Source organism: Helianthus annuus, chromosome 14, assembly GCF_002127325.2.
Source record: "Helianthus annuus cultivar XRQ/B chromosome 14, HanXRQr2.0-SUNRISE, whole genome shotgun sequence".
NCBI lineage: Eukaryota > Viridiplantae > Streptophyta > Magnoliopsida > Asterales > Asteraceae > Helianthus > Helianthus annuus.
In genome coordinates, this window is record NC_035446.2 from 136,781,655 (window position 1) to 136,925,833 (window position 144,179).

A 144,179-nucleotide genomic window follows, 5' to 3' on the forward strand; every position below is an offset into this window, starting at 1 on the left:
ATTTACTCAGGGACTATCCGAGTAACAAAATAACAAACCATAGGTAGCATACCTGCTATTTTCAAAAGGTGGGGACTAAACGTGAAAAAACGTGAAACCACAGGGACCATCCGGGCAATTAACTCTTTAATTCATGAATGAAAGTTTGAGTTGGCCATTCAAAAAAAAAAAATTGATTGAGTTTGTGTCCCACTTTCAACCAGAGAAAACCACAACCCATGGTGGAAATAAATGTAGCAGGATGAATGATGAAACTTTAGTTTCAAAATTATTGTTTGTTTACTACCGCGTGTAATCACGGGCCAATAACCTAGTGGTATTATAAAACTCTAGCGAATAAACGTCCTATAAAACTTATGTTTTACGACTCAAATACCAAGTATCCTATTACGGTATATTATAATAACACCATAATGATTAAGCGTCCTATAAAGGTTAAAGTTACAAGACCCTAGTGTCAAGTGTCCTATTAAGTTATGTTATAATAGAACTCCAGCGAATAAGCATTCTATAAAACTAATGTTTTATGACTCAAATATTAGGTGTCCTATTACAGTGTATTATAATAACACCACAATGATTAAGCTTCCTATAAAGGTTAAATTTATAAGACCCAAGTGTCAAGTGTCTTTTTAAGTTATATTATAATAAAACTCTAGCGAATAAGCGTTCTATAAAACTAATGTTTTATGACTCAAATATCAAGTGTCCTATTACGGTGTATTATGATAACACCACAATGATTCAGCATCCTATAAAGTTTAAAGTTATAAGACCCAATTGTTAAGTGTCCTATTTTTTTTTTTTTTTTTGAATGGCTAAAGTTGCACACCATAGGGATTGAACCCATGACCTCCTACTATTCTACACCTTATCTAACTCACCAACACCATTGGGCTATTCCCAATGGATGTTAAGTGTCCTATTAAGTTAAGTTCTAATATGACTTCGACTAGAAAGGGTACTATAACACTGAACATTTATGACTTAACTACAATGTGTCCTATTAAGTTATGTTATAATAAGACCCTAGATGATCAAGTGTCCTAATACAGTACCACATAATAGGACACTAACAATTAAATGTCTTATAAAGTACTTTATTAAGATCTGTATTTTAAGTGTCCTATTAAATTATATGATAATAGGACCCCAAAAAATCATCCATCCTATTAAATAGTATTTTAGGACACCGGTTTAGTAGAGTATATTATAAAAGGACCCCAAAAATTCATTAGTCCTATTAAATAGTTTTTTTAGGACCCTCTTTTACAAGCGTCCCACATAAAAGGTCCTAAAAAGCCATTTTTGTTGTAGTGCGAGGATTGGTGGGACGTAAGAGAGGGGACTCCCCTCTTAGGGGAGTGCCCCTTACACCCTAACAATCGAAAGGAAAACTCCCAAAAATAAAGTTGCTATATCGAAACCCATAAAAAACAAATCAGCAATAGCGGTACTATGATGCTAAATTATTTGGATGGCACCAACTCGGTTCCTCACGTTCTTTCAATTTAACGAAATATAACATAGAAATGATTATTTAAATATATGTCTTTAAGGTAAATGAAAAATCAAATAAATCAAACTTTAGAGGCGGAAAGGCAAAAGTCAAAAAGAGACCTGGCACAAACTATCGATGGTAATTGATATATATAATAATGTTGTATAATTATTTTACTTCATAAGTGGGTGAGTTGGGGTCAAAAGTGAAGAACAGTACGGACAAGTCGGTAAAACTTGCAAAATATTACAAACTAGTAAATTTCTCCGCACGTTGCGGCGGATCCAAATGTAAAGTAACTCGGATTTTTACATTAAAGACCCGAATCGTTTCAGAACAAAAGTTATTATAATAATGTTGTATAATTATTTTGCTTCATCAGTGGGTGAGTTGGGGTCAAAAGTGAAGAACAGTACGGACAAGTCGGTAAAACTTGCAAAATATTACAAACTAGTAAATTTCTCCGCACGTTGCGGCGGATCCAAATGTAAAGTAACTTCGATTTTTACATTAAAGACCCGAATCATTTCAGAACAAAAGTTATTTTAAAACGTAGATAAATTGAAGATGTACATAAAAATAAGCACAAAAACGTATTATATATGGTCCCACTTATTTGCGAAATAAATTTACATTGAACACCAACCTGAACTTATACCAACAACTACAAAAAAAAACAATGTTTTCTTAAGTTAAAAATGGTACCGCGCGTTGCGGTGGCGTTGAACCGTACAGTAAGTCGAATTTATAAAGTCTAATGAAAACATATTATATTTGATCCCACTTGTTGTAAAACATAATTTATGCCAAAATGTGAATCAACTGAAAACTAAAAAAAACCCTGAACTTATACCGATACGTACATAAAAATAAGAAAAAAATTATGTATTTTTAAGCTAAAAATGGTACCGCGCGTTGCGGTGGTTCCAAAACGTAAAGTAAGTCAAATTTTGTAAAGTCTAATGAAAACATATTATATTCGACCCAACTTGTTGTACAACAAAATTTATGCCAAAACGAAAAATCAACTTGAAAACGTAAAAAAAACCAAAAAAACATATTGCATCTGAGTTTACCCATTTTCAAAGAAACATAATTAACTTGAATTTATAACGAAACATACATAAAAACGTAAAAAATGATTATAAAGTTGAAGAATTGTAAGTATTAACTGAAAATGTTGAAGGATAAATGATAAAATAACAAAAACCTATTAAAAAAAAAACTAAAAAGGGTTACCAATGGCCAACTGCCATGCAGAGGATGGCACCGGTCATCCTCTTGTTATTGTATCTCTTGTTATTGTATGTAATCTATATAGATAAGAATAAAAGGTACACAGAATAATATTGGTTGTTCTTCCGAGTTGTAGCTATAAAATAAAACTGGGTTTACGTGTGCATTCAAGTTACGGTTTAAGATAGTATTTTTTGTTATGAGTATATACAATACTTGTAATATTATTTTGAAGTTGATGAAATCAGGAAAAAAGAAATCCCCATTCACAATTATAAGTTAGAAACAATTACATTCTAGAACAAACCATGCTATATATAATATACAACACATCTCCAAATTATCTTCATTTGTATGATAGTTGTAAACACTAGGAGAGCATATAAAATTTAAAAAAAAGTTTGTTTTTGATGAATTTATTTAGAATTACTATATACATAACGTTGAACCAAAGAATGATTATAAGTCCCTCCGTCCACGTGTGATGCTTAGTCCAAGTCTGAAGACATTCAATTCGGGTTTCTTGCATGTTTATCAACTGGACGTGCCGTCATGGCCCTAAATTTAATGCACCTCCATGTGTTTTTTGTCCCCCTATTTATATCTCATTTGTACCATCATCCTCTCATTAATTCAAATAAATTCTCTTATCTGGATTTTAGAAAACTTTTTCCAACACTTGCTTTCAACGTGTGGGGGCGATTTGCATATGGAAAATTTAAAGGTTAAACTACAAGAAAATTAACGACGACACTGAATGCCGAATTAATACAGATTTGGTCTTAAGAGATTTTTTTTTCGAAAGACAGGTCATCCTTGTGTATCTAATTCAAAACATACCTAGAACAAGTAACAACGGTGATTGGTCGTTGTAAATGAAGAAAGAAAATAGACACGGTGATTGGTCGTTGTAAATGAAGAAAGAAAATAGACAACTTCACGAGGAGAATAGGTCTCGAGCTCATTCTTTAAGGTAGCGTTCGTTTCATGGAATGGAATGGAATGGAATTAGGAAGTTTTTCTTTGTAAAATTGATCTTGGTTGGGGAGGGAGGAATTTGAAATCCCATGAATTTCTTTAATCAATGAAATTTGTGACTATTTCGACATTCCATTCCATTCCTTCATTAGAGTGAAGGATTTCTAAGGAATGTTGAAATAGTCACAAATTTCATTGATTAAGGAAATTCATGGGATTTCAAATTCCTCCCTCCCCCAACCAAGATCAATTTTACAAAGAAAAACTTCCTAATTTCATTCCATTCCATTCCATGAAACGAAGGCTACCTAAGGGTGTACCGGGTGGGTTAGGCAAAGGGATTCGGCAACCCCTTGCCGCACGGCAAAGACCACCGCCAACTTGATTATGCTGGTCGGCAAAGAAGAAAGAGAGGAGAATTCGGCGATGCTTGCCGCTTGAGGCAAAGAAGAGGGAAGGGTTAAGTGTGGGGCCCATAGTTATCTCAATTTAGGCATGTACCCTTTCTATTTTTTGGGTAATAGGCAAAAGTTATAGGCAAATTATATGGCACAATTCAATTGAGTGGGGAAAAACTTTGCCTAAAGGGATCAGACATGCACCCCCTTCACCTTAATGCAGAGAGGAAATTAGAATTTTTTTAACATTTTTTTCCACTTAAAATGCCATATAATTTTGTATTTGGAAGGATTTAAATTCATATCATTTTTATGAGGAATAAATAATTAGACCAATAGGTTATAGATGGGAGATTAAGAATTTATATAACTACTAGTGCTAATACCCGCGAATTTTGTGGTGTTGGAAAATGATATGTTTTTTTATTTTTTGAAAAAAAAAATTTACGTCTAAACTGATCATAAACAAACTGTACGCATGAAATTATTAAATTTCAACAAAAACAAATTAATAGAACATTATAGCAAATTGTACCTTTAAAACTGGCACAATATGATTATGACAACCTTTAAAAATTGTACCTTTAAAAATAAAGTGTTAATAAATATTTAATTTTTGAAAAAAGAATAAAATACTCCATTTTCTTCAATATGATTATGACAAACTTACAAATATAAATCTGATGTACTATTTACAACCTTTAATTATTTCATACCCAATTGATGTATGATATACAATCTCAGAACCATTATAACTTCAAACTCACTCGATGTAGTATATAGAACTTTAGAACATATTGCTATGAGGTGCATGAGTCATGAAACGAAATTGTAAGGCATGAATACATTCTTAGTAGATATAAAGTTTATGATACTCACTATATACAGATTTAGAATCATGAAACGGCGGCTATGATCAGATCCCAGTGTTGGTTCACTTTTGACTTTATCCTCCACCAAATCTCTCCTAAGGCCAATGTATAATCCTCCAATCCCTTCGCTTCGTATAACCGGCTTAAGCATCCGACCATAGAATTACAATCTTCCAATCCCTTCGCTTCGTATAACCTTCATCAAATCACCTTTCCCGACGACATTAAACCTTATATAACAGATAAAAGATAATTTGATTATTTTTATTTTACAAACCTTCAAAAGTTGCTTGTGGCGGCCATGTCCTAGTCATAAGTAGACGACCTTTCAATTCTCACGGTCAAGTCCGAGACATCCATGGTTGTCACATGGAAGGCGATTTGGCTCAATGTGCCATTGAGGGCTAGAAAAACTTTCTCGATAACCTACAAAGAACAGGAATGAAATATGTTTTACAATCTTGGTTTTCCTAAATTGACAGATGCTAGAATAAGCAAAACATGAGTCGTTAAACCATGTGATTTGTCTCTTATCTCAAACGGATCAAATGGGTAGTTAATTACAACTATTATTGTAATAATAATAATCTTTGCTGCACCGGTTATTTAATAAAAGTTGTGTTAAGAGGACTTGTTTAACGTTTTCACCTGGTACTCAACCCCGTTTGAGTTGTGGTTCATCATAACTGTGCATAAAACTCCTAAATGCATATTATTAATGTGATAATATTGTCTTTAATTATCACACTTAGTGCATTATTTATTTACAAAAGGTTTATAAATATGGATGAAAAACTATTAGTATACAAACCCCATTTCAACTGACTCAGTTTGTTTATATTAAAAGTTGAAGAGTTATGACTTTTTGACTCTTCACTCAAACCCATTTGGGTTGTGTTTTATATCCATTTGATAAGAACTTGGTCTTTTTAAAAAAAAAACACTCCTAAATTGTAGTAAATGAAGGAATGTAAGTTTGAGAATGTTTTAAATGTGGGTCTATACCTTCGCAGCTTTGGTGCCGATAGGAATAATGCTGAAAAAACCGATCTTTCGCCTCTCCAGTCCTTCATAGATCAGTTGCCACTTCATAAAGCAAATATGATCAAAGGTTCAGACCACTCCAAGCAAAATTTTCCACAGATTTCAGTTACATTTTGTTCAGGACATGACTAAGGAAATGGAATTTATAAGGTCACAACAATAAGAAGAATTTTTATTACTTATAGGTGAAACTGCAAATTAGTGTATTTAAGCGATTAGGAAGCCTTAAGATAAAATGATTAATTGTAACGACATTTAGAAAATATCAGGCTGCTTTTATTCGAACTGATCATTTGTTGTAGTCAAAGATCCAAGCTTGATAAAATTTGTTAGTCTTACCTTGACTTGATTGGTCAACTCTAGTATCCTTTTCTCCAAACGCCTTTAAAAAGCTTTGCCTAAGCAACTAAAATTTACTTGTTTTAGCATGTGACCCAACCTGCCACCTCTACATGCAAGTGTAGCCTGTAAATCTAAATAGAGTTGTAAAAAGGACAACATCACATGTGATCCAAACCTACTACCCGTTTTGACCAATTACCCATCCCACTAATCTTGCAACCTCTAAAAGCAACAATAACTTGAAACTCTAGATGGAGTTGTAAATGTGGCAAAAAAAAAAAAAAGATAACAAACAAATAAATATGAATGTCCAGTATCAAGCTCTAGGTTATAGATTTGCATGAATATATACAATATATATGTTATCACTTATTAGTGAAGTTGTTCATAAGAGGAACCATTAGTAAAGAAAACCTGATACGATTTAATAATTTAAAAAGAGCTGGTCATTCTAAAAGTACTTAAAATAATATAGGTCTTTTGAAGCCATCAACATGCTCAAATAAAAATGTTCCGATAATTAAACATTACCTTTTTATTGAATCTATAACCACGCTTGAGAAGAAAGTGGAGAGGCATATTGAAAGAAGAAGGAGCTTTGATGAACATGAACAACTTTGAAGGGCCTAAAAATTTGCAAAGCTTCAATATAGTTTTAATTCAATCTGTTTCCATAAAATACATGGTTTTTATGATGTAAATATCTAACTCATCAAAAGAAAACCTGCATAAGATTCAGATCCAGCGCCTTTAGGTTAAATTATATCTTTAATGAATCAAACACGTGAAGCTAAATGATAGATTGAGAGTCATCCGAATGGGTTGAACTATATAAACCTCCATCATCACTTTATTAAAAGAAGTTAGATTATAATCATTAATAAGAGAGATGTTAGATTCTATACATTAAGATTATTTAAGTCCCCTTTTGACCACCTATTAGAGATCAAGCATAACCTAAATCAACCCGTTAAAATAAAAGGGTCAAAACAATTTCCGTCACTCACCAAAATCAAACATTATTTGTGAAGGAATTTGTTTTATTTCGGTTCCAAACTCATACCTGCACACAAAACACATTATCATAAGTAGATCATTAGCATTGCCATCAATGTAGGATCAAAATAACATAATACCTACAAACTGATAATTGCCCATAACAACACCATTAATAGACGCACTCCTAGTTGGAGTAAAAGTATCCCAGTTGATGTTGGGTGTATATCTCTTAACTCTCTTCATTTTTTTTCTTTGGAAGGCTAGAATAAAGAAGGGTGTTCGAAATCCGAGTAACTGATTTCACCATAAATACACCATTTACGACCCGATTATATTATAGCTAATAGCAACCAACTCTTAATGTAGGACCCGGATTCCAGTTTCCATGGTATGTAGAGGAACATTGAAGAATCTCAGAATTAGTTTATGTTGCTATTGGTACCTTAGCGGATGCCTTATCAAACATAACTATACTTTATTTTCTTATCCCTTTTGGTATTAACCGGCTTCTATACTAAATCAATATCATAAAAATAGAAACAAAAATAAACAATTAATAAAAAAACGAAACTAAATAACCAATACAAAAAACAAACATTTCATGGAAGACATGTTTGGATGTGTTAAAGAAAATGAAAAGTTGCAAAAGATGAAAGACAACACAACAACAATTCTTAAAATTAAAAAAAAAAATGATGAAACCTTTTAAGTTTATGATTATCTTAACAAAGGAACGACAAAGAAAAACTCAAAAATGTTTCACATTATCTTGAATTAGAATAAGGACTTGCAAGTAAAAACTCAAAAGATAGAAAACTAAAAAAATACATATCCAAAATTCTGTGAAGGAACGACGACACACCCGAAATTGCAAAATCACCTGATGGCGTCAAGGGTTCCTTCACAATATTGCGTCATGCCAAACCATGTCCGAGTCGGCAAGCATTCGGCATGCTTTAATGTTTCATTCATTACAATTACAGCCCTGCATATTATAGATTTATAGAAGGAAACATAAAAGTAGAACCTGGAACTAAAAACAAACAAACCTCAAAAAACGATAGAAATTGCCAAGTATTTGAAGTGGAAAATTAATGAAGTTGGCATGTTACTACTCAAATATGATTCACTTAGATGTCAAATGATAATACCTCATGGCTACCCGTTTAAAAGCCATAAAATCAAGAATTGTAGATAATAGTATCAAAGGTTATATAGATTTTATGTTTGGGTTGTGATTCATGTTATGTTTTCTCTCTAAGTGGGTCAAACAGATAATATAGATAGTGAAAACATGCCAAAACACCATAGATCATTTTATTCAAGAAAATGAAAATACTACTAAACTAAAAATGATTTGGGTCAATCGAATCGAAAGCCTGAATCCATATTGACTTTTTACCCAACTACTTTGATCCATAAACTCCTAAAAACGAATTAACATATTTCAAAAACCAAGATTTCCCCTAATTTAAAACATATAAATAAGAAAACTAATTAAAAAAAGAAGAAAAGCAACTTAAAAATGAAATGTTTATGCACTTAAGAACACACCAACAAATAAAAGACATAATTGTGATCCATATAACAAAAACAAATTAAAGTAACTTCAAAAACAAAGAATTAAAAGACATAATTGTGATCCATATAACAAAACAAAGAATTAAATAACATAATTGTGATCCATATAACAAAAACAAATTAAAAGACATAATTGTGATCCATATAACAAAAACAAAACAAAGATCCGTTTCTCCAAACACTAATAACCAATTAAAGAATTTTGTTTACCTTCATCAGCCTTAGGCACAACGTGTTCTTCTTTATCAATTACTACAAACGAAATATTCCCGAGCCATAAAATTGCTGCAACCAATTCGAATACGCTTTCTTGAACCTCATGAGGAATCCCAAACGTATCAAAGGCATTCTGCTCAAAAATAGATACTTATTAAATATTTAAATTATCATATTTCTTGCTTAAAATTTAAGAATTATAAATTACCTTTTTTGAAAGTATAATGAGGTTGCTAATCATTCCTTGCTAATTAATCATTGCATTACTTCTAATCACTAATTATATATTAGGTAAGTTGATTTGAAGCTCACCTGTGACATGCACTGCTCCACATCATTGCCTTTGTTCGTTACACTTTGCCACTATAAAGCATTTTACAATAAACAAACCAAATTAATTTCAAACAAACCAAATTAGAAAAGCATAGATTTGTAGCTGGAGATAATTCTACACTTTTTTATACATAAAAAGGTATCCAAACTCCGAATCAAGTTCTTCTTTCATTTTTACAAAATTTACTACTTTCATGGACTGCTCAAGTAGTAAATATTTAGAAAAGAAAATAAAGTATAAAGGAGCTAAAATATGAATTTAAATACTTCAAGTTGTGTTTATCTATTTGGAGTAAATCTAAAACTAATATTTTTAACTAATGGGTGAGTTCCACCAATACTGATGATTCTGCAGTAGCAGAGAAGTTAGAAGTTGCATGTGGACCAAAAACCTGTTATGCCCAATGTGGAGTAGATCCCATACTCTTATCTATTGTTGTCCCCTGATTATGACAAACATTAATGTACATGTTTTGGAGTTAATAGACTATTATACATTCATGAATACAAAAAAAATCGTTCAAGTTACCTGTTAACAGGATATAAACCGGAAGCCACAACACCGCTCAGGTTGAGAGGGACATAATCATCTAAAATACACTGAAAGTTCAAAAGTCAATTCTCTATCTATTATTTTAATGATTTAAAGCATATATGGTAACAACCAATAAATGTTTTTAATATGATTGTTGAATAATTTGAATCTAATTATTTATATAGAAACCAATAATTGTTGATTAGAGGTTACTAAAAATTAGGGGATAATTAGCAATTATAAAAAAATGAATGTACTCAACTTCTATTTCAGTTAACTTTATTTAAAAATAAGTTAAATATAATTTAAATTTAAAATTACTATAATATGTTGTTAGAATTTAATCAAAATTATATATAAAATTTTAAATTTTAAACCACAAACATGTCTAGATACATTGAACCCATTTAAAAAGGAAATCTAATTATTGTTATTAACTCCAAATCGTTTACTTCCATAATATCCTCCAAATCAAAATTTTGAATTTTAAATCAAGTTATTATATATCATCGAAATAAGGAAATTATCAGCCAAAAATACTAAAAACACATTTTTTTGACGTTTTTTAAGAGTATTAATATATTCTTTAAACAGACTTCTAATAATTAAAACGATATTAGAAGACATACAAATGCTAGTATCTTGAGGAACATAATCATCTAAAATATACTGAAAGTTCAAAACTCAATTCCGTATCTATTATTTTAATGATTTAAATCGTATATGGTAACAATCAATAAATGTTTTTAATATGATTGTTGAATAATTTGAATCTAATTAGTTATATAAAAACCAATAATTGTTGATTAGAGGTTACTAAAAATTAGGGGATAACTAGCAAGAATAAAAAATGAATGTAGTCAACTTATATTTCAGGTAACTTTATTTAAAAATAAGTCAAATATAATTTAAATTTAAAATTACTATAATATGTTGGAAGAATTTAATCAAAATTATATATAAAATTTTAAATTTTAAACCACTAACATGTCTAGGTACATTGAACCCACCTAAAAAGAAAATCCAATTAATGTTATTAACTCCAAATCGTTTACTTCCATATTATCATCTAAATCAAATTTTTAAAAATCAAGTAATTATCTATCCTCTAAATAAGGAAATAATAATTAACAATAATAATTTTGTAACAAACTGATGGATAGTACCGAACCGTTATCATGATCCGAAATTCAATTGTCAAACATCAAGGATCAAACCATTAAACTCCAAGAACACATATGATATTCAATCAATCTTCAAACAAAACAATAGGAAGGTGGAGCAAAGATTCGACAATATAATGAAATAAAAAACAACCAAACACTTCTAAATTTCCACAAATTTATCTAGCCTAACAACAAATTACAAACACAACACTCATAATCCGATGATCAATCACAATATCAAATCCTTAAGCAAAAAAAAAAAACATTAACACGAAAAAACATTCACTAAAGGGGGAGATAACAATCATATCTATTACGACAGATCAATAATATATAACATATTGAAGATAAACTCACTGAATCAAAAACATAAAGGAAGAATACAGATCAAAAGTAAGATTCAATTGAAAAAAACCATATACAACATACTAAGATTTATTGAAATAATAAAGATCTTTAAAACCATAAGAAAGAATCAATGGATACACATTTACAATCTCTAAAAAAGAATCAATCGATATAAACTTTCAATATAGCAAAATCATACCTTGTTGGAGACAACATTTATGTGTAAGAGAAGTATACAGATCGAATAGTAAGAAACCCTAGGTATAAAAGAATGAAGATCAATGAACCATGAAATCAAAGATTGACAGATTGGAATGACAAAATCAGTAACAAAATTCGTATGTATAAACGAAACTATTGATGATCAACTAAAAGACTGATAAGATGAAGATGTTGTTTACAATCCAATCGAAGAACTTAACAGGAAATCAGAGAATTATTTGATGAAGATATACCTTTGATATTTGATTGTTTGATTGGATTCGAAGGGAGAAAACCCTAATCGCGGCTGCTGATTTGAAACTTTGTGAGAGTTATGAGAGGAAACAAACGGGTTATGTGATTATATGTTCGCAATCGTTGACCCATTTTCGTAATATGGATCGTCCATAGCATTGCACCATAGGGAATGGGAAGAGTTTTGGCAGGAAAATGAGGTTTAGAGGCCTTAGATGGAGGACATGTGTCCCCTAATTATGGCTTTCATTAGGTTGTGTAGATTCGCTTTCAATGTAATGGCATTGGAGGTGTGGTATATATGTTGCTAAAAAATTATGTTATTTTGGTTGTAATATTTATTTGATATATATATGAATGTTAGTGAAATATACCAATTATTATAACTATTCTCTTTACAAATATAAAAAGTCTATTCTTTCATATAACTGATTAAACATAAGAATAATTATTAAATTTACTAAACAAGTTATCTTCTTTTCTTATGAAAATTCAAGAAGCACTGTCTTTGAATCAGTTATATTCTATGATGATTTTGGCTTGTTGGGTTTTAACAATCTTCACTTATTGTGTAACAACCCTCATAAAAATATTCTCGACAACAAACCGTAATTAAAACCAGAAGTGCACGCGATAAAACTTGTATATTCAAGCTGGAAAATTTAGCGATTAAGGAATCTTGGCATTCAACGAACCAAATTGCATAAAAATAGTCTTATTAAATTCGCAATTAAAAACGAATCATTTAAGATCAAGACCCAAACATACGCGATAAGTATCGGCATGAAAATTGAGGAAAACGCACGATTGGACGAGAAGGGCGGCCAAGGACACGTGTCACGACACTTCGACACATGTTAGGCCTACGTGGGACACGTGGCGACCAAAGCTAGGTCAACCATCGTCGCGCCACGCGCCGGGACCATATGGGTCTGGCGCGACACGCGAGGGGACCCAAAATTCAGGTATATAAGGGCAGCAGTGGGACTTGAATTCCTGCACCAGTTCGATCGAATTTTGATGAACTTACTCTCTCGTATCTCCGTTTCTTTTCACAACACCCCTATACCCTAAAACTCTGCTCGTAATCAGAGTACTAACTCGAATCACTGATACGATACCCTATCCGATCGATTGAAATTGATCCAACGGATGTTTAAGTGCTGCCTGTATACGGCTATACTTTGTCATTCGTTGTGAGTTTTGATCTCGTGATTATCGTTAAAGTTGAATTGGGTTAATACGCTAATACGAGTTCTATTGTATCTAGAAATTAGAACTCATAAAGTTGTTAAGATAGAATACTTAACAGGAAAGTAAACTTAGCAATTAAGAAAACTCAACAGCTAAGAAAACTTAACAGTTAAGCGAGATGAGTAGGGTGATTAATCTGCTAATTAAGCTAAGTAATCGACTAAGCAAATTATAAAAGTTAAGATAAATTAATCAGTTAAATAGTTAAGTCAGTTAATTAATCAATCCGTTAAGTAAGATTAATTAAGCTAAGCATGATTAATTAAGCTAAGCAAGATTTATTAATCACCTAAATAGATATACATGAAAAATAGATATATATGGGGTAGGTATTATCTAGGGAGGTATTATCTAAGGAAGGTTTTATCTAAGGAAGGTTTTATCTAGGGAAGATTCAACTAAGGAAGATAACACCTAGGGAAATTCTATATAGGGGCAAGACTTATCCCTTGGCTATAAATAGGGAGCCTAGGATTTCATTCTTCCTTGCTCATTTCTTTTCTTCTTCTCTCTATACGTTGGTGTTCTAACCAATAATCACCGATGCGATATTCTGTCCGATCGATTCAGGAACCAACTAACGAATGCCAAAGTGCTGTACTTTGTGAATTTCGTTAAACAGATGCCAAAGTGTTGTACTTTGTGAATTTCGTTAAACGAATGCCAAAGTGCTGTCTAAACAAGACTATACTTTGTGAATTTCGTTAAGGTTCGGATCTCATGACCATCGTTAGGTTTGATTAGGTTTAACACTAATACATATTCCATTCTGTTAAACTAAATGTTTAACTACTCGAAACTCTACCCCGTACACTTACAATCAAAATGGATGCTTAATCATCAGAGGACTCAGAACTATAAAATAGATGCTTGTTTAATCAAGACTATATGCTAACAAGGTGAGTCATTCTCTTTTTACCAAATTGTTTCCAAAACCCTATTTATTTTTAAAGTTATAATTACAGGGATTAAGTCTTTGTAGTCTTCAATTACTGCCGGTATGTGGGGTTTTGTATACATTACTTGATACCCGTCACCATTGGACAACAGGTTAGCCAATGGGTGATCTGACCATAGTCACAGAAACGAGTCGAGTGACAAATACCGATTTGGGGTAATTGGTTGATATAAACATTGTAATCGCCCTTAATACTGTAATTTATAACTATGCGTCGTTTTGTACAAAAATGAATGAACTCACCAGTATTTCCTGCTGACAAAACCTTTTTAAAACGCATTTCAGGTAATTACAGTAGATCGGAATAAGAGTTGGATACGGGACCAAAAGGCTTAAAGAAGTGGCTTATTTTATCATTAAATTGAATTAAGAAAAGTTGTTTATGTATTCGGATTATCCAATATAAAAGCAACCTTTGAAAAACCTGGGTTTATTCCCATTTATTTAATAAATAAAAATCCGGTGTTTCAACTCTGATATTTTTCCTAACTCACGGTCCTGATGAATATTTCCGCTACAACGTTTTTTTAAAATAACCACCGGTACCACTCGACTGCTTCACGGCTCCCGTCCAGGGTGTGGTCGGGGGTCATGACAGAGGTGGTATCAGAGCTAAGCCACTGGTTTAAGCAATTAGGTGTTGTAATAATACATAAGCTTAAACGAAAGAGTTAGGAAATTGTTATTAACTGGTAGCAACAAGGATAGTATTTAGACTTGAACTTAAGAAAGATGCCTTAGTATAAGCTTCGAGATAAGCAAATTACTTGTGTAGATAAAATGTGATGGGTGTTAGTATGCCGTGAGGATGATGACTAGAACGTTGCAAGTATGGTAAATAAGCGATAACACTTGGCCACTGTTATTTCTTGTTTATTGGTACTACTGGGTTCTAGAATATGATCCATCATGTGAATACTAATTACCTTGTTCTTTGATAAAAGCTCTAATAAAAGATTCATTTTAATCATGAATTGAGAAGATTCTATTTATGGGAAATACAAATTACCTCTCCGGCGAGAACCGGGTAAGATGGGGTTACCTCTCCGGCGAGAACCGGGTAACATGGGGTATATAATATGTCAAACAAGTGAGAGAATTCCCTAAATAGTATCATGACCTGATATCTGACTCGTTTTGGAAATATGAATCTTTTAAATACATTTACCTTATGCGAGGTTTGTATATTACAATATGTGAAATATATGATTTTATAGATATGTATATCTATAAGGAAATCTAATAAAGCACGAGCATGTGTGTCAATGATAATTCTAGATTTCTTTATTAGGAATCTCTCGTATACACCTATAATCCCGACATCAAAAACTATTCCATTTGATCACCGTCTCATAACTCGTGCGACAAGATGAATGACGTGAACCCTTAAAGTTGGGACGCCATTGAAAGTATAAGAATTCCCTCTGCATTACCTTGGATTATTAACGCATTAGGAAAAGTTGTGCTAGGTACAAAACATCTCAAAACCTACGCTAATGAGAGTAATTCTGCTTTCTTTAAGAACTCTTGCGAAGATAGCAGTAACCACGACTAGATGCACTTACAAAGACTTTCTTCACCTATAATCCCACTAAGATTGTCAGTAACAAAGGAATTGCTGCAACAATACACGAGCTCAAAGGACTAAAGTTGTCCTAACCATTAGTATATATATGTTAAGAAAAATAAAGTAATGTATGCTTCAAAATTTAGACATTTAGATAGTGAAACCCGATCTTCGAAACACAGGATCAAGATATATACCATGAAATGGAAAGAATGAAAAGAACTAACAGAAAGGAAATCCTGTCTGCTTCATAAAAAGGAATAACATGGAAGCGATGATTCTAGAGGTGATTGCTGACTTAGGTTTGGATTTGCAAGCCAACCGGAGAAGTGACCACAAAGAGACAAGACAGACCAGCCGACAAAGTTGGTCTCTGTGAGGAAAGTTGCGAGTTATGCACGGAAGTACGACATAGCGTATATGGTCTCGGAGTTCATTAACACCAGAGGCATGGAACTGAAAGAAATTCCGACCGACGTTTCCAAGAGGATCTACTTAGACTATCAGCCGATCGTGAGAAGAAACTTAGAATTCATCCGAGACTAGGAACAACACCGATTGTTATATCACAAAGTTATGACTAATGTAGTAGTTAATGATTTAAGTCATAAGTTTCATAAGAAGCCGAAACAAGTACGTGCTTTTAGATTAAATTGCGGATAGATAGGAATGACGAAGGATGTAGCAAGTATTAGAACCCTTTAGGTTTACCTCAGCAAATTAGAAATATCAGTATGGAAATGGGATTGATACCAAGTAGATATTGTTACCAAATTTCCCAACCAATAAATGGTAACGACACAATCTGGGTGATTGTGGATCAACTAACCAAGACAGCTTAATTCCTGCCAATGAAGAAAACCTTTAGTATTGAAAGGTTAGACAAGCTATAAGTAGATAAGACAATTCCAATATATCTGATAAAAGATAGTCGTTCACTTTTCATCTCTGGGAAAGTTTTCAAAACCATTGAAACCCGACTTATTTTGAGCAGGGTAAAGGAACACTACAAAAACATAGGAAGACATGCTAAGTACATGTGTGATATATAATTTGTGAAAGTAGAACTATCACTTATCACTCATAAGACTCTCCCATAATTAGTGTTGCCATTTGAAGCACCTTATGGATAAAGGTACCATCCATTATGTCGAGCAAAAATATGAGAAAAGCAACTATCGGGCCATGAGATCGGCAAACCATTAGAATTTCAAATCAGAGAAAGAATAATACAAAAGGTCTCTCCGTAAAAAGGGAATAGTCCGATACGACAAGAAAGAAAAGTTAAGTCTAAAATTTGTTGAACCATTCGGAATCCTTAAATAAATTGGATCAGTAGCTTATCAGCTAGAGTTATCAGAAGAAATAACATGAATACATGATATGTTTCATGTATACCCCTTAAGGAATGCCTAGCTGATAAATCTTTAGTTATACCTCTTCAAGCTATAAAGGTAAATGGAAATTTTAGATCCATTGAAAGACCATACAAGTCAAAAATAAGAATCACAAGGCCAGAGCTTAGTTCTGGCCAAAGTAAAATGAAGAACCTGAATATACATGAGAGTTGAATCAGAGATGAAAAGAAAATATATTTACTTGTTCCAGCAAATCTCGAGGACGAGATTTAAAACAAGGTGAGGAGGATGTAACAACCTTCATAAAAATATTCTCGACAACAAACCGTAATCAAAACAAGAAGTGCACGCGATAAAACTTGTATATTCAAGCTGGAAAACTTAGCGATTAAGGAATCTTGGCATTCGACGAACCAAATCGCACAAAAATAGTCTTATTAAATTCGTAATTAAAAACGAATCATTTAAGATCAAGACCCAAACATACGCGATAAGTATCGGCACGAAAATCGAGGAAAACGCACGATTGGAGGAGAAGGGCGGCCAAGGACACGTGTCACGACACTTCGACACGTGTCAGGCCTACGTAGGACACGTGGCGACCAAAGCCAGGTCGACCATCGTCGCGCCACGCGCCGGGACCATATGGGTCTGGCGCGACACGCGAGGGGACCCAAAATTCAGGTATATAAGGGCAGCAGTGGGACTTGAATTCCTGCACCAGTTCATCGAATTTTGACGAACTTACTCTCTCGTATCTCCGTTTCTTTTCACAACACCACTAAACCCTAAAACTCTGCTCGTAATCATAGTACTAACTCGAATCACTGATACGATACCCTATCCGATCGATTGAAATAGATGCTTGTTTAATCAAGACTATAGGCTAACAAGGTGAGTCATTCTCTTTTTAACACTAATACGTATTCCATTCTGTTAAACTAAATGTTTAACTACTCGAAACTCTACCCCGTACACTTACAATCAAAATGGATGCTTAATCATCAGAGGATTCAGAACTATAAAATAGATGCTTGTTTAATCAAGACTATAGGCTAACAAGGTGAGTCATTCTCTTTTTACCAAATTGTTTCCAAAACCCTATTTATTTTTAAAGTTATAATTACAAGGATTAAGTCTTTGTAGTCTTCAATTACTGCCGGTATGTGGGGTTTTGTATACATTACTTGATACCCGTCACCATTGGACAACGGGTTAGCCAATGGGTGATCTGACCATAGTCACAGAAACGAGTCGAGTGACAAATACCGATTTGGGGTAATTGGTTGATATAAACATTGTAATCGCCCTTAATACTGTAATTTATAACTGTGCGTCGTTTTATACAAAAATGAATGAACTCACCAGTATTTCCTGCTGACAAAACCTTTTTAAAACGCGTTTCAGGTAATTACAGTAGATCGGAATAAGAGTTGGATATGGCACCAAAAGGCTTAAAGAAGTGGCTTATTTTATCATTAAATTGAATTAAGAAAAGTTGTTTATGTATTCGGATTATCCAATATAAAAGCTACCTTTGAAAAACCTGGGTTTATTCCCATTTATTTAATAAATAAAAATCCGGTGTTTCAAACTCTGATATTTTTCCTAACTCACGGTCCTGATGAATATTTCCGCTGCAACGTTTTTTTAAAATAACCACCGGTACCACTCGACTGCTTCACGGCTCCCGTCCAGGGTGTGGTCGGGGGTCGTGACATATTGACAACATCCCCAGCCACCTTATGCCGCCCATAAGTGGCGAAATTTATTTTTATGCAAATTCATTTGGTTTCCACAAGTTGAAAAGGGGTCAATTTTTGGTCAAGTTATGTTATTCGAAGCTTTACAAAGAAAGAATTTTATGTACATATATGTAGCATATGTTTATACAATGGAAGATAACTGAAAGCAACCAATGTACAAGCTTTTTTTCATGATCATGCGACGATCAGAAGAAGAATCTCATCGTTGAATTTGAATGATTTCTCCGTTTCTTGTAGACATCGGTTCTTCTCATCTCTTGTCTAGTTCTGGTTAAAGCATAAGAAACACACTAAGTCATAGCGAAACAACAGTTTTGACTATCGAGGTGAAACTTGGTACTTTTTGGATTCAAAATCCGAATTGAATTTCGTCGCAAAATTAACTTCTGCACCGTCTAATTCAAACAAAACTGGTGCAAAATTCATTGCAACAAATCAAAGTTGAATAAAGATATAACATTCTTTAGAAATGTATAAATTTAAAGTTATTAGTTTTGGCTTTGAAGTTACCTCAGCAACTCTATTCAGCTTTTCCCTGATATTTTGTAATAGTTGAGAAAGATCACCACCCCACTTGTAGAATTCCAGTTCATTACCATTCAAGATCTTTGCAGCTACCTACATTAATTTTATTAAAAAACCATGAGTTTTAACTTTTAAAATAGGAATTAGTTAAATGGCTAATACATGTGGTTTACGCATTTTACGATTTTCATACCTATTTTTTGAAAATTATATAATTGGTCTCAACTTTTGCAAAATGATTTAACCATTAGTAGATCACATGTACTGTCACAACCCTCGATCCCTATTCCCGGGAGCGGGCGACCGTGAGCCAGTTTCGGTGGTATCCTGTTATTGTCTAATTTGGCAGCGGAATTTTTCATCAGGACCGTAGTTAGGAAATATTTTATCAGAGTAAAATACCACATTTTCATATCCTTAAACACATGGGTAAAACCCAAGTTTTTAATACACACATTTTCATAGGGATACACCCTATTTTATTGAATAAAAACATCTATTTTATTCTTAGGTAACTTTATTGCCACTTTTCCAAGCCTTCAGTGCTGTCCAGCTGGTTTCTATTTGGCTTTCACATTTTGTTACCTGAAACGCGTTTTAAAAACATTTTGTCAGTGGGAAATTCTGGTGAGTGAATCCCAGTTTAATCAAGTTCTAAAAACCATTTTACAGTATTGAGGGCGATCTCGCAATTACATTTGTTTCCAAGTTATAACAATTAACATCCATGGTACTGTCATACTCAACTTGTGGAAATGTTACTCCTTGACCAGGTGGTAACAAATTTTGTATACAAAACCCCAACATACTCATGATAATTGTATTCTTACAAATACTCAATAACTGCTTAGTATATATTTAATTAAGTGAGGTTTTGTAAAAACATTTAACAAAAAGAGGATTACTCAAATTGCTATCTTAGATTATCCGTAAGGGTTTCCTGATAACAATCTATAAATTACACAAATGCACGCGTGTTAGTATAATAACCCAATTTAACATTAGTAATACCCTCCCCGAGACGACATTCCAACGACTACGTCGGGCAGAACCACGACAGCCGTTACGAAACCCTAGATCAATCGGGCAGAGTATCTAATACGTCTCCAGGGGTTATGATACTTACATCGTAACAGAACCTCGCTATTTAGGGGGTATAATACCCGAGTATAATGCCTACTATCAGAAATTTGAGATTTGAGAATGAAAATGAACGAGTAGACTGAAGATCCGAGGCCTCCTTTATATAGGGCCTGATATTGACCTTGTCGCGGCCCGCGTAAAACAAGACCATGGCTCTAATGCGGCCCGCGTAGTAGCCCGGGTAGGTTTTAGGTGATCCAGGTCGTCGCCTAGGTTTAACACGAGTCGGACACGTGGCCTCACCGGAGCTCGCTTGGTCCTTAAGTTGACGCGACCCGCGTAGGTGTAGCCAAAGGGCTACGCGGCCCGCGAGCGCACCAAATTTCATTTTTTAATTATTTTTAATAATATTTAAGGTATTCGGGGCCCGTTTTCACGTATGGGGTGTATTTTAGGACATATTGGGATATTTTAAAATATATTAGAGTGTCAGAAAAATTACGAGGGTGTCGGTTTACGTTAGGGTTGTTATATCCTCCCCACCTTGTTTTAGAGCTCGTCCTCAGGGTCTACTAGAACAAGTGTGGATATTTTATTTGCATTTCTGATTCAAGCTCCCATGTATGTTCAGGTCCTCTTTTGGAGTTCCACTTCACTTTGACCAGAACTAGTCTCTTATGTTTGAGATTCTTGATTTCCTATCTTCAATTTGTAGAGGCCTTTCTACAAATTTGAGTTGCTCATTTACCTCTATATCCTTAAGAGGCACTACGAGTGATTCATCAGCTAGGCATTTCTTGAGATTAGATACATGAAATACATCATGTATTCCTGCCATTTCCTCTGAAAGTTGTAGCTAATAAGCTACAGGTCCTATTCTTCTAATAATCTTAAAAGGTCCAACATACCTGGGACTTAGCTTTCCTCGTTTGATGAATCTTACCACTCCTTTCCAAGGAGAGACTTTTAACAACACTTTGTCACCTACCTGGAATTCTAATGGCTTACGTCTGTTATCAGCGTAGCTCTTCTGTTGATCACGTGCTGTTTTCAGTCGTTCCTTGACTTGAATGATCTTGTCGGTTGTTTCTTGCACTATCTCAGGTCCAGATAGTTGCTTTTCCCCAATTTCTGCCCAAGAGACTGGGGTTCGGCACTTTCGTCCATAAAGTGCTTCGAATGGTGCAACATTGATACTTGTGTGATAACTGTTATTATAAGAAAATTCTATTAAAGGTAAGTGATCATCCCAATTACCTCCAAAGTCAATTACACAAGCTCTAAGCATGTCTTCCATTGTCTGAATTATCCTTTCGCTTTGTCCGTCCGTTTGAGGATGATAAGCTGTGCTTAGATTTAGCCTGGTTCCCATTGCTTTTTGGAAACTTGCCCAAAAATGAGAGGTAAAACGGCTATCCCTATCAGAAACAATTGATAAAGGAATTCCATATAATGAAACTATTTCATTTACATATAATTTGGCTAATTGTTCCATGCTGAAAGTTTCCTTCATTGGTAGGAAATGAGCTGACTTGGTTAGCCTGTCTACAATCACCCAGATTGTATCATTACCTTTTCTTGTTTTGGGTAATTTGGTAACAAAATCCATTGTTATCAATTCCCATTTCCATACTGGCATTTCTAACTGTTGCAGCAATCCTGAGTGTTTCTGATGTTCAGCTTTAACTTGTGAACAAGTTAAACATTTAGAAACATAAGCTGCTATATCCTTTTTCATTCCTATCCACCAGAAATTTTTCCTTAAATCCTGGTACATTTTATCACTTCCTGGATGCATCGTATGTTTAGACTTGTGGGCTTCTTCTAATATACGGTGGTGTAGGTTTCCTAATTTAGGTATCCACATTCTCTTTTTATGGAATCTCCAAATTCCATCTGTTCCTTGTTCTAATTCTTTAATCATTCCTTTAATTTTTCAGTATCATCCTTGATTACTGATTCTTGCGCTTTTCTAATCTGATCATTTAAATCTACTTGTAGATTTAATTTAAGAGAACGTACCCTTTTTGGCTTTTCATGGTACTTTCGACTTAACGCATCAGCCACTACATTGGCTTTCCCTGCATGATACTGGATATCACAATCATAATCACTAAGAATTTCCATCCAACGTCTTTGTCTCATGTTCGGCTCTTTTTTCCCGAAAACATACCTTAAACTCTTATGATCTGTAAAAATGGTAAACTTATTACCATAGAGATAATGTCTCCAAATCTTAAGGGCAAAAATTATGGCTCCTAATTCCAAATCATGGGTGGAATAATTCTCTTCATGATTCTTAAGTTGTCTAGAGGCATAAGCTATAACCTTTTGACGTTGCATCAATACACATCCATAACCTAACTTAGAAGCGTCACAAAAGACTACAAAGTCTTTAGTTCCTTCTAGTAACGCTAATATAGGTGCATGGGTTAATCTTTGTTTAAGAATTCTAAAGGCTTCTTCTTGTTTTGATCCCCATTCAAACTTAATGGATTTACAGGTTAACTTAGTTAAGGGAATGGCTATTCTAGAAAAATCTCGAATGAATCTTCTCTAATAACCGGCCCATCCTAAGAAACATCTAACCTCGGTTGGTGATTCAGGGGTCTTCCTTTTGGTAATCGCCTCGATCTTTGTTGGATCCACATGAATTCCTTCATGATAGACCAAATGTCCAAGAAATTGTACCTGCTCTAACCAAAACTCGCACTTGGAAAACTTAGCATAAAGCTTTTCCTTCCTTAATAGACTTAAAAGTAAGTGCAAATGCTTTGCATGTTCCTCTTTACTCTTAGAGTAAATGAGAATATCATCAATAAAAACAATTATGAATTTATTCAAATATGGCTTACATATTCGGTTCATCATGTCCATAAATACAGCTGGGGCATTGGTTAAACCAAAGGGCCTGACAGTAAATTCATAATGGCCATACCTTGTTCTAAGTGCGGTTTTAGGAATGCCCTCTTCTTGTACCTTTAGTTGATGATATCCTGATCTTAAATCGATTTTAGAGAAAAATCGAGCTCCTTGCAGTTGATCGAATAGATCATCGATCCTTGGTAATGGGTACCGATTCTTAATCGTGACCTTGTTCAATTCACGGTAGTCAATGCACATACGCATTTATCTGTCTTTCTTTTTGACGAACAATATTGGTGCTCCCCATGGCGATGATCTTGGCTGTATGAATCCTTTCTCTAACAATTCGTCTAACTGTTTCTTCAGTTCTTGCATTTCGGCGGGTGCCAAAAGGTAAGGTGCTTTGGCAATCGGTGCCGTTCCTGGTAGCAGATGGATTCTGAATTCAACTTCCCTATCTGGCGGTAGTCCTGGCAATTCTTCTGGAAAGACATTTGAAAACTGAGACACTACTGGAATGTCTCTTAGTTCCTTTCCTTTAGTGTTAGTGATTATAGAAATCAAATACACTATAGATCCTTTTCTTATATAACTTGCAGTTTTCATCACAGAGATGAATTTTGTGGATCTAGATGGTTTATCTCCTTTAATTGTGATCTTTTCACCCCTTGGTGGATTTACTTGGATTGACTTTTGATCACATAAAATATTGGCTTTATTGGCTATTAACCAATCCATTCCTAACACAATATCAAATCCTGCCAGATTCATTGGGTAAAGGTTTGCAATAAATTTTTGATTAAAAATTTCTATTCTTGCTCCCTGCAAGATTTCAGAAATCCTAACGATTTCTCCATTTGCTGTCTCTACTAGACATTCTTGTGGTAGTTTAGTTAATGATTGATTTAGAAGTTTGCAAAATGAAGTATTAATAAAACTTTGGTTTGCACCAGAGTCAAATAATACTTTAGCAAAAATATCATTAACTAAAAACGTACCAGCTATGACGTCTGGAATCATCTTGGCTTCATCTGCAGTTAGAACAAATGCTCTAGCATTTTTAGTGTTCTTGTTGTTTGTAGGTGGAGCTAACTTCGGACAATTTGGCTTGATGTGACCTTTTTCTCCACAGTTGAAACACAATCCATTTCTAGATTTCCTCTTGCAATCTTCTTCCTTGTGTCCTGGTGCCTTGCAGAAATTGCAATGAGTGGAGCATCTTCCTAAATGCTTCTTTCTGCAGGTTTTGCAATATGGCGCAAAGGTAGAACCTACATTCCTACGGTTGGAATTCCCAGAACGGAATTCTTGAGTAAGCCTTTGAGTTAGGTTTCTCATCTGATCTTCTTCTTTGGTACGCACTAATTCATCAGTCAAGGTATTGGCTAGTTCTACAGCTTCTTCTATGGTTTGGGGTCTAGCTGCCTTGACTACATGCCTAATCTCCCCGATTAATCCCTAGATGTATCGAGAGATTAATACTGGTTCAGGTGATGCAAGGGTTGGTACTATTCTAGAATATTCAAGGAATGTGGTAGTGTACCCCTTACTATCTACCCCAGTCATTCTAAGGTTCAGAAACTTATTCGCTATCTGTTCCTTTTCATTGGGGGGGGCAGAATTTCCTTTCTACCATATTTTTGAACTCCTCCCATTGCATGTTGTATACCCTATCACTTCCTCTTGACTGGAGGATAGTGTTCCACCATTCTAAGGCTGAGTTCTTAAACAGATTTGAGGCAACCATTATCTTATCTTCATCAGCGCACTTGCTTATTTTTAGATCAGTCTCAGTCTTCTCTATCCAGCGTAGAGCTGCAATGGGTCCTTCATTGCCCGAGAATTCTATTGGTTTGCAGGACCAGAATTCTTTATAAGAACAACCATATGGCATGGTTCTTCTTCTTTTGGGAATGGGCACTTGAAGTACGGGTCCATTGTTCACGCTGTGTTTCGGTTCAGTTGGTCGCTTACTGCTATGCTTACTTTTATTTTCCGCTTCCTTAACATTTTGGATAATAAATGGCATCGCATCTATAATTCCTTGTGCCACTATGTGCTGGATGGCACTATTATCCACTTGGTTTCCATTATTATTGTTGTTCGGATTCTCGTTATTCAGATTATCGTTATTCGAGTGGTTATCATTCTGGTTTTCTTTATTCACTTCGTTGTCCATCTGAATTTTAAACATTTACCACATATTAATATCACCAATAATATTTGAATATAATCAATCACATGTCACACACTTTTGGTCAAAAGCGTCGAGCATTGCGACTTTTACTCTATTCATATACTATGAGTCTATTACATACCAGTACTGAAATAAAGATTACAATACCGACTGAAATTTAAAGCTACACTACTAGTAATAGGCATCCGTTGTTTTTTTTCATACATACACACATATTATATTATTATTATTGTTATTATTATTATTATTATTATTATTTCTACCGTCTCCACCATCGATTCAAGGATATGGATTCATCCAAAAATCCATATTGCGTTCATCGTATTTCCATACGAGATGCTCTCCCACCTGTCGCATTCTCTCACTGCTTTCTAAAATTTCCTCACCGAAAGTCCTAAGCTCTTGTACATTGTCTGCACTCATTGGGGGTGCAAGTTCTACGACTGGGTTTGGAATCTGGGGTGCGGGTTCCTGGTACGGGGCCTGGTATGGGTAAGGATTCTCTAAAATCTCCCTAATGAATGCATCATTATCGTAATAGGGATCTAAAGGATCTAACCCTAGGTAGGCTCCTAGGTTGGGCATGGGCAAATCTTCATGCCTCGGGTAGCGTTGCACGTAGTCCCTGTTGTCGTCCCACCATGGGTCGTAATTTGGTCTAAAGGATTTGGTGCAGGTACCCTAGGTATTTCCTCCGGATTGAAATCATGCATTTCTACTTGGTTTTCAGGGTTTTCTATCTCCATGGGTTGGTTAGGAATTGGTGGTTGTGGTTGTGGTGCTAACATTTGCTCCAGGTTTGGGTCAGTTGCAGTGGTTGCTAAAATATGGATATTGGCTATTCCCCTATTAAGCATATCCTGGGCACAAGCATCGGTTTCTCTTTTGGCTGCGGCTAGCACTCTCTGTTCTTGCAACTTTTTCATACGCTTTCTACGCTCATGTGCTCCCCTACTGAACCATCCCCTCTTTTTTTTTTTTTTGAGGAAATGGCTCTTCAGATTGAGCCTTAAACACGAATATTCCTTCTTCCGTATTAGCAGAGTACCCCGAGAGGGCAGGCTGAGAAGAGGCACCTTCGCTTCTAGGCAAACCAGACAATTGACGGTACGCGTCAGATGGTCCTTGGTCGCTCATACTATAAACTAACAAATAGTCAGATAACACATAACAAGAAAATACAATTATGCACGTATTCCCGTTATTTATTTCCTTGTCAGCAAAACACTTCTGTGGCTGAATCAGTGCCTTAGCTCTGATACCACCTTCTGTCACAACCCCCGATCCCTATTCCCGGGAGCGGGCGGCCGTGAGCCAGTTTCGGTGGTATCCTGTTATTGTCTAATTTGGCAGCGGAATTTTTCATCAGGACCGTAGTTAAGAAATATTTTATCAGAGTAAAATACCACATTTTCATATCCTTAAACACATGGGTAAAACCCAAGTTTTTAATACACACATTTTCATAGGGATACACCCTATTTTATTGGAGAAAAAACATCTATTTTATTCTTAGGTAACTTTACTGCCACTTTTCCAAGCCTTCAGTGCTGTCCAGCTGGCTTCTATTTGGCTTTCACATTTTATTACCTGAAACGCGTTTTAAAAACATTTTGTCAGTGGGAAATACTGGTGAGTGAATCCCAGTTTAATCAAGTTCTAAAAACCATTTTACAGTATTGAGGGCGATCTTGCAATTACATTTGTTTCCAAGTTATAACAATTAACATCCATGGTACTGTCATACTCAACTTGTGGAAATGTTACTCCTTGACCAGGTGGTAATAAATTTTGTATACACAACCCCAACATACTCATGATAATTGTATTCTTACAAATACTCAATAACTGCTTAGTATATATTTAATTAAGTGAGGTTTTGTAAAAACATTTAACAAAAAGAGGATTACTCAAATTGCTGTCTTAGATTATCCGTACGGGTTTCCTGATAACAATCTATAAATTACACAAACGCACGCGTGTTAGTATAATAACCCAATTTAACATTAGTAATTCCCTCTCCGAGACGGCATTCCAACGACTACGTCGGGCAGAACTACGACAGCCTTTACGGAATCCTAGATCAATCGGGCAGAGTATCTAATACGTCTCCAGGGGTTATGATACTTACATCGTAGCAGAACCTCGCTATTTAGGGGGTATAATACCCGAGTATAATGCCTACTATCAGAAATTTGAGATTTGAGAATGAAAATGAACGAGTAGACTGAAGATCCGAGGCCTCCTTTATATAGGGCCTGATCTTGACCTTGTCGCGACCCGCGTAAAACAAGACTAGGGCTTACGCGGCCCGCGTAGTAGCCCAGATAGGTTTTAGGTGATCCGGGTCATCGCCTAGGTTTAACACGAGTCGGGCACGTGGCCTCACCGGAGCTCGCCTGGTCCTTAGGTGGACGCGGCCCGCGTAGGTGTAGCCAAAGGGCAACGCGGCCCGCGAGCGCACCAAATTTCATTTTTTAATTATTTTAATAATATTTAAGGTATTCGGGGCCCGTTTTCACGTATGGGGTGTATTTTAGGACATATTGGGATATTTTAAAATATATTAGAGTGTCAGAAAAATTACGAGGGTGTCGGTTTACGTTAGGGTTGTTATATGTACTAACCATGTAATTAATTCTACACCTACATATACTAATGGTGAAACAATTTAATAAAAGTTGGTATCAATGATGTAATTTTCATAACATAGGTATAAAAATGGCAAAATAAGTAACCATAAGTACTAACCATGTAATTAATTCTTTAAAATATAATTGTGATTAGGGATGATCAAGGCTTGACTCATCCAATTTTGTCACAACCCCCGACCCCACCCTGGGAGCGGGAGTCGTGAACCAGTCAAGTGGTACCGGTGTTTATTAAATACGTAGTGGAATTTTTTTTCATCAGGATCATAGTTAGGAAATAATTTCAGAGTTTGTAAAACACCAAACTTTTAATATTAAACAAATGGGCTAAAACCCATATTCCATTCAAATGTTTTTACAGGGATAAACCCAAATTGATAAAACATAATTTTCTTCTTTTATTAAGGTAATTATAGCCATTTTATTTAAGCCTTCAGTGCTCCATAGCTGGCTTCTATTACTTTCACAGTAAGTTACCTGAAACGCGTTTGAAAACATTTAATCAGCGAAAAATACTGGTGAGTTCATTCTATTTTATAAAAAGACACATTGTTATAACTTTACAGCATCAAGAGTTTTTACATTTGTTTATATCTATCCATTTCTCAACAGTATTGCGACTGGGGCCAATTCCCCCGTGCTTGTGGTCATGCTACTATTGGATCTCATTACCCAATAATAACGAGTGTCAAGTAATGTATACAAAACCTCACATACAGGCAACAATTTATAGAAAACAAAAACTTAATCACCGTAAGTATAACTGATAAACATTTAGAGTTTTGTAAAGCATTTTAAGTAAAAATGTATCACAATAATGTGATAAAAAGAAGAATGACTCACAATAATATGAGAAAAAGGAGAATGACACACGTTGCAAACTTAGAGTTTTACTATAAGTTTCCTGATAATATTTTCTGGTGAATTTCCAGAGTTCCTAATAAAATATACAATGCACACGTGTTAGTATAATAACCCAATTCAACTTTATTGATACATCACGAGATCAGAACCCGAATGTAGTTAGCAAAGCATAGCCTTATTCAGGCAACACCTTGACATCCGTTGTTGGGTTCAGGATCAATCTGACCGGGTATCGAATTAGTACTTTTGGGTATAATAACTTGAGCATAAAGTTGAGAGAGAAAGAAAAGAATTGAACGGTTTGAAATGTCTCGTGAATGCTCCATTTATAGCTGATCTCGCACCCCGTCGTGTTACGCGACCAGAATACCTAATCACCTTCGCGTAGCACGAAGGCACTAGCTAGGGCTTAGGTTGTCACACCCCAACCGATGGCGGAATCATCGGGGCATGGCACTGAGCGAAACAGATTGTCCAGAAGTTTCCATAACAACCTTCATTACTATTCAGTTTAAATGATACGTCCCATACCGTATCCCAAACAATAAAACAAGTTACTACAGACAAGCATCTAGTCAAATATCCTGTTCCGACAACTCAGATTTTAAATAAAATAAATATTGTTCAAATGCTTCTAGAGACTCGATCTGCAAGATCTACAGACAACTATGCTCTAAACGCTTATTCCTAGCTCGCCTTCCTAGCAGGTAAGCATCCTAATTGCCTGTCACATACGTTAAAATAAAGTCAATACATATAATGTAAAGGTGAGCATACAAGTTTAATAATAGCATATAGAGTTCGAAATAGTTTACGCATAACCAGCACGTACACAGAGGAAAACGAAGCATGTTAATTATCGACATGGACCTATCAATACCAGTGACTGCGGGTTGACTGTCCGAGACAGTTCGCAATACATGATTACCACCGTAATCCATGCAAGTAATTGTCCTTAACAAACCCCGTGTGAACGGGTGCTGAGTCCAAACTATAATACTACATCGTTAAGGCAGGTAGACAGTATTCCACGTGTAAACACAATCAACGAGCATTCATTTAGTCACGTAATACATGCAATTTGGTTAGCGTTCAAACAATTGCGTAGTGTGTTCGATAGTGGTTTTGATAAGTAACGTATGTAACACCCAAAAGTTCTAAAAGCAAAAGGGATCGAGTATACTCACAACGGTTGATTGATGGATTGAAGGGAGCGCTTGAGAGTAGGATTAGCCTGAACAGTTCGATAGCATAACGATGAATACACGTAGAATGGAAACAAGTGTAAGTGGGTCGAACAGCCTGGTCGATCGAATGGCAGGTTCGATCGAGTGGGTTGTTCGTTCGGCTGGACAATCCGTTCGGACAGCATGCTCGATCGGCCGGTAGGCTCGATCGGTTGGCCTGTTCCAGTGGATAGTTTCTTCCTTTGAGTAGGATGTGTTTGTGTATGACGGTTTGAACTTTTGAAGTTTTTGTTGTAGCATTTGAGAACACTGAAGTGTTCTTATCTTTCAGGTCGGTCGATTGAACGATCCGTTCGATCGGTCGGCATAACTGATCGGTTAGGAACTTCAGTAGTAGTCCTCATCAGGATGTCACTCGATCGAACAGCCTATTCGATCGAATAGTATGCTCGATCGGGTGGCATTCCTTATACAACCAACGAATTGAAAATCGACTAAGTGTTGAAGCATAGTATCTCATGTTCCGAGGAGTAATGTTGACGAACAACTGTTCGATCGAACAGTACCTCGTTCAATACCATACTTCATAGAATTGTTAAGTTGTGGGGCCATATGCTAGTCGATCGGCTGGCCCGGTCGATCGGCTGGCATGTCCGATCGGTTGGGCTGTTCGTTCGAACAGCCTAACCGTTCGGTCAGCATCCTGACCTGGTCGGCCTGTTCGTCTAACACTTGGGTGTTCTGGTTATTTGACGTTATATCGAGGTAGTTTGACAACGAGTTGGACCATGGAACTTCCATTCTTACTTGTTTCACCTGTTCGGACAGGAATCACCCAAATCCGACTTGGGTGTTCTGGTTATTTGACGTTATATCGAGGTAGTTTGACAACGAGTTGGACCATGGAACTTCCATTCTTACTTGTTTCACCTGTTCGGACAGGAATCACCCAAATCCGGCCAGTGAACGGTTCGGAATGGTAGTTTAATGTTTAACCCGAAATCAGTGAACCTCGTAAATAGAATCCGAATCTTGAACCACTCATCCACTAGAATATTTGGTGAGTTGACTCAAGCTCCTTTTCTACCGGTTTGAAGGCATTGAGCGTAAAAGAGTGGAAAGAAAGTTGGAATTCCTTCTTTCCATTCTTCACATCATGTGAATGTTTAGATCTTCGGTAGATCTTAGCTTGTTTATGTGGAAATCGATTAGATCCGAGCTATTCATGGTGGATTGAAGCGAAAACATGGTGTTCTTGAAGAACACCATGATGACATCACCCAAGAATGTCTAGATCTTGGTGATTTCATGGTTAAAAATAAAAAATTGAAAGATAGAAAGGTGTAGGAGCATGTTTTGATCAAAGAAGTACAAGATTTAGGATGAAAACTTACCGAAATCGGAAGAAATCTGAGAAAAGAGGGAGGAGCACGAGCTGGTCTGTCACGGCCCCCGACTCGGTTTGACCCGTTTCAGGAGCCGCGGGACAGAAATCCCGTGATATTTATTTATGTGATTTTAGCAGCGGAATTCTTTAACATCAGGATCGTTATAAAGCTAAAAACTTTTCCCGATTATTTTATTTCATAATTCGGGCAAAAACCCTGATAATTTACAATAATAAGATTTTTCTGATAAATCTTTATTTCAAAACATATTTCTTTATTTTATACTGAGCCACTATCTTAAGCTTGAAATGCTCCCCGGCACTTTTCCTGAATTACAGTAGATCACCTGAAACATGTTTGAAAAAGGTTTTGTCAGCGGGGAAATACTGAGTGAATCATTCAGTTTACTGAAAACGACACATTTGTTATAATTCACAGTATTAAGAGTTTTTACATATGTTTATTATCAACCAACTACCCACAATATTTGTCACTCGACCGGATCTGTGACTGTGGTCATATCACCATTGGCTGCCCCAATGAATGACGTATATCACTTAATTTTAGGTTCGCCCACCTAATGTGATTAAAACTGTAGTAATGTGCGCAATACCCCACATACTGGCTGTAATTTGGTGATTACATAAACTTAATCACTGTAATTATAATTCTGAAAAATAATTTGGAGTATTGTAAAACAGTTGATAAAAAGAGAATGACTCACATTGCAGATTTAACACGGACAGAATATGATTTAGCCTGGTTAACCTAATTTCAATAATAATAATGCACACAAAACTAGGTTAGTGATCAATACAGCAGTCACGATAACTCACGAAATCAAATTCTCACAATGAACGACAAAGTGCAATACTTAAACATTCATCGATTTAACGACGAACGACAAAGTATAACCCAATGTGGGCGGCACTTAAACATTCTTTGGATATATTGATCTCGGAAAATAAATCGTAATAGCGATCGAGTAAGTACCCTGTTTTGCGGCAGCGATTCAAAAGCAGTGTGTGTTTAATTGTGATATTATAACTCTAATTCGACGTACAGAAGGTATTTTTGCGTCGTTTCAACTTCTGTAAGCTAGTGCCAATGTCTGCTATTTATAGTGATTTTTGAGACTCCCATACGGACCGTATGGCTTTTCCCTTTACGGTCCGTAAAGGGTGCAGTCTATATACCTATGCTAGCTGGTTTCGGGACTAGCTTAGCTGACTCATTTTTAAATTCAGTTTCTACTGTGACAACGAATTTAGTTGATAATTATCAACTAGGGTTTCCCCCCTGAGTTTTAGGGGCCCTGATCCTGATTCCGATTGTTCCGAAATTTTTAGGGTTAGTGCGGAATTACTTGGGTGTCTCAATTAGGGTTTCCTTATTGACTAATTATCATTTTAATTATAAATTTTAATGAGAGTTGTTACATCCTTCCCACCTTAAGAAAAATCTCGTCCTCGAGATTTATTGAAATAGATGAGGGTATTTCCGCTTCATTTCTGACTCCAGTTCCCAAGTATATTCTGGTCCTCTCTTTGAATTCCATTTGATTTTCACCAGTACTAGTCGCTTGTGTTTGAGAAACTTGATTTTCTTATCTTCTATTTGTAAGGGTTTCTCTATGAATTTCAGCTTTTCATTTACCTCCACATCTTGAAGAGGTACTACCAGGGATTCGTCTGATAGACATTTCTTAAGATTGGATACATGAAATACATCATGTACTCCAGCTAGTTCTTCTGGTAGTTGTAAGCGATAAGCAACTGGTCCGATTCGTTGAATCACTGGGAATGGTCCAACATATCTTGGACTCAGTTTTCCTTTCTTACCAAATCGTACTACTCCTTTCCAAGGAGATACTTTCAAAAGTACTTTGTCTCCTATCTGGAATTCGAGTGGCTTGCGGCGATTGTCTGCATAGCTCTTCTGGCGATCTCGAGCTGTCTTTAGTCTTTCCTTGATTTGTGTTATCTTGTCAGTGGTTTCTTGCACGATTTCTGGACCTGATAATTGACTTTCTCCTATTTCTGCCCAACATACTGGAGTTCTGCACTTGCGTCCATACAGTGCTTCGAATGGAGCGGCTTCAATGCTTGAGTGATAACTATTATTATAGGAGAATTCGATTAATGGTAAATGGTTATCCCAATTACCACCAAAGTCAATTACACATGCTCGGAGCATGTCTTCTAGAGTTTGGATCGTCCTTTCACTTTGTCCGTCTGTTTGTGGATGATATGCAGTACTTAAATTGAGTCGGGTTCCCATTGATTCTTGGAAACTTGTCCAGAAACGGGAAGTGAAACGACTATCTCTATCCGATACAATGGAGAGTGGAACTCCATGTAAGGATACTATTTCATCTACGTACAACTTGGCTAACCTTTCCATATTAAAGGTTTCCTTTATTGGTAGAAAATGAGCGGATTTGGTTAATCGGTCTACGATCACCCAAATGGCATCATTACCTTTTCTGGTTTTGGGTAACTTAGTAACAAAGTCCATTGTTATGAGTTCCCATTTCGATACAGGCATTTCTAACTGTTGTAGCAGACCTGAAGGTTTCTGATGTTCGGCTTTAACTTGTGAACAAGTTAGACACTTAGATACGTATTCGGCTATATCCTTCTTCATTCCTATCCACCAGAAATTCTTTCTTAAATCTTGGTACATCTTATTGTTTCCTGGATGGACAGTATACCTAGATTTATGAGCTTCGTCTAAAATCTTTGATCTTAAATTTCCCTGTTTAGGTACCCAAATTCTGCTTTTGTGGAATTTCCAAATTCCATTATTTCCTTGTTCCAATTCTTTTAGGTAACCTTTCATTCCTTCGGCATCGTCCTTGATGGCCGTTTCCTGAATTTCCTTTAATTGTTCCATTAAATCTACTTGTAGATTTATTCTAGGGCACGGACTTGCCTTTGCTTCTCATGATACTTACGACTTAAGGCGTCTGCGACTACGTTTGCCTTTCCTTCGTGATATTGAATATCACAGTCGTAATCACTCAGGATTTCCATCCATCTTCTTTGCCTCATGTTTAACTCTTTTTGCCCAAATATATACCTTAAACTCTTATGATCTGTATAAACAGTAAACTTATTTCCATACAGATAATGTCTCCATATCTTAAGGGCAAAAACTATAGCTCCTAATTCTAAATCATGAGTCGTATAGTTTTCCTCGTGCTTCTTCAATTGTCTGGAAGCATACGCAATTACCTTCTTGCGTTGCATCAACACACATCCGTATCCTAATTTTGAAGCATCACAATATACCTCAAAATCTTCTGTTCCTTCCGGTAAGGCTAAGATTGGAGCTTTGGTTAATTTCTGCTTTAAGATTCTGAAGGCTTCTTCTTGTTTAGGTCCCCACTCAAACTTAGTGGCTTTACAGGTTAGCTTAGTTAATGGTACATCTATTTTGGAAAAATCCTTAATAAACCGTCTATAATACCCGGCTAAACCTATAAAACTTCTAATTTCCATTGCAGTTTGCGGAACCTTCCAATTGGTAATTGCTTCTATCTTAGCAGGATCTACGTGAATACCTTCGTAATTCACCATGTGTCCTAAGAATTGCACTTCTTGTAGCCAAAATTCACACTTTGAGAATTTGGCATACAATCTTTCCTTTCTTAACAAAGTTAAGAGTGCATGCAAGTGCTAACAATGTTCGACCTGACTTTTTGAATAAATAAGTATATCGTCTATGAAAACAATTACAAATTTATCCAAATATGGTTTACAGATCTTGTTCATCATGTCCATAAATGCTGCAGGTGCATTAGTTAATCCAAAGGGCATGACTGTAAACTCATAATGTCCATACCTAGTTCTAAAAGCCGTTTTAGGTATGTCTTCTTCTTGAACCTTTAATTGATGATATCCGGAGCGCAAATCTATCTTAGAAAAATATTTAGCGCCTTGTAATTGATCGAAAAGATCATCAATCCTAGGTAATGGGTATCGATTCTTAATTGTAACCTTATTCAATTCTCTATAATCGATACACATTCTCATCGATCCATCTTTCTTTTTCACAAACAACACTGATGCACCCCAAGGGGATGAACTAGGTTGTATAAATCCTTTGCTTAGTAATTCATCTAATTGCTTCTTTAATTCTAACATTTCGGTAGGAGCTAATCGATAGGGTGCCTTGGCTATCGGTGTAGTTCCTGGAATTAGATGAATCCTAAATTCTACCTCCCTATCTGGTGGTAACCCAGGTAAATTTTCTGGAAATACATCTGGGTATTCTGAGACTACAGGAATTTCCTTAAGTTCTTTTCCTTTAGTACAAATGATTACTGAAATCATATATACTATTCCTTGTTTCCGTTCATAATTAGCAACTTTCATTATTGATATGAACTTCAGCGGCTTTTGAGGGTTATCTCCTGTAATCATGATTACTTTCCCAGTAGGTGATTGAATTTCTATAGAGTTTCTATCACAAATGATTTGAGCATGGTTGGCTATTAACCAATCCATTCCTAACATAATATCAAACTCAGCTAATTTCATAGGCAATAGGTTTGCAACAAATTTATGACCTGAGAGTTCTATTTCTACTTTTTGCAAAACCTGATTGATTTTTACTGAATTCCCATCTGTGGTTTCGACTGTAAAAATCTGCCTAACGGTAGTTAAGGGTAACTTAAGAGCTTGACAGAATGAAGTATTTATAAAACTTTGGTTTGCACCAGAGTCAAATAATACTTTTGCATAAACGTTGTGAACTAAAAACGTACCGGCGATGACATCCGGAATGAGCTCTGCTTCTTGAGTGGTTAGCTGGAATGCTCTGGCATTCTTCTTAGTAGCTCCTTCGGTTGCTTTGGGTTTGTTGTCTACTGGGTTGGCTAACTTAGGACATTCTGTTTTGAAATGTCTGGCTTCTCCACGATTGTAACAAATTATGGATTTCTTCCTGCAATTTTCTTCACGATGTCCTATCGTTTTGCAAAAATTGCAAAGTTTGTTACATTTTCCAAAATGTTTCTTTTTGCAAATTTTGCAGAATGGCTGTGCTGAAGATTGCCCTGCTCCTCATTTCTTGAAATTACTACTATTACCCACCTTAAATCCTTGGGTAATTTTCTGGGCTAATTCCTTCTTCCTGTCTTCATCTCTTGTGCGTATCAGTTCATCGGTTAGGGTGTTAGCTAATTCTACTGCATCGTCAATAGTGCGAGGTCTCGCAGCCTTAACGATATTTCGAATTTCGCTAATTAATCCCCAAATATAGAATGAGTACCGGTTCTGGCGAAGCCAGGTTAGGTACCACTCTAGCATATTCGAAGAATGTCGAAGTATAACCACGACAATCCACACTTAACATCCGATGAGTTAGGAACTTATTTGCCATTTGTTCCTTTTCATACTCAGGACAGAATTTTCTTTCTACGAGATTTTTAAATTCTTCCCAAGACATAGCATAAGCCCTATCTCTTCCTTTAGCTTGTAACACAGTGTTCCACCATTCGAGTGCTCCTTCTTTAAACAGATTTGATGCGTACATGACCTGATCATTTTTGGCACACTTACTTATTGCAATTACTGCTTCGGTTTTCTCTAACCAACGCAGTAATGCAGTTGCCCCTTCATTGCCTGAAAATTCAGTGGGTTTACAAGCAAGGAATTCTTTGAGCAACAACAAATGCTGGAATAGCATTGGCTATCCCTTGAGCAACAATATTTTCAATATCTTGTCTAGTCATATATTGATCCCCTGGATGTTGCTCCGACTGATTAACCTCATTTACTGGTTCATTACCACTATTTGCCATCTGATAATATATAATAAATTTTTATTAGTATTTGATAACTAGCAATCATACATAAACAATCAGATAATTCATAATGCACATAAAGTCAAAACTATCGATTTCTCGATTCCATTTCATATCCGTTATAGTATGCATCACTACACACAGATATTTTACAAAGCTTTATTTGGAGTTATGTTACAGACTGATTTCACTATTTACTATACTATTACACAACTATAGTTTTACCACCTTCCTATCCCTCACCATTTGTTGTTCTAAAAACGCATTTCCCTTTCATCATACTTCCAAGCAATCTGTCCCCCTATCTCCCTGATTCTATTCCCTGCATCCATCAACTCTTCACCGAAATGGCGAAGTTCAGCCATATTCTCAGTGCTCATTGGTGGATTAGGTAGGGGTTCTGGATCGAATTGCGGAAGGAAGGAATAAGGGTCGTTGACAATATTTTGAAATTGCCAATCATTCGTCCACCATTCTTCCATTTATATAGGTTGAGCGTGGACTATTGGTTCTGGGATTGCTGGTGCAAAATTCATAGGGAGTGGATTTTCACTAGGATAGGTAAAAACATTTGTATTGACAGGCTGAATAGTTTCACAGTTTGCCAAAAGGAAATCTATTTCATCCTGAAAAGTTATTCCCTGGTTTTGGTTTTGATTGGAGCTCTCTCCGATTTCTACCCGAGTTGGTCTAGAACCTTGTCCTACTTCCATTTCTATTTCTTGAGAATATTCCTCAAACTGTATCTCCATTTGCCTAGAATCTTTCTCGACTTCAGTTTCCATTTCCGGCTGTTTACCAGTTTCTTTTGCTATTTCTAAAGGATTGTTTATTTTAGGAAGTTTCGGGACTGGCTTTTTTCCTACGGATACGATGTCCCCACACGTAATTCTTCTTTTTCTTTCGTTTTGGCTTTGTCAAAGGTGGAGCATGGAATTCTACAGGTTGGTCCACATCAGCAAAATATCCAGTAAATTCTTGGGAAACTTCTATATTCACCGGGTAAAGATTGAGGTTCTGAAAAGCTTCAGATATCTCGCTCATGCTGTGTAGCATATATGCAAAATGCATAGAAATGCTAAGTTAAAACTTTGGAACAAAGTTTAACAAATAAACATCGAAGTTTTATTGCACACTATTTGTACAAAATAACAGAAAAGAACACACTCAGATTTATTTATTTATTTACTGAGAAGTGTTATTACTAGACTTAGGGTATTTAAAGATTTGCATGTTCTGCTACAGTGGCTAGCATATACAAATTTACCCATTTCTCATCTAGCTTATCTTCCCAAGGTGATTTATTGATTAACTCCTGGGTTTCCTTTTTAATCCTCTTTTCTCGGATTTGCTCTTTACTTTTCTTAATAATCATACTCCTTTTTCTAGGAGAAAGCGGTTTCTCATATTGTGCTTTTCGCACAAATATTCCTTCTTCAGGAATTGTAGGGAGCTTTGAAAATTTAGTTTTGGATGAACTTCCCTCTTCGTAGACTGACCTATCTAATTTAAGATAGATATCTTGCAACTTTTGCTTACCCATACTGTAACTAACAAATAGTCAATTTAATAAAACACATAATCACATAATAGTAATCAGGAAAAATTAAGTATCTGTTAAATACTTAATTAGCTTAACTCAGTGGCTCTGATACCACCTTATTTCTGTCACGGCCCCCGACTCGGTTTGACCCGTTTCAGGAGCCGCGGGACAGAAATCCCGTGATATTTATTTATGTGATTTTAGCAGCGGAATTCTTTAACATCAGGATCGTTATAAAGCTAAAAACTTTTCCCGATTATTTTATTTCATAATTCGGGCAAAAACCCTGATAATTTACAATAATAAGATTTTTCTGATAAATCTTTATTTCAAAACATATTTCTTTATTTTATACTGAGCCACTATCTTAAGCTTGAAATGCTCCCCGGCACTTTTCCTGAATTACAGTAGATCACCTGAAACATGTTTGAAAAAGGTTTTGTCAGCGGGGAAATACTGAGTGAATCATTCAGTTTACTGAAAACGACACATTTGTTATAATTCACAGTATTAAGAGTTTTTACATATGTTTATTATCAACCAACTACCCACAGTATTTGTCACTCGACCAGATCTGTGACTGTGGTCATATCACCATTGGCTGCCCCAATGAATGACGTATATCACTTAATTTTAGGTTCGCCCACCTAATGTGATTAAAACTGTAGTAATGTGCGCAATACCCCACATACTGGCTGTAATTTGGTGATTACATAAACTTAATCACTGTAATTATAATTCTGAAAAATAATTTGGAGTATTGTAAAACAGTTGTTAAAAAGAGAATGACTCACATTGCAGATTTAACACAGACAGAATATGATTTAGCCTGGTTAACCTAATTTCAATAATAATGCACACAAAACTGGGTTAGTGATCAATACAGCAGTCACGATAACTCACGAAATCAAATTCTCACAATGAACGACAAAGTGCAATACTTAAACATTCATCGATTTAACGACGAACGACAAAGTATAACCTAATGTGGGCGGCACTTAAACATTCTTTGGATATATTGATCTCGGAAAATAAATCGTAATAGCGATCGAGTAAGTACCCTGTTTTGCGGCAGCGATTCAAAAGCAGTGTGTGTTTAATTGTGATATTATAACTCTAATTCGACGTACAGAAGGTATTTTTGCGTCGTTTCAACTTCTGTAAGCTAGTGCCATTGTCTGCTATTTATAGTGATTTTTGAGACTCCCTTACGGACCGTATGGCTTTTCCCTTTACGGTCCGCAAAGGGTGCAGTCTATATACCTATGCTAGCTGGTTTCGGGACTAGCTTAGCTGACTCATTTTTAAATTCAGTTTCTACTGTGACAACGAATTTAGTTGATAATTATCAACTAGGGTTTACCCCCCTGAGTTTTAGGGGCCCTGATCCTGATTCCGATTGTTCCGAAATTTTTAGGGTTAGTGCGGAATTACTTGGGTGTCTCAATTAGGGTTTCCTTATTGACTAATTATCATTTTAATTATAAATTTTAATGAGAGTTGTTACATGGTCGGTTAGAGCTTTCCAAAAGTGGTAAAAAGTGACAATGACAGCCCTATTTATAGGCTCTAAAAGAGGAAAGGGTTGGCCGATCGGCTGGCATCCCGATCGGACAGCCTGCCCGATTGAACAGTCTGTTCGATCGTCTGGGTTGTTCGATCGGCTGACAGCCTGATCGAATAGCAGCCTGGTTCGAGTGTTCGGTGCGACGATTTGTGATATTTCGGTTTCGATTGAAGGCGATACGAGTACGATAGGGTTTCCTAATCAAATTACTTTTAATCCTAACCACTATATCTAACATACAATCATCTATACTTTAACCTATCCTTACGTTACCATTCGTCATAATTCGATTTCGATTGCATTCGATTTGAGCTTCGAGTTTCGATTCGAGTTTCGATTGATTCGATTGAATACCATACCAAAACATAAGGTAAGCACGCACAGGTAACACCTAAGGCACACACACACGTATAGCAACAACCAAAGTTCGCGTAATTCGAGATTCGAGTTCGATGATAGTTAGATCGGTTTGATTATAGATTAGTTAACTTTATCGCATTGTTACTTCCTACTATTCACAGTCATAAATCGGTTCGCGTCGATCAAACATTCGTTTACTTCGATTCTTTCTGATTACAACACTTACTCCACATAATACAAATAAAACTGAAAATAGACTATCTACAGTCAAGGAAAGTCAAAGTTGACTTGGACTTTGACTTTGACTTTGACATTCGAAAACACGGGGTGTTACAGCCTCCCCTTGTTTAGGGAATTTCGTCCCGAAATTAGGCTCGAAGCTGCACAGATCTTTTTGAACAACTGCGGGTACTTGGCCTTCATGTCGCTTTCGAGTTCCCAAGTGAACTCCGCGCCTCATTTGCCTTCCCATCGGACTTTCACGATAGGGATGCGTGAGCGTCTGAGTTGCTTGGTTTGGCGATCCATGATTTCGACAGGCTTTTCCACAAAGTGTAGCGTTTCGTTGACCTGAAGATCGTCGAGAGGTACAATCAAATCATGGTCAGCTAGGCATTTCCGGAGGTTTGACACATGGAAAGTCGGGTGGACGTTACTGAGTTCCTCCGGTAGTTCGAGTTTGTAGGCGACTTTTCCGATCCTTTCCAGAATCTTAAAAGGTCCAACATATCGAGGCGCTAGTTTCCCTTTCTTGCCGAATCTGACTACACCCTTCCAAGGAGATACCTTTAGGAGTACGTAGTCGCCAACGTAAAATTCAAGGGGCTTGCGTCTTCTATCGGCGTAACTTTTCTGTCTATCCCTGGCCTTTGCCAAGTTGTCGCGAATCTGGAGGATTATTTTCAGTCATTTCTTGTAGTAACTCAGGACCGGTTAACTGCGAATGACCGATCTCGTGCCATACAATAGGCAAACGACATCTTCTTCCATACAAAGCCTCGAATGGTGCCCTTTGTATGCTGGCATGATAGCTGTTGTTGTACGAGAATTCGACTAGCGGTAGGTGTTTGTCCCAACTACCCCCGAAGTCTATAACACACGCGCGGAGCATGTCTTCCAGAGTACGGATCGTTCTTTCAGTCTGACCGTCAGTTTGAGGATGGAATGCAGTACTCAGGTTAAGCGACGTACCAAGGGCCGCTTGAAACGTTTCCCACAATCGCGAAGTAAACTGAGCGTCACGGTCTGAAATGATGTCACGAGGCGTACCATGATTAGGAATGATCTCGTCGGTGTAGATTCGGGCTAGTCGTTCTACCTTGTAGTCTTCCCGTATTGGTAGAAAGTGGGCTGATTTGGTCAGACGATCTACTATAACCCAAATGCTGTCGTGACCTGATGGCGTGGGTGGAAGTTTGGTTATGAAATCCATAGCTATACTCTCCCACTTCCAGATGGGAATTGGAGGTTGTTCGAGTATGCCAGAAGGTCGTTGATGTTCAGCCTTGACTCTTGCACAAGTCAGGCAACCTCCAACATAGAGAGGGATAACTCGTTTCATACCCGGCCACCTGTACTTGTAACGAAGATCCTGGTACATTTTATCGGCACCGGGATGAATAGAGTATCGGGACTTGTGGGCTTCGTTCATTATAATCTTTCGCTTAGGGATCCAAATTCGGTCCAGATAATAGAAAATCCCACCTGCCTTGCTTACAAGCTGAGCTCCATCATGGTAGATTCTCTCCTTCTTCAAGGTGCGTTCGTTAAAGTAAGCATGTTGGGCTTCGCGGATGAGAGCTTCGAGATTGTGCTGAGCTTGGGTATTGCGAATACTAAGCAAATAACTCCGTCTGCTGAGTGCGTCGGCAACAACGTTTGCCTTGCCTGGGTGATAACGAATCTCACAGTCGTAATCGTTAAGAAGTTCCACCCATCGGTGTTGACGCATGTTAAGTTCTTTCTGATTAAAGATGTGTTGTAAACTCCTGTGATCGGTGAAGATCATACACTTGGTACCATACAGGTAGTGTCGCCAAATCTTCAATGCAAAAACAACTGCGCCTAGCTCGAGATCGTGGGTTGTATAGTTCTTCTCGTGGATTTTGAGCTGACGAGATGCGTAAGCTATAACCTTGTCTCGTTGCATGAGAACACAGCCTAGACCAAGGTTGGAAGCATCACAATAGACAATGAAATCGTCGTTTCCGTCCGGCAATGTGAGAATGGGAGCATTGCAGAGCTTGCGCTTAAGGGTTTGAAAAGCAGACTCTTGTTCAGTTCCCCAAATAAAAGACCTGTCTTTATGGGTAAGAGCGGTAAGCGGCACAGCGATCTTAGAGAATCCTTCGATAAATCGTCCATAATAACCCGCTAATCCAAGAAATGATCGGACTTCAGAGGGGTTCTTAGGCGTAATCCAGCTTTTGACTGCTTCAATCTTCGCGGGATCGACATGAATACCCTGACTATTCACGATGTGACCCAGAAATTGAACCTCCTCCAACCAGAATTCACACTTGGAGAACTTGGCGTAGAGTTGGTTTCCCCGAAGTAACTCGAGAACCAAACGTAGATGTTGCGCGTGTTCGGCTTTCGACTTGGAATAAATCAGGACATAGTCGATGAACACGATGACGAAACGGTCAAGATAAGGCTTACACACGATTGATTAGATCCATAAAAATCGCGGGAGCGTTGGTTAGACCAAAAGGCATAACAACGAACTCATAGTGGCCGTATCGAGTGCGAAAGGCTGTTTTAGGTACATCTTCCTCTTGTATGCGCAACTGATGATAGCCTGAACGTAGATCGATCTTCGAGAAACACTTGGCACCTTGCAGCTGGTCAAATAAGTCATCGATTCGAGGCAATGGGTAACGGTTCTTGATGGTCAGCTTATTCAATTCCCGATAGTCGATGCACATCCTGAACGACCCATCCTTCTTTTTGACGAAAAGGACTGGCGCGCCCCAAGGAGAGGTGCTCGGGCGAATAAAGCCTTTTTCAAGTAACTCCTGGAGTTGGTTCGAGAGTTCCTTCATTTCAGATGGCGCGAGTCGATAAGGGGCTTTAGCAACAGGGTTAGCTCCAGGTATGAGGTCGATACGAAAGTCGATATCACGACTTGGCGGTAGTCCGGGAAGATCGTCAGGGAATACCTGAGGAAATTCACGAACCACTGGAACGTCTTTGACTTCAACCTTCTTTTCCTTTTCCTTCTACGCTACTACAATGTTGGCCAAGAAAGCGCTGTATTCCTTGCGGAGATACTTGCTAGCTTGGACGCATGACATAAGTTTAAGACCCTTCGAAGCTGTTTTGCCGTATACACACAATAGATCACCATTCGCGAGCGAGAATCGAATCATCTTTTCGAAGCACACAACTTCTGCATGGTTTTCGCGAAGAAAGTCCATGCCTACTATGACGTTAAAACTTCCGAGTTGTATCGGAATAAGGTCGATTGGAAAGAGGTGATTGTTGAGCTCTAAGGTACAATCACAAAGAATAGAGTTAACAGCGACGGTTCTTCCAGTAGCAACTTCGACTTAGAATGACGAGGAAAGATAAGAACGCTTACGACTAAGGAGCTTCTCGAATTCAAACGACCCAAAGCAGTTATTGGCTCCAGTATCAAACAAACATGATGCATAAATACCATTCACAAGGAACGTACCATTAACCACGTTGTTGTCAGCCTGGGCTTGACGAGCATTGATGTTAAAGGTTCTGGCACGGGCTGCTGGCTGTTGCTGCTGAGGTTGCTGCTGTTGCTGCTGCTGCTGGGGTTCTTGTTTCACAACCCTGTTCGGGCACATGTTTGCAAAGTGGTTAGGGTCACCACATGCAAAGTAGACTCGAGCATTGACCGCGGGTGCTTGAGCTGCTGGTTGGCCTTGAGGGGCTGGAAGCAGAGCTTGATGAGCGGCGGCTTGAACTGGGGCTTGACGGGGACCATAGCGACAATTTGCAGTGAAATGCCCGTAAAGATTACAGTGGGCGCAGAAACGACAGGCGATTCCCACCGGATGATGGTATGAGCATGTCGGGCAGAGCAGGTGGGGACCTGTGTAAGCGCGCTTAGCTGGCGGCGCATTGATCACTGGAGCTTGTCGGTGATGAGACTGCTGCTAAGCCGGTACGGCTTGCAGAGGGGCAGCAGTTGTTGTCACAGCACAGTTCTTGTTGCTGGAGCTGTTGTTGTTGTGCTTCTTCTTTCTTCTTAACGACTTCGAGGGTGGACCAGTGGTGGTGTCGACGGTTGATGTGGCGGTGGCTTGGTGCAGAGACTTGGTATGCTTATCCCAGAAACCAGACTTTAGCCGCTTGTCATTGATCTCAGCGGCAAGCAGGTAGGTCTCTTCAATCGATGATGGCTTGGCGGCATGAACGAAATCGGCAACACAATCGGGTAGAGCTCGAATATACTTCTTGATGGCCATGTCTGACGTCTTAACCTGATCGGGGCAGATGATGCTGAGCTGTATAAAGCGTGCAGTTAAAGCAGCATTGTCTCCATCCTTCTGCTTGATGTTCCAAAACTCGTCCTCCAGCTTTTGGCGTTCATGGGGAGGGCAAAATTCGTCCATCATAATTGCCTTTAACTTCTCCCAAGTCAACTCATAAGCTGCATCATTTCTGCGCTTGTTTCGTTCGGCCGTCCACCAGTCTAGAGCTCGGGACTGGAAGACGCCTGTAGCATTGAGGGTGCGGAGATTCTCAGGACAACCGCTTTGGCGCAGAGTGACTTCAACTGAATCGAACCATTGAAACATGGCGGTAGGGCCATCTTCTCTGGTGAATTCCTTGGGTCCGCATGCTTTAAACTGTTTGAAGCTGAAACCAGTCTTGTTGGCATCCTTAGGAGCATCGATTCACGACTCTTCAGACGACTTGCTGGCATTTTCAAAGACATCGCTCACAGCTTTTGCCACACTCTTGGCGATGATAGCAGCGAGACGCCTATCTCTCTTCTCTTGGCGAGTAAGTGAGGTTCGTTGTCCAGATGACGACATGGTCTACAATAGACATCGTCGTATGTCTCAGACACAACAAATCGAATCTCACCTCACACGTCTACTACTTACCTAAGCTTAGAATCACGTCGAATCACGCATCACATAAACATGTAGGCACATAACCACAGATTCATGTAATCACATAAACACATAGGCACGTAGGGCACAGAGACACATAATCACAGAAGCACATAAGCACATAGGCACTTAATCACGGATACAGTCAGAATACAGAAACCTATTATTCACAGCTCGTGCGTCGTTCGTATATAGCGACCACGTATAGTATATCGATTAGTATCACATATTCGTATTGCATGTCGAGTACAGCATAGTATAGCGTATATCCTAGCATAGTGTTGTCTAGAATTGCAGCGACTTGTTACCGTTTTGAGATAGAAGGTCAATGCGAGTCGTGTGTGCCGATCGATGTGATGTCAAAAATCGAGCGAACATCAAAATTAAACACATAAACCGGCAATTACACATAAAACACATAAAATCAACGAATCATCAGAGTCTGCGGTTGCGGGCTCAGAATCGAAACACATAAAATCGAGAAACAGATTGTCTGCGGCTACTAGACATTGACTACCCAAAGCGATTCGACTATTCACAATGGACTTGTCGTCACTTACCAACCTTCGGGATCGCGTTTCTGCCTCGATTCTTGGGCATTCAACCCGTATTCCCTAGGTCATACTCGTGAGTTCAGGTCGTTGGGGTCCGTCGAGGCTTTGGTGAGATGAGTAAAAGTTGGAATAAGTTGCCGAGATTCGGGTTTCACCCCTGGCTTGGCAATTTCTTCCTTATTTTATTAAAATTTGAGGGATTGGGCAGATAATTCTGTCGAGAGTTTGCGGTTTTCACACCTATTCTCGATGAATAATCTCCTCCCAATTGTGAATAAATTGCAGACTGAACAAATAATTTAGTCGAGAGTTCGAGGCTTTCACACCTAATCTCGACCAAATTACTTGTTCGGTGTCAGATGATTAGGCGATAGCAGTGTAGTGCAAAGTAAGAATAATGAGGCATATAAGCTTGGTTGGTTGGTTCCTAACTATAGTCTAGGTCTCTAAGACAGCGACCCGGACTAGGTCGTGTCCTGCCTAATTCCCCTATAGTTATGGCTCTGATACCAATCTGTCACACCCCAACCGATGGCGGAATCATCAGGGCATGGCACTGAGCGAAACAGATTGTCCAGAAGTTTCCATAACAACCTTCATTACTATTCAGTTTAAATGATACATCCCATACTGTATCCCAAACAATAAAACAAGTTATTACAGACAAGCATCTAGTCAAATATCCTGTTCCGACAACTCAGATTTTAAATAAATTAAATAAATATTGTTCAAATGCTTCTAGAGACTCGATCTGCAAGATCTACAGACAACTATGCTCTAAACGCTTATTCCTAGCTCACTTTCCTAGCAGGTAAGCATCCTAATTGCCTGTCACATACGTTAAAATAAAGTCAATACATATAATGTAAAGGTGAGCATACAAGTTTAATAATAGCATATAGAGTTCGAAATAGTTTACGCATAACCAGCACGTACACAGAGGAAAACGAAGCATGTTAATTATCGACATGGACCTATCAATACCAGTGACTGCGGGTTGACTGTCCGAGACAGTTCGCAATACATGATTACCACCGTAATCCATGCAAGTAATTGTCCTTAACAACCCCCCGTGTGAACGGGTGCTGAGTCCAAACTATAGTACTACGTCGTTAAGGTAGGTAGACAGTATTCCACATGTAAACACAATCAACGAGCATTCATTTAGTCACGTAATACATGCAATTTGGTTAGCGTTCAAACAATTGCGTAGTGTGTTCGATAGTGGTTTTGATAAGTAACGTATGTAACACCCAAAAGTGCTAAAAGCAAAAGGGATCGAGTATACTCACAGCGGTTGATTGATGGATTGAAGGGAGCGCTTGAGAGTGGATTAGCCTGAACAGTTCGATAGCATAACGATGAATACATGTAGAATGGAAACAAGTATAAGTGGGTCGAACAGCCTGGTCGATCGAACGGCAGGTTCGATCGAGTGGGTTGTTCGTTCGGCTGGACAATCCGTTCGGACAGCCTGCTCGATCGTCCGGTAGGCTCGATCGGTTGGACTGTTCGAGTGGATAGTTTCTTCCTTTGAGTAGGATGTGTTTGTGTATGACGGTTTGAACTTTTGAAGTTTTTGTTGTAGCATTTGAGAACAGTGAAGTGTTCTTATCTTTCAGGTCGGTCGATCGAACGATCCGTTCGATCGGTCGGCATAACTGGTCGATTAGGAACTTCAGTAGTAGTCCTCATCAGGATTTCACTCGATCGAACAGCCTATTCGATCGAATAGTATGCTCGATCGGGTGGCATTCCATATACAACCAACGAATTGAAAATCGACTAAGTGTTGAAGCATAGTATCTCATGTTCCGAGGAGTAATGTTGACGAACAGCTGTTCGATCGAACAGTACCTCATCCAATACCATACTTCATAGAATTGTTAATTTGTGGGGTCATATGCTAGTCGATCGGCTAGCCTGGTCGATCGGCTGGCATGTCCGATCGGTTGGGCTGTTCGTTCGAACAGCCTAACCGTTCGGTCAGTATCCTGACCTGGTCGGCCTGTTCGTCTAATGTAACACCTCGAAATTTTGTGTCCAATAATGTGTTGACACGTGTCATGAGTTTACACGTGGTATTAAATACTAAATAAAGGACTAAAGTTGACAAACCTTGAAAGTATGTAAATTCGAGGGTTATAAAAGTCAACGAAGGGTAAATATACTGTATAGTAACCCCTAAATGATGCTCGTACCTTCAAACGAATAAATCATGGATCATACGGAGCGAAACGCGGGAGAAAGTGAGAGATTACAAGCTACAGGGGTTAATCGTGTCAACATGTTTAATTTATACCTCTGAGTGACCCTTTGACGAACGCGAGGCTTTGTAACAGTAAAATACGCTCACTAGAATATACGATATGAATTTCGCGAATTTCCGTTTTAAAACGAGAAAGTTATGATCAAATTCGTATGAGAGGGGTTAAAAGCGTCAACAATAAAAGTTAAGGCTTTTCGGATAGTAATTAAACTAACCGGGGACTTAACAATGCGGGAAAAAGGCACGAGGCCCTTAGTGGTAAATAATCGAGGGCCAAATCGCAAATTTACCCCTTCGAAACCGAAAGGTCAGGTTAATCATTACAAAAGTTTTGAAAATCTTGGAAATCAGGTCTAATGCAGGCCGCGTTAAGGTTATGGGTAATTTAATGCGGGCCGCGAGCCACCTGCTGATTCGTTTTCTGACATTAGGATTCAGACGGCCCGCGTAAAGGTTGCCTGATCCTAATGCGGGCCGCGTGAAGGTCCCAGATGCAGAATTCTTGGACAGATTCATTGTTTGAGCTTGTAAAGGATCATTGAGGCATTTATTGAAGCATGGGCGCCCTCTACATGTCCCCTAGCACCTTAGGACACCTGCTGATCATCCATGAGCAATCCTAGAGTGAGTTGTAATGATCTTGAGCCAAGTTTTTCACTATAAAAGGCATGGTAGTGTTCCATTGTGAAACACACCTCAAACCTGCCTTTTGATCATTTCTGGAGCTCTCAAGCATTCTCCTAACATCCATAGTCGTGCACCAAGCTTCTGTAAGTGTGCCTAACCTTTTGTGGTTTAGTTTTTGCTTAGTTTAGCTTAAAAGTCAATCCGTCGTAATTAACGATTGACTTTGCGATAAATCACAAATGGTCCAGTGGTTTGTCGAATCAAAGATAGTTATATGATGGTAATCATGTGGGCTTTAAACCCCCTAAAAGGGCACCCTCTGATTCCCACTCTAACTAGTCCAAATGTCGAGTCAAACGTGCTTAGAAAAAGTCAACAGAAATGCCATTTTGCGATTTAATGCATAATCAGTAATGTGGACGATGTGTAACCTGTTTAAACACTCATAAAACATGATAATAAGTATATTAACTAGTCTAAGCTTGTTTGATCCGACCATTTACTGTTTTGACCCGGTTCGGAGCCGAAAGTCGTAAAGCTTTGACTTTTGCATGACTTCAGTTCTGACCCGTTAAAGTATGATTTAGATATGCCTTAGGACTCTCTTAGGACCAGGTTACATGATGGTATAACCCTCTGTGACCGGTTCGTTGTTTGTCCGAGTCTTTTACACATTTCCGTTAAATGCTTAAAAGTTGACCGTAACGCCCTTTTTGATTTAAAACGAGAATTTCGGACATGTGAAGGAACCATAACCTTAGTTACTTATTTCTAAGCATGTCCCTAAAATTTCACGTTAATCCGAGGTCCAGAATAGGAGTTATGCTAAATAGCGCAAATTACGGAAACTTTAGTAATTAAATAGCGCAATTAGCATAACGCCTATCTAAACCCAGATTTCGACACCAAACCTTTTACACACTGATGTAAAATAATATTTTGGGATTTTTAAAGATTTTTAATTATTTTTAACCTGCTCATAACTTGCGGTTATGGCAACGGTTCGGTAAATACCGAATATACCCTTTTCGGCCATAACTTGAGTTCTACAAGGTCTTTTGACCCGATTCCAGTTGCTACTGATTTTAAATAATAAATAAAGTATTTTAGACTTTATAAACTGTTCGGGAAACTCAGATTTCCTGTAGAACTCAGAAACCTCTTTTATAATCTTTAAAAAGACCAAAATACCCCTACGGGGCATAATATGAGCTTAAACTCGTTTCGGGCATTATGGAAGGTATCCTACTGATACCACAACCTCTTTAAAGCATATTGACTTAGGAAACCTGTGTAGGACTCTTACGGTTACCCGTTACGCCTTTTGCGCGCACGGTTCGGCTTATGTAACTAGTTTACATAAACTAGCCGAAACGGGTCAAACCATATTGTTTTGACCCCAAAAATCCAGAGTGTGATTATTATACCCATATAAAACAAGTCTTCAAACTTGTTGGGTCAAAATCACATTCCGTTCCCGGTTTTCGCCTTTCACGCGATTAAACCGTAACTATCCGTTGAAACTGACCGGTCTAAGCTACGGCTAAATTAAAGACCCATTAGGATTCTAATAGGTTAATTTAAACCTTCGTTCCAGATTAGGAGACCAGTAAAAGCTATCTGCAATTTATTTTGATTAAGGATTTATACTTGCAAAGGTAAATACTTTTAACTTATTTTCCGTTATACGGGCTTGGGTTACGGTATATAGCATACTGCTTGATCGGGCATCAAATTCTCCACAGTTGAGTGGGTAATTGAATAAATTTGATCGGCTCGTTTAAACAGTCTTGTTTACTTAAAATCCTTTGGGGGGTTAATGACCATGTCCGGGATATCCCTGGCATCATTTTACGAAATGGCCACGACCTAAGCGCGGAGTGTAGGCGTACACTCGTCAGTGCATAAATAGTCGCTGTGGTGTGTCTATTGATCTTTAACCCGGACTTGATCCGGGCTACTGAACGCATAAGGAACATGTAATTCGTTTACAAGATTATATATTTAAATAATTCTCCCAAGTTATAAAAGAGTTTGTGCCTTGTGCATTCAAATCAATTTTAATAAACATTTTACAAAAGTGTCGGTTGAATGTATTTACCAGTGTAAACTGACGTATTTTCCCAAAAAGACTAAATGCAGGTACTATGCGTAATTGGCTGGATATTCTCCTTAGCATCATAAAGAGTCTCGCAAGCTTAAGATGCCTTCGTCTGTTGAACAAAACTTATATTTTTATTTGATCCCCTGTGGATACATTTTCGACTATTCGTAATACTTTGATATTGCAAACAATGGTTGAAATATAATTATCTTTATGCTTCCGCTGTGCATTCATATATTGTGTGGTTTGACTATATTGTTGCCAACTACGTCACGATAATCCCCCACCGGGACCACCGGTGAGACACGTGGAAATCGGGGTGTGACAGGTTGGTATCAGAGCCAACACTGAGTGAATTAAACACTAGCCTTTGTGTTTAATCTCAGTTACACAATTGCACATACTTGAGTCTAGACAAGAACATAGGACAAATTCGAATTGTTATTCCAGTTTGTCTTTTTATTATTTATTGTTATTTAAAGTTTTGAAAGCAGGAAATATGCCACCAACAATCAGACGAGGAAGAGGAGGAAGAGGCAAAGGGACGATCATTACTCACAATGATCACGAGGCTGGACCTTCGAACATGCGAGCTCCTTCCAGTACAAGAAGTGAGGAACCACAGAGACGAAGAAGAAACCTCTTTGAACCTGCAAGGCATTCTACCTCGCATAGCTCAACACCATCATACCGTCATTCTTTTGGACCAGACTCAGAAAATGACCCCAATAACCCTCAACCATCATTTATACCCCTCCAGCGATCTGCTTCGCACCGTTCTTATGGCGATCCTTCACCTTTCTTCGTAGGACAGTTTAACCCGGCGGATTATGTCCAAGAGCCAATAGGGTATAACCCTTTAGGACCAGAGGATCACTTTTCTGAAGATAATGCAGTGGATATGGACGAGGATACGGATCCCGTCGAGCCTGCACGGGGTACTCCCAATCATCCAATCGAGATCTCTGATGGGTCATCCTTTCATGGAACACCCTATCAAGGTCCCGATAGTTACCAGGCGAGGTTTGACCAATGTAATTGGTACTTCACACCTTCACATCATTTCTCGCCTCATGATCAACAGCAACAACAGGATCCTTCCGAGTATTCGCGGTTCGTGGCCGTTACGCCACCGCCACCGGTTCAACCAGTAATTCCAGATCCGCCAAGGCGTAGAAGATCAGGCGCACGGATGTCCACCCGAGGAGGGGAATTCCATTTCAGCACCCCTCGCCACTCGAGTGCGAGTCACTTCCCGTCAGTGCCTGAAGAAGAACCACAATTAGGGGAACCTTCTGGTCACCCTGCAGAGGTGAATTCTGCACCAGTTGCACCACCTCCGCCACCTTTCAGATATGACAATCCGATACCAGCGTACGGCGGTTCCACCGCGTACAATCCGTTTGAGCAGCCGACTCACCGCGTACAAGAACATAAGAGTAATCATGGATTTCTCAAGGGCCTAGCAAACCTACTAAAAGGGATGAAGAAACGAGACCATTAGTCTCCTATTGTATTGTTGTATTTGCAATTCAGTCCCTGCGTGGGCATTTATCGTATGTCAGTCCCTACGTGGACTTATCTTTTAGTCCCTGCGCGGACATCTATCTTGTATTTGGTCCCTGCATGGATATGTTTTTCTATAAACCTCTGCGTAGGTATTTATTTATTTAAAAAGTCCCGTTTAGGGCAGCGTGTAATCATATTTGAAATTTATGGAATGTCATGTTATGAATTTCAATTTTGTTATTATATATGAAATAAATCAGAAATCATTCCTTTTAAATTAAATCTGCCTAAATAAAGAATCTTAAGAGTGAAACCTAGCCAGGTGTCATTATAAGACCCGGCCAAGATGGTAAGACCTGATTAAAAGATTCAGATTTCCTGTTAACCTCTGTAATCATGTTAACGTTCATGGCACATGTGATTCGTTAAAATCGCACGCGTCATTCTTATATAAGAATCCTTTTAAGGATTCGAAAGCCCAAATTGATGATTTATAAATCATGGGTTAAATCGTCAATAAAGATGATCACTTATTAAAACATCCGTTAGTGATGTAGTGCCTACGGGCCAAACCTATTAAAACATCCATTAGTGATGCAGTGCCTACGGGCCAAACTTATAAACATCCATTAGTGATGTAAAGCCTACGGGCCATAATTATTGTCATATAAGACAAAAGGCAGTGGTAGTCTATGACTCCCTGTCAGAAGAGGTAAAAGGACTATGGTTCAAACCTTCATGCCTTGATTCTCTGTAATCCCGGCTAATATTATAAACGTCCTCGTGACTAGGCTATTATGCCACTAACATTATTGTTTGTAATTAGGATAAGTTATGTTCAAATCCTGAATAAAAGTGAGTAACAAATTAACCGGATATGGACTCTGTTACCATGGTTAATGAATTGCCATAAAAGACAATTCCATAATAAACTCCTAAATAAATTTTTCGTTATCTTCTGTAGCAGATTCAAGTTACTATGGCTAATCCAAATGAGGAGAACAGTCATTCGAAAGAAGATGAATACGATAACGCCCAGGTTCATTTGACGGGCGCAGAATTGAAAGCTCTGGTCGACGGTGCTGTTAAGGCAGCCCTGGATCGACAATACGAGGAGTATACTGAATCCCGAAGCAGAACCATATCTAAACCACACTCAAAGCCGAAAACCCATTCAAAATCTCACAGCAAACCACCGTCTAAGCCTAAAAAGGACGATGATAACCACTCATCCAATAAAAACAGTGTCCGTCCAGAAAAGGAGTATACTGATGCATTTCGCGCCAGGGGCTGCACCTACAAGTATTTCGTATCATGCAAACCCTGAGATTTCACTGGGGAGAAAGGCGCGGTAGATTGTATGATGTGGCTAGACGAGATGGACACCGTGGTGGACATCAATGGTTGCGCAGAGAAAGATGTGGTAAAGTTTGTTTCACAATCATTCAAGGGCGAGGCCCTGGCTTGGTGGAGGTCTTTGGTTCAGGCCTCGGGAAAGGCTGTTCTATACAGCATGACATGGGAGGAATTCATTTCTCTCATCAAGGAGAATTACTGCCCTCAACATGAGGTTGAAAAGATAGAATCCGATTTTCTATCATTGGTTATGACGATCCTTGACTGTCAAGCTTACCTCACGAGCTTCAACACGATGTCTCGGTTGGTTCCATATCTGGTAACCCCGGAGCCAAAGAGGATAGCTCGTTTTATCGGTGGTTTAGCCCCCGAGATAAAGGCAAGCGTAAAGGCCTCTCGGCCAGCGACCTTTAGATCTGTAGCTGACATTTCTTTGTCCCTCACTCTGGATGCGGTCCGACAAAGATCGCTGAGGAACAAAGAGGCTGAGAAGAGAAAGCGTGAAGATGATACTTCACGAAGGTCGGGCAAGAAGCACCGTGGAAACGGTGATAACAAGAGGGGGTCAGAGTCAAGGAAGGATGGGCAACAATCTGGTGAGAAGCCTATGTGCAAGAATTGCAAGAGACATCACTTTGGAAAGTGTAGACTCGAATCAAACTCGCAGACTCAGTCGAAGTCATTTGCTTGCGGGTTATGCAAGTCCAAGGACCACAAGACCGTGGATTGCAAGAAGATAAAGGATGCAACTTGCTACAGTTGTAATGAGAAGGGGCACATCCGAACCAACTGCCCTAAGAATGCCAAGAAGCCTGAAGAGGCCAAGAAGACCAATGCGAGAGTCTTCAGGATGGATGCGAAAGAAGCAGTGCTAGACGATAACGTGATCACAGGTACTTTTCTCGTAAATGATATCTTTGCAAGAGTACTTTTTGATTCGGGCACTGATAAGTCTTTCGTAGATCATAAATTTTGCAAATTGCTGAATATGCCTGTCAAAACCTTAAATGTGAATTATGAGGTAGAGCTAGCAGATGGCACCATAGAAACCGTCTCCACTGTGTTAGATGGATGTGTGATATCCATTAAGAACCACTCTTTTCCTCTATCTCTACTTCCGTTTAAATTGGCCGGTTTTGACATAGTATTGGGTATGGACTGGTTATCTCACAACCAGGCCCAAATCGTCTGCAACAGAAAGCAAGTGGTGATAAAGACTCCGACTGGTGAATCGCTTACCATTCGGGGAGATACCCAGTATGGATTGCCTGAGCAAGTGACTATGCTCAAGGCTTCAAGATGTCTAAAGAAGGGTTGTGTTATCTACATGGCACAGGTGATTTTTGATGAGCCTAAACCGAAGACAGAAGACATTCCCGTCATTTCGGAATATCTAGAAGTTTTCCCTGAGGATCTACCTGGTCTGCCACCAGATAGGCAAGTGGAATTCAGGATTGATATCATCCCTGGAGCAGCACCTATTGCTAGAGCACCTTACAGGCTAGCACCAACCGAAATGAAGGAGTTGAGGACCCAGCTGGATGAACTGCTAGCTAAAGGTTTCATCAAACCTAGTTCGTCCCCCTGGGGAGCACCTGTCCTGTTTGTAAAGAAGAAGGACGGATCGATGCGTCTGTGCATCGATTATCGCGAGCTTAATAAGGTCACGATAAAGAATAGATATCCCTTGCCGAGGATCGATGATTTGTTCGATCAGTTACAAGGGGCAAGTTATTTCTCAAAGATTGACTTGAGGTCAGGCTACCATCAACTGAAAGTCAGAGATGAAGACGTACATAAAACCGCATTTAGGACTCGTTATGGTCATTATGAGTTCCTAGTGATGCCTTTTGGGCTCACTAATGCACCGGCTGCGTTCATGGATCTCATGAATCGCGTTTGCAAGCCGTACTTAGACAAATTCGTCATCGTTTTCATCGACGACATTCTTATCTACTCGAAGAACCGAGCTGACCATGAGAAACACCTTCGTTGTATTCTCAAACTCCTGCAGCATGAGAAACTCTATGCCAAATTCTCTAAGTGCGAATTCTGGCTTCGAGAAGTCCAATTCCTAGGACATGTTGTCAGCGAGCGTGGTATCCAAGTGGATCCCGCTAAAGTTGAAGCTGTCATGAATTGGCAAGAGCCAAAGACGCCTACAGAGATTCGTAGTTTCCTGGGGTTGGCAGGATATTACAGGCGTTTCATTGAAAATTCTTCAAGGATTGCTGCGCCCTTAACTTCCTTGACCAAGAAGAAAGTAAAGTTCGTTTGGGGCCCTAAGCAGCAAGAGTCCTTTGATATTCTGAAGCAAAAGTTGAGCAACGCTCCTGTGCTGACATTACCTGAAGGTACCGAAGAGTTCGTAGTTTACTGCGACGCATCACACACTGGCATGGGATGTGTGCTCATGCAGAAAGGCAAGGTTATTGCCTATGCTTCGAGACAGTTAAAGGTGCACGAGAAGAATTACACCACCCATGACTTGGAGCTGGGTGTCTTTGTGTTCGCACTAAACTGTGGAGGCATTATCTGTATGGTATCAAGTTTGTGATCTATTCGGATCATAAGAGCCTTCAACATCTGTTTAATCAGAAGGAATTAAACATGAGGCAACGTCGTTGGATGGAGACTTTAAATGATTATGATTGTGAAATCAGATATCATCCCGGCAAGGCGAATGTAGTCACTGATGCCCTGAGTAGAAAGGAAAGGGTGAAACCCATCCTAATCAATGCCAAGAGCATTGAAGTAAAGAATAATTTGATTGAAAGGTTGTTAGCTGCACAGAGAGAAGCTGTGTTGGAAGCTAACTATCCTAAAGAAAAGTTAGGAGTAACTGAGGAGCAGTTAACTCTTAGCAAGGACGGAATTTTACGATTAATAGGACGAATATGGGTTCCAATTTATGGAGGACTACGAGATGTTATCCTCCAGGAAGCCCATAGTTCCAGATATTCTGTTCACCCGGGAGCTGATAAGATGTATCAGGATCTAAAGGCAAATTATTGGTGGATAGGCTTGAAAAAGTCTGTAGCCGCTTATGTAGCCAAATGCTTAACTTGTGCGCAAGTCAAAGCTGAGCATCAAAAGCCGTCAGGCTTGCTACAACAGCCTGAAATTCCCGAATGGAAGTGGGAATGTGTAACTATGGATTTTATTACCAAGTTACCCAAGACGAGGAAAGGAAATGACACAATATGGGTTATAGTCGATAGACTGACTAAATCAGCACATTTCTTACCCATCAAGGAGACTTATAGCTCCGACATGTTAGCCCAGTTATACGTTGATAAGATTGTAGCCTTGCATGGCATACCTGTGTCTATTATCTCTGACCGAGATACTAGATACACATCTCATTTCTGGAAAAGCTTCCAGCAATCTTTGGGCACACGTTTGAATTTTAGTACAGCTTACCATCCTCAGACAGACGGTCAGAGTGAGCGTACTATTCAGACATTGGAAGATATGCTACGTGCATGTGCTATCGATTTGGGTGGTAGTTGGGATAAGAACCTACCACTAATCGAATTCTCCTACAACAATAGCTACCATACCAGCATTAAGGCTGCGCCTTTCGAGGCATTATACGGTAGAAAGTGTAGATTGCCTGTTTGTTAGACGGAAGTTGGAGATGTCCAATTATCAGGACCAGAGATAGTCTTCGAAACGAAGGACAAGATTGTCCAGATTCGAGACCGTCTCAAGGCTGCCTGAGATAGGCAGAAGAGTTACGCGGATCCAAAGCGTAAAGATTTTCACTTCGAAGTAGGTGAAAAAGTGTTACTTAAAGTATCACCCTGGAAGGGGGTGATGCGTTTCGGTAAGAAAGGCAAACTAAGCCCGAGATACATAGGACCTTTCGAGGTTATCGAACGTGTCGGGTCAGTTGCCTATAAGTTAAACTTACCAGAGGAGCTCAATGGAATTCACAATGTGTTCCACATCTGCAATCTAAAGAAGTGCTTCGCTGATGAATCACTGGTAATACCACATACAGATGTGCATATAGATGAGAGCTTGAAATTTGTGGAAAAACCTTTGTCGATTGAAGATCGACAGGTAAAGAAGCTTCGAAGGAAGCATGTACCTATTGTTAAGGTCAAATGGGATGCCCGTAGGAGTCCCGAATTCACGTGGGAGGTTGAAGCCACGATGAAAGAAAAAATACCCTTATTTATTTCAGTAAATCTCGGGTCGAGATTTATTTTAAGGGGGTGAGGATGTAACACCTCAAAATTTTGTGTCCAATAATGTGTTGACACGTGTCATGAGTTTACACGTTGTATTAAATACTAAATAAAGGACTAAAGTTGACAAACCTTGAAAGTATGTAAATTCGAGGGTTATAAATGTCAACAAAGGGTAAATATACTGTATAGTAACCCTAAATGATGCTCGTACCTTCAAACGAATAAATCATGGATCGTACGAATAAACATGATAATAAGTATATTAACTAGTCTAAGCTTGTTTGATCCGACCATTTACTGTTTTGACCCGGTTCGGAGCCGAAAGTCGCAAAGCTTTGACTTTTGCATGACTTCAGTTCTGACCCGTTAAAGTATGATTTAGATATGCCTTAGGACTCTCTCAGGACCAGGTTACATGATGGTATAACCCTCTGTGACCGGTTCGTTGTTTGTCCGAGTCTTTTACACATTTCCGTTAAATGCTTAAAAGTTGACCGTAACGCCCTTTTTGATTTAAAACGAGAATTTCGGACATGTGAAGGAACCATAACCTTAGTTACTGATTTCTAAGCATGTCCCTAAAATTTCACGTTAATCCGAGGTCCAGAATAGGAGTTATGCTAAATAGCGCAAATTACGGAAACTTTAGTAATTAAATAGCGCAATTAGCATAACGCCTATCTAAACCCAGATTTCGACACCAAACCTTTTACACACTGATGTAAAATAATATTTTGGGGTTTTTAAAGATTTTTAATTATTTTTAACCTGCTCATAACCTGCGGTTATGGCAACGGTTCGGTAAATACCGAATATACCCTTTTCGCCATAACTTGAGTTCTACAAGGTCTTTTGACCCGATTCCAGTTGCTACTGATTTTAAATAATAAATCAAGTATTTTAGACTTTATAAACTGTTCGGGAAACTCAGATTTCCTGTAGAACTCAGAAACCTCTTTTATAATCTTTAAAAAGACCGAAATACCCCTACGGGGCATAATATGAGCTTAAACTCGTTTCGGGCATTATGGAAGGTATCCTACTGATAACACAACCTATTTAAAGCATATTGACTTAGGAAACCAGTGTAGGACTCTTACGGTTACCCGTTACGCCTTTTGCGCGCACGGTTCGGCTTATGTAACTAGTTTACATAAACTAGCCGAAACGGGTCAAACCATATTGTTTTGACCCCAAAAATCCAGAGTGTGATTATTATACCCATATAAAACAAGTCTTCAAACTTGTTGGGTCAAAATCACATTCCGTTCGCGATTAAACCGTAACTATCCGTTGAAAATGACCGGTCTAAGCTACGGCTAAATTAAAGACCCGTTAGGATTATAATAGGTTAATTTAAACCTTCGTTCCAGATTAGGAGACCAGTAAAAGCTATCTGCAATTTATTTCGATTAAGGATTTATACTTGCGAAGGTAAATACTTTTAACTTATTTTCCGTTATACGGGCTTGGGTTACGGTATATAGCATACCGCTTGATCGGGCATCAAATTCTCCACCGTTGAGTGGGTAATTGAATAAATTTGATCGGCTCGTTTAAACAGTCTTGTTTACTTAAAAGCCTTTGGGGGGTTAATGACCATGTCCCGGATATCCCTGGCATCATTTTACGAAATGGCCACGACCTAAGCGCGGAGTGTAGGCGTACACTCGTCAGTGCATAAATAGTCGCTGTGGTGTGTCTATTGATCTTTAACCCGGACTTGATCCGGGCTACTGAACGCATAAGGAACATGTAATTCATTCACAAGATTATATATTTAAATAATTCTCCCAAGTTATAAAAGAGTTTGTGCCTTGTGCATTCAAATCAATTTTAATAAACATTTTACAAAAGTGTCGGTTGAATGTATTTACCAGTGTAAACTGACGTATTTTCCCAAAAAGACTAAATGCAGGTACTATGCGTAATTGGCTGGATATTCTCCTTAGCATCATAAAGAGTCTCGCAAGCTTAAGATGCCTTCATCAGTTGAACAAAACTTATATTTTTATTTGATCCCCTGTGGATACATTTTCAACTATTCGTAATACTTTGATATTGCAAACAATGGTTGAAATATAATTATCTTTATGCTTCCGCTGTGCATTCATATATTGTGTGGTTTGACTATATTGTTGCCAACTACGTCACGATAATCCCCCACCGGGCCCACCGGTGAGACACGTGGAAATCGGGGTGTGACATCTAACACTTGGGTGTTCTGGTTATTTGACGTTATATCGAGGTAGTTTGACAACGAGTTGGACCATGGAACTTCCATTCTTACTTGTTTCACCTGTTCGGACAGGAATCACCCAAATCCGGCCAGTGAACGGTTCGGAATGGTAGTTTAATGTTTAACCCGAAATCAGCGAACCTCGTAAATAGAATCCGAATCTTGAACCACTCATCCACTAGAATATTTGGTGAGTTGACTCAAGCTCCATTTCTACCGGTTTGAAGGCATTGAGCGTAAAAGAGTTGAAAGAAAGTTGGAATTCCTTCTTTCCATTCTTCACATCATGTGAATGTTTAGATCTTCAGTAGATCTTAGCTTGTTTATGTGGAAATCGGTTAGATCCGAGCTATTCATGGTGGATTGAAGCCAAAATATGGTGTTCTTGAAGAACACCATGATATGGTGTTCTTGAAGAACACCATGATGACATCACCCAAGAATGTCTAGATCTTGGTGATTTCATGGTTAAAAATCAAAAATTGAAAGATAGAAAGGTGTAGGAGCATGTTTTGATCAAAGAAGTACAAGATTTAGGATGAAAACTTACCGAAATCGGAAGAAATCTGAGAAAAGAGGGAGGAGCACGAGCTGGTCGGTCAGAGCTTTCCAAAAGTGGTAAAAAGTGACAATGACAGCCCTATTTATAGGCTCCAAAAGAGGAAAGGGCTGGTCGATCGGCTGGCATCCCGATCGGACAGCCTGCCCGATTGAACAGTCTGTTCGATCGGCTGACAGCCTGATCGAATAGCAGCCTGGTTCGAGTGTTCGGTGCGACGATTTTCGATATTTCGGTTTCGATTGAAGGCGATACGAGTACGATAGAGTTTCCTAATCAAATTAGTTTTAATCCCAACCACTATATCTAACATACAATCATCTATACTTTAACCTATCCTTACGTTACCATTCGTCATAATTCGATTTCGATTGCATTCGATTTGAGCTTCGAGTTTCGATTCGAGTTTCGATTGATTCGATTGAATACCATACCAAAACATAAGGTAACACGCACAGGTAACACCTAAGGCACACACACACACGTATAGCAACAACCAAAGTTCGCGTAATTCGAGATTCGAGTTCGATGATAGTTAGATCGGTTTGATTATAGATTAGTTAACTTTATCGCATTGTTACTTCCTACTATTCACAGTCGTAAATCGGTTCGCGTCGATCAAACATTCGGTTACTTAGATTCTTTCTGATTACAACACTTACTCCACATAATATAAATAAAACTGAAAATAGACTATCTACAGTCAAAGAAAGTCAAAGTTGACTTGGACTTGGACTTTGACTTTGACTTTGACATTCGAAAACACAGGGTGTTACATAGGTGGCCTTTGTCACCACCGTAGACCTGCCACGTGGCTACCAAGTGTCCCCGTCGAATCTAAGGGCGTCGCGTTACGCGACGATGATAAGTTGATGTCTTCGCGTAGCGCGATGAGGTAAAAATCTGATTTTCCTCGTTTCTCGTGCTGGTTCTCGTTGTATGTGTTCAGAGACTCGGTTATGGTTCTTTGTGTTGTTTTTTAGTGTCCTTACAAATTTTGAAAAACTTTTGGGCCTAACCGTTAATTATGGTTTTGGAAAAAAGACAAATCGAACCGACCAATTTTTAAGGTTTGGTTTTGGGGGTTTATACAAAAGAAGTTATTTGATTTTGCGAAAGCATACTTGTGTACTAAAACAATAAGGTATATAATGAATTTTCCTAAAATGAAAAATAAAATGAGTTAATTGCCATTTTAGTCGCTGAGGTTTGTCCAAATTTTTCATTTTAGTCCAAATAGTTTTTTTTTTCGCCTCTAGGTCCCTGACTTTTCTCTTTTGTTGCCATTTTGATCACATACCCTAACTCCATCCAAAAACCCCATTTTTAACCAGGGGTATTTTGGGGATTTTCATTTTAATTTTTTTCAATTGCCATTTTGATCCAATTCTAAAAAATAAAAAAATTATAAAAAATCAAAAATTTTCTAAAAAAATCAAAAATTTCTAAAAAATCTTAAAAACCAAACAAATTCTAAAAAATCAAAAAAATTCTAAAAAAAAAGAAAATCTAAAAACTCAAACAAACATATTTTAAAGTTTCAAATTCAAAAAATGACGTTATATTCCTTGTCCGAACGAATATATTTTCAAGTTTTATCTATTTTGTTGAGTGAATGAGTGGTCATGATGAGATAGAACCATTTATCCATTTAAAAAAACAAATTTCATTTTAAGTTAACATCTTTCACAAACATTCTTACATTTCCACATTAATTATCACCCTTTTGGCCTTTTTATATATGTGTTCATAGCAAAACTAATTATTACAATAATATTTTCATTTTTAGTTTTGTATCGATTAATATAATTTACTAAATATAAATATCATGAAATGTGAATTTTATAAACTAAATATAACATGCATGTTCGTTAGTTAGTGGTTCTATCTCATCATGACCACTCATTCACTCAACAAAATAGATAAAACTGGAAAATACATTCGTCTGGACGAGGAATATATCGTCATTTTTTGAATTTGAAACTTTAAAATATGTTTGTTTAAGTTTTTAGATTTTTTTTTGATTTTTTACAATTTTTTTGATTTTTTAGAATTTTTTGGATATTTTAGAATTTTTTTATTTTTAGAATTTTTATGATTTTTTAGATTTTTTTTTTTGATTTTTTAGAATTTTTTTGACTTTTAGAATTTTTTTTTATTTTTAGATTTTTTTTTATTTTTATGATTTTTTTTATTTTTTAGATTTTTTTTATTTTTTGGATTTTTTAAAATTTTTTTGATTTTTACATTTTTTTTTATTTTTATGATTTTTATGATTTTTTAGAATTTTTTTTTATTTTTTAGAAATTTTGGGATTTTTTAGAATTGGATCAAAATGACAATTAAAAAGATTTAAAATGAAAATCTCCAAAATACCCCTGGTTAAAAATGGGGTTTTTGGATGAAGTTAGGGTATGCGATCAAAATGGCAATAAAAGGGAAAAGTCAGGGACGCAGAGGAAAAAAAAAACTATTTGAACTAAAATGACAAATTTAGACAAACCTCGGGGACTAAAATGGCAATTAACTCAAATAAAATAAACAAAAAATGTTATTTAGCCAGTTTGGCTTATGTGTTTGGTTCCGACCAGTTTTGAACCTTAAACTGACAAACCATTAAAACTGGACTGTATATATTTTAGACTAGCCAATTCGTTCTACTTGCTTAGGTTAGACCGGTGGTCTTGACGGTTTATTAGAACCGCAAACTATAATCGAAGTTATCTAACCTTTTTGCCAATCATTCGACCACCTGCGGTGCTCGCAAAGTATGTATTATAAAGAGTCAAATGCAATTTTAGTCCCTGTTGTTTGGGCCATTTTGCTAGTTTAGTCCAAAGGTTTCATTTTTCGTCTGTGGGTCCAAAATGTTTCACCGTTGCCATTTTAGTCCACTGGATTAACTTCATCCATTTTTTCTGTTAACGAGAAGGGCAATTCGTCATTTTATATGGCCGAATAGTCCTTCTAGTTAACAAAATTACATATAAAATGACCGGATTGCCCTTCTAGTTAACGGAACTACATATAAAATGACCGAATTGCCCTTCTGGTTAAAAAAATGGATTAAGTTAATCCAGTGGACTAAAATGGCAATGGTGAAACCTTTTTTAACCCACATGCAAAGAATGAAATCTTTGGACTAAACTGACAAAATAAATGACGCAAACCATATAGACTAAAATGACATTTAACTCTATTATAAAAGTGAAAAATAAAAGCTTGTGGGTCATTCTTTGAGAGTTCTTCAACATAAAGAGAGCAGTCCCAGCCCAGGTGACAAAGGTTCAGGGATCACATGACCTTGTTCATTGAACCAGTTCAAATCTTTTGTCAGATTTTTTTTTTCTGCCCTTTCCAATCCAATGTTTCTAAACTCACCAACTGCAAGCCAACAGTGCCCTTTCCAATCCAATGTTTCTAAACTCGCCAACTGCAAGCCAACAGTTTATGAAAACGGCCAAAATCTTTTATGAAATCCTAATGATTTATGAAGATCAAATCTATAAACAAAATGAAACTGACCCAATCGTACAAACCGAGCTAAATCGGCCTGTTTGGCGGCCTAAGGATTAATAGGGTTTGGTTTTACTTTAAAAAAACTGGTTTCACGGTTTGGTTTACGGGTTGGAACGGATAGAAATATGAAAAATATAAAATAATAAGAATACTTTTTTCCTTGTATTGATCTTTGCTATGCAGTTTCATAGCCACAGACCTCATCTCATCCACCAACCACCGGTATGCCTCTTATTAAACCTCTCCGGTGCCGCTCCGGCCGCACCACCATGGTCTTGGATTTTTAAGAGGTTAAATCTCTGGCTAGCTTTATAGGGGATCGTGGGAATTGGAGTTGAAAGGTTAGATACAAATTGGTTTTCTTTTGAATGTTTTTTGGTTAAGAAATTGCCGGTTTTGAAGTGATCATGCAAGCAAATGATTGAGTGCAAAATTGGATTGTTCACAAATGACATGCCTATAAAAAATAGACTATAATTAAACAATTGGAGAAAAATGAAAAAGGGTGGGTGGGCATGCAACTTTTGACTTTTGTATACAAGTAAATTATATTACGTTTTAATAATTAATAATTAGATAGTAATTTTTTTCAAAGATTTTTATCATGAGATTTTACTTTTAATTTATATATGATAAATTTTAAACTGAATGAACAGTACTTAATTATTATTAAATTAAAATTAAAATTAGAATTAGAATTATTTAAAATTAGAATATAACGAATAGTAACATAATTAAGAGATGAGCAAATGGTATCGGGTATAGGTACCGGTCTCAAATTTACCAAACCGGTGTATTTTCGGTACCGGTTCTGCACAGGTATTCACCGGTTTTTTCCCTCAAATACCGGTGTCGTACCAGTACCGACCGGTACCGAACCGTACCATACTAGGTATATTCGGTACCGGTACCCACTTTTGGGGATTTCGGTAACGGTATTTTCGGTACCGGTTGGTACCGAGCTCATCAAATCCTGTAGCAACGCATCAATGCAAGTAATTGCACCGTTTAGATTACTTTTCAATTTTTCATACACACAGTAAGTAAACTGTATTTCGTTTGAATGAGGTTTTATATACACAACAACTTATTTTGCTTTCTTTTTTGTCTTTTTCTGTAATGAATGAATTATAGCATGTAAAATTAACTTGGATATTTAGAATATTGATGAGCAAATCGTATCAAATCCTGTAAACGAACCGGTATCGTATCGGTACCAAATTTACTATACCAAATCATTTTCGGTACCAATTTGGTACCCACCTTTTGGCGTTTTCAGAGTCGTTACTTTCGGTTCGACACCGGTTTAGCACCATACCTGTATTTATTGATTTTTTACCTTCAAATATCATACCGTATTGTACCGAGCATTTTCGGTGTCGGTACCCAATGTCGAATGATTTTCCGAATCGGTACTTTCGCTGCCGTTACCGGTACCGAGCTCATCCATATTTTAACGTGTTAACACCGTAATAACTGAACTGAAAACAACCGAATTTACAACGTGTAGGACGCGTGGGTCCTATTATTATATATTACGTTATTTAAAATCGTTTTTTATGACGGAGTGAATATCCTTACCACATCATTTTATTTATGTTTTGATATTCGGTATCTGTTTGTCGTTGCTGACACGCCTTTTGTAGTCATTAGGTCCCGCCGCAACGCGTGGACGGAAAATAACTAGTTAATGTTTCATTTATATTGTGTTGATGTACTATACAATAATTAATACTAAACATTAGATTATACAGAGCAAGCTTATGCATCCATGTTAGACAAAGATGGTAAATAATAACAAACATTAAATCGATCTAGACTTCAAGTTCATATATGATATTAGAACATTGTTGATAAAGATCAATCATTTCTAAAATATCTGTATCAAGTTTACTTACTTGCCCCTGCGAGTTCATCCTAGGACCAACAAACAATCGTACGTTGTAAGTAGATTATAAGATTTATTATGTTTCAGCGTTACCAAATACACCACACCTTCAACGATATTTCATACAAAGTGGTCAAAGCCCAAGAGTATATTTTATCAAAGCTGGCTCATCATTTGATGTTGTTCTTTTTTTGGTGTGTATTAAGTGACGTTGTTTAGATGATTTTGTTATTTTAGTAAATATAATATAATATCATATAAAAGTTTAATTCGAACAGATCAAACATAATTATTTTTTTCTTTACTGTGATAAACTGAATTAATTTAGTTCGAACATCAATACTGAAAAAAATAAAATAAATAAATAAAGAGTGACATTAGGACACATATTTGAGTAGAACTCTAACCCTACAAGAAACTGGAGAAATAAGGGTGATGTCAATAGCGGCAATAAAAAATGCATGATTCGCTTCCACATTTGTTGATTAACCCTGACCGTTTATCAAGAGTGAGATCCAACGGACGACGTTATATCGTAGCAGAGGCTTTTGCGGGGACTTTTGCCAACTTTAGCGATGACAAGTGTCGCGGCTAAAGCTCCGTTTCCATGTAGTGTAATTTTAAACATAATGATTTTAACAAGTAAAGTCGGTGAAGTGGCTACAGTAACAATGAACGTAACCTAATTTTTGAGAATCTTTGAGGAGAAGTGTCACACCCCAACTGATGGCGGAAACATCAAAGTGAGATGAAATATATTGCTCAAAAACTTCATAACATTATGTGACTTTAATTCAAAACCAAATTTCATTTCATAACATAAATCGTCAATTACATCATGAAAAATCAAAGTACAACATTGGAAAGCAAATACGACAAGTTCAACAAATAAAGTAAATAACTCTAGTCATTCAAAGATGCGTTTCTAGTGTCGTCCCTACTAGTTTTCATCATAATCAACATCATCAATCTGCAACATGTTAGAAAGTATAGTTCAACACAAAAAATTATTGGCGAGTACACAAGTTTAAGTATATAGCATAAGTATGAAAATAATTAAACGAATCCACATGGCAAACTAAGGTATTCAAGATTAACGTAAATCTAGCATGTGATAAACACGTCAAACCAAAGTTCATGCAAGTAAAAGATTCTTAACATAACCCAACGTTCACAGGCGGTGCGTTACTCCTATAGCGCTATACATGTTAAGGTAGGCTTGATCGAAGTTAATGACAAGTTGAATCACAAAACGAACTAACCTAGATAGATGTATCAAGTATAACGTATGCATGCATGTATCGAATTGTTTGTGCACAAAGATAAAGTTTAAGTGTTGTGATTTTAATGAGCTAACATGTTGCCCCAAAAAATGTGTAAAACGAAAATGGGTCAAGTGTACTCACGATTTTGCAAGCTTCAAACTTGATAATCCCGTGAAGAGTTGTTTGTTGAGGTTGAATCACCAAGTCACCCTACATGGGAAACAAGGTGTGTAAGTTTATGGAATAAGAATGGAAGATTCGGACTTGGAATTTTAAAGTATCAAAAGTATGTACACGAAAATAATATCTAGTCCTAAGAGCTCGTTTATTACACCATATTAAGTGGTTTCATGGGTCCCAAATTTCCCATTGGAATCATAACAAGTATCTTAGAATCTTAGATATGTTAGCCTAGGTTTATGATGAATAATCATAACTTGATTATCATCACAAATTCAACAACGTTTTATATAGTTTATATATTTATATGGGCATAATAATAATAGTCTAAAGTAAGTCCAATCAAGAATATCATGTAGTATCATGTATGTCAAGCATGGAGGTTAAAACCTCATTATATGATTCACCACTACACAAACCATCTTAAAGATGTTTCGGAGGGTCATGAATAACAAGAAATAAATCTATTCTAACAAAGCTCAAGTGACCAAGTACACTACAACCCGGGTGTGCCCACACATCATGGAAAGAATGAACTAAGTGGGGAGGGCTATATGGGGCTAAGGTACTTTATTTCTCGTAAGTCACAAGAGTGTTCATACACAAGGTTCAAATGAAGGAGTGGAACTTAGTTTTGAAAGCCAAGGCTTCCATTTGTTCACACTTCACAAGTCACAAGTTCATCATATGGAAGATAATGACTTGTGCTTGTTTTCATCATCCGATTACCATGTATAAACAAAAATAAAATGGGTTTTTGAACCCAAAACTTTGATGGAAATCACCTCAACACAAACCCACAATCATAGACTAAGTTGCATCTGGATTCCAAGTCGCAATAACTTTGAGATATTGCTGACTGGAGCCCACAAGTCCTGGTATTCCATTAATCCCGGTGCCGACAAGATGTACCATGACCTTCGTCTTCGGTATTGGTGGCCTGGAATGAAGAAGGATATCACCATCTATGTTTCGAAGTGCCTGACTTGCTCGAAAGTCAAGGCTGAGCAACAAAGACCCTCTGGCTTACTCATACAACCCGAGATCCCTATGTGGAAATGGGAGAGTATAGCTATGGACTTCATAATGACACTTCCGCGAACTCCATCAGGTCACGATAGCATTTGGGTTATCGTTGATCGTCTTACTAAGTCTGCTCATTTCCTGCTGATACGAGAAGACTTTAAGGTGGAACGATTAGCACGAATCTACACCGACGAAGTCATTTGTCTACATGGGACACCTTGTGATATCATCTCTGACCGCGATGGTCGATTCACCTCGCGCCTTTGGGAAACGTTTCAATCTGCTCTCGGTACTACTCTTAATCTAAGTATTGCTTTCCATCCCCAGACCGACGGTCAGACTGAACGCACAATTCGTACCCTTGAAGACATGCTTCGTTCGTGTGTAATAGATTTTGATGGTAATTTGGATTCGCATTTACCTTTAGTCGAATTCTCGTACAACAACAGTTATCATTCTAGCAGTCAAATGGCACCATTTGAGGCACTATATGGAAGAAAATGCCGATCTCCTATTGTATCGCACGAGATCGGAGATGCGCAAATTACCGGTCCTGAGTTATTGCAAGAAACGACTGACAAGATCCTCCAAATACGAGACAATCTTTTGAAAGCTCGGAGTCGTCAAAAGAGTTATGTCACACCCCCAAAATACCACCTAGGGAATGTCCCTTTTAGGCATGTGACATACCAACAACGAGCCACTAATTACATTGAACACACACAAGTTTCGAAATAAAATCCTCAATTATTAATGAAAAATACCATCAACAAGTTTAAATGAAAACCAACATGTTCAGCGGAAGCAAATAGTAAACCAAAGTTAAACTGTTCAAAACCAATGTATAATATCAATAATAAATCACGTGAACCCCTCCAGTCGACCCATGACCACTCCAGCTACTCCAGACAGCAAGTTCCCAAATCCAAGGTATCTAATGACCTGCGAGCATGCAACAAGTGTATCAGACAACGCTGGTGAGTTCATTGTTTTACAAAAGCGTTAGTCACCAAGTGTTTAGTTCATCCATTGAATTTAATTCCGAAAGTAATGTTGATAATATCTCGATACTGAACAAGACGGCTCCTGATATATGATTTGCCCGTTCCCCAGTGCTCCTATCAAAGCACTAGGCCCGACTGGGTCATTAGTTCACAACCGTCCTCCCCGGTACGGCGTGAGGGTGCCAAACCTAAGTAACGCTACCAACTAATACCCCGTTACCTCCCCGGTAACAAAATATGGGACTTAAGAATGATAGGGTGAGAATATTATCCAACATCCCAGTTTTACCCAAAAAGACTTATCCCTCCCCGGGATACCCACTGACTGTCCCAACCACCGGGACGCATGCTCAAAAGTAATGAACTCACCTTCGGTTTGCTCGGTTAGACTAAATGCTTGTTTTACAGTGGATTAATCAAATCCTATCGTAGTTAACAGAGTCAGTCAATTTCATGAATTCACAATTCGCGTATCTAGTTACACGTAATATTCAAGCAATAATTAATCAAGCACATTTCATCGCGCATGTCATAACAAGCATCTGAATTATAGCACGTTCACAACACCAGTTCACGCTACAATTTCCAGAGGTTTAAGCATATGTACACAAGACCCAATTATTACTAGTCACGATTACATGTTACCAAATATTAACAGCTTATGTTTATTGTATACAAGTCAACCCAATAGTCCAGCCGGCCCATCATACCCCTATATAATGGTGCGGCCCAAACGCACATGTTAACCTACAGCCCAACCGAACAGGGTGATCTCGGCTGTTTGTAACCGAGTCCAGATCTGGGTGTGGCCCAAACAGATAACGACCCAAAGCCAAGTACGGCTCCCAACGGGTGAAGCCCATTATTTTCTGTTTGTTCCTTTTTGATCAACTAGAACAACCTTCAAAAATTCAATTTACATAATTCCATGGATGTGGTTCCTTAGACATCTATACATGTTCAAGCCTTCAAGAACCCAAGACTTAGCTTATTAATTCATACACTTTCAATTGCATGATTTCAACTATTCCGATACATTAATCAAGAATTATATTATGTGATCTACAGACTTAGCACATCATGCACAAGCAGCCTATATCATTAATATTCAAATCGGTTATACAAGACTAACACACATTCGGTTCAGATTGATCGCCCATACTAACACAGATTCTGACCATACATAACACGACTGATTATCATGCTTATATCCGCATATCACCATAACATCAAACATCAACACAATTCTCATACATAACAGTTATGTTTAGCATCGAACTCCAATCAATCGGATCATGCTTCAAGAGCTGAACCCAAGTAAATATTAATAAGGGCCAGCCTAATATCAAAATACCCTGTTTGATGAATTATCGGCCCACCATACAAATACAAATATTAACAGATTTTTATCGCAGTTCTCATCATTAAAAAAATCATGTAATCAATTTAATCTGATCACAACCATGAAATTTTTATCATACAACTTCTTATCCCATATTAAAACACGATTAGCAAGCATGTCCTCGGCCAACATCATAAACAATTTCGATTAACACTCTAATTCAATTAATTCAGTTAATTCATATCAAGCCACAAATAATCATAAACAAACATAGCTATCAATCAAATCGTTCACATATGCATGAGATCTTATAATCCTAATATGTACGTATCACAATCAAGTAGTTGAGAATTAGACAAACATGAACTAAACTCACTAACCGGAAGTCTTGGTTGATCAAGATGATATTGCGAATGGGGGGGGGGGGTTTCTCCTGTTGCCGTTGAACTCTAAGGAGGGGTAGGGTTTGTATGTTGATATGGTGAGTTCACGTAATACCTAATATAATATCAATAGTCTAAAGTGGGCCAGTGGTCATAGTATAACATCTAATAATATGTCAAGAAAACAAAGTGGGCCGAAATCAATATTAACATGCACAGTACACAGTGTAGCGGGCCGAGATCAAATTAAATAAGTGGTGCATTGGGTCGAGGTCAAACTAAAACAAATGTGTAGCGGGCTCGGGTGACCCATGCAGTGAGCTGATACGTTGTCGGGCTTTAAAGTGTGAAGACGCGGCCCAGTTGATATGCGACCCAAATGTCAAAACTTTACTTAATAAGCTATTGTACCATTCAGTTTAAAAAGGTTATACGAACACAACGTTTTAACATAATAGAGGAAGATAATTAGAAGTAAAGATCAAAAGATGGAACACTATCGACCTTGAAAGTTCGGGTTGTCACATCATCCCCAATTTGAAAGAAATTTCGTCCCGAAATTTGATAAGCAAATCCTAACAGCAAGGTGTTGGATCAGGATGTCTGTGGGTTTTTTTTCTCGGGTATCACATCATCCCTAACTTAAAAGGGAATTTCGTCCCGAAATTCGACAAAGACATCCAAGGTTAAAACATCCGTTTGAACAATTGAGGATACAAGAACTTCATCTGAATATTGCGTTTCCATGTGAACTCCGGTCCACGTTTTGAGTTCCAACTAACACTCACGATTGGAATTCAGCTATGTTAACAAACCTTGACCTCCCAGTCCATCTCTTCGATAGACTCTTTGACCACTGCAACATGTCTAACAAAGGTATCACAAATATTTCATCGGACAAACACTGCCTTAAATTCGAGACTTAAATGACATTGTGCACGTTACCCAATTCGTCGAGTAACTCGAGTTCAAAGGCCATGCCCCTAATTCTTTCCAAAATTTTGAATGGCTCAACGTGACGTAAGTTAAGCTTGCCACGCTTCCCAAGTGTACCACACCCTCCCAGGGTGAGGCTTTCGATCATGACACGTTCGCCTGCAGCGAACTCCCAGTCTTTCCTAAGCTTATCAGCTTTCCTGATGGTCACGCATTACCGTCAACGATTTCCGATTTAAACAATCTTCTCAAAGGTTTCAAGCACAAGTCCTGGACCTGTGATTAGGTTGTCACCCACCTTAGTCCAACAAGAGAATCGGCATTGTCGCCCAAGCAATGCCTCAAACGGAGTTGTCTGAATACTAGGATGGTAACTGCTACAGTAGAACTCACCCAACGATAAGAGTCCTCCCAATTCGCACTAAAGCCAAACACACACATGCTCGCAACATGTCTTCGAGTGTCAGGATGGTTCATTTACTTTGACCGTTTGTCCAATGCTCATGTCTAGACGTGAGCCAAGAGTGTTGTGTGTTGCCTGTCATAAATCAAACATAGATCTAAATCAGAGGTAACAGGAGTTGACATCTCGTGCCTAAAAGCCGCCTCTCTCAGAGAAATATTCACAGCTGTGAAGACTCCTCAGTTTCCTTGATTGCAAGAAAGTGTGCCGGTAACGTGAGATAATCAAAGATTGACAGAATCCCTGGTAGTCTGTTCTCATTTCCATAGGGGTGTTCCTGGTTGCTGACACTTCACCTTGACCTTCCCACGAGTCAAACATCATTGGCATACATAGTTAGGTGGGCCTTCATGCCCGATCACCAATGCACGATTTATAGATCCTAGTATCTCTCATCAAAACCCAGATGACTAGAATATCGAGGCCGATGTGCTTTGCTCAACACAAGTTCCCTACAGTAGTCGTATAGTGAGACCCACATTCGTTCCATGAGGTAACGCATATCGTCTGACCTGCCAATGGTTGCTCCTCCATGCCCCGCATGGTCTTAACCTGAAAATTCTCTTCCTTCTGTTCTCCAGTTTGAACATAGCGGGTCTGATCAGGTAGATTAGAATCGATAGTGAACTGCAAAGCTCGTGCACGTTCAAGTTTCACAGTCGTAAACATTCAAGAGTTCCGTTCAGCGATACCATCACATAATTAGCTCTCTCAAAACAAGGGTACACAGGAGGCCCTTGTGATCGGTCTAAATGGTGCAATTGGTACCGTCCAAGCAATGCCTCCATCTTAATTCCAAGGTCCATGGCTTCTACCGCAGGTTATGACTCATGCAATTCTTCCTGTAAATCCATTACATAAACTGTCACCTTCCCGTGCCTCATTGGCATGTAACTGGGTCTCTGCTTTGATTCGTCATGATATACCACTAGATCGTTCGTGCCCTCAGGTAAAGACGATAGTCAGTACATTGTAGTGTTGAATTTCAAAAGCTTGAAGGGACGTTCTCCTGTTCCGTCTCCCACGGATACACAACACACTGTTGTGTTAAAGATGTTAGAGTTGCACAATCTTTGAAGATCTCGCGATGAATCTGCGATTGTATCTTGTGAAACCAAGGGTTTGCCGTACCCCCCAAAGGAATCTTTGGTGTCGATCAGTATCTAACAGAATGGATATTAGCGAGATCTGCGTGTATTCCCTCTTCGTCGGCTACGTGACCAAGAAAAGTATGTACCTCTCGTATCTAGAAGTTACTTCTAACGAGACTTCGCGTGTAGTGGCCCCTCCCTCGGGATCTCTAAGATAGGATATAAATGCCGCCCATGGTGTTCCTTTTTCCTGGAAGTGATTCAGGATGTACTCAATAAATACGGTCGATTCATGTGGTCCTTAGAGCTGCTGGTGTGTTGTTTATCCCAATAGGTCATGGAATAATTCTTCCTGTGTCTCCTGACAGTGGCCGCATTGCGTTCGATATGCCGTCTTAGGAACGTCCTCCCCCTTGGACTTCCATCTGATGATAGTTTGCTCGTTTGTTAATCCTCGAATGGAAGCTTATCCTTCGCAACTGGTCAACAGGTTGCCAATACAATGGTCGAGGCAAACAGTTTTGGATTGTCACCTTGCTATGTTCTGGATAATCAGTATACATACAGAGGAGCTTATCTTCACAGGTATAACCAGGGCTCCCCAAAGCGAAGAACCAGATCCAACAAAACTCCTGTCCAACAGTTTCGGTAGTTGATTTGACAGTTCTGGCGACCCTCCTGGTGCAATACGGTGGAGAGTATGAGTAATCAGGGTCGTCTCTTTCGTGAGTTCAAACTGAGATTCTACTTAACAGTCGTGAAAGTAAACCCGAAAGTTCCTTGGGTAGTACACCGAGAGAAATCTCGAACGATTAGTGGATCCTCGATCCTCTTTTCCTTAGCTTTACGTCAGCAACGGTTGTTAACGTGGTAGGGTAATCCCTTCGTAGACGCTTTCTGGTTTACTAGATAACCAATCCATACTAACTACTGCATCGAACTATCGAGGATGGCAGAAAGAAGGTCGACATCGAACACTTGTCCCACAAGGTCGAGTTTACATCCCAACGGACATATAAGGTTTCATTTGACTTGTCCTTAGTTGATTCCACAACAGGTTCGGTTTCAAGAAGCATCAGGGTTAAGCAGAATAGTGACGAAGTGATTAGTTACCAAGAACATGTAGGCCACCATGTTGTTATAATCCTGGTGTCGCCAAGCCAATCCTATATGTCCCTCCATGAGCATCATTTCCCGTGTTGTTGTACTCATTGCGAAGATTTCCAGTACAGCCGTTGTTCCCTTGGTTGTTGTCGTTTGATTTAACAACGACCACTCCATGTCATAGGCACCTTCATTTTCCATACTGTTGGCTACCATTACAAATACATTGATGTTGCCGTGACTATTGCCTCTAATGCTATTGTTTGAAACGGAGCTCTACGATCTTTCACCGACAGGGTCCACCTCTTCACATTCCATGGTACGTGCTTAGGCACTACTCACTGTGCGGGGAGTTTCACATTCCATTCTACAGTCAGTTGTCATTGCTTATGTCTCGATTGGTTCGTAAAGGTTGACTCCCATCAGTCGCTGACTAGGGTTGGAGATTCGGTTAGAGTCACTGTGCTGGTGTTCGTTGCCGGTAATCAGGGTTGTCCAGTTACTGAGGTCGGTAAAATACTATGCTCACCCTTTTATCCATCGATCTAGCAAGTCGATTGAGTAATACGCGGTATGCTGCAAGAGTGTTGCAGAAGTGATCACACTTCGGAGTCTAAGACGTCAATACATAGAGTTCCATCAAACGAAGAGAAGCGAGAAAGGTATAAACCAACTTAAGGACGTTCGTGCAAGCACCTAACATTCTACACGTTTCGCTAGGCGTTCAGATGTGTGTTCAAGTAATACTCGATAGCATCGAGATTCGTAAGGGTTCAGAAAGGAGTGAAAAGATCATGTTCGAGTAAGAGACAATCACTGCTATGACTCCTATACACTGTTATGTTTCACATCGATCAAATAATGGAGCGGAACCCCTTTTTCACTTGTTAAGCCTCACTGGGACTCGCATGCACCCCACATTATTATTATGTGTGCACCCACAATAATATTGTGATTTGCATGCTCATCTCAGCTCCTCCTAACTCATGTCGAATGGTTCTACAACTCAGATGTCAAACAGAGGTTAACAAAATGATAAGATCACTGAAATTCCAAGGACTATGGCATTCTATCAACGCATCTTAAAGTAAGCAAGCAATCCATGTAATCATGCTATAGTGACGAGTGTGTGTTTGAACGCTACATCATAAACAATGTACACTACTCATGCAATGTATACCACAGATGAAAAGACGAACCTTGCAATCTGGAGCTGAGTGTCATGGTCGTATCCTCGTTTTCAGAACAGTTCATTTATAGTCCGGTTTTATAAAACATTTTTAGAACCAAGTTCACTATAACCAGTGGCTCTGATACCAAACTGTCACACCCCCAAAATACCACCTAGGGAATGTCCCTGTTAGGCATGTGACGTACCAACAACGAGCCACTAGTTACATTGAACACACACAAGTTTCGAAATAAAATCCTCAATTATTAATGAAAAATACCATCAACAAGTTTAAATGAAAACCAACATGTTCAGCGGAAGCAAATAGTAAACCAAAGTTAAATTGTTCAAAACCAATGTATAATATCAATAATCAATCACGTGAACCCCTCCAGTCGACCCATGACCACTCCAGCTACTCCAGACAGCAAGTTCCCAAATCCAAGATATCTAATGACCTGCGAGCATGCAACAAGTGTATCGGACAACGCTGGTGAGTTCATTGTTTTACAAAAACGTTAGTGACCTAGTGTTTAGTTAATCCATTGAATTTAATTCCGAAAGTAATGTTGATAATATCTTGATACAGAACAAGACGACTCCTGATATATGATTTGCCCGTTCCCAAGTGCTCCTATCAAAGCACTGGGCCCGACTGGGTTATTAGTTCACAACCGTCCTCCCCGGTACGGCGTGAGGGTGCCAAACCTAAGTAGCGCTACCAACTAATACCCCGTTACCTCCCCGGTAACAAAAGATGGGACCTAATAATGATAGGGTGAGAATATTATCCAACATCCCAGTTTTACCCAAAAAGACTTATCCCTCCCCGGGATACCCACTGAGTGTCCCAACCACCGAGACACATGCTCAAAAGTAATGAACTCACCTTCGGTTTGCTCAGTTAGACTAAATGCCTGTTTTACAGTTGATTAATCAAATCCTATCGTAGTTAACAGAGTCAGTCAATTTCATGAATTCACAATTCGCGTATCTAGTTACACGTAATATTCAAGCAATAATTAATCAAGCACATTTCATCGCGCATGTCATAACAAGTATCTGAATTATAGCACGTTCACAACACCAGTTCACGCTACAATTTTCTGAGGTTTATGCATATGTACACAAGACCCAATTATTACTAGACGCGATTACATGTTACCAAATACTAACAGCTTATGTTTATTGTATACAAGTCAACCCAATAGTCCAGTCGGCCCATCATACCCCTATATAATGGTGCGGCACAAACACACATGTTAACCTACAGCCCAACCGAATAGGGTGATCTCGGCTGTTTGTAACCGAGTCCAGTTCTGTGTGTGGCTGTCACACCCCCAAAATCCCACACGCGGAGTACCACCGCTTGGAGGCGTGACATGACCAGGATCAAGCCATCAATCATATCAAACATAGCATTTAATAATAATAAAAGTAATTAAGGTAGTTCATCATGACATGATTGATGTTTCAAAACCAAACATTGTTTAAGTAGCGGAAGCATAGTAGTGTAAACTCCAAAATAGTTATAAGTTCAAATATCGTTCATGATCCATATCCCACAACGACCTGCTCCTCCCTGTGCAAGCTCCATAATGTACCTAAGGTCCTGCAAGGCATGCAGCAAATAGTCAACAACTAGTTGAGCGAGTTCACAGAAAGTAAGTTCGTAATAATCATGCGTAAGTTCCTCTAATAAGGCTTCCCAAGCAAGAATATTCTATTGGTGAGGGATTCTCACGTTTATCCTTTATAACGGGGCTTCCCATTATGGTACTTACTAGACTATTTCCAACCATGTGTTCTTCTTAAACTGAGAACAGGAATACGTACTGGGTCACGCAGGATTTACGTGACGTGCCCTTCCCCGAGGACAGTGGTACGTGTGGGGGCTACGCAGGATTTACGCAGCGTGTCCTTCCGACCCGGAAGACAGTAGAAGGTATTGGGTTACGCATGATTTACGTAACGTGTCCTCCCGACCCGGGAGACAATTGGCAATTACTGGGTTACGCAGGATTTACGTAACGTGTCCTGACTATCCTGAGGACGATGGTCTATAGTCTAGTGAATGCGTAAGTACGAGTAATCATTCCATATCAAATCATTCCAACCCAATTCCCACCCGGGAATCCCATGCCTTGGCTGTGTGAACTCACCTTGGTTTGCTCGGCAGATACACAAAAGAGGGTTCTTGAACTAACAGAGATCAATCACGTCCTAACAGGGTTATCACACAAGTCAGGTTTTGACTTCACGTAATGCACGTATAAAACATACAAGTTAACACGAAGCATGTAAACAGTCAAGAGTATAATGGAATCATACATGTGCGATTAAATCATTAGCCCAAAGTAATCGGCCCAACATATAAACAAGCAGTTCAACATATACGGCCCAAATAGAAAGTCAAACATAAAGGTCTCGGCCCAAACTAAGCCTTGTGCGATTTAAGGTTGGGCTGCCCGGCCCAGAGGAGACAACACAAGTCTTGTGCGATATAGACAGACTTGTGCGGTCGGTCTGGTTTGTGCGATCGAGCTAGTCCAGCCCAAATTGTACACCCGGCCCAACCTCATCACTTGTGCGATCCTTGTGGTCTTGTACGATCCTGCTAACCCAGCCCAACATATTACCCGGCCCAAAAGTTCAACTAAACATATGATTTGTGCGATCAGGCCCTTTGTGCGACTGGGTAAACTTATGCGATATGGATCCCCCTTGTACGAGTGGGCCTCTTGTGCGACTGGACTTGTGAATCCGGATTAATGCCAAACAGTTATATTGTTCCGTAATTCAAGCAATTCGGTTACAATCATTTACCAAGTTTCCTTATTCACAATTATCAATTAACAGTTTCCAATCGTTTGCTTAGCATAGAATCGATCAAACAATGGCAATTATCCTTTATTCCATATGAACTCTCATGAACCCTAGACTTAAACATAGCATGAACATCACACCTAAACATTAACATTCAACCGACTTTTACTATATCTCAACCGATTCCTATGCCTTCGGTTCTACTCTGGATCATGCAATCCAATCGTATGAGCATTATCAAGCATACATGTGATCTAAATATCAAAACAACATCATAAACGATCATCAAGCAATCTAGACCATTAATCCGGTTATGTTTCAAGCACATAAGTTCAATCATGATTACAATCGTAGTAACATACTTACTAGCATAACACCCTAATCGATCACATAACAACATAACATCATAACAAGCAACACTAACCGATTGGAATTTGGTGCTCCAACCAACAACGAGAAGGTCTTCGGGGTACAAGATCCGGCTGCCGCGAGTTCGTGAGGGAGAGAGAGAGAGAGGAAACTAGGGTTTTGTGTGTGTAAAGTATGTTGTAACAAATGAGGTGAAATCCCCTCATGTGTGTATGTTTGTACGTGCAAAAGAAAGGCAATGGGCCGGCCCTTACTTGGGCAGCCCTTGAAGTCCGATCACAAGTAAAACGGCCCAAGAGGGCTTGTGCGAGTGTGGGTGTTGTGCGATTCAAGTTGTGTGGTCTTGTGCGTTCAGCCATCTCATGCATACATATACACAACATACGTAACAACAAAATCACAAAGTTCACGTAACATTCATTAATCAAGGTATAACATAGACACGTAACGTTACATCAAAGCGAACCTAAAGTCCGAGTTGTCACAGTGGCCCAAACAGATAACGGCCCAAAGCCAAGTACGGCTCCCACCGGGTGAAGCCCATTATTTTCTGTTTGTTCCTTTTTGATCAACTAGAACAACCTTCGAATATTCAATTTACATAATTCCATGGATGTGGTTCCTTAGACATCTATACATGTTCAAGCCTTCAAGAACCCAAGACTTAGCTTATTAATTCATACACTTTCAATTGCATGATTTCAACTATTCCGATACATCAATCAAGAATTATATTATGTGATCTACACACTTAGCACATCATGCACAAGCAGCCTATATCATCAATATTCAAATCCGTTATACAAGACTAACAAACATTCGGTTCAGATTGATCGCCCATACTAACACAGATTCTAACCATACATAACACGACTGATTATCATGCTTATATCCGCATATCACCATAACATCAAACATCAACACAATTCTCATACATAACAGTTATGTTTAGCATCGAACTCCAATCAATCGGATCATGCTTCAAGAGCTGAACCCAAGTAAATATTAATAAGGGCCAGCGTAATATCAAAATACCCTGTTTGATGAATTATCGGCCCACCATACAAATACAAATATTAACAGATTTTTATCACAGTTCTCATCATCAAGAAAATCATGTAATCAATTTAATCTAATCATGACCATGAAACTTTTATCATACAACTTCTTATCCCATATTAAAACACGATTAGTTAACGCTATTTTCATTTACGTTGAGATCTGTCATTTCTTACTTAAATTATTGCTTGTACTCTCGAACCTCGATAATCGATAGTTTAGTTAACGCTATTTTCATTTACGATTTGTAATATGTGAAGTAACAATGCGATAAACGCTATTAAACGCTAATCTACTTAACACTATCTCATCGCAATCACATTGCAACTCGAATTGCAACTATTGATATTGTTCTCTGTGTGTGTTATTATGTGCTTTACTTGTGCATGTTTATATTTGTTTGAGGTGATTATTCACAAACGCAATCGCAACTCTATCGTAACGCAATCTCATCGCAAACTCTAGACGCAAATTTAGTTACTTATATGTTGTTTTGTGTTAGTTATATTATTTGTGTAACTATTGTTTAATACTATCGCATCGCCTACTCGCAACTCGCCTAAACGCAGCACAACGCTCAACGTGCGAAACAAAAGTTGGAAAACTAACCCGCACGCGCCGTCCGACCGAACGACCATTCAATCGAATGGACATTCGACCGGATGCCCATCCGATCGAACAGCCGTCCGACCCATTTAATCTCCACCGCATTTTCTCCTCTCACACTATAAATACCACTCCTGTCACATCACTGTTCATTGATGTGACATCTCCGTCCGACCCGTGCACTCTCAACCTCTTTTCTCTCGATTCCTCGCGATTCTTGTAAGTTTTCACCCTAAATCTTGTACTTTCACAATCAGCACACACTTTCTCATCATCTTCTCCAACAAATCACAACTTTTCACCGTGAAATCACCTGATTTGGGCTGTTCTAGGGTGACATCACCATGGGTTCTTATGAACACTGAAGTGTGACCTCATTTCATCAAGGACCGTTCAGATCCAAAGGATTTCCATATGATTTTACACCCATTTCAGCTAAATCTAAGCATTTAACAACTGTTTTCAAACTTTTCTTCAACATTTTTCACTTTCTACTCAAAACCGTTAGAATCTGGACTCGTTCGGGTTCCCTACTCATTCCCGAGAACGGATTACTATCAAAGAGACGACCGATTCACGGGTTGAATATGAAACTCCGTCAGGAATAGTTGGTTCTGATCGAACGGGGTGATTCCCGTCTGATCAGACGAGTTGGACTTGATGTGATTTCCATTGTTTAACACGTCGTCATGCCGTCTCCGTCAAACTGCAAAACTTTTTAACTAAGAAAACCTTGTGAGATTTTCAAACAGAAGGTTGCTCAATCGAATAGCCGTTCGATTGGACGACCATCCAATCGAACGACTATTCGACCAGGTAACTTGATTTTGTAAGTTAAACACTTGAACAATTTTCAAAACTCTAAAGAATATCAGTTTTCAATCGAAAGGCCATCGGATCGAACGGCCATCCGTACGGATGACCATCCGATCGAATGACTTTATTTATACTACAACGAAAACTTCAAAAGTTAACATTTTCCCAACACACTCCTTAGTCGAATGACCCTCCGACCGAACGATCATCCGTCCGGACGGTCATCCGATTGAACCACCATTCGCTCACTCATCTCACCGACACACTGTTTTATGCTCCATTCAACGCTTATACTGTCGTACTGTGAACAGGCTAATATCTCAAGCGCTCCCTTCAATCCAAGCTTGTGTTTATTTATTAAACACGAACTGTGAGTATACTCGATCCCTTTTTGCTTAACGCACTTTTGGGTGTTACATACTTTACCTATATCAAAACCCATTGACACACAACGCAAACAATTTTTATGCGCTAACCGCTCTGCATGTTATACGTGTTATTCGATGAATGCTTGTATGTTATGTTTACACAGTGATCGTTGCCTGTCACCTTAGCAACGATCGTACTATAGTTTGGACTCAGCACCTGTCGTGGACAGGGGTTGTTAAGGGTTTTACTTCACGTGTCATAATGGTGATATGTGTTGCGCATTCTACAACTCGCGGTCATGTCTGTGCATATTTCATTATCGATAGCTTACTAGCTTCACATTTCTACGTGTCACATGCTGGTTATGCGTAAATCGCTTTCGCTACTATATGTTATGAAACTTGTGTACTCACCTTTACACTATGTGTATTGACCTATTTTAACGTATGTGACAGGTGTTTAGGATGCTTGCTTGCTGTGATGAAATCGAGTTAGGTGGTCTAGAAACCTACGAATAAATTATGAGTTGTCGGAACAGTTTATGTTTTTTTAGACAATTATCTGTAATAACTATTTTTACTTTATCTGCTAGTAGTATGGGATATTAACGTTAAGGATTTGGTAATAATATAGTTGTTATGGATTCTCTTGAACAATCTGTTTCGCTCAGTGTCACGCCCCGATGATTCCGTCATCGGTTGGGGTGTGACAATTACAACTTACCTTGGGTTTGTTAGGACTAGATGATTCAAATCCTTTAAACATGCAAGGATTTTTCATCTTAATTGCACCTTAAATCTAGAAATCTCCTTTGTTTGAGGTTTTTGGGAAGAGTTCTCCTTATCTCCCTCTGAATACGACACACACACATACATTGTATGTGTATGTTTTATTTTCTTCCCTTGTTATATTTTTAACATTCAAGAATGTGCAATTTTAGTCCTTTCATGTTTTGTTTTTGTATTTTGTTGTTTATATCCCAATTAATCTTCATTAATAAACAACTATGTTAACAAGGTTAATATTCCTTGTTATACACTTCAAGTTAATTGTCAAGTGAACATGGTAATTCAATATACTAAGCTCTGGAATGTTACAACCGACTTAGATTAAACCCCGATGACCTGAGCCCTTTCATAAATTTATCTTCTAAAAACATTTTTCCACCTTTAATTTAACATTAGGTTTATACATTAAATAATCCTAATGTTTATCAGGTTAACTTTTACCAATAATGGTATTTTACCCTCTCATCCCCGGTTAATTTTATTTACTTACCAAATCCATTGTTGGGATGTGAAGAAACACCAGATCTAAATGACCGGAATCAATCAGATTTGGGGTAGGGTTTTTACATAAAAGGGTTAATCCTCTCGTCGATTGGTGGATGGGAACTACTTCGCCGGAAATCACTGCAAAACAGAAACGCCGTTAGCCTCGCCACGGAGAGAATGGGGATTCTCTCCGTGACCACCGTCCGACGTAAGAATAAGTACAGTGATCTCAAAGAAGATGAAGTAGTAAGAATGAAAGTAAGTGAAAGTAGATGGATAGATCGTACGTGAATTCTCATATTTATAACCGAAGTTTGGCGCCAAAAATATAACAAAGATAATAACATAATTCTCTTTTCCGTTTGTTAGTTATCTCCCCATCCATGCACACGGATCGTGATCTTGATCAACGGCTGGGGAGATGCCACGTGGAAAGTGGTTTAATCTAGATTTGCATGTAAATTGTTGCCATCATCGTGATATCAAGGAAGGTCCCAAATTTTGCCACGTCACATTCGGTTACAACCGAATGAGGTTTGTGCATGATGGTAATTTAATGGCTTCTAGAAGATCTACAGCTGTAAACCAGTAATCCCTGGCCATGTGTTCGTTCTGTTATAACAGAAAATATTCCTTTGTTTAAGTCTTTATTTCATGTGTGCGTAAGTGTTCAAAACTTGTCTCTTGTCAAATCTTCAAGCTTAACTGTACCCTTGCGCGGGCTCGCGCAAGGGTGTTAGTTGAACATTTGTCTTTCCTTTCTGCGGCGCATGGTTACTGAAGACTGATCTTTCCCAAATCTTTACTAAGACGTTGCGCGGCCGCGCACGGTCTGTTCGAGACGAATTTGGAGTGTGATTATGGTATGGTCCTCTGCGCTTGCGTAGGGTTTTTGGGACCATACCCCTTCAGGATGTTACACACGCCATCAAAGGTAACTCACGGTTTAGGTTTTTTTTTTGTGTATAAAGTGATGTCGTTTACTCTATTCGTCATTATACTAATATTATATAGTGCATTATAAAATTACAAATACACCGTTGTGAGTTTTTATCTTTATATACATTTCAATATTTTTTTTGTTCAAAATCAAACGAGTCGGATATAATTGATTTCTTTTCTCTTTACTGTGATGGACCAAACCGATATCATCCGAAGAAAATCGGCATCGGTTCCAGTATTCTTTTTCTATAGTTCTCTCGAGGTTCTTGTATAATTTGTCAAAAATAGAGTTGTATATTCACAATATATTATTTTTAGTATTTGTTTTGATGGTTTTCGGTCGATATAAACACGCGTCAATTGCTGTACCAAGTGTTGATATCATAAGTAACTGATAATTCTTTTTGATGTTCCTTTAATAGTTTTATTTTAATTTCCCCTTCTCTCTTTTTAATCTTGTTTCCTTTGTTTTTTATTCTGCTTTTCTTTAATGATTTAGGTTAACTTCATTTTATTATTTATTAATAACCATTTTAAACAGGTCGGAACACTCAAAGCAACGCACGACCACGACCAAGCTACATCTACTTTTTAACACTAAGGGTGAAGGGGGTGCACACCTAATAGGTGAGTGCACTCTCTTACGCCAAACCAATCCCCGTGTGCCACGTCAACTCCCCTCTTAAACTCCCCTAACACCCCCATTTGATGGCGCCACTCCCCTCTTAACTCCCCTTATTTTTTTATTCAAAAAAAAAAAAAAAAAAACAAAGAAAATGGTTTGATTGGCTGGAAATATGGGGCCCACCACCTTTCTCCCTCACCGCTCTCGTTGAACCACCACCGTTCTCCCTCACCGATTCGGGTCCCCGCAACGTTGGCGGCGGTGTTCCCGATCGGGGAAGGCGCTCACCGAAGGGGGTTACCGAGTACGCCCCGGACACCCTAACGGCTACATGCAACTGTTTAAAATCAAACTCAAACATGATGGACTACGAGATTCGAGGTAAATGATATACGTGTGACCATAATAGCACTGCATTTCCATATTCCGCCGTTAACCGGCTATTACCGGTAAACATTTCAACTTAAAACTTGAAAATCAAAACAAAATGTGAACTTTGAAATTCAATTCAATTCATCATCCGAATTATTAAATATTGAGTAGAGAATACTATATATAATATTAATAAGTTCCGTAGACGTTTGTCGTCTTCGTAATCATAATTTTATATTTCATTTTCTAAGAATATAATAACACCATCGTTACTCGTACATACTCCTAAAATCAAGGTGTAGTGGAGAGAGAGAGAGAGAGAGAGATAAAGAGCGTGACCAAACGAGTGATAATTAAGAAACTATCACTGGCGTTATCGTCGTCTCCATCATTGAGATCATCACTTATGTCCGGATGGGATCATTTGAATTGAGGAATGGAGGTAGGTAAGGTTGTATCGCCCGTTGTGCTAATGGAGGTTACACAAGTAGGAGTCAGGACTCGAGCTCGAGCCATGGCCATCGTCGAGGAGGAGATCGCGGATAATTCGGTAGCCGTGAAGAGAAGGAAGCTCGGTAACGACAAGCTGAGGTCGCCTTCTTCAACGTTTGTGGAAACTAAAGTTGTTGATCGTGAGATTTGTGTTAATAATGTGTTGAAAGATATACAAAATGATTGCTATGATGGCGCGGTTAGTTGTAGATCTAGTGGCGTTTCGGCGTCTTGTTGCTCTAGTAGTACTGGATCAATGGAGAAACCAAAAGTTTCAGATCTGGAGGTAATGTATGAAGATTTTCATATGTTTTGCTCGTTGTCAGTGATCCAAAATTGCCGTTAAATAAAAAAAAAACGTCATATGTTCTATTCAATTATAGAGCTTTAATTCAATTTTTTTCTATATATATTTTGTCTGAAATATTCATGTTTCGAATTTGCAGGAGAGTGTTGATCAAACTGGAACAACTACTACATACAAATTAGATGGAAGAAAAAGGTTTTAAACTAATGAATGTTAATTTGTTCATTTATGTATATGTTTCAATATTTCAATGATTTTTGAGTTTCTTGTTTTTCTGAATGTAAATATATTTTCCGTTTTATCTCTCGAATTTTAACATGGTATCTGGTTTAACAAACATTAATAAACCTAGTTAATAATAATTTTCTAACATTGACACTTGCCATGGGCCGTTCTTTCAGCACACTAGGTGAGCTGGAATCAACGGCAGCGGATAACCGGTCAACGACGGTGAATAATTCTAGTCATACGGTCCTACCGGCGGAGAAGATGGCACCAGAAGCCGAGCTTGAAGAATTCTTTGTGGCCGCTCAAGAAGGGCTCAATGAACGTTTTAAAAACAAGTGAGTAATTAAATAATTAATCATGCTATTTGCTTGCTTCTGTAACAATATATTCTACCAAAATGAAACTTTGCTGAACAACATGAATTAATGGCGCAGGTATAATTACGACATTGTAAATGATATTCCTTTGAAAGGTCGTTTCGAGTGGATTCAAGTAAATCCCACAAATAACAAAGACGATGATGACGGCAAAGAAGATGATTAGAGAATAATTAAACACGGTTGTACGTTTGAATTTAGAATCGTTGGACAACATTACAGTTTTTATTTTAACTTCAAATGTTGTACCAGCTAGCTAGCAACTTAATTAGATCTTTAATGCTAATTGAGTAATTTCAGTTTATTCAACACAAGATCTTCTATCTTCTTTATGGTCATAAATGTTATTGTACTAGTGATCGATCATTGTAACATCATTTATAAAATAAATAAGTTAGAATTTTTGTTAATAATTAGAAGAAGCCGGAGTTTGGAAGCACGGTGATGAATTAAGGTACACTGACGACTTGCCGTGTAAGCTACAAGCACGTGTTTGAATGCCGGAAAGCATATACTGACTCCCATGTGGATCCACTGCGTGTATGTGTGTGTTTCAGCACCCATGTCTAAACGTTGTATCACTCAAGTACAACATTTCATCACACAGGTGGTGGTGGTTGGTACGATGGGTAATAATACACTTAAAACATACAGACGTTTTGGTGTAATAAATTTTGGTAATTTTAATTTTACATACATTAGTTAGTTATTAAGATGTGATTTAGCAATGAGTGTAGACAATGCGTTGTCTCTTAAGTGTTGCGGGTTTTAGACTTGTAGTGAACATCGTTTTAATATTTAGGAGTGAAATTAGTGGGTATAGTATATATGAGAGTTTACCTTTAGATCATCCGTAATAGTTAATTCTAAAGGGGCATTTTTCGCTACATCACTATCATAACACCCTTCAAAATATGTGCAACGGTTGACGCCCCTTAATCATATTTCAATCATTACTTTCCAATTTTTTTTCTCCTCGATTGGCGTTATACTAGAAGTGTTTCTTCCTCTCTTCATACTTTAATAACTCCCATGCGAGCGGTGTTTGGGGCGTTATCAAGTCCATTCACATCCCTATAATGTCTATTACGCATGGTCTTATCTCTCCCTCTTCATGAGTTCATGGCACTATAACGCCTAAGGGGACAGTATTAGGGGCGTTATCAAGCTCATTCACGCTCAGTGGCGGACCCAGAAATTATTTGTTGGGGGTGCGAATGAGGTGTTTAACAATATTTTCAAGAGGTGCGGTCGGGTTTTTGCCTAAAATATACACCAATTTATTTTTTTCAAGGGGTGCGGCCGCCCACCCTGGCCAATGGGTAGGTCCGCCCCTGTTCACGCCCCTATAATGCCCATTACGCATGGTCATATAAGGCCTTAGGTTACCTTTAATCCTCCTCAATTCCATCTAGGTGTCACATCACTCATTTTTCTGTGTTTCACTCTACTCACCCTAAGGAAGTGGTTTAATCCAATTAACTTTACCTAATCTTATCTTGATTGTGGTTTAAAAAAAAAAAAAGTAATTCAATCATAACATCTTGTCAACATGTTAAGGGGGTCGGGGCGCCCCGTGATACATCAAAGTTCATGCGTCAATCCATGTGATACATCGATGCCGCCAACATTCATCACGCGTGGACTTCAACACGTGTGCTAGCTATGACGCGTTGATTTGAAAAATTGTTACCGCTACAAATCAGAACATTACCTTCCAACGCAATCTTTGAGAAGTTGCTATGTTTTCTCGCACTTTTTGATGAATTTTCCAGGACCCACCTCCTCTGTTCTGCACTGTGAAGATATAATCTTCCTCGTGGAGCATCGAGCAGGGGCGGCTGTGAGGGTGTGTGGGGAGGACTTTCGCACAGGGCCCGTGATTTCGAGGGGCACTTGTTTTTTTAAACATATATATATATATATATATATATATATGTTAATAAATAGAAATCGAATCAAACATTATACATAAAATGGTCTTCGGTGCAGTGGCGCGCATGTTTTGGTTAGTTCTTTGGGCCCGGTGAGACCCGGGTTCAAGTCCGTTGGTTCACTTCTTTTTTATTGAGTTTCATTTAACAGTTTCCAATAATTGCACAACTGATCCCTGCACTTAAAAGTTCTAAAGTATTACCAAATCAGTCCCTTCAATTAGGAAATTAGTTTAATCTAAAATTTATAACTAGGTTAGTTATTTCTTTTGTAATTATTAACAAGACTAACAAGTTTCATTCATAAAATTAATATTTTAAACCCGAAAAAACTAGTTATAGTAATTTCTAAATACGCGACATCTAATATAAATAAAAAAAGTTCGTTTAGGATCCGTTTTCAAAAAGGATGGGTGTCGGAGATCCGTTTTTGGCGGATGTTACACATTTTTTATCGAATAATACGATTTTGTCATTTTCATAAATGCCTTGTTTATCGTTAAGATATAAGGGCACATTTTTTTTGACCTCGAACAGGGTACATGAATTCTCAGAGACGCCACTGGCATCGAGGTTCAGGTTTAGGGTTTGTGTCTTCAAATTTATTGATTTTATTGGAGTTTTGATTGTCGTCTTTCCATACCCAACCCGTGTTTTCTTCGTGTTTGCTTCTCAAGCAATCCAGAAACGTCAGCCAGGTATTTATTTAATCAAGGGATTTGTTTTTTTTTTTGCTCAACAAGGGTTTTTTAGTGTAAATTGCAAATAAGGGGCTGGTTTACGGGTATAATCAAATAAAAAAAACTATCACTAGTGATGGACACTCTTACAAAAATTCATCACTAGTGAAGGAATCAAGCTCAATGACGTGACGGACAATGATTGAGTGTGGTAAGTGATGGAAAGTAGAGCACCCGTACCCCCTAACAAGTAACCCCTTTAATGCCTCTTAACATAAAAAGAAAGTGGTATACAAGACGGTTAACATGTTATATCACCTTTAATGCCCCCAAAGACCTAATAAAAAACTTATTAATTAACTCCTGAATTTAAATATAACTGTTTAATACTAAATCAATGCGACAAGAACATCAACTATATGAATTATCAGTAAAACATTTCTAAAAGTAATTTCTTTATTTTATTTTAAACTATTTTAAAATTAGGTTTTAACAACTTTGATTAATAGTTTACAACAAAAGCTTCTTAACCTATATTTTATTGTTTTAAGGCTTTCTGCATAGTTAAGTGAGCCGTGAGGATATACTACCTAAAAAGTTAGGACCACATATTGACATGTGAGGTCTCATTGCACTACTCGTATAATTCTGTGCCCTTTTTATGTCAAATTATTGGTACAGATTCTTATAAAAGAAAGTTTTAAATTTATATAAAACTCTTCATTTTGTGACATATTGATAGAGATAGGTCATACTTTTCTACCAATTATTATTTAATGATATCAATATTCTAAAAAAATCACTCATCTTCATGTTCAAGATTTTCTAAAAAAATCATTTATCTTCATCTTCAATATTTAAATCATGTAAAAATTTATATTCCTATATAAATCTCATATCAGTCATGAACAAATTAGATATTTGGTTAATAAGAAAAGTCTGACCCCTCATAACAACAATTTGTCTACTTGGTTCACAAGAAACTCGTATCTATATCACCTTATACAAATCTCACTTTTGCCGTTAATGTGAGAGACGATGGGTTGGTTAAAAAATGTATGACCTTATATGTTATCAATACATTTTGTGCGTATTAGCTGCAGACGAGAGTAAAACTCTATAGTTGCAAAACAAATGAGTTTTTTTATGAACAAAACAAAAAATATTATAAAATATTTAGCATATCGCTCAAGTTGCTATACTCATCATTTTGTTCTTAACTAACGAACAAATTAGATGATAGCTGGAATGAAAAATACACCAACCAATATATTATTAGTATGATGGCAGGAATATAAATAATAAATATTTGATTGATGGATCTTTATTCTTATATTTGGTTTCCACTAAGAGCTGCTGGAGTGAGAGCATGTCACGTGTGATGGTTTGTCCCATCCCGTCGGCAAAGGAAGAAAATGGGAAATGGGTGAAAAACAAAAGAAAACTTTATAACTTTTTGTTTAATTAGTATGTTTTTGTATACATATTAATAGTATTATTATAAAAGTTTTTCATACACTTGTTAAGCAGCTTAATATATTTTGTTGAAGTTTTAGAAGTATATATTTTAATTGAGTTTATTAAATTAATTACTATACTATTTATATAAAATTGTTATAAAATAAAAAAAGTAGGGGAACGTTAACGTACAATATTCCTTAACGTGCAAACAAAAATCAAAACCCTAATCACGTATGAACAAAAATCATAACCATGCGTGATTATGGTTTTTTGTTCATACGTGATTAGGATTTTAAGTTCATAACATTGGTAATTTCATATCACACGTTAAGGATTATTATATTTTATACTTTCACATAAAAAGTAAGCAATATCTAATAAGTAAATGATAAAATTGTAGATATTTAGTAATAGAAACGTATTAGAGATGTAAAGTTTGAATTCACATCGATCTCATTTGGGAAGTAAAAAAAAAGAGAGAATATTTATTACCACCACTTGTAATGATTAGGGTCGAAAGAAGCACGTGTGTAAAGATTCCGATGGAATTTGATCCCTCTGATCCCACTTCTCCGTGCACATGTGATCGCTCTTCCCTTCATCTTGCTCCGAAATATCCCAACATTGTGTACTGCTAGGCATCATGAATCTCATCTATTTTAATTTTAATTCACTTTTCATATTTGTTCATTGAGGCATCATAAACTAATTTACTTTGTATTTTTTATAGCTAGTTTATGTAGAAATTCTTTGATATTTGTTGAAATAAATAATAAATCTAGAGTGGAAACCATAATTTTAGCATAAGTATTGAGTAGTAAGAGGTTAACTTACGAGGTATTAAGAGCGTCTGGAAAACCTTGATCTTACGCACATTTTATGTGTTTCACGTCTTAAGAGGGAGGAGAGAAGTTAAAACATCCAGTGTTTGTCATCGGTGTAGTTTGAGGCATCGTGTGCACCAGGAATTAACATTACTCATAGTTGCAAAGATCGTTTAGGTGAAAACCGTCGAATCTAATATTTGTGTTACGTGTGTAAAATCTATTTTAAATGTTTTGTTACGATTAACAAGCTATATTAAGTTAAATCATAGACTCATAGGTGTGTAAAATCTATTTTAAATGTTTTGTTACTGTTAACAAGCTATATTCAGTTAAATCCTAGACTAAAAGAAAAAGAATATAAAACACCAAAAGGTGTATTTCACATTTAAAAGAAAAAGAATATAAAATACTGAAAGGTATATTTCACTTTTGTAGAGGAGGGGTCCCAAAAATGTTTTGCTAATTTGAAAAAAGGCAAATGATGGCATTCATTAAAGTGAAAACGGATTTTGCTTTTTTCATTTGAGATCTGAATCTCATGTAAAGTTTGATCGTATTAAGTTTTAAAGTTTTTTATAATTGATTATAATTATTACGTTTTTTTTTTTTCTATTTATGCAATTAAATATCCAAAAAATAAACATGTCAGCTTCACAAAGCGTCAAAGCTCTCACAAGAGAGGCCATTTTCCTTTTCTAGTAAAACAATTAATGGGTGAAGATACAATAGAAAATTTATTTGGCTAAGAAGGCTAGAAAGTGATCTTGACCATCCATTTAGTTAATCAAGGGCTAAGATTAAATGAATGAAATTGAAGCAAAAAAAGGAGGCGCGTGGGTTTGTTAGCGGCATTCTAGTCAATCCAGCACAATAATTTCTCTCTCCTCCAATTCCCCCCATTTTTTAAACGTTAATAACTTTTTCATACGACATTATTTTTTTTATAAAAATTGCACCAAAAAAACGAGCGTTTTTTATCTTTAAAACGAGTATACTATTGCTGTATTTTCGAAAATTTTTTTTGAAAACCCAGTTGCGTAAAACGCAATGGAGAAAACGCAGTTGCGTAAAACGCAATGAAAAAAAACGTAAAAAAATGACTTTTTCTAAAACGAAACACACCAAAAACACAAATAAATGTCTTATTTCTAAAACGCAATAGCCTAAAAACACAAAAGAAAGTGTACTTTCTAAAACGCAATGGACTGAATGTGTTTTACCTAAAACGCAATGCACCCAAAACACTTAAAAATGTCTTATTTCTAAAACGCAATGGCCAGAAAACATTTAAAAAATGTCTTATTTCTAAAACGCAATGGCCAGAAAATACTTAAAAAGTCTTATTTCTAAAACGCAATGGCCATAAAACACTTAAAAATGTCTTATTTCTAAAACGCAATGGGCAGAAAACACTTAAAAATGTCTAATTTCTAAAACGCAATGCCTAAAAAACACATAAAAATGTCTTATTTCTATAACGCAATGGCCTAAAAACACAAAAGAAACTGTTCTCTCTAAAACGCAATGAACTGAATACACATAAAAATGTGTTTACCTAAAACGCAATGAGTAAAAACACTTCAAAAATGTTTTATTTCTAAAACGCAATGACCAGAAACTGTTGTTCACAGAACCAGAATTTGTCTAAAACGCAATGACCAGAACCTGTTGTTCACAGAACCAGAAACACTGTCTACGAATGCAGTTTTATATGTGAATTGTCTGAACCAGGAAGCAGGAGATAAAAAACTGTCTACGAATGCAGTTTTCCAGAGGCTCAACCCCAGCCAGGGGCTCTGCCCCTTGGACCCCGCCAATGGCTACCGCCCCTTGGACCCTGCTACCAGGGGCGCTGCGCCCGGACCCCCGCCAAGATCGTAAAACGCAACGACTAAATTAAAAACCCAGATCATAAAACTGAAATTAAAGAATTTCTTACATGGATCGAAGCCGATTTCTTCAACGATTGACGAAATTTGAATGATAGAAACACTTATGAGCGATCGAATCGAACGGATCGAGTGATTATCTTCAAAATCATGAGAAAAACGAGATTTTGTATGAAATTAAACTGGGTTTTCTTCAAAAAAAAAAAAAAGCTAAAAAAAGCTGAAGAACACGTTGATCGGGTGTTTGAATTATTGATTGTTGACGAAAATCGCACTATAATGTAGTGATTATTGAGATAGAAAGTGAAGAAAAGGTTGAAGATAGTGGGTTTTGAAAATGGTGGGTTTTGACGTTACTGAGGAGAATAAGGAAGAAGAAAGGATGTGATTGACTAAAATACCCTTGCTCTTTATTTTAAATGTTGCCACATGTCATAATCATATTGCTTCCTATCCAAAATAAACTTCATATTTAATCTTTTTCCATATTTTTTAACGTATAAATTTATAGTCTAACTAGTTATTTTCCGACCGCGCGTTGCGGCGGGACCCAATGACTACAAAAGGCGTGTAAGCAACGACAAACAGATACCGAATATCAAAACATAAATAAAATGACGTGGTAAGGATAGTCACTCCGTTATAAAAACGATTTTAAATAACCTAATATATAATAATAGGACCCACACGTCCTACACGTTGGAAATTCGGTTGTTTTCAGTTTAGTTATTACGGTGCTAACACGTTAAAATATGGATGAGCTCGGTACCGGTAACGGCAGCGAAAGTACCGATCTAGAAAATCATCGAAATTAGGTACCGGCACCCAAAATGCTCGGTACAATACGGTATGGTATTTGAAGGAAAAATCAATAAATACAGGTATGGTGCTGGACCGGTGTCGAACTTAAAGTAACGATTCTGAAAACGCCAAAAGGTGGATACCAAATTGGTATCGAAAATGATTTGGTACCGATACGATACCGGTTCGTTTACATGATTTGATACGATTTGCTCATCAATATTCTAAATATCCAAGTTAATTTTACATGATACAATTCATTCATCATAGAAAAAACAAAAAAGAAAGCAAAATAAGTTGTTGTGTATATGAAACCTCATTCAAACGAAAAACAGTTTACTTACTGTGTGTATGAAAAGTAATTTAAACGGTGCAATTACTTGCATTGCTGCGTTGCTACAGGATTTGTGAGCTCGGTACCAACCGGTACTGAAAATACCGTTACCGAAATCCCCAAAAGTGGGTACTGGTACCGAATATACCTAGTATGGTACGGTTCGGTACCGGTCGGTACTGGTACGGCACCAGTATTTGAGGATAAAAACCGGTGAATACCTGTGCAAAACCGGTACCGAAAATACACCGGTTTGATAAATTTGAGACCGATACTTATACCCGGTACCATTTGCTCATCTCTATTTGAGGATAAAAACCGGTGAATACCTGTGCAAAACCGGTACCGAAAATACACCGGTTTGATAAATTTGAGACCGATACTTATACCCGGTACCATTTGCTCATCTCTTAATTCTAATTTTAAATCATTCTAATTCTAATTTTAATTTAATAATATTTTCAACCACTGTTCATTCAATTCAAATTTTATCATATATGAATTTTATCATATATGAATTACAAATTATTTCTTTAATGATTTATAACCAAATAAAACATTTGTTTTATCTTTTCAATACATCTTTGAGAAAAAAAAAAGAAGTAACCAATTAAATTTCCTTTAAAAAAAACCTTAGAAAAAAAGCATTAAGATACAATGCAATGAAAAGCTCAAGTAATACTTCGTCTAAAAGAAGAGAACCATGGAAAAAAGTGAACCGAAATTTGTCTATAAACAAGTTCCTAGTGCAATCTTATAGAAAGATATATACTCAAATTTGATAATTTGATCTAAGTCAACACGACTAAACCCAAAAATCCAAAACTAAACCGATTTCAACTGTGGAAGACAAGTCATGTGCACTGAGAATTCCAATTGTAATTAGAAATTAAGATGTGTTAGATGTTAATACTTTTGCCTTTTATTTTTCTTTGTTGGACCGGACTTGATGTCCTGTGAACTACGTGTCATATTTTGCAATAAAGTTGGCACAACACTCATGATTTTACAAGGGGCAAGTCTTGATGGGTTGGTGAGTGAGAGTGGCATGTGCATGTAGGCCAACATTTATCTCTAAATATTCTAAGATATGCTTAAGCGGGGAGATCTCTATTCTCTAGTTGTTTAGCTTCATAAAATGTCACTCCAACTAGTTGACATGAAATTAGGATATTGCCATTCGTCCACCCCCCATGCAAAACAAAGATTAAAATATACCAATAACTAAGGTTTTAATCCATGAATTACCCTTGTTGTTGCATCTTTATTTCATGCTTCCTCCACGCGAGCAACCAACTAGTGGGAAAACACACTTTAAAAAAGATGAAATTTTCCCAACTCTAAGATACTTTAAGGCTTACCCCTAGTTTACGATATTAAAAGTTACTTTATTTATGAATAAAACTTTGTTTTCAATAACCATTCTATAACATTTTAAATACATGTAACATAAACATATTTAAAGCAATCACCTAAGAAAATCCTTTGTAAACATACACATAAAATAAATAAAAAACTTTAATTATCGACAGATAGTCGAATTACGTAATTACGTTTAGAGATAAAAATTACTTTAGTTTGAGTAAAACCCCGTTTTAAATTAACCATTGTTTTAATTTTTTAAATATGAATAACATTAATTTTTTAAGTAATTAACTAACAAAAAAATATTTAGTAACATAAACATAAAATACAAGAATAAAACTAAATATCTAGTCTTCATTGTCTTCAGGTAGCAGAAGAGAATTATGTAATTATATGATGTTGGAATTACGGTACAAACATTTGCAAAAACTGTTTGTCAGTACTGTACTAGTACTGAAAATACATAAACTGTTACAGTATGAGTAGTTAAAAAATACAGAAAATATCTAAATGTATTGACCACATTGAAACAAAAAACCACAAAATTAAATCTCGTTATCGGTACCATGTTGTTTGGCTGGCGTTGATGTTGGTTTGGTACAGTATCATTACTGTTTTGGTCAAAAAAATCAAATGAAGGATAATGTAACCAAATCTGATTTTGTGAGGTAGTGTGCTTGAATGTTTAACAAGTATATGATCAAATGGGAAATGTTGAGAACAATGAACACAATGATTTATACGAGAAAAAACGCTTGATCTTTATGAGATCTCCAACATAAAAAACCTCGGATAGTGAAAACTATCACTATCAACTATATTGCACAAAAAGATTACAACTTCGGATGTTGATCAAGTGTGGTACAATGCATGTTTGCTAATGTGAGAAAGTGTATTGTTGTGAGCTTGTATTCGAGAGAGAGAGAGAGAGAGAGAGAGAGAGAGAGAGAGAGAGAGAGAGAGAGAGAGAGAGAGAGAGAGAGAGAGAGAGAGAGAGTGTGTGTTAGCTAATCGTAATCTGCCTAGAAAACACTTGATCAACCCCTTTAAATCAAACTAACAACTAGGTCCGAAAGTTTAGGGAGACCACGTCCAAGCTTGTGAACGTTGTGGTAATTCAACATATGCGTCATTCTCAACGAATATCAACCGAGATTCCCGCCATGACCTGGTCCACATCGCCCATGACCTGCATATTATCATTAGAAAATATAGAGAACAATTGTTAGCAAAGTTATGTAATAATAAGGATCCGTGATCCTCAAACTTCCTACACCATCTGTTAAGGATCAGTGATCCAGGCCAATCTAAAGATATGTGATCCATAGTTATAAAAATTAACCCAATCCAGGCCAATCTACAACACTGGTAATCGATAAAAATCCTAATAATGATGCCAAAAAAATCTCTATTTTGATTGTAAATTCATTTTAATAAAATTCGTATAAGAAAGTAGACGTAGACGAAAAAAATAAACATAACTACGTATTTAGATGTTTTTAAAATAGCTAGCAAATAAAAATTATAAGAGAAAAATCAAATTAATTAGTAAATGAAATCCCTAAAAAAAGTGGTAAATGAAATATTATTAAAAATCACATATAAAAAACTAAGTCGCAATTAAAGTTAGACGGGCTTGTGTGAAAACACGGCAAAAAAGTTTTCGCTTGAATACTACTTCGTTAGATGCAAATTGTTAGTAACTAGTAAAATGAAGTTACGCTACATGGCGGGAATTCGGTCGGTATTGATCTAGTAAACCTAGACGAAAAGGTTGTGACATACTTAGAAACTAGATGTCGATACGCTATTTACATCGAAAACTATTATAACGAACCAGTAACGATTTCGGGAGCACCGACACCAATATCGACGTTGTACGACCGTATTAACAATATTGTACTAGCCAACAATTTGAAATATTTATTAATATTAAAAGAATATCACTAATTATATATAAATACATTTAGTTGAATTAGGGAAAAAAACTAACTAGCATAAATCCAAATAGTCGCGTAGCTAACTTGGTTAGACTTTTGCTTTTAAAACAGTGAGACCCGGGTTCAATCCTCATGCCCACCATCATTTTGCATTTTCCACCAAAAAAAAAAGACGCCTGAACCTCGGTTTGAACTCGCAAGCATGATATTGTAAACCAAGACGATTTCCACTAGACCACATGGCTTTCTTCATTTAATTTGGTCTCATACATATATAGATGTTAACAACGAAGATGCTGAAAGAAAAGATAATGAATGCCACATGGCATCCACTCATAGTCTGACCACCTACAATGGCCAATCAAGATGTAGATGGTGTCCAAGTAGGTGGAGATCTTGGGTCATGGCAACGCTACAATCGGCTAGAGCGTCGGTATTGGTTAATGGGTCACCAACTCAGGAATTTGATTGTTCCCGTGGCTTGCGTTAAGGGGATCCATTATCTCCTTTCCTTTTCGTGGGTCATGGAAGCGTTAACCAGCATTATGAAGAAAGCATCCGAGGTGGGCCTTTTTAATGGTATCAAATTATCTAGTGAAGGTATGTCTTTATCCCATCTTTTGTATGCCGATGATGTTATTTTTATTGGGGATTGGTCGTTATCAAACATAAAAAATTTAAGGAGGTTACTGAGATGTTTCTACTTGGCTTCGGGTTTGCGGGTAAACTTAGAAAAATGTAGCTTATATGGTATTGGAGTGGAATATCATGAAATAGAAGGTATGGCTGATTTGTTAAGGTGTAAAAAAGGAACTTTTCCTTTTAAACATCTTGGCTTATTAGTTGGAGCAAACATGAATCTAGAAAGGAACTGGAAGTCGGTAGTAGAAATATTTAGGAATAGGCTTTCGTTGTGGAAAGCTAGAACTTTATCATATGGCGGAAGGATCACGTTGATTAAATCAGTGCTGAACTCGTTACCCACTTATTTATTTTCACTATTTAAAGCTCCAATTAAAGTCTTGGACGCCTTGGATAAGATAAGAAGGGTATTCTTTTGGAGAGGCTCGGAGGAGAAAACTAAAATGAATTGGGTGGCATGGGAAAAGACTATAGCTCCGGTGGAACACAGGGGTTTGGGATTCGGATCTCTTAGGGATGCTAATCTAGCAATGCTAGCTAAGTGGTGGTGGAGGTTTAAGACGGAAAAACCGGGTTTATGGAGGCATGTCGTTTGGATAATACATCACAACTCGAGAGGGTGGAGTGATATTCCGGCTAAACTGTCTATAGCGGGTCCTTGGAAACAAATAGTGAGCATCCGGAATGTACTTCTTCAAGCCGATATAGATCTAAGTAACGCAACAACAGCAGTTTTGGTTAATGGCAGAAATATATCATTTTGGTTAGACTCCTGGGCTGAATCAATACCATTTTATATCAGGTTTCCGGACTTGTTTAAAGCTGAAAGTAACAAGACATGCCTAGTGCACGACCGGATGAGGCTTTATGGTTCAAACTGGGCCTGGAATGTTTCCGCTCTAGGTATGAACGAACAGAGCCAGTTAAATCATTTAATACACTTGATTATTGGGCTTGTTGATTTGAATATGTTAAGTGGGGTAGACAAATGGAGGTGGAATTTAGATGGATCTGATTCATTTAAAGTTGCGAGCATAAAGAGAATGTTAAGCGAGTTTAACCGGGTGCGGCCTGAGAAAGTATTTGAATGGTGTAATTTGGTCCCGAAAAAAGTTGGCTTGGTAGCTTGGAGGGCAGAAAAGGAAGAGTTGCCGACTAGATGCGCTCTGGTAGATCGTAATATCCCGGTGCAAGACCGTACGTGTATTATGTGCGGGGATTATGACGAAACCAGTGAGCATATTTTTGTTTCATGTCAAGTGGCACATGTTATCTGGCAAAATGTTGCGCAGTGTTGTAAAAGTCGCTAGGCGGTCCCTAGTCGGCCGACTGGGGAGTTGGGAGTAATCGGAGTACTCGAAGAGTACTCGGAGACTACGCGGACATGGTAATTATACAGAAAATTAATTGTTATATATTATATATATATGTTAAAATAAGCATAATTCCTGTCAAATGAGTATAATTTAAAATGAAACATGTTTAAAGTTCAAATATTCTGAATACAAGTCCGACTAGTCTGAGTACAAGGTCGAGTAGTCCGAGTACAAGGCCGAGTAGGCCGATGTTGACCGATTTTGACTAATTAAAAGTCAGCAAACCACGTTGACCGCCTAGACCGACTAAGCCGACTCTTTCCGACTACGTCCGACTAGGCGCCGACTAGGCCGACTAGGCGCCAAGTTTGACCGAGGCCGAGTAATTGAGTCCGCCTAGGAGGAAGTCGCCTCGGAGGGGTTCCGAGGACCGAGTACTTGTCGAGTACTCGGCCTTGGAATCCGACTTTTACAACACTGATGTTGCGATATGGTGTTCGATTCCCCCGGTTATTGCTTTCGATTTGAAGGATATTCTTTCCCTTCATGAGTATTGCTCGAGTTCTGCTATGAAGAAAAAGACGGTATATGCGGTCATATTGGTAACAATTTGGAGTATCTGGAAGTCAAGGAACGAAGCCGTGTTTCAACATAAACCGCCGAATACAACTAGAATCTTGGATGAAATCAAAGCAGTGGCGTATCTCTGGGTGAAGAACCGTGCAAAGATGGTGTCTCTTACATGGGATGATTGGAATAAATTCAAAATTGGTGGCTAAGTAATCAATGTAACACTTGTTTTATGGCCTTATTTTGGTGTAAAACTTTGTATATTTGGTGGTAGCATCTTGCTACAATGAATAAAAATTTTTGTCGGCCGTTCAAAAGAAAAATATAATACAATATATTTCAGTTTAATATGAAAAGATACATTTTAACATCTAAAATCTAATAAACATGTTTTCATTTTTTATCTATTATTTATTTATTACAAGAAGAATCGGGTAGAGGTGTACAAATCGATTTTTTTAAACTGGTTCGGTTTTTAACCGAACTGGTTTTTTTTATCCAAAACAAATATCGGTCTTTTTATAATTAGTTTCGCTTATTAACCTGTTTTTCAAACCCAAAACAGTAACCGGTTTGGATCGGGTTTTAATCCGTTTTTGCCAAAAAAAAAAAAGGTTTTTAACCGGTTTATTGCAAAGATCAAGAATAGTAACCGGTCACAAACCGCCAGTTTGGTTCGGTCCTAAAACCGGTTTTAAAAAACCGGTTAAAAAACCGATTTCGTTTTTTTTTTGTAGTTACAGTTTTTAAACCGGTTTTTTTACACATCTAAAATCGAGTACGCATTTGCTTTTTTAGTGTGACTACAGCCTAATCGACTTTAAATTAATAATTCAAAGTCGAAACACGTCTTTAGCTTAAAGCCCAATAAGTAGTAGGGTGATGGGCTGACATACTAGTCTGTTTTCAGATTTAGTTAATTGTATACTTTGAATATTTGAGTGCAATATAAATCGTTGTGTATTTTTTTAGAATCAACAAATTACACGCTTGGTAACGATTCAAAGTTCAAACACTACTATATTATTTTTTTAAAGCTTGTAAATTTTTTTTTTCTTATTTGTCATACAAAATAATGGCCAAAATATTTATCGTAGGAAAACTAGTTTTTTTTTCTTTAAAAAATGTTCGTTTTCGAGACATACATCTGTTAGAAAGCTATAATAGATATTGTCGGATTTGTGTGTTAGATAAATCAGACAGTATCTATCATAACGTCTATTGTTAAACAAGGTTTACAATTTGCAATTTCACTAATGCTTATGATATGAACAAACATAACGCCCTGATGATTAAGTTTAAAATTGTTGGTTTGATTTTGATAACGTTTGGAATTTTTATTTTGTTATACATTGATGTTAGATAATATTGGATCTTGTTAGCTAACTAACATTTATGTTTTTGTTTTTAGTTCATAAAGGGAGTTTGATTATTGATTATATTTGGTACAACTAATTTAGTTTTAGATTAGTAAAAAGGTTTATATTTGTACTTCAGACTATAAATTATTTGATTTATTTTTTGTTTGGATAATTTTGATTAGTATAAAAAGTCGTTTGAGTAGTAAAAAATGAAGTTGTTTATAAAAGAAACTGTTTGGTTATTTTTAATTTAATTATTTTTATTTGTTAAATTAATACTAACAATGTTTTAAAATGTTTTGGGCATGACCATTAAATTAGTTGACACGTGAAAACTATAGAGCTACAACTATCATTACACATCGGTCCCATTTCTTATTTTGTTTATCACATCACACACATTTACTTAAAAATGTGCTTGTTGTTCATGGCCTAGCCAAGTATTTTTTTTTATCCATTACTCCCTTAGCTATCGATCAACCTACAATTGTCGTTTCTTAATTCTTACACTTTGGTATGTCTATTCAGAATCATGCAATAAAATATCCTTCACCAGATGAGTATTTTAGAACAAACAGACATGATCAACCAGTTACATATATGGATTCATATGTATTGTTCTAAATTATATAGTAGGTCATACAAACAGAGACGATTGATCAATTACAAATATGCATTTGTATGTATTGTTCAAAAATACATATTGTTTTTAAGACAAATTATGACCTAACACTTTGATATTATCAGCCTTAGCATTCATGTATCGAATTCAAATACCAGGCATCATAGTTAAAAAAGTAAACAAACTAAGGAACTAGTCGTGATCATGGGAAAAAAAAAGCTTGCTAGCCATAACGGTGGGTTTTGTTTTTGTGAATGACTCAATTGATGGGGAGGAAGACAATGGAGTGGATGATTTGATCAAATCCTTGCATTACAAAAAAAGAAAAATATACCAGGAATTATCCTATCTATTAATAAACCAAAGCTGTGAATAGTAAATACTTGCCATGTGGCTCTTCATTATCATAATAATTCTATATCTTAAATTATAAAAGGAGATGTACAAAGGTGGCAATCTCCCATTTGCTATTTTTTTAGTATTTTTAACTTTACTTTTTTTTTGGGTTATTTTATCACTTATTAGTTATTTCCTTTGTATTTAGCATATTATTAATGTTTAATCTAAGATAAACTAATCATCATGGTATATAAAACAATTAATATTATGATATTATCTTATTCCAGTTTTCTCTTTTCATTTTCTCTCAATATACCAGTCATTTTATATGATTTGATTAAAATAAAATAAAAGCTATATAATTATTTTTAAAGATAAATACAATGCATTATTTCTCTAAATATATTTTTATGATTTCTCTTTTAGTTTTGAATACATTATATTTATTTATAAAGTTTAATGCGCCACAACGAGTTAGTTGAAGCTTTCTTATTGTTAATTTTGTTTGTCTTTTTACGTTATAAGATTATAAAACCTCTTAAAGACTAGAGTATTATCTTTTTATCAACCCTACGTGTTTCTATGGAATTCATCGTTTTTTTCCGCTTCAGTTTTACTTTTTGCGTTCTACTTTATCATTGTTGCTATTTTCATTTGGTGCGCAAGAACATATAAAGGTCATATTTGTTTTTCTTAGAGTTAAGGGTATACACGAACTGATTATTGTTTTTGGTAGATCGTATTTCGCAATTGATAGCCACTTGACTCCTAACTAGCCAAACCGCAGAGAAGCGCGGGTTCCATTACTAGTTTTAAAGATATGTATTCCCAATCATATGACTTGAGTTTGAGATTGAGTATGGTTTGAATTTTGAAACTCATAATTTTATTTAAATTCATTATCCTATCTATTAATAAACCAAAGTTGTGAATAGTAAATACTTGCCATGTGGCTCTTCATTATCATAATAATTTTAAAGATATGTATTCCCAATCATATGACTTGAGTTTGAGATTGAGTATGGTTTGAATTTTGAAACTCATAATTTTATTTAGGAAAATTGGTTTTTAATAAACCAACCTTTGCCCCATTGGTAAATAATAATCCAACCTACAGAATTGGTATATAATAATCCTACCTATCAACATGTTGGTACTCAATGAACTTCCGTTAGTTTTTTTTAACTGAAGTTAGTTTTTAGGTTTTATTTATTACACAAACAGTCCCTATAGTTGTAATTTACTAGTTTTAACTATGATTTAATAGCCAAAATGGTCCCTGAGGTTTGCTCTCTCTCCAAACACCCTTCTTTCTCTTCTCTCTCTCTCATCTCTGTCGAACACCACCACCACCACCACCACACCACCACCGCCACCACCACCACCGCCACAACAATTGTTACCTGCAATAGTCTGACTATAGCAGAGAATGTACAACTAAATCAAACTTTAACATGTAAAATTTGCCCTAATATTAAAATTTTGATATAGAAAATTACAGCATGAAGTTAGATATTATGTTCCTCGATTCATTACAAATTAGGTTAATAGTTTCATTAAAATCAGTCTAAACCTAAAGGATTTCATGAAATAAAACACAAAAACTCGAAGATTAGGTTAACTATTTACCTGATGACGATGATTTGATCGATTTCAAACTGTTGTTACTGAATCTGCATCGGAATATCTTCACTGAGAAACGTATGTTTCGTTTCCGGTTACCGTTTCGCACTGCTATATGATTTAAGCACCGGATTACCAGAATTAAGAGACAAACGTTGAACCGGTGAATCAATGACAACCGTGAACTAACAATTTACAGAGAATCGCCGATTTTAGTTCCTTATTCAGTTGCTTGGAAATCGAAAATCATTTACAATGTATCGCCGATTTCTGTTCGTGAGGAAGAATCCACCGGCGCCGGCGGTGCTGTGGCGGTGGTGGCGTTGCGGTAGTGGTGGTTGTGGTGGCGATGCGGTGGCAGTGGTTGTGGTGGCGATGCGGTGGCAGTGGTGGTGGTGGCGGTGCGGTGGTGGTGTTCGACAGAGATGAGAGAGAGAGAAGAGAAAGAAGGGTGTTTGGAGAGAGAGCAAACCTTAGGGACCATTTTGGCTATTAACTCATAGTTAAAACTAGTAAATTACAACTACAGGGACTGTTTGTGTAATAAATAAAACTTAAAAACTAACTTCAGTTAAAAAAAACTAACGGAAGTTCATTGAGTACCAACATGTTGATAGGTAGGATTATTATATACCAATTCTGTAGGTTGGATTATTATTTACCAATGGGGCAAAGGTTGGTTTATTAAAAACCAATTTTCCTTTTATTTAAATTCATCAATGAAAATCAAAATTTATTAAACTTTTCATTGTTTCAGAACCATAAATATTTACAGAACTCGCAGAACTCCTAATAAACAATCTTTTTATTTATATATTTTTATGTTTAGGGTAATTTTATCATCACTACTAGAAAATCTGAAACTTCTTACAACAGTTTTCCTAGTAAATACGTCATAAAACTTGTTTTTCTACGCATTTATGACAAACACCTGATGTAGGAAAACAGCTCGTAGGAAACCTGTTTTCAACGCATTACCTACGCAACTTCCTACACATTTTCTACGCAACTACTACGTCGCAAATTGCTACGAAACTCCTACAATATATTTAATTATTATCTTTTAGGATTTATTTTTTTGGCTACACATTTCTGACAAAAAAAAAACACAAAAAAATTAATAAATTTTAATACAACATTATTTGTGACCCATTTCCTACAAATAAATTAGAAGTGTTGTTACAAATTTCCTAGGAAACTGATTATTTTTTGTTACCCACTTCCTACAAATAAATTAGAAGTGTTGTTACAAATTTCCTAGGAAACTGAGTATTTTTTATGATTACATACATGTTAAGAGTAATTTTATTATTTTTATATGTAATTAACTCATATTCTTACTTAAATTCATCATTGAAAATCAAAATTTATTAAACTCTTGATTGGGCGCCAGAATCATTTCAGAACCATAAATATTTACAGAACTCGCAAAACTCCTAATAAACAATCTTTTTATTTATATATTTTTATGTTTAGGATAATTTTATCATTTATTATGTGTATTTTTACGATTACATACATGTTAAGAGTAATTTTATCATTTTTTATATGTAATTTTATAATTACACATATGTAAACTAGTTTTTTTACATATATGTAATTAGTTATGACACATATATATAATTTTGGCAATTAAACATATATAAACTATTTTTAACATGTATGTAATCAAAGAAATACATATAATAGATGATAAAAAGATCCTAAATACTAAAACTTATATATAAAATGAGTGTTTATTAGGAGTTCTGAAAGTTCTGTAGTTATTTAGAGTTCTGAAAAGAACTCAGCCCAGTCTCGATTTGTTTAGGTTTGAAAATCAGGGTTGTTCCAACCTTTTTAGAGACCCTAAGTGAACTACGAATTGGGGGCCCTAATTTCGTCAATAGACTATCCTCCAATCCCAATGGACCCGTCGCCATGGATGATTACCGTTACTTTTTCATCTAGTGATAGCCTATAGCCTAGAAATTGAATGCAGATTGTGATGAGAAGTGAGAATGATGATTGTGGCTGTATTTTAAGGGCTTTAGGCCGCTGAATAATGATGATTAGATCGATGGTTGTTGCTATGTTGTAGTAGCTGAAAAATAATGTGAAATTGGCTTTCAAACTGGGCCTTTTTTTGCTAAACAAATTTTACTTTGGGTTTCTTAAATGAAAAACTAGTTTAGTATTGAAATAAATGTATTTATTTGGGCCTAATACATATACTATATATAAAAGTTTCTAAAAACTTGGAGGCTCTTATTTTATGGTAGCCCTAGGCCCATGCCTAGATTGGCAAGCCTATGGAGCCGGCCCTGTTGAAAATCAAAATTTTACCAAATAAAATTATGAGTTTTAAAATTCAAACCATACTCAATCTCAAACTCAAGTCATGTGATTGGTAATACATATCTTTAAAATTATGATAATGAAGAGCCACATGGCAAGTATTTACTATTCACAACTTTGGTTTATTAATAGATAGGATAATTCTATATGTCATAGTTAAAAAAGTAAACAAACTGGGGACCAAGTGGTCATCATGGGAAAAAAAAAGCTTGCTAGCCATAACGGTTTTTATTTTTTTAGGGTAAATTACTTTTTGAGTCTATGTGTTTTATTGGTTTTAACTAGTTGAGTCCAAAAGCAAAAAGTTTAACGACCTGAGTCCCCATAAGCATTTTCTTTAACCATTTGAGTCCAAATTTCTAACACCATCCACCAAGTCTGTTAATCGAGAGGGTAATTTGGTCATTTACACACAAAGTACAAGTCTTATATGCACATAAGTACAAGGAACAAGTCTTTAATGCGTAAACTTTTAATATATAATAAACACCACCATCCCCACCACTGCCCCCACCACCATCCCCACCAGGTGAACAAGTAATCCCTAACCAAGATACACAAGGATCATTCCCCTTCCAATTATCTGCAAAAACCCGCGGATACCCAACCGATTTCACAACTGCAAGCAACTTATTAACCCGATCATCACACCCAACACCCGGATCGGGCAAACAAAAACTATTTGTACCAGATAACTCGACCTCAACCGACTTACCAAAACTCGGTTTCGGTCCCTGGAACATATTATTAGTCAAATTCACAACTCATTCAAAACTGAAAAATCGAGTAACGGGCCGGTAAACATATTCCCGTGAAGCCAAACTTCAGTTAATTGAGTCATGCTTTGTATAACATCAAGGGTTCCGTTTAACTTTGACCGGCTGTTTTGACCATTTAACCACAAGCTTTGAATAGAAGAACCCCTAAACGAGTCGGGTAACCCGCCTTCAAGCGAGTTAAAAACTAAATGCAGAGTAGTGAGTCCGGAGAAGGAGTCGCCGCCAAAGAAATCTGGGATGGTTTCGGTGATGTTTGCTGACATGGCAGAGAAATCTGTGGTGGTGGTGCGATGGTGACTGTGGTAGTGGTGCGACGGTGGTTGTGTTGGAGGTTTGTGGTTGAGGTGGTGGTTGGTGACGGAGGTGGAGGTGGTTGTGGCTGTGGTGGTGTTGATGGTGGTGGAGGATGTAGGTGATCTAGAGAGAGGGAAAGAAAGATGAGAGAGATTGTCACACCCCCAAAATACCAAATGCGGAAACGCCGCGGGATGTGTAACGTACCAGGATCCAGCCACTAATCACATTGAACTATAACAATATATTAAATAAAAGATTCCATTTATTTCATAATATAGTTTCAAAACATAACTTAAACCAAAACGTCAGCGGAAGCATAATGTAAATCGTTATTCAACTGTTTCAAAACAAGTGTACGAAACCAAAGAACATGTATCCAAGAGACTCGACCCATGACCACTCCAGCACTCCCAGATAGCAAGTTCCACATCCATGAATCTAACGTCCTGCAAGCATGCAGACAAGTGTGTTAGACAACGCTGTTGAGTTCAGAATTTGTTAACACGTTTAGTTACCAGGTATGAATTTAAAACATATCAGAGATTCGATGTTGTTAATAACTCGATTACCGCAGATGGCTCCAAATTATTTGCCCTTCCCCAATGCTCTATCAAACATTGGTCGAGTGGTTAAGGTAATTAGTTCACGACCGTCCTCCCCGGTACGGTGTGAGTATGCCAAACCTAATAGCGCTATCAACTAATAACCCCGTTGCCTCCCCGACAACTAATTCGGTATATGATGGGACTTAAATGATAGATAGGAGTGTATTAACCAACATCCCAAGTTTAACATTCTAGTTAAACCCATTTACCCAATATTCCTCCCCGGAATATTTACCAGATGTCCTTCCCTGGGACGCATGCTTGAAAAAGACAGTGAACTCACCTTAGATTTGCTCGGTATATTAAGTTACCCGTCCAGTTAGTCAACCAACCCTACCGTGGTTACCAATGAAATCAGTTTCGTAATAAATTAAGTCACGTATTTACACAGTTTACATTCATCACAAAGATCACCGTATAACACTTAGCAATTGCTCATTCTCATAACAATCCACATCCCATGTGTATGACACGTAATACATTCAACAGGTGAGTTTGCTACTCACACAAATCAAACCAGATTACTCATTGCTAATCAACATTATCATGCAATCAGATATTATTTATTAACACAAATATCCAGTATCATAATCATCACAGTGGAATACCTACATGACGAAGAACCTTCGTGAAAAAGATCCTTCAGGGCGAAGGTCTATGCTTCGTCCAGAAACAATTGTGACGAAGATTCAGATGGTTCGTCAAAAGACTTGTCGACGAAGAATAAGATCCTTCGTCGACCTGAACCTTCGTCGACCTGGGGTTCGTCGCCTGACCTTAACAGTTTCAAGGTTCCTTAATTTCAGTAAACAGTTGCTATAATCCCAAAATGGAACAAACCATCTTATTCAGTTAATTATCATTCATGTTCATAATACCCCTAATCATTAGTTCATCATCATTAACACACTAACTTAAAGCCATAGCACCCTTCATCATACAACCATCAGAACTGTGTGTATAACATAATGCTCAATAGATCAAAACATAAACATCGTACACCCTAATCATCGGTCAAATCATTATGAATGTTTCTAATCAGCCGATTATCACAGAAACTTGCCAAATCCTTATGATCATTCTAATATTGATTTATCAAATTATCACACATGCATTCAACGAATTCATACATGCTGTCTAACGATCCTTAGAAACCACACTACTCATGTAATACATCAATTATCATAAACACAGCCATATCAGTACATTCAAACACAATTAGTACACTAACCGGAGTACGATGTGGGAGCGAAGATGCTTAGATTCGAGAGAGAGAGAGAGAAAGAGCTCCCGAGAAGAAGGTTGCCGACGGTTAGTTGAGGGAATTAGGGTTTGCAATATGGTCAGTTATGTGATATAATAGAAACTTCTACGTAATATACTCGAGTAAGTGAATTGGGCCCTTCCTGGGCTTCAAAGGTAACTGGGCCGGCGAAGAATCCTAATTGCGATGAACTCTCCTTGCCGAAACCTCCTGGATGATAAAGTTCCTTCTTCGTCGACATGGATGGCGACGAAGATTCATTCTTCGTCGAGCAAGGTTGTGGCGAAGATTCCATCTTCGTCCAAAAGGGTTTTTGTCATTTAAAGTTTTCATTAAATGTTTAAACATTAAACCACCAATCATAACTATACTATAATCATTCTAAAATAATATACATGATACAATGTAAAACGAATTATAAAACAGGATATTGTAAAACAAGTGGCACATAGAGGAGAGATCTTGAAATCTCGGGTTGTCACATCATCCCCAACTTGAAAGAAATTTTGTCCCGAAATTTGATAAGTAATCTAAGCAGCATAGTGTTAGATCAGGATGACTGTGGATTTTCCCCAGGTGCCACATCATCCCCAACTTGAAAGGGAATTTCGTCCCGAAACTCACCAGTTGCATCGGGATTAGATTTGTCAGTTGGGAATAGCTGAGGATACTTGAGTTTCATCTGATCTTCGCGTTCCCACGTGAACTCCGGTCCACGTCTTGAGTGCCAACGAACTCTTACGATCGGGATTCGGCTATGCTTACGGACCTTAACTTCCCGATCCATAATTTCGATGGGTTCTTCGACAAACTCTAATTTGTCGTCTATTTTCAGTTCTTGGACCGGTACTGTAACACCCGACTTAATTAATCAAGATTTTAATAATAAAATACACATTTTAATGCTAAAATGTGACCTTACAAAAACTTTTCATACTAACATTCCCACATGTTTACAACATTTCAAAAATACAATATTTTATATAAGTTTCGTAAAAATGCATGTTTATACGATTACACGTAAGTATGTCAATACGAGTTTACTAAACATTTTACAATAAAAGTTTAAGAATAACTTAATGTGATTGAATTCGTCGTTTAAAAGATACGACGAAACGTCGCGCGGAAGCTTTTAACTTTATCGTGTTCGGTTCTTCTTCGAGCTTGATATTCATCCGGGCACTCTTGGCAATCACCTATGATCAAAACCAACTTAAAAGTTAGTTTTGATAGTTAAATAACAAGTTCAAACAAGTTATATGGGTAAAACAAACAAAATTAAACGTTTTTCAAGTTCAGGGGGGCTAGGCGTCACTCCTAGGGGCTAGACGCCCCACCTAGCCCCCTTTTTGGCAGAATGTTCTTAATATGTTGCTGTACATACCCACAAGTGTTTCATCAGACAAACACTTCTTTAATTGCGAAACATGGAAGACATCATGGACGTTACCCAACTCAGCAGGTAACTCGATCTTGTAGGCCACTTTACCGATCCGTTCCTGCATTTTGAATGGCCCTACATAATGTGGATTAAGCTTACCGCGTTTCCCAAACCGCACCACACCCTTCCAGGGTGAAACTTTTCAACATGACACGATCGCCTACAGCGAACTCCAAAGGTTTCCTACGCTTGTCAGCGTAGCTTTTCTGACGGTCACGCGCTGCCGCCATACGATTCCTGATCTGAACAATCTTCTCCGAAGTTTCAAGTACAAGCTCCGGACCTGTGATTCGGCTGTCACCCACCTCAGCCCAACAGAGAGGAGAACGACATTTCCGTCCATACAATACTTCGAATGGAGCTGCCTGGATGCTGGTATGGTAGCTATTGTTATAAGAAAACTCTATCAAAGGCAAGTGTTTCTCCCAACCCTTACCAAAATCAATCACGCACGCTCGCAGCATGTCTTCAAGTGTCTAGATGGTTCGTTCACTTTGACCATCCGTCTGCGGTGATAAGCAGTACTCATGTCGAGACGTGAGCCAAACGATTTGTGCATCGACTACCATAAATCTGAAATGAAACGCGGATCACGATCGGAAATAATAGAGGTTAGCACCCCGTGTCACACCCCGACCCGCAACGGAAAGGTATCGGGGCATGATGATTGCCCATAGCTTGTGACAACTAATTATTGTTTCAATATTTAAAGCATATCCATTTAAATTGTCACATAATATATAATAATCAAAATTGTTCATACATTGTTCAAAACAAACATATCAAGATTTCAATTTATTTTCCTAAGGCCCATGCTACGTGTCCACATCACTTGATTATCAACTTTGAAAACCTGCACCACGTTAGAAAAATATATTTTTGGGTCAACAAATATGTTGGTGAATAATTTCCTCCGTTTTACCGAAAACAATTTTATATTTATTTCTTTTAAAAAAACTTTTAACACGCACCTCAAGGTTAGTGTGTAAATGGTCTCATATTATCAACATAGTCAACATATCCATAAATCCAAATTTACCAAACAAGAATACACAAACAAATAACAACACAAAGAACCAAAACAAATAGACTCCTGATAATAGCGTGCATTAGACTCAAGCCCCGAGGAGCGAGTCTAATACCGTTGGCGATACTAGGCTACAACATATGGCCGTGGGGAACCTAGTCAGCCGTGGATCCACTAGACACAATAGCATGCAATAGACTTGACATCAGATAGCATATAGATTAATAGAATACACATAAGACGTTCACATAATAACACTTGATCATAGCATGTTAAGTAAATCGAAAAGTGTAACGTGATGCACCCCAAAATTTGTAAAAGATTAAAAAGGGGAAATGGAAAAGATTACTCACAGGTTGTGAAGAGACGTTCCACGAGAATTAACGCACGAACTGTAATATATGGAATTCTAAGATAATAACCGTAATGTAACAATAGACATACTAAACGAAAGGATAACCTAATGATATTAGGAAATTGGGTTCTCCTATTTGGGGACTTGGAAATATATAAAATCATATTTGTTCAACAAAGAAATAACCGAAACAATAATTATATATGTATTAGAATTTTATTAAAACGGCAAAATTATAAAATTACCATTTTAATGGTTTTCAAATATTTGACAAAGCCAATAATTAAATAAGTTCATGAACACATCTAATTATCATATATAATAGATTTAATGATTTATTGATTGTCACAAATTTTTAAATTTAAAAACAATAATTTTATAATGGGAATGATTTGTATAACAATTTCACCCATTATTTAAATGCATAATAGTTATCAAAAATTATAGAAATACTCTATAAAAAATCTATAACAATTATACACCCTCTAAAAATCAGTAGGAATATTTATAAATTTTATGTGTGACAATCTTGTATTTTAAATAATTAAAACATATATATCCATTTTATATTTATGAATTCCCCAAAATTTAAGGAAAATTATATTAAAAATTCCCTAATGTTTATATAATCTGAAATACCCAATAAATTATTTATTGAATTTATTTAAAAATTATCTTGTATTTTTATTCGATTTATCTAGTGATTAAAATATAAATAATCCACCAAAATTCGAATTGATATCTAAAAATTCCCAAAATTTAAACCCAATACACTAGTATGGTATATAACAATTTTATACTTTCAATTTCATCAAAACACAAGTCTAAATCTAAAATCCCCAAACTCTATGCATGAAGAACCCTGATTTCAACTAAAATTAAATTCGAATAAATTAGCCTTCTATCACTGAAATTAATAGATGGCTTTTGTAGAGAATGAAACATTAAGCAAGTTGGGCTTTGGAATCACCTGAAAAGGTTGAAAATTGAAGGAGATATCATCCGTACAAGTTACAAGTTACAAGCCCTAGAATGTTCTTCGATTAAATTCGCGATGTAGATGTGATGAAATGAAGAAATTTCAGTGGGATTTTGCATGGTTTGATCAAGAGAACAATTGATGAAAGTTTTAGAGGAAAATCATACGAATTGTGAAAACCCATATTCATGTTCTTCACAAGCTTTAATGGAGGTTTTAATTTGTGTAAAATGGGATTGGGTTGAAGTCCGTATGGATCGATTGGGTAATATTACGTTAATTTCTCCATAAAAACCGAGTTAAGTGCGACCAGTTTGAACTGAGAATAACCACCAGAGGTAATGTAGTCCAGTTGGTCAACTGCGTGTTATGTTAAATATGTGGTTCTAGGTTCGAATCCCAGTCCACACTTTTTTTTTCTTACCTCCATTACAAGTTTCAAGTAATTACACTTCAGCCCCTGTTCTTATATATTAATTGCTAACTGCACCAACTCTTTTACCAACTTAGTTAACTTATTCTTTATATAAAACTAACTAATTAACCAACTTAGTTAATTAGTATTACATAATAAATACTAACTTAACTAGGTTTACTAACCTAGTTAGTTAACTTGTTTTAAATATATAATTTCTATAAATTACAAAAACAACTTCTTAACTTGTAACTTTGATATTTTGACGGTTTTAATCCCTTTAGGTTAAAAACTTGTTTTAACCACCAATTTTAACGTAGTTAATTATTTCCCTTATAACTATTAACCGAGTTAACTACGTCTCACTTATAAACCTCCACTTTTATTCCGGTTTTAATCCAGCGTGATACGTGGCGATTACTTAAATAATAAAAAAATAAAAAAATATATTAATTGAAAAGGATCCGGCTTTGCAATCCGGGTCGGATTTCGGAGACCCAATTTTGAAGGATGTTACACCCCGTGCCTGGAAACCACCTCCTTCAGATAGACAGCAGCAAGTTGCGAGAACTTATCCGTTTCCTTGATTGCTAGAAAGTGTGCTGACTTCATGAGACGATCAACGACCACCCAGATGGTATTGTTTCCGTTTTGAGTTCTTGGTAAACCTGTGATGAAATCCATCGCAATTTGCTCCCATTTCCACATGGGTATCTCTGGTTGCTGAAGTAGGCCTGAGGGTTTCTGATACTTTACCTTGACTTTCGCGCAAGTCAAACACTTACTCATATAAGTCGCGATGTGGGCCTTCATCTTCGGCCACCAGTACAAAACTTTGAGGTCCTGATACATCTTATCCGAACCCGGATGAACAGAGTATCGAGACTTGTGCGCTTCGTCCATCACAAGCTCTCTAAGATTCCCAAACAAAGGAATCCATATTCGTTTCGTGAAATAGTAAATGTCGTCAGATCTCTCTACGAGTCGTTTCTCCATGCCCTGCAGATAGTCAGCTTCAATGTTGTAACGCCCCAAAATTTGAATACATATATTTATCCTATGTTTTCACATGATGTAACATGAAATAAAATAACTAGGCTATTTAACCTAGTTAAAATACTTGGTAAAAACAAGTATTGAATGAAATGGATGGCATTTGTGATGGTGTGACAAACTAGAGGGGCTAAACTTGAATAAATGGGAAGATTTGTTACTACAACAAAATAAAAACACAAATACACACACACAGGCGTGTGTGTGTGTCGACCTAGCAGGAGGAAATGGGGGAAACCCCTTAACAATGAAAAATCTACAAATTAAGAGGGGAATTCAAGTTTAAGTTCATGCATGAACCAAGATTCTTGATCACCAAAGTGTTCTTCACCCCAAGTAAGTCGAATTTTATGTTTTGATGATGTTTGACGAAGTGGGTTACTATGAACCCGTGAATTTTGATTGAAATTGGCATGAATACTTGCTAATGTTATCATGTTTTAATCGAATCATGGCTGAATTTTAGTAATCATAGAGATTTAGAAGGAAAACCATGTTTATAAGTATGAGAAAGACTATTATGAACATGTGTTTAGTGATGATTTTGATTATGTTGATGCATGTGTTATGTATTAGGTTTTGATAGTAATATGATGTAGGTGAAAATGTGATCTTGTTTGAATAAAAGGATTCATGAGGTGAATGTGGGGAGAATATGCTTAAATTGCTTGTACAATGTGCTTAAATGTTAGTGCGCACGCCAAGTGTTCGATGAAATTACTAGGTTAAGTTAGAAAGTGAAATTGTATGCAAGTTGTAAGTTTATATGTATAAAAAGCGATTGTGATGAAAGTAGTAGTTTACTAACTTGAAAAATGTGCCTTAGATGGAACTCGTATATGAATTCGGGTTGAAGGTATATGTTGGTCAAATTTATGCATTAGAAGCTTGTACATTGTGTTTGAACGGGTAAGGTTTGCTATGTGGTCTACTAATCCCTTAATTACGGTCAAAAGTGAACATGTACTAAATATATATATATATATATATATATATATATATATATATATATATATATATAGCATATGACCTCGCTAGCAAAGGATGATGTTACGATTATGTTAAGTTGATTCTCATAGGAAGTGGTTGTCGAATGTAGAATTATGAAAGTATAAGTATGTGAGAATTGATTAGGTGTTATGTGTGATGACGAATTTGGATTTCAAAGATATTGAACTATGTGGTTGACAAATCATGTCGTATGCGTGTTAGTGAAAGTCAATGTAGATAAGAGTTGGAAAATGTGTGTTAATATGAATGAGCATGAATACTAACATTATTATGGCATGACGGCATGAAAGAATAGGAACCACACTAGCATGGACCAAGCATGGAAGGCTAACGGGTCAAGATGAGGCAAGGAAGCGGGTATGAACACGGATGCACAAGGTAAGTGATTCCGTAATCACTTCTTAGTTGTTTATGTAATGTTATATGCAATTTAATTATATGTGATAATTGAGGTCAAATAGGAATGAATTGTATGATGTCAATGAAGTATTAAACGGATCTTAGTTTTGATCCGAGCAAGGTAGGCGTGATTAAGAAATTGTAGCTAAGTAGTGGAATTGGTTACTTATGTAAGGAATTCCTTTGTTATTAAGGATAGAGCATAGTTGACTAAAATGCCCTTGATAGGTATATCGGGCAAACGACCTTAGAAGTCGTTTGGAAACGAGCTATTCGATTAGAGTAATGTCTTGGACAAGTATGAAAGCGAAGTATAGGGTTTTGTATGTCATAGTCCACTTAATGCGCAAATACCCATAACGGGTCAAAAATAAGCTTTCGAGCAAAAATGGGTTAAGAGGATGAAAGACAATTGAGAATTTTATCTTTTATGATAGACGTCATTGATGTATATAGGTTCACAAGAAATTATGGTCAAATAAACAGATTTTGTTGTTAAATGCATGAATGGGTCAAATAATTAGAAAATGATAATAAGTCGGAAGCGCGTAAGATAGGAATTTCCTTAAATCGGACATGGGATTCCAAGTCCATATGATAGAACGTGAATTTACAAGCATGTAGGAAGAAACGGGAGGTTAAACGGGTAAACGGTTCAAAAGTTACGCAAGTTTTAGCGTTTTCGGACGACGAAACGAATCTGCAGCAAAACGACAATTCTAGGGGCCGTCGCCGACGCCCCGTGCATTTTCATTATTTGTCCGACGCCTTAATGTACTGTCTACGCGATTTTGGCTGACGCAAGGAAGCGCACGGTCGTGCGCTTGGCCGCATGGTCGTGCGATTACGAGCAAATCATTGCACTAGCTTGTGCACTGCCAGTGCCCCCGACATCGTAGGAACTGCACGGTCGTGCGGTTGGGACGCATGGCCGTGCATCAGCTGCCAGTTCAGTAAAATGTGCAGAATTCCTCTAAAATTGTCCCGTAACCAAAAAGGAGTCCCGAATCGTATTCTAAACTTATTATAGAATGTTTATGGGATGCGATGAGCGTGTATGCATTTATATATGGAGCGAAATAAGTAGAAAGACATAGTTAAATATAAGTATGGATTTACTTACCCGATTAGTAAAAGGGAATCCATAGGTGAACGCGTCTAGGAATATACGTATGTAAGTAGGTACGTATGTATGTTGGTATGTTCACATGTATGGGTGTGTGTACGCATGTAAGAATGTATGTATGCATGAATTGATATGTTAGAGTTTTAACGTTACTAATTATGCGTTTGAGGTTGGTACGTAATGCAGGAATGAGCACATCAGATTCTTATGAAGTTTAAGCCGAACCCGGAACAAGAGAATGAGGAAGGATAGTTGAATGAACTGAAGATGCATTATCGAACGTTATTTAATCTTTAATTATATGAGATTAATGTTATATAATGTTTTCGTTGACTAATGGCTAACTTGTATGTGATGCCACAGGTGCTACACGGACTTCTTCAGCTACTAAGGAAGTGAAGCGGACCTAGATTGAGTCAAGTACAAGGATTGTACAGAAAGATCGGTCACATAGTTGGAGTATATAACGTCTAGAAGTCTTAATTTTAGTACAAATGTTGTGAATTCTTTTTATAGAACGTTCACATTTTGAGAATTTGGAACCTTCATGTAAATAATGTAGTCAATAAGGAAAGAAAATTTATGGCTCTTTTTCCACTGCGTCATTTTTAAGGTTAAACGTGATAGGGCGTAACAAATGTTTTTCCCTTTCAACGCTTAAGTTTGAGCAGAACGGATCTGGTCAGGCAAATTAGAATGGATGGTGAGTTGCAAGGCGCGAACACGTTTGGGTTTCGTTTCCTTCCGACTAAGGACATCAGCTACGACGTTAGCCTTACCTAGATGATACTTGATTGCACAGTCGTAGTCGTTTAAGAGTTCTACCCAGCGACGTTGTCGCATATTTAATTCCTTTTGATCAAAGATATGCTGAAGGCTCTTGTGGTCGGTATAAATAGTGCATTTAGTACCGTATAAGTTATGCCTCCAGATTTTGAGCGCAAACACCACGGCCCCCAACTCTAAGTCGTGAGTCGTGTAATTCTTTTCATGAACCTTCAACTGCCAAGAAGCGTAAGCTATCACCTTTTCACGTTGCATTAGCACACAACCGAGACTTTGAATAGAAGCATCACAGTATACCACAAAATCCTTGGTACCTTCGGGTAAAGAAAAGATCGGTGCACTGCAGAGTTTCTGTTTCAAGAGTTGGAAAGCATCCTCCTGCTTCGTTCCCCAAGAATATACTACGCCTTTCTGTGTTAGTGCAGTGAGTGGTTGAGCGATCCTCGAGAAGTCTTTAATAAATCTGCGATAATACCCAGCGAGGCCAAGAAATTGTCGCACCTCCGAAGGATTTCTCGGTGCCGCCCAATTTCTGATAGCATCAATCTTTGCGGGATCCATGTGTATCCCTGATTCGTTCACAATGTGGCCGAGGAAGTGTACCTTTCGAATCCAGAAGTCACACTTAGAGAATTTCGCGTAGAGTTTCTCCTTCCTCAGGAGCTCCAAGAAAAGAAGCAAGTGTCGCTCGTGGTCTTCCTTGCTCTTAGAGTAGATTAAGATGTCATCGATAAACACAATGACGAAATCATCAAGATACGGTTTGTAGACGCGGTTCATGAGGTCCATGAAAACCGCTGGTGCATTAGTTAACCCGAACGGCATAACCAAAAACTCATAATGGACATACTGTGTTCGAAAAGCCGTTTTGGGGACATCCTCCTCTCGGACTCTCATCTGATGATAGCCCGATCTTAAATCGATCTTCGAGTAAAAACTTGACCCTTGCAACTGGTCAAACAGATCATCGATACGTGGCAAAGGGTAACGGTTCTTGACTGTCACCTTGTTGAGCTCTCGATAGTCTATGCACATACGAAAAGACCCGTCTTTCTTCTTCACAAACAGAACTGGGGCTCCCCAAGGCGAAGACCTGGGTTGGATAAAACCTCTATCCAACAGTTCTTGGAGACAGTTCCTGCAACTCTCCTGGTGCAAGACAATAAGGGGCGCGAGCAATCGGGGCTGCCCCGGGTGTGAGGTTAATCTGAAACTCCACCTGATGGTGTGGAGGTAAACCAAGAAGTTCTTCAGGAAATTCACGGACAACAGGCAGATCTTCGATTTTCCATTCTTCAGACTGAGTGTCAATAATAAGTGCTAAAATAGCAGGATAACCCTTACGTAAACACTTCTGGGCTTTCATAGCTGAGAACATGCCAACCATTGCACCACTACAGTGACCTTGAACCAACAAAGGCTCTCCACTAGGGAGAGGGATACGTACGGTATTCTCTTTACAAAGTATGTCAGCACGGTGCTTGGACAACCAGTCCATACCAACCACAACATCGAAACTACCGAGGGTAACAGGAAGGAGGTCAATGTCAAACACTTGACCCACAAGATCTAGTTTACACCCAAAAAGAACATGCGAAGCTTCTATTGTTTTGTCATCAGCTAATTCTACTACATGCTTAGCTTCTAGAGGTGTTGGTGTTAACCCTAATCGCTGACTGAACTTTAAGGACACATAACTCCAATCGGCACCGGAATCAAATAACACAGAAGCAAGGAGATTGTTCACAGAAAACGTACCAGTCACGACAATGCCGTCGTTCCTAGCATCACCAGCACCAATTGTAAATACCCTTCCACGAGCACCATTGCCCCTATTGTTGCCGTTATTGTTGTTCCCAGCATTGTTATTCTGACGGTTGTTGTTATCATTGGCATTTTGATTCAGCTGAGGGCAATCCCGTTTAATGTGACCCTCGTCCCCACACTGGAAACCCCCTTCCTATTTCCTTGGTTTTGATGGGGCTGCTGCCTTTGCTGTTGCTGGTGCTGCTGTTGTTGCTGCTGATTCTGCTGCTGCTGTTGCTTTGGGAACGGGGCTCTACAGTCTTTTGCCATATGGCCCACCTTATCACACCTATGGCAAGCTCGGACACACGGTCCACGATGATGATAACCACACTTGTTGCACTTTGACTGCCTTCCAGCGTAGGAGCCTTGGTTCGGATTGCTGCTCTGACCTTGGTTAACATAGGAGGACTGATTGAAGCTACGAGTGCTGCTTTTGTCTGGCTTTTTCTATGTCTGCTTCTAGTTGGACACCTTGTCCGCATCATTCCACTTGCGCTTGTTATCACTAGCAGGGGTAGTAGTAGCTGTAGGAGTAGCAGAAACACGAGGCGGTAGCGAACCATGCTCGACCTCTTGGTCGGTAATCTTGTGTGCTAAACGAATGATCTGTGGCACGTTGTTAAGATTTGCAGCAGTGACCAAACTCTTAACTTGCGGTGCTAAGCCCTTGATGTACAATTCAATTCTTCGAGGTGGGGGTCGAGATAAGCTAGGGCACATGTTTGCTAGCTCATGAGATCGTTTCGTGTAAGCCTCGATCTCAGACCCCTCAATCTTCAGATTGTAGTATTCATTCTCGAGTTTCTGACTCTCATCACGATGACAGTACTCTTCCCGCATCAACTCCTTGAAATCATCCCAAGTAGTGGCATCGGCCATTTCGATGCCCAACATCTGCACTTGGGCATTCCACCAAGTTAAGGCACCATCCCCCAATGTTCCTGTAGTATACTTCACTCGGTCCCCCACGGGACAGTTACACATAGCAAAGACTGACTCAACTTTCTCAAACCAACGAAGTTGCCCCGCAGCTCCTTCAGTCCCACTGAATGTCTGTGGCTTACAATCCATGAACGTCTTAAACGTGCAAATAGGCAGATTGTTTTGATTCTGATTCACTTGTTGACCTAAGGACGAAAGAAAAGACAATACACGGGTAAGAGTTGAGTTCGCGACACAGGAATAAAGAATATTTGGCACATATTGTACCAGCCTGATAAGCCGCTAGGGCTTCAACCACACGAGTGTCGATTAGGTCTGTTAATTCGGCCTGATTCATAGCAATGTTGCCACGTCCACCGCCGCGGCCACCACCACGTCCACTATTACGTCCACCACGTCCACTCATGATTCTATATAAGAGAAGGGAAAAGGTTAAGGGTCAGAATTGAGTAGGAATTAAACATCACAATGACTTCTACAGACTACCAGGTTTACATCAGACAACAGAGCGGAACCCCTTTCACACTTGTTAAGCCTCACTAGGACTCACATGCACCCCACATTATTATTATGTGTGCACCCATTATAACAATGCAATTTGCATGTTTATCTCAGCTCCTCCCAACTCGTGCTAAAAGGTTCCTCAATTTCGAATAGCAAGACAAAAGACATCACAAAACATAAGTCATGAAAGTCGAGAGGAAGGTCGCAGTGTGACTCTATCAACCACATAGCATAGACAAGTAACACATGAATTCAGTCTGTAGTGCTAAGTGTGCAATCACATGCAACATCATACATAAGTGTACACTAGATATGCTATGCAATAAGTAAACGAGAGACGAACCTTGCAATCTGGAGCTGAGTGTCATGGTCGATTTCAAAGTTGTTCGGTTATAGTCTGGTTTTATAAAAGCATTTTAAAACCAAGTTCACTATAACCAGTGGCTCTGATACCACACTGTCACACCCCCAAAATACCACATGCGGAAACGCCGTGGGATGTGTGACGTACCAGGATCCAGCCACTAATCACATTGAACTATAACAATATATTAAATAAAAGATTCCATTTATTTCATAATATAGTTTCAAATCATAACTTAAACCAAAACGTCATCGGGAGCATAATGTAAATCGTTATTCAACTGTTTCAAAACAAGTGTACGAAACCAAAGAACATGTATCCAAGAGACTCGACCCATGACCACTCCAGCACTCCCAGATAGTAAGTTCCACATCCATGAATCTAACGTCCTGCAAGCATGCAGACAAGTGTGTCAGACAACGATGGTGAGTTCATAGTTTGTTAACACGTTTAGTTACCACGTATGAATTTAAAACATATCAGAGATTCGATGTTGTTAATAACTCGATTACCGCAGATGGCTCCAGATTGTTTGCCCTTCCCCAATGCTTTATCAAACATTGGTCGAGTGGTTAAGGTAATTAGTTCACGCTCGTCCTCCCCGGTACGGTGTGAGGGTGCCAAACCTAATAGCGTTATCAACTAATAACCTCGTTGCCTCCCCGGCAACTAATTCGGTATATGATGGGACTTAAATGATAGATATGAGTGTATTAACCAACATCCCAAGTTTAACATTCCAGTTAAACCAATTTACCTAATATTCCTCCTCAGAATATTTACCAGATGTCCCTCTCTGGGACGCATGCTTGAAAAAGACAGTGAACTCACCTTAGATTTGCTCAGTATATTAAGTTACCCGTTCTAGTTAGTCAACCAATCCTACCGTGGTTACCAATGAAATTAATTTCGTAATAAATTAAGTCACGTATTTACACAGTTTACATTTATCACAAAGATCACCGTATAACACTTAGCAATTGCTCATTCTCACAACAATCCACATCCCATGTGCATGACACGTAATACATTCAATTAGTGAATTTGCTACTCACATTAATCAAACCAGATTACTCATTCCTAATCAACATTATCATGCAATCAGATAATATTTATAACACAAATATCCAGTATCATAATCATCACAGTGGAATACCTACACGAAGGAGAACCTTCGTGAAAAAGATCCTTCATGGTGAAGGTCTATACTTCGTCCAGAAACAATTGTGATGAAGATTCAGATGGTTCGTCAAAAGACTTGTCGACAAAGAATAAGATCCTTCGTCGACCTAAACCTTCGTCGACCTGGGGTTCGTCGCCTGACCTTAACAGTTTCAAGGTTTCCTTAATTTCAGTAAATAGTTGCTATAATCCCAAAACGGATCAAACCATCTAATTCAGTTAATTATCATTCATGTTCATACAACCCCTAATCATCAGTTCATCATCATTAACACACTAACTTAAATCCATAACACCCTTCATCATACAACCATCAGAACTGTGTGTATAACATACGGCTCAATAGATCAAACACAAACATCGTACACCCTAATCATCGGTAAAATCATTATGAATGCTTCTAATCAGCCGATTATCACAGAAACTTGCCAAATCCTTATGATCATTCTAATATTGATTTATCGGATTATCACACATGCATTCAACGAATTCATACATGCTGCCTAACGATCCTTAGAAAACACACTACTCATGTAATACATCAATTATCATAAACACAGCCATATCAGTACATTCAAACACAATTAGTACACTAACCGGAGTACGATGTGGGAGCGAAGATGCTTAGATTCGAGAGAGAGAGAGAGAGAGAGAGGGAGAGAGAGCTCCCGAGAAGAAGGCTGCCGAAGGTTAGTTGAGGGAATTAGGGTTTGCAGTATGGTCAGTTATGTGATATAATAGAACCTTCTACGTAATATACTCGAGTAATGAATTGGGCCCTTCCTGGGCTTCGAAGGTAACTGGGTTAGATCAGGATGACTTTGGATTTTCCATAGGTGCCACAGAGATGATGGGTGCAGACTTTAAAGAGAGAGAAAGAGATGGGTGTGCCTGATCTTGTGAAGAACATGTGGTTTTTTATTTTTATTTTTTAATTATATGGATACTTTGATAATTTAACAAAACTTAACAACAAAATTCTAATTGGGTTAGAAATTTGGACTCAAATGGTTAAAGAAAATACTTACGGGGATTCAGGTCGTTAAACTTTTTGCTTTTAGACTCAACTAGTTAAAAATCATAAAACACAGGGACTCAAAAAGTAATTTACCTTTTATTATTATTATTATTATTATTATTATTATTATTATTATTATTATTCCATATATAAGTTTGCAACTTTTTTGTGCAATACCACTTGTACATTGTGCTTCAAGAGTTTTTCAAAAAAAAAAAAAACTTGATTTTTTACTTTTAACCAAAATCTTTTTACCTTTTTCAATTTTAACCTTACCTAATTTGTTTTTTTAACTTTAACAAAAAACTTTTCATTATTTGAAATTTAACTACGCAACTTTTGTCACTTATACTTTTTATCTCTCGCAAATTTTCGTTTTACGTATAGCTCTAAATTTTTTGAGTTAATACGACGCAACGTGCATGTGTGGTTCAACGTTTTTACCTCTATTTTTCCATGTTTGACAGGTTCGTCGCAACACACGTATCCTAGGTCGAGTCAGTGTTGGTGGTCGATGACGGTTATGTGACATTAGTACTATCTGACACACCGTTTTACGCTCCGCCGCAACGCGGGGTGGTTATACATATGGTTGTCGTAACGCTGGCTTTGGGGGTTTTCCAAAAAAAAAGTGTTTTTTTTACTTTTCACCCAAAAGTATTTCATAAATTACTTTTAACCCAAAACTATTTGTTTTTTTACTTTTAACCCAAAAATTTTTATCTTTTGCAACATATTCTCACAACTTTTTTTTACTTTCAACTTTGATCCTTTATAGTTTTCATTTTCCGCATTTTTTTTGCTTTATGCTTGGTTCTAAATTTTGTGACTTAACACATCGCAACGTGCGTCTTTGGTTTAATGTTTTTACGTTTCGTTCTAAATTTTGCGAGTTAACACGACGCAACGTGCGCGTGTGGGTGAACGTTTTTACATCGTCTATTTTCCCCCGTTTGACAGGTTTAACATAACGTGCGGGTCATAGATTGACTTAGTTATATCTAAAAAATCCCCGCCGCATTGCGGCAGGTCGCAATCCTAGTTATTATTATTTTTTATTTTTTTTATTTTTATTTTTTTTGTGAATGACTCAACTGATGAGGAGGAAGACAATGGAATGGATTTTCTTGATCAAATCCTTGCATTACAAAAAATAAAAATAAAAAATAGAGTGAGTTAAATGATTGGTTGTGGTGGGTTCTCCAACTAATTCATAAAAAATGGAAGTTCTTATTGGAGTCACTAGGTTTCGGTATTCAGATAGGGGATAGTGCACGGTCCTCTCAATCGCCGGAGTGATCTCACTCTGGGAGCCGCTGCCCGATCAAGCTAGCTCCGCGGTGACTTCTCCATGCCGAGTTCTTACCCTGGACGACATATGCCACTCCCAAGACTCGAACCCAGTACCTCTGAGAAGAGGTGGGTATCGGTGGCCAACTAGGCTATCCCAGTTGGTTGGTTTCGGTATTCAAATATCTATCAACTTGATTACAACTTTTTGGGGACTGTTTAAAAGGATGGTGGGTGCAAACAAAAATTTTAACATTTTCATCTAAAGATAAATTCATAGGAAAAATTTAGGTTAGTAATAGAGACAATAAGAAGCGTAATTTTAACATTACAAATACACTTACTAGCTAAAAATTTAGGTTAGGAAAAATTTTAACATTACAAATACACTTACTAGCTACTAACACATTTATGACATTCTCGATGAGAAGATTCAGAAGAGGGACAAGAAGTGATTCTTCAAAAGATCATGTTGTCTCAAGGTCCCATCCTCGTTGGCACTCCTTACCAAATTCGATTCCCATGTTCTATCTGCAGCAGAAAATAGTGGTCTCAAGGAATCAAGTTAAAAGCTTTTACAACTAACCAAAGTAATATTGGAACCTAATTAATGTCCAATTGAAATATTTTTTTTTTAAAGTGACTTTCTTTTTTAGTGACCCAATGTCACACCGTTTAAACGGTAGCTCCTAGCCAACATCTGCCCAGACTACGTTGTCTTAACCGGGCTCGTGCTGGGTTGGTCAGACTTGGTTATGGCGTTCCTCCAGAAATCGTACTGCCTCAACACGAGATGCCTCGCTGAAGTAACAGGCGGATGAAAACCGGGGTGCGGCTCAGGATCGAACCCCCGTCGGTGATAAGAAACCAAATATATCTTAGAGTCAGGGCTGGCCCAAGCCCAAGTATTTTGAGGCTTGGGCTTTAGGCCTCTAAATCAATAGGGTCTCCAACTTAAAAAAAATTATATATGATATTTGGGTTGGGTTGGGTTGAACTTATCTGTATACATATAAAAAAATATATAAAAATACAAAAAATTAAATTAGCTTCGCCAATAATGAGCCTTTAAGTTTATTTTGCCGGTCCCAAGCCCGGGTAAAGCAAGGTTTTTCTCAAATAGTGTTTTTTTTTTTTTTTTGGAAAAGAGGCCTCGAGTAACTTAACACATGTTAGTGATAAGGAGCACACAAATGTAAAAATTACAATCACTGGTATCAATTATGTAATTATTGAATCTTTGAGACCAACTCTGCAATATCTATAAACCACAGGTAAGTATGTAACAACTAGGTATTTAACTCTATATCTTAATTACAACAAATTTTTTTAATTCTTTTGCTGTGTCATTGGAATAGTGTTGATAGGTTAATAGTCTATCTTTAAACCACTTCCTTCCTAAGTAGCCACCATCCTCCGAAATAGTTGCTACACAAATTAATTTTTATGAAGTCATCATTGGAAAAAAGATTGGGGTCAGTAGAAATTTATGTACTATACACTCTTATGTAAATCAAAAAATAACAAGGTCACTCGAACACGTTCCACTCTATAATATATACCTCCATCCATGTTTATAACAATTATTATAAGTTGAAGAAAATGAGAATAAAAATATATAGCTTTTGACACCAAAAGCCGGATCCAAATTATACCCTTGTGGGCTGTCCTGATATTCTATATATTCCAAGAGACTTTCCTGAAAAGGTAATTCAAATGGACAGGCTATTCTTGGAAAAAGTTTAATTTTCTAGCTGTCAACCATATCGGGTGGTGGTTTGGTCCACCGTCCATCTTTAAATATACTTTGTTTTTAACAAAACAAATATGCTATACTTTCTAATTTCATGCTTCTATAAGCAAACGTAAACAAAGTTAGCTATTAATAATTATAAGATAAATCTTTATACATAGAGAGATTACAATTAAAATATAAAAATATAGCTAGCAAGCAAATGATAATGATAAAACATCAATAACTATCTTAGTATTCAATCTATAGATAGAAGAATCACTAACATGCAAACCTAAAGATAAATGATAAATCAAATTATTACTTATAATATATAATACTAACTAGGATAGATGATAAACCCTTATCACCCAAGAAAAGGACACGTGCATTCACTATGAAACGCCATACAACTCCTAGAAAGACCATCTTCAATGGGTCTGTCGACGAGTCTGGACGTTGATGTGCAAGAAGGGCAAAACCATCGCTTGTTTCTGAGGCCAAGGTCCGTGTGTATGGAGGTTTTGTGAGAGAAAGAAAAGGTGTTGGCCGGAAAAGTCGACAAGGGAGATCCTTGGCGTGGTTGGTGCTCTAAACGGGATATACCCATGTCTAAGATATCCTATTAGGCTATTTCTCTTCAAGAGTAGCTTGATGGAACAACTCAAAAGTAGAGTAGGTAAGTGCATGGGGAAATTTTTTTTAATGTAAATTAAGTTCAGATAATCTAATTTTAATCCTAATAAAACTTAGTATATTATCCCATTTATATATGGTATATCATTTTGCTTCTTCCTTGTTGATTCTTCTTCTTTTGGTTATCATTAAGTGGAAATATAAAGCAATTATATGAATATGTTGTCTCATCTACCTTTTGATTTTGATGCGTTTTTGTATGTATGAAAATAGCGTGGTATCATATTCCAGTTGGATCTCTTTTTTACAAGTTGGCATTTGGCAATATATTTATATAGATATATCCAATGATATCCGTGAGCGTCGATTTGTATTTATTTTTCATTAAATTTTGGTTATTATATACACACATTGACTAAATAGCTTTTGACTTTTATAATTAGTGATTTACCATGACTTGACCTGGGTATTTTGTAGCAAGAGAACGTGGGCTTTTAGCTAGAGTTATTCAGAAATCAGATCTATTTTCTAAAAAAATAGGGTTTTCCAATAAGTCAATTGGAAACAACGTGGTGGTGTTAATCTACGGTAATTGTTCAGTGAATAACTTGTTCTCTTTCTTGAATTTGTAACCATGTTAAGGTTACAATTCTTGAATCTTTAAGGATACCTTTACTTGGGTGCTCTCGAGCTTAGATTATTCCATCTCCTTTTATTTTTCTATCACACGTTTATCTTGTTGTTTAGGCATATCTTGGCCTATGGGACCAACATTGATTACAAGGCGAACCACACCATGTTGTTGCGTTGCATTACTTGTGTACATTTACCATGTTGTTAGGCGGTAACTCTAATGACCCAAGTTAATGGCGACACTATTCTTTCACTCACTTTCAGTAAACCATATTAATTGATTAAAGTCATTAACATACACACAAACACACGCGCGCGCACACATACACACGCGCGCGCACACATACACACACACACACCTTGCTTACCCATGATCTTCCTTTGCTAGCTTGACATTAAGGGGGTAAGTTTCCCCCAAACACCTCAAGAATCTAGCCAGGAATGGCCATGGGGGAAGATAAGATAAAACTTGAAAAGATCATATAAATCATTAAAAAGTTTGATTAGACTAATGATTCTTGAGTTTATCCTAATGATTACAATGATTAGAGAGTGTGGGTAGAAGAGAAGTGTGTAATGGAGAAGAGGGGAGAGAATGAGCAAATGAAAATGGCGGAAAAGACCTCTATTTATAGGTTGGCTGGGGCGAGGCGCATCTCGTGCCTGGCTAGGTGACTGTCTGTACCCAGTAACCGAGACACGGGTCGTGGTCAACTTTGTGGGTCCCACAGGATCTTCCAAATCTTCCAGAAGCTTTCCTTTTGTCTTGTACTGCCGAGACATAGGGCGTGTCTCCGAGGCATGGGTCGTGCATGGCTTTCTTTGCGTGATCTTCGCGCAGTGGGCTTCCGGAGGTGTATGGTGGTTTTAAGATCCGAGGCACAGGGTGAGTCCTCCGTGGCATGGGGCGTGTTTGGACAACTTTTTCTATATTTCTCTGTTTTCCCCCGGTTTTGCTTCTTTTGTTATTCTTTGGTTATTTTTGTCCTTAAAATTCAATATAAATCAATTTAAGTCTATTTTAAACATTTTATTAATGAAACATATTATAAATGGATGATAATTTGATATAAAAACATGCACATTTTTGCTTATATCATCGAGTTTGGTGAATTAAAGTTGTAATGTTGAAGGTAGATTGTCTAACTTCTTTTGTTCTACTAGTGTTAGTAGACCTGTTTTTGTTTTGCAATGTGAATAAGTCTTTAAAACAAACGGGTTGGATTTGTGATTCAACATATGGTAATAAATGATAAAAATTTAGTTAATCAACTTGATATTGTTGAATATAATACTAAAGTCGAACATCCTAATCGAACAAGTCCCATGGTAACTAAAATTGGTTGTCACACCCCGATTTCCACGTGTCTCACCGGTGGGCCCGGTGGGGGATTTCCATGACGTAGTTGGCAACAATATAGTCAAACCACACAATATATGAATGCACAGCGGAAGCATAAAGATAAACATATATTTCAACGTTAAGTGTAATATCAAAGTATCACCATTGTTGAAATAAAATCCACAGAGGATCAATAATAATAATAATAAAGTATTGTTCAACAGACTTCAGGCATCTTAAGCTTGCGAGACTTCTAATGATGCTAAGGAGAAATCCCAGCCAATTACGCATTGTACCTGCATTTAGTCTTTTTGGAAAAATACGTCAGTTTACACTGTTAAATACATTCAACTGCCACTTTTGTAAAATGTTTAATAAAATTGGTTTAAATGCACAAGGCACAAACTCTTTATAACTTGGGATAATTTATAATTAAATCTTGTAAAAAATTACATGTTTGCTATGCGTTCGGTCGCCCGAGTCGTGTCGGGTTAAAGGTTAATAGACACGCCACAAGCATAAAGCCGTGGCAGGAAAACCAACGGTTATACCTTTAATTAATATAGACACAATGCCGGGTGTACGCCTACACCCGGATGTCGAGGTAGTGGCCATTTCGTAAAACGATGCCAAGGATATCCGGGACATGGTCATTAAGCTCCCAAAGGCGTAAAGCCAACAAAACAAGTTTTTAAACGGGTCACACTGATAATACCCAACTACTAATGAGTTGGGGTCAATTGCCCGACCAAGCGGTAATTTAAATACCGTAACCCAAGCCCGTATATCGGAAAATAAGTTAAAAGTATTTACCTTTGCAAGTATAATTCCTTAATTGAAATAAATTGCAGATAGCTTTTACTGGCCCCCTAATCTGGAACGAAGGTTTAAATTAACCTATTAGAATCCTAACGGGTCTTTAATTTAGCCGTGGCTTAGACCGGTCAGTTTCGAAGGATAGTTACGGTTTAACCGCGTGAAAGGCGAAACCGTGAATGGAGTGTGATTTTGACCCAACAAGTTTGAAGACTTGTTTTATATGGGTATAATAATCATACTCTGGATTTTGGGGTCAAAACAATATGGTTTGACCCGTTTCGGCTAACTTATGTAAACTAGTTACATAAGCCGAACCGTGCGCACAAAAGGCGCAACGGGTAACCGTAAGAGTCCTACACTGTTTTCCTAAGTCAATATGCTTTAAAGAGGTTGTGGCATCAGTAGGATACCTTCCATAATGCCCGTAACGAGTTTAAGTTCATAATATGCCCCGTAGGGGTATTTCGGTCTTTTTAAAGATTATAAAAGAGGTTTCTGAGTTCTACAGGAAATCTGAGTTTCCCGAACAGTTTATAAAGTCTAAAATACTTTATTTATTATTTAAAATCAGTAGCAACTGGAATCGGGTCAAAAGACCTTGTAGAACTCAAGTTATGGCCGAAAAGGGTATATTCGGTATTTACCGAACCGTTGCCATAACCGCAGGTTATGAGCAGGTTAAAAATAATTAAAAATCTTTAAAAATCCCAAAATATTATTTTACATCAGTGAGTAAAAGGTTTGGTGTCGAAATCTGGGTTTAGATAGGCGTTATGCTAATTGCGCTATTAAATTACTAAAGTTTCCGTAATTTGCGCTATTTAGCATAACTCCTATTCTGGACATCGGATTGACGTGAAATTTTTGGGACATGCTTAGAAATCAGTAACTAAGGTTATGGCTCTTTCACATGTCCGAAATTCTCGTTTTAAATTAAAAAGGGCGTTACGGTCAACTTTTAAGCATTTAGCGGAAATGTGTAAAAGACTCGGACAAACAACGAACCGGTCACAGGGGGTTATACCATCATGTAACCTGGTCCTAAGAGAGTCCTAAGGCATATCTAAATCAAACTTTAACGGGTCAGAACTGAAGTCAAAGCAAATGTCAAAGCTTTTGCGACTTTCGGCTCCGAACCGGGTCAAAACAGTAAGTGGTCGGATCAAAAAAGCTTAGACTAGTTTATATACTTATTATCATGTTTTATGAGTGTTTAAACAGGTTACATATCATCTACATTACATATTATGCATGAAATCGCAAAATGACATTTCTTTTGACTTTTTCTAAGCACGTTTGACTCGACATTTGGACTAGTTAGAGTGGGAATCAGAGGGTGCCCTTTTAGGGGTTTAAAGCCCACCTGATTACCAACATATAACCATCTTTGATTCGACAAACCACTGGGCCATTTGTGATTTATCGGAAAGTCAATCGTTAATTATGACGGATTGACTTTTAAGCTAAACTAAGCAAAAACTAAGCCATAAAAGGGTGGACACACTTACAGAAGTTTGGTGCACGACTTAGGATGTTAGAAGAGTGCTTGAGAGCTCCAGAGATGACTTAGAATGCAGGTTTGAGGTGTGATTCACTTATGAGCAATGTGGTGCCTTTTATAGTGAAAAATTAGGCTTAAGATCATTACAACACACCCTACATTGGATCATGGATGATCAGCAGGTGGCCCTGGGTGCTAGGGGGCATGTAGAGGGCGCCCATGCTTCATTAATTGCTCAAATGATCGTTCACAAGCTCAAACAACAAGTCTGTCCAAAGTTTCTGCATCTGGGGTCCTTACGCGGCCCGCATTAGGATTCGGGCTACATGCACGCGGGCCGCCTGAATCTTCATGTCAGGAAACGTATCCACAGGTGGCTCGCGGCCTGCATTAACTTGCTTGTTTCACTCAGGCGGGCCGCCTGAGGCCTGAATTTTAAGATTTTCAAATCTTTTGTAATGATTAACCTGAACTTTCGGTTTCGAAGGAGTAACTTTGCGATTTGGCCCTCGATTATTTACAACGAAGGGCCTCGTGCCTTTTACCCGCATTGTTAAGTCCCCGTTTAGTTTAATTACTATTCGAAAAGCCTTAACTTTTGTTGTTGACGCTTTTAACCCCTCTCATACGAATTTGATCATAACTTTCTCGTTTTAAAACGGAACTTCGCGAAATTTATCTCGTATATTCTAGTGAGCGTATTTTACTGTTACCAAGCCTCGGGTTCGTCAAAGGGTCACTCAGAGGTATAATTAAACATGTTGACACAGTTAACCCCTGTAGCTTGTAATCTCTCACTTTCTTCCGCGTTTCGCTCCGTACGATCCATGATTTATTCGTTTGAAGGTACGAGCATCGTTTAGGGTTACTATACAGTATATTTACCCTTCGTTGACATTTATAACCCTCGAATTTACATACTTTCAAGGTTTGTCAACTTTAGTCCTTTATTTAATATTTAATGCCACGTGTAAACTCATGACACGTGTTAACACATTATTGGACACAAAATTTCGAGGTGTTACATCCTCACCCCCTTAAAATAAATCTCGACCCGAGATTTACTGAAATAAATAAGGGTATTTTTCTTTTATCGTGGCTTCAAACTCCCACGTGAATTCGGGACCTCTACGGGCATCCCATTTGACTTTTACAATCGGTACATGCTTCCTTCGAAGCTTCTTTACCTGTCGATCTTCAATCGACAAAGGTTTTTCCACATATTTTAAGCTCTCATCTATATGCACATCTGTATGGGGTATTACTAGTGATTCGTCAGCGAAGCACTTTTTCAGATTGCAGATGTGGAACACATTGTGAATTCCATTGAGCTCCTCCGGTAAGTTTAGCTTATAGGCAACTGACCCGATACGTTCGATAACCTCGAAAGGTCCTATGTATCTCGGGCTTAGTTTGTCTTTCTTACCGAAACGCATCACCCCCTTCCAGGGTGATACTTTAAGTAACACTTTTTCACCTACTTCGAAGTGAAAATCTTTACGCTTTGGATCCGCGTAACTCTTCTGCCTATCTCGGGCAGCTTTGAGACGGTCTCGAATCTGGACAATCTTTTCCGTCGTTTCGAAGACTATCTTTGGTCCTGATAATTGGATATCTCCAACTTCCGCCCAACAAACAGGCGATCTACACTTTCTACCGTATAATGCCTCGAAGGGCGCAACCTTAATGCTGGTATGGTAGCTATTGTTGTAGGAGAATTCGATTAGTGGTAGGTTCTTATCCCAACTCCCACCCAAATCGATAGCACATGCACGTAGCATGTCTTCCAACGTTTGAATAGTACGCTCACTCTGACCGTCTGTCTGAGGATGGTAAGCCGTACTAAAATTCAAACGTGTGCCCAAAGATTGCTGGAAGCTTTTCCAGAAATGAGACGTGTATCTAGTATCTCTGTCGGAGATAATAGACACAGGTATGCCATGTAAGGCTACAATCTTATCAACGTATAACTGGGCTAACATGTCGGAGCTATAAGTCTCCTTGATGGGTAAGAAATGAGCTGACTTAGTCAGTCTATCGACTATAACCCATATTGTGTCATTTCCTTTCCTTGTCTTGGGTAACTTGGTAATAAAATCCATAGTTACACATTCCCACTTCCATTCAGGAAGTTCAGGCTGTTGTAGCAAGCCTGACGGCTTTTGATGCTCAGCTTTGACTTGCGCACAAGTCAAGCATTTGGCTACATAAGCGGCTACAGACTTTTTCAAGCCTATCCACCAATAATTTGCCTTTAGATCCTGATACATCTTATCAGCTCCCGGGTGAACATAATATTTGGAACTATGGGCTTCCTGGAGGATAACATCTCGTAGTCCTCCATAAATTGGAACCCATATTCGTCCATTTAATCGTAAGATTCCATCCTTGCTAAGAGTTAACTGCTCCTCAGTTACTCCCAGCTTCTCTTTAGGATAGTTAGCTTCCAACACAGCTTCTCTCTGTGCAGCTAACAACCTTTCAATCAAATTATTCTTCACTTCAATGCTCTTGGCATTGATTCGGAGGGGTTTTACCCTTTCCTTTCTACTCAGGGCATCAGCGACTACATTCGCTTTGACGGGATGATATCTGATTTCACAATCATAATCATTTAAAGTCTCCATCCAACGGCGTTGCCTCATGTTTAGCTCCTTCTGATAAAACAGATGTTGAAGGCTCTTATGATCAGAATAGATCACAAACTTAATACCATACAGATAATGCCTCCACAGTTTTAGTGCGAACACAACGACACCCAGCTCCAAGTCATGGGTGGTGTAATTCTTCTCGTGCACCTTTAACTGTCTCGAAGCATAGGCAATAACCTTGCCTTTCTGCATGAGCACACATCCCATGCCAGTGTGTGATGCGTCGCAGTAAACTACGAACTCTTCGGTACCTTCAGGTAATGTCAGCACAGGAGCGTTGCTCAGCTTTTGCTTCAGAATATCAAAGGACTCTTGCTGCTTAGGGCCCCAAACAAATTTTATCTTCTTCTTGGTCAAGGAAGTTAAGGGCGCAGCAATCCTTGAAAATTTTTCAATGAATCGCCTGTAATATCCTGCTAACCCCAGGAAACTACGAATCTCTGTAGGCGTCTTTGGCTCTTTCCAATTCATGATAGCTTCAACTTTAGCGGGATCCACCTGGATACCATGTTCGCTGACAACGTGTCCTAGGAATTGGACTTCTCGAAGCCAGAATTCGCACTTAGAGAATTTGGCGTAGAGTTTCTCATGATGTAGGAGTTTGAGAATACAGCGAAGGTGTTTCTCATGGTCAGCTCGGTTCTTCGAGTAGATAAGAATGTCGTCGATGAAAACGATGACGAATTTGTCCAAGTATGGCTTGCAGACGCGATTCACGAGATCCATGAACGCAGCTGTAACATTCCCAAAATTTTTAAATTTAAAATAAAGTTACTATATAAATAAGTCATGGGTAAGCTGACCAATAGAAATATAAAGTATTTTGACAAACGTAGGAATCGTTTAATAAAAATACGTTATATTTGAACCTACTCCGTTTTTAATGAAACTTGGTTCAAAATGTAGATAATATTTTCTCGTTCTAAAGATATATTTATTATTTTATAAAACATCATATTTTACCAGTTATAAGCGTCAAATAAGTAAAGCAGTTAAATTAAAATAATAATAATAATAATAATAATAATAATAATAATAATAATAATAATAATAATAATAATAATAATAATAATAATAATCGAATCTTTTGGTTTAAACTAAAGTAGGACATACTAAATAAAATAATAAATAACTAAGAACTAAAATATGACAATTGAAAAGAATTCAATTTTAGCCACAAAATGGTTAGTCAACGTGTTCAAATATTCAATGATTGAATTAAATATATGGAGCCAATTTCATATGACAATGAATATGTGGAAAATAACATTCAATGCAAATGTGTTACGTGTCCTTTTAATAAGTAACGTAGGAATATTAAAGAAATATAATGAACGTACAATTAGTGTCAAACGTGTTCCATAAGTTACCGATACACTATATATATGAATTACATTGTAAACATTCAGACTTGCACAGCTCTCTCGGGCCTCCTTTCTCTCTCTGAATTCTATATTATTTTTATTTTAACCTATAATAATAATAATAATAATAATAATAATAATAATAATAATAATAATAATAATAATAATAATAATAAAGCCCTGCCCCGTTTAAGTGTTTTAACCCCTGATCGCTGATGCCCTGTCCGACTGACATAGGGCCCCGTAACGAATGTCAAGGCTCTGCCCGACTAACTTCGTTGGGGTTCTGTCTCGTGACGTAGGGATAAAGTAGAATTTGGTTACTATACTTAATGTGAGTGCACTATATATTTTATTAAATAACCCAGGAATGATATCCAAAATATAACAACCCTCCAAAAACACCCCTGATACCCTACACTTCCTAAAATACACCCCGTATATGAAAACCGAGCCTGAAATACAACATAGCATTAACAGTAAATGAAAAACAAGAAAAAGTAAGTTGAGGCGGGCCGCGTAGACCCACCCCAAACCTTACGCGGGCGGTATGAAGGTTTAAACCTGAAGTCGTTGATTCTTTAAGGTCAGGCGGGCCGCGTAAAGATCCCCGTTAGTTAACGCGGGCCGCGAGAGGATCAAAAGGTGGCGCATCCTGGTGCGGCCACGTGGCCCAACACCTGGCGGGCCTACCTGATGACCCAGCTAAGCTACGACGACGACTGGAGTCAACGCGGGCCGCGTAGCCCCTGGCTACACCTTACGCGGGCCGCGAGAGAACCAGATTCAGCCCCTATAAACAGAAGCGATCGGCTGTTCATTCAGTTCGTTCAGAATTTATTTCTTTCTCTCAATTCTAAAGTGTAGGCATTATACACGGGTATAATGCCCCCCTAATTAGCGAAGCTCTGCCTCGTTGTAAGTATCATAACCCCTGGATACGTATTAGGTACTCTGCCCGATTGATCTAGGGTTCCGTAACGGCTGTCGTGGTTCTGCCCGACGTAGTCGTTGGAATGCCGTCTCGAGGAGGGTATTACTAATGTTAAAATGGGTTATTATACTAACGCGTGTGCATTGTTTATTTAATTAGATTATAACCAGGGAATCACAAAGGAAAGCCCTATAATAGCAATGTGAGTAATCTCCTTTTTGTAAACTGTTTTTACAAAACCTTACATACTTTTCCATGCGAATAGCAGTTATTGAGTATTTGTAAGAATACAATTATCGTGGGTATGTTGGGGTTTTGTATACAAAATTTGTTACAACCTGGTTAAGGAGTAACATTTCCACAAGTCGGGTGTCGACAGAACCAACGGGTGATAATTGATATAACTTGGAAACAAATGTAATTGCGGGATCGCCCTTAATACTGTTCACTGTGAAATTACTTTTTATGTAAACCTGATTAAACTGGGATTCACTCACCAGTATTTCCTGCTGATAAAATGTTTTTAAACACGTGTTTCAGGTAACTTAGTGTATAGCCAATAGAAGCCAGCTGGAGAGCACTGAAGGCTTGGAAAAGTGGCAATAAAGTTACCTAAAATAAAATAGATGTTTTTATTAAATTAAATAGGATTTATTCCTATGAAAATGTATGTACTGCAAAACTTGGGTTTTATCCCATGTGTTTAATATTATGAAAATATGGTGGTTTTACTCTGATAAAATATTTGCTAACTACGGTCCTGATGAAAAATTCCGCTGCCAAATTGGACAATACCCGATACCACCGAAACTGGCTCACGGCCGCCCGTTCCTGTGTTTGTATAAGGGATCGGGGGTTATGACAGCAGCCGGTGCATTTGTGAGCCCAAAAGGCATCATTAGGAACTCGTAGTGACCGTAACGAGTCCTAAATGTGGTTTTATGTACGTCTTCATCTCTGACTTTCAGTTGATGGTAGCCTGACCTCAAGTCAATCTTCGAGAAATAACTTGCCCCTTGTAACTGATCGAACAAATCGTCGATCCTCGGCAAGGGGTATCTATTCTTTATCGTGACCTTATTAAGCTCGCGATAATCGATGCACAGACGCATCGATCCGTCCTTCTTCTTTACAAACAGGACAGGTGCTCCCCAGGGAGATGAACTAGGTTTGATGAAACCTTTAGCCAGCAGTTCATCCAGCTGGGTCCTCAACTCCTTCATTTCGGTTGGTGCTAGCCTGTAAGGTGCTCTAGCAATAGGTGCTGCTCCAGGGATGATATCAATCCTGAATTCCACTTGCCTATCTGGTGGCAAACCAGGTAGATCTTCAGGGAAAACTTCTGGATATTCCGAAATGACGGGAATGTCTTCTATCTTCGGTTTAGGCTCTGCAATAATCACCTGTGCCATGTAGATGACACAACCTTTCTTTAGACATTTTGAAGCCTTGAGCATAGTCACTTGCTCAGGCAATCCGTACTGGGTATCTCCCCGAATGGTAAGCGATTCACCAGGCGGAGTCTTTATCACCACTTGCTTTCTGTTGCAGACGATTTGGGCCTGGTTGTGTGATAACCAGTCCATACCCAATACTATGTCAAAACCGACCAATTTAAAGGGAAGCAGAGATAGAGGAAAAGAGTGGTTCTTAATGGATATCACACATCCATCTAACACAGTGGAGACGGTTTCTATGGTGCCATCTGCTAGCTCTACCTCATAATTCACATTTAAGGTTTTGACAGGCATATTCAGCAATTTGCAAAATTTATGATCTACGAAAGACTTATCAGCGCCTGAATCAAAAAGTACTCTTGCAAAGATATCATTTACAAGAAAAGTACCTGTGATCACGTTATCATCTAACACTGCTTCTTTCGCTTCCATTCTGAAGACTCTTGCATTGGTCTTCTTGGCTTCTTCAGGCTTCTTGGAATATTTAGGGCAGTTGCTTTTAATGTGCCCTTTCTCGTTGCAGCCGTAGCAGGTTGCATCCTTTATCTTCTTGCAATCCACGGTCTTGTGGTCCTTGGATTTGCATAACCCGCAAGCATACGACTTCGACTGAGTCTGCGAGTTTGATTCGAGTCTACACTTTCCAAAGTGATGTCTCTTGCAATTTTTGCACTTGGGCTTCTCACCAGACTGTTGCCCATCCTTCCTTGACTACGACCCTCACTTGTTATCACCGTTTCCACGGTGTTTCTTGCCCGACCTCCGTGAAGTATCATCTTCACGCTTTCTCTTCTCAGCTTCTTTGTTCCTCAGCGATCTTTGTCGGACCGCATCCAGAGTGAGGGACAAAGAAATGTCAGCTACAGATCTGAAGGTCGCTGGCCAAGAGGCCTTCACGCTTGCCTTTATTTCGGGGGCTAACCCACTGATAAAACGAGCTATTCTCTTCAGCTCCGGGGTTACCAGATACGGAACCAACCGGGACATCGTGTTGAAGCTCGTGAGGTAAGCTTGACAGTCAAGGTTTGTCATAACCAACGATAGGAAGTCGGTCTCTATCTTTTCAACCTCATGTTGAGGGCAGTAATTCTCCTTGATGAGAGAAATGAATTCCTCCCATGTCATGCTGTATAGAACAGCCTTTCCCGAGGCCTGACCCAACGACCTCCACCAAGCCAGGGCCTCGCCCTTAAATGATTGTGACACATATTTTACCACATCTTTCTCTGCGCATCCACTGATGTCCACCACGGTGTCCATCTCGTCCAGCCACGTCATACAATCGACCGCTCCTTTCTCCCCAGTGAAGTCTCGGGGTTTGCATGATACAAAGTACTTGTAGGTGCAGCCTCTGGCGCGAGATGCATCAGTATATACCTTTTCTGGACGGACACTGTTTTCATTGGACGAGTGATTATCATCGTCCTTTTTAGGCTTGGACGGTGGTTTGCTGTGAGATTTTGAGTGGGTTTTTGGCTTTGAGTGTGGTTTGGATATGGTTCTGCTCCGGGATTCAGTATACTCCTCGTATTGTCGATCCAGAGCTGCCTTAACAGCATTGTCGACAAGAGCTTTCAATTTTGCGCCCGTCAAATGAACCTGGGCGTTATCGTATTCGTCTTCTTTTGAATGACTATTCTCCCCACTTGGATCAGCATGGTAACTTGAATCTGCTACAGAAGATAACGAAAAATTTTATTTAGGAGTTTATTATGGAATTGTCTTTTATGGCAATTCATTAACCATGGTAAACAGAGACCATATCTGGTTAGTTTTTTACTCACTTTTTATTTAGGATTTGAACATACTTATCCTAATTACAAATAATATTGTTATCGGCACAAAAGCCTAGTCACGAGGACGTTTTTATAATATTAGCCGAGATTACAGAGAATCAAGGTACGAAGGTTTGAACCGTAGTCCTTTTACCCTTTCTGACAGGGAGTCATAGACCACCACTGTCTTTTGTCTTATATGACAATCATTATGGCCCGTAGGCACGACATCACTAATGGATGTTTTATAATTTGGCCCGTAGGCACTACATCACTAATGGATGTTTATAAGTTTGGCCCGTAGGCACTACATCACTAATGGATGTTTAATAATTGATCATTTTCATTGATGATTTAACCCATGATTTATAAATCATTAATTTGGGTTTTGGAATCCTTAAAAGGATTCTTATACAAGAATGACGCGTGCGATTTTTAACGAATCACATCTGCCATGGATGTTAACATGATTACAGAGGTTAACTTGGAATCTGAATCTTTTAATCAGGTCTTACCATCTTGGCCGGATCTTATAAAGACACCTGGCTAGGTTTCACTCTTAAGATTCTTTATTTAGGCAGATTTAATTTAAAAGGAATGATTTTTAACTTATTTCATATATAATAATAACAAAAACTGAAATTTGTAACATAACATTCCGTAAATTTCAAATACGATTACACGCTGCCCTAAACGGGACTTTTTTAAATAAATAAATACCTACGCAGAGGTTTATAGAAAAACAAGTCCACGCAGGGACCAATACAAGATAGATGTCCACACAGGGACTAAAAAGATAAGTCCGCATAGGGACTGAAGTACGATAAATGTCCACGCAGGGACTAAATTGAAAATACAACATTACATAAGGAGACTAATGGTCTCGTTTCTTCCTTCCTTTCAGTAGGTTTGCTAAGCCTTTGAGAAATCCACGATTACTCTTACGTTCTTGTTCGAAGTCTCGTTCCACACGGTTTAAACGGTGGAGTATTTCTTCTTGCTCCGGTGGAGAAGAACGTGGCTGCTGCGACGGTTGCTGAACCGGAGGTCTAGGAGGTATTGGATACCCATGAGCTGAGTAATCTGGTCTCCAAGAGGTTCCATGAAGGGCATTGTAATTAGCCGCTACCACATATGGATCGGCATCATAGTTATAGTTGTAGTGCGTGTGAGTCGGCTGCTCAAACGGATTGTACGCCGTGGAAGCGTCGTACGCTGGTATCGGATTGTCATATCTGAATGGTGGCGGAGGTGGTGCAACTGGTGCAGAATTCACCTCTGTAGGGTGACCAGAAGGTTCCCCTAATTGTGGTTCTTCTTCAGGCACTGACGGAAAGTGACTAGCACTCGAGTGGCGAGGGGTGCTGAAGTGGAATTCCCCTCCTCGGGTGGACATCCGTGCGCCTGATCTTCTACGCCTTGGCAGATCTGGAATTACTGGTTGAACCGGTGGCGGTGGTGGTGGCGTAACGGCCACGAACCATGAATCCTCAGAAGGATCATGTTGTTGCTGTTGGTCATGAGGCGAGAAATGATGTGAAGGTGTAAAGTACCAATTACATTGGTCAAACCTCGCCTGGTAGTTGTCGGGACTTTGATAGGGTGTTCCATGAAAGGATGACCCATCAGAGATCTCGATTGGATGATTGGGAGTACCCCTTGCAGGTTCGACGGGGTCTGTATCCTCGTCCATATCCACTGCATTATCTTCAGAAAAGTGATCCTCTGGTCCTAAAGGGTTATACCCTATTGGCTCTTGGACATAATCCGCCGGGTTAAACTGTCCTATGAAGAAAGGTGAAGGATCGCCATAAGAACGGTGCGAAGCAGATCGCTGGAGAGGTATAAAGGATGGTTGAGGGTTATTGGGATTGTTTTCTGAATCTGGTCCAAATGAATGACGGTATGAGGGTGTTGGGCTATGCGAGGTAGAATGTCTCGCAGGTTCAAAGAGGTTTCTTCTTCGTCTCTGTGGTTCCTCACTTCTTGTACTGGAAGGAGCTCGCATGTTCGAAGGTCCAGCCTCGTGATCATTGTGAGTAATGATCGTTCCTCTGCCTCTTCCTCCTCTTCCTCGTCTGATTGCAGGTGGCATATTCCTGCTTTCAAAACTTTAAATAACAATAAACAATAAAAAGACAAACTGGAATAACAAATTCGAATTTGTCCTAAGTTCTTATCTAGACTCAAGTATGTGCAATTGTGTAACTGAGATTAAACATAAAGGCTAGTGTTTAATTCACTCAGTGTTGGCTCTGATACCAACCTGTCACACCCCAATTTCCACGTGTCTCACCGGTGGGCCCGGTGGGGGATTTCCGTGACGTAGTTGGCAACAATATAGTCAAACCACACAATATATGAATGCACAGCGGAAGCATAAAGATAAACATATATTTCAACGTTAAGTGTAATATCAAAGTATCACCATTGTTGAAATAAAATCCACATGGGGATCAATAATAATAATAAAGTATTGTTCAACAGACTTCAGGCATCTTAAGCTTGCGAGACTTCTAATGATGCTAAGGAGAAATCCCAGCCAATTACGCATAGTACCTGCATTTAGTCTTTTTGGGAAAATACATCAGTTTACACTGGTAAATACATTCAACTGACACTTTTGTAAAATGTTTAATAAAATTGGTTTAAATGCTCAAGGCACAAACTCTTTATAACTTGGGATAATTTATAATTAAATCTTGTAAAGAATTACATGTTTGCTATGTGTTCGGTCGCCCAGGTCGTGCCGGGTTAAAGGTTAATAGACACGCCACAAGCATAAAGCCGTGGCGGGAAAACCAACGGTTATACCTTTAATTAATATAGACACAATGCCGGGTGTACGCCTACACCCGGATGTCGAGGTAGTGGCCATTTCGTAAAATGATGCCAAGGATATCCGGGACAAGGTCATTAAGCTCCCAAAGGCGTAAAGCCAACAAAACAAGTTTTTAAACGGGTCACACTGATAATACCCAACTACTAATGAGTTGGGGTCAATTGCCCGACTAAGCGGTAATTTAAATACCGTAACCCAAGCCCGTATATCGGAAAATAAGTTAAAAGTATTTACCTTTGCAAGTATAATTCCTTAATTGAAATAAATCGCAGATAGCTTTTACTGGCCCCCTAATCTGGAACGAAGG

General features: G+C 37.8%; 2 protein-coding genes and 1 pseudogene across 2 annotated transcripts; 1 reads left to right on the top strand and 2 right to left on the bottom strand.

Moving 5' to 3' along the window:
- Positions 1 to 19,082: 19,082 nt before the first annotated feature.
- LOC110907429 lies at positions 19,083 to 74,277 on the bottom strand (annotated as a pseudogene).
- Positions 74,278 to 86,306: 12,029 nt separating this feature from the next.
- Positions 86,307 to 87,889, top strand: LOC110903871 (cyclin-dependent kinase inhibitor 7). Its single transcript, XM_022149668.2, has 4 exons — positions 86,307 to 86,873; positions 87,034 to 87,089; positions 87,296 to 87,457; positions 87,557 to 87,889. The coding sequence occupies exons 1-4, from the start codon at positions 86,532 to 86,534 to the stop codon at positions 87,663 to 87,665; spliced, it is 669 nt and encodes a 222-aa protein (XP_022005360.1). The 5' UTR covers positions 86,307 to 86,531; the 3' UTR covers positions 87,666 to 87,889.
- Positions 87,890 to 121,345: 33,456 nt separating this feature from the next.
- On the bottom strand, positions 121,346 to 122,234 carry LOC110907430. The gene is made up of 2 exons (XM_022152414.1): positions 122,096 to 122,234; positions 121,346 to 122,013 (listed from the first exon to the last, which is right to left on the bottom strand). The coding sequence occupies exons 1-2, from the start codon at positions 122,232 to 122,234 to the stop codon at positions 121,346 to 121,348; spliced, it is 807 nt and encodes a 268-aa protein (XP_022008106.1).
- Positions 122,235 to 144,179: the final 21,945 nt, after the last annotated feature.

Bases quoted from the DNA above. Each gene is read 5' to 3' on its own strand.
- LOC110903871 (XM_022149668.2), top strand. From the start codon at position 86,532: ATGGAGGTAGGTAAGGTTGTATCGCCCGTTGTGCTAATGGAGGTTACA. The intron at 86,874-87,033 runs GTAATGTATGAA...TCGAATTTGCAG, and splicing joins CAAAAGTTTCAGATCTGGAG to GAGAGTGTTGATCAAACTGG. The intron at 87,090-87,295 runs GTTTTAAACTAA...CCGTTCTTTCAG, and splicing joins AAATTAGATGGAAGAAAAAG to CACACTAGGTGAGCTGGAAT.
- LOC110907430 (XM_022152414.1), bottom strand. From the start codon at position 122,234: ATGAGTGGACGTGGTGGACGTAATAGTGGACGTGGTGGTGGCCGCGGC. The intron at 122,014-122,095 runs GTACAATATGTG...TTTCGTCCTTAG, and splicing joins CCTAGCGGCTTATCAGGCTG to GTCAACAAGTGAATCAGAAT.